Below are 144179 nucleotides of genomic sequence, written 5' to 3'. Positions count from 1 at the left end.
ATTCTGAGATAACCTCCTGCCGCCACCCTCGTCTTTAGAGAGGCACTCTAGCTCCTGCTGCGGCTTAGGGGGAAGTTTCGTATCAGAGCCCATCAGATATTTCTACCTGCATGTTTCCTTTGAATTCTTTCCCAGGCTTACCTCTTGGAGGCAATTTCCCACATTATATAGGTGGATCCCATACCCCATTCTGGTCATTTTCAGATAGTATAAAGATTCCAGTCTAGAGCTTCCCTGGTGGTGCAGTGGTTAAGAATCCACCTGCCGATGCAGGGGACATGGGTTTGATCCCTGGTCCGGGAAGATCCCACATGCCACGGAGCAACTAAGCCCGTGCACCACAACTACCGAGTCGGTGCTCTAGAGCCCATGAACCACAACTACTGAGCCCGCGCACCTAGAGCCCGTGCTCTGCAACAAGAGAAGCCACCGCAATGAGAAGCCTGTGCACCACAACGAAGAGTAGCTCCCGCTCACCGCAACTAGAGAAAGCCTGGGCACGGCAGTGAAGACCCAATGATGCCAAAAATAAATAAATTGATTTAAAAAAAAAAGATTCCAGTCTAATGTAAGGCAGACCTTTTTTTCCTTTTTCTTTTTTTCGTCTCACATCCCATTTGAAGCAGTACCCTTCCCCCAGTTCAGGCAGAGCAACAGCAGGAATGAGGGCATTGTGTGTCCTTCGGCTCGTATTTCTCCTCCCCTCTCCCCCATAGGCTTTGCCGTGTCTGGCTCCTCCAGAGCTGGAGGAGAGGGGTGAGCAAAGGGAGAGGAGATGTGAAGGCAAGGCAGTTCTGTTGAACTCCTGTTGGAGTGTCTGGCTCCCGGTACCTGCTATGTGGTGGATGCTCAAAGGTTGGTCCCCTTGTTAATTTCCTAGGGCTGCCATAACAAAGGACCACAGTATGGGGCACTTCAATCCACAGAGATCTGTTCTCTCACAATCTGGAGGCCAGAAGTCCAAAATCATGGTTTTGGCAGAGCCGCGCTCCCTCTGAAGTCTCCAGGGGAGGAGCCTCGCTTGCTTCCTCCAGCTTCTATTGGCGCTAAGTGTTCCTTGGCTGTGACAGCATCACTCCAGTCTCTGCCTCTTCACACGGCCTTCTCCTCTCGGTGCCTGTGCCCGGTTTTCCCTCTTCTTTAAGGACCCCAGTCACAGTGGATTAAGAGCCCCTCCTACTGCGGTGTGACCTCATCTTCACCAATGACATTAGTCACAGCCCCATTCGCAAATAAGGTCACGTTCACAGGTATTGGGCGTTAGGACTTCAACATATTTGGTGGGTGGGGGTGAACAACTCACCCATAATGGCACTCTTTCTCCTCTCTCTTTCATGGGGTGTTTTGTGGGCTCTTCGGGGATATCCCCTTCCCCGATACCCACCCTGGTCGCCACCTGGGGCTCTTGGCGTGGGAGGTGCACTCTCTGTCTGACCTCTCACAGCTTCTGCCCATCACATCTCCGGCCCTAGGGTTCACTCTGGAGGCCCCCTTGCCCAGCAAGCAGCCTCTTGGGCAGAATTTTTTTCCAGGAACTCTCTAGTCTGGTTCCTTCCTTGGCTTCCCTTGGCCTGTCCAGCCCCTGGGGATGCAGATTGCTCCCCTTGCCGTTACGCCTCGCTGTGCCTCCAGGCCAGCTCCAGGAAAGGCGTGCCACTTGCCTGTGGCCCCTGAAATTCAAAAGCCAAGGCTTCATGCCATGGTGTCACCACACTCTGCTCTGGTCTCAAGGTGCCCGGGCCTGCACTTCAGCAGCTCAGGACACATTCAGGAGGCAGAGTTTGGACTGATGCAGCCACCAGCCAAGGAATGCCCGCAGCCACCAGAAGCTGGAAGAGGTAAGGAAGGATTCACCCCTAGATCCTTCGGGGGAACACTGCCCTGCCAACGCCTTGGCTTTGGACTTCTTGCTTCCAGAACTGTACAAGAATAACTTCCTGTTATTTCAGGTCACCAAATGTATGGTCATTTGTTATGGTAGCCTTGGGAAACCAATATAGTAGACATCTGGTATGGCTACTGAGTGAATGAATGAATGAATGAATGCCATCCATGGCAGCACTGTTCAGCCCCTCTCTATGGGATCCTGGGGAGCCCACTGTATCAAGACATCGCCCCAAAGACGGAGCAGGTATCAGGACCACTGAGGGTAAGTCCCAGCTCTGCTGCTAAGTGTCAGTTCCACTCCTGGCCTCAGTCTCCCCAGTTGGAGATGGTCCCTGGGGTCTCCGTGATCCAACAGGAGTGTGCAGAGACCAAGAAGACTCTCTCCAAGCAGGCCCGCAGGCGTCGGGTCTGAGGCCTCAGCTGGCCGAAGGCCCCCGGGAGTCCCCCCAGAGCAGGACATAGGCTGCGTGCCCAGCAGTGGGAGCTGCTGTGTGTCTGTGTCTGCCCACCCCCGGGGCCTTGGGTTACCTTAGTGATCATCTCTCTCCCAGGCTCCCCGCAGTAGATGGGACCAGCTGGCGGTAGGGCTGGGGGCGGACCGTCCCCTGGCTGGGAGACGACATCACAAAGGACTTAACCTCCTGGTCAGGGTGGAGAACCAGTGGTTTAGGGAATTCACCTCAGTGCTAAAGGCTTGTTTTCCATTTAGTGGAGGCAGGGAAGCCTCTGGTATCGTCATGTCTCCTGGGAAGTCTGGCCGGTTTCCCCAACACAGAGAAGGAAGACTATTTTGGAAAATTGTAATGATATACAGAAATTTATCCACAAACTCTGTCTCCTGAGAGGACAGTTGGATGGTGAAGTTGGATGGTTAATTTCAGCAGGCTTGTATGGGTTTTTTAAAAAATTCAGATCTCAACGTGTTTGAGCTGTAATTCAGCTGACCTTTCCAATGAGCGCTTCTTCCTGCGCAGCTGCTGCCCATTGGAGTGATCACTGCCCATGGCAGCCGGATGGAGCCCAGAGGACACTGGCCAAGGTCCCAGGACACATGAGCATTAGAATAACCTGTGTGACTTCAAAGACGTTCCTACAGTTCTCTGGTCCTCAGCAGACTCGTTTGGGAACTAGAGATCACAGGATCACAGTGTCTGCTGTGCCCACCTCCAGAGGCAGGGAGAAGGTCCAGGCAGGCAGGCACTCGCCTATGCCACTCGCCTGCTCTGCTGTTGTCAGTCCCACCTGACTTTGCCGTCTTGGTACTTTCACTGCATTTCTCCTTCCCTCCAGAAATGCTCCCACCTGGACTCAGCCATCTTGTGCTGCCCTTTCTCCGGATACTGCTTCTTTGTCTCTTCCATTTGCATTTGCTCTGCTTTCTCCCTGCCCTTCAACCCCGGTTGTAACCCAGGGTGAGTTCCCTTTTGTGTCTGTTCTCCTCTCTAGATGCCCCAGTTTTATCCCAAGTCTTCAAGCAGAACTTCTCCGCAGAGGCTTCCAAGATGGCTGCTCTGCCCGGCTGATGGGCAACACCGCATAGATGGGCATCACCATGTAGATGGACCACTGCATGAATGGGCATCACCATGTAGATGGATCACTGCATGAATGGGCATCACCATGTGGAAGGGCATCACCCTGTGGACGGGCATCACCCTGTGGAAGCCCACATCTAATATCAGCCCAAACCACCCCAACTGTGATTTCCTTGTCTTCCTGTGAACCAGAGATGGATGAAATTACACAGCCACCGAAAGTACTGGGGCATCTTTGCAAGGGAATTGAAGAGAGAAGTGGAATTTTGGCAAAACAAGTCGGATTCAGGACTTGAGGTCCAGAGAGCAGTACGGGGGATCTGAAGACCATCTGCAAGTTCATAGTTAAGATCCATTCTGACCCAGCTAATATGCTCTTTGGGATGGAAAAGGCTGAGAATATAAACAAAAGAACCACTTGCCAACCATAGAGATTATGGCGGACGTGATCATAACTCCAGCTTGGCGAAGCTTGGAGACATTGGGATAACGAGGCGTGTGTGTGTGTGTGCACGCGCACGTACGTGCGTGCACACGTTCTGGGGGTCACTAAATGTGCCTATGACCAAATTCTAAATTGACAGGTGGTAAAATCAGTCTTTATTCAAAGCCAAGACAAAGCTGAATATTCCAATCATAGAATGAAATTTGAGGAGAGTGTGATGAAGTGGGTCTTTGTGCTCCAGGAGGGGCACAGAGATGCACCTCCTGGACGCCTGGTCCACAGGGAGCCCGGCTGTCCAGAGGCCACGTCCTCACTGGGACGGACACAGTGTTATCAGCGCCATTCCTTGAGCTGGGCACACAGCAGGGCCCACAAATATTTGTTGAGGAAATGAATGAATGACATGTTTTCTGCTCTCAGGGCCCCATAACTCATGGAGGAGGTAATAATTAACATCTCCAAGCTGGAGGGTCAGATAAAAACTACAAACAGAGGGAGTGTCACATTTTCAGGACCAAGCCCTGCAACAGGAATTCAGGTAAAGTATTTTTGTCTGATTTTTAAATATATTGAAATGAAAATCTTACAAAGGTATTTGAATTTAAGCACACCGACTGCTTTTCACAACCTTCATGACCCCAGGCTGATATGAGCCACGTCATCTCATGCCTGGCAATTTGGGTCACTTCCTAACCATTCTCACTGTTTCCATTCTTTCCCCCCAGGGATTGGTCCAGGGGTTTCATATGTGGACAATGGGCAAGACAAACACTCCACTCTAGAGTCTTAACCCAGTGTGATGGGATGGGAGCCTTGGGTTGCTACTGGTCAGGTTTTCTGCTACTGGAAGAAAGGTGGTCAAAGGTCAGAAAGAATAAAGCAAAATGAAGCCCTGGCAACATCATATGAACCACTGGATCCACCTGTGCCTGGATTTTCCCCTATTCTTTCTGGACACCTAAGTCAACAACTTTCCCTTTGTGCTTAAACTCCTTTGGAGCCATGTTTCTGTCCCTTGCAAACAAAAGGCTTCTGGCAAATGAAATTTTCTAAGTCTCAGTTTCCTCTTCCGCAAAGCAAGCCACCTCCTAAGCCAGTGGTGAGGATCAAACGAACTAGTGTTGCATCAGAGCTTTGTGAATATGAAGTAAACTTCGTTGTCATGTACCAGCCCAGAGCACTTCTCAGCTAGGACGCTTTGGGTTGTGAGAAATAGAGCAGGCAACTAAAATGGCTTTCAGCCATGGCTACTCAAAGTGCGGTCCCTGGGTCAGCATCAGCATCACCCGGGAGTTGGCTGAAAATGCAAATTAGGGAGCCTCACTCCAGCCCCAATGCGAATCCCTGTTTTAACGAGCTCCCTGAGTGATCCTCATACACACGCTAAAGGTTGGAAATCAATGGCTTGGGCACCTAAGGATCTATTATCTCATCTACAAGTAGTACAAAGGCAGCTGGGAGCAGGATGTTGGATTTTATCAAGGGCCTGGGTGCTTTCTACACGGCTTCCTGGTTTACCGGCTTTTGTCCTCAGGTTTGCCTCATGGTTGCAAGATGGCGGCCTCAGCCTCTGATCGCCTGTCTTCACAGAATCATGTCCAGGAACAAGAGGGGCAATTTCTCCTCACATATCCTTTCCGTCAGGGAGGAAATCCTTCCCCAAATCCCCAAAGGACCCTCTCCTTTTGTGTCAGGAGCTAGGGTTACATCCCAAGCCCACACCTAAGCAATCCTGGATGTGGGGAATGAGGGACCACAAATGGCTCAAACTGAGCACATTCATCGCCTGTGGCCACAGAGACACTAGCTCCCTTGAGCAGGTGGGGGAGGGGGTGCCCAGATCTGCTCCGGGCTTTGGCAGCAGGGGAAGAGAGTCGAGCCAGCTGAGGAAGCCCCCCGGAGGGTCTGCCACACGTATAACAGGAGTGTGGTCTACAGGTTAGAGCGATTGTGTTGCTTTGTCCTCTGATCCTTCCACTGAAGTCCAAGTGTGGGAACCTTCTCTATTTATTGGGAGCCTTCGCCATGCGTCATGGACGATAGGATTTTTCCAGGTGTATTAAGTGAGTTTTCATTAGTTCAGAAAGGCCAACGAGAGAGCTTAGGTAGGCAGAGGCCCCCGGAGGCATCACCTGTCCCACAGGTCTATTCCATGTGGACGTTCTAAGTCTTCCCCGGTGTCAAAGCCACACCCAAACACTGACAGCATCTCCATCCGTGCAGCACAGCACAATGGTACTACACGTGCTCAGGCATCTCCTCACCTAGCAGGTGCCTGACATCCTCAAGGGACAGAGTCCAAGGCATTTGCAATTTCTAAATTCACAAATAAGTCTTCACCTGTGGATGCTCTGGGAACTCAGGAACAGAAGGTCTACCCGGCTCCCACCAAGCCCCAAGCTGGAGGGCTTTGGGGAACTTCACTGAAGGGAGGCGTGTCCAGTTTCCAGACTCAACTCCCGTTGGACAAGCCAGGCAGCCTCATCTACAGCCCAGCCAGGGAGCAGCCCAGATGGGGTTCAGTGGGGCTGCCAAGACCAAGGCAGCCGTGCAGGCCTCTAGTCCCAGTGACTAGGGAGCAGCTCCTGCTGAGAAGTACTCCCATCTCGGGAGATCTCCAGACAGACAGAGGACGGCAGGAGCAAGCGTGCTCTGGAGGGATTCGGGCAGCAGCATGAACCCTGAGTCCCTGTGGTCCCCAAGTTGAATAATTTATGATGCTGTATTGGTCGGGTTATGCTTCTAATTAGCATCCTGGGAAAGGGCTGCAGCCTCGAAGCCCTCCTGCGGAATCTCAGGGAAAGCTCTACGGCCCAATGAATTGTTTCGGTAACAACATCTGGTGCTGGCCATGGTGAGCTGGCAGAGCCATGGGCTCCAGCCTGAGACGTCTTCCTTGCTTCACCGGGCTTGAGGCATTTCTCGGTGTTTCGCAGGGCAGAGGTGGGAGGCTTCAGTGGATGGCATCTGTGAAGGGAGGCCTGGTGCCTGGCTCTGAGCTCACAGCAGATAGTGTATCCTGGAGACGCCTTGCTCAAAGGCCCTGGACTGTCTCTGAGCAGTACCCGAGGGCCTCCGGCAGTAGAAACCGGGGCACTGACAAGCCTGCTTCCACGGGGTGTTTGACTCCGCTCAGAGAGACACTGGAGACACTGCAGGAGTGTCTCCAGTTACAGCCCAGAGATGACCAGAGCAAGCAGCCAGAGGGAGCCGACAGCAGCCCTGGGAAACCAGGAAGGCAGAACCGGATGCTTGGAACCACACAGAGGTGAGGCGCCCTTGCCACGTGATTGTAAATCCCAGATTAGGGGCCTTCGTCACACGGAAGGAGGCAGTGGGGCAGGATGGAGGAAGACACCGGGACTGCTAATAACCAGCCCTGCACCTAACTTGCCGTGTGACCTTGGACACACTAACCTCTCAGCACCTCAATTTCCTTCTCTGTAAAATGAGGCAGTGATAATGACCTAGCACACAGAGGTACTCAAAAAAGAATCTTTGCTTCCTTTTGCCTTTTGGCAAATTACTTGACCTCTCTGACCCTCGGTTTCTTCTTCTGCAGATATAAGAATCCTCATGACATTGAGTTGTGGGAAAGAATATGATAATAGCTGACGTGGATGCATTGGCTGAGCATTTATTCTGTGGCTCTCCCTGTTTTCAGCGCTTCACATGTATAATTCACTTATTTATCCTCTCGATGGACCCATGAAGTAGGTACTATTATCATCTCCATTGTACAGGTGAGGAAAGGAGATACAGAGAGGTTAAGAAACCAACCCAAGGCACATAGCCGGGTAGAGCAGCCTAGATGCTCACTGATATTTGCTTGGGGGGAAAAAGTGGAATATTTGCCTCTGAAATATTAGTATAGTTATTCTGAGGGATGGGACGAGGAGCAATTTTAAGTTTCTTCTTTGGGATTCCCTCTGTTTCTAGGTTTTCTACCATGAAATGTGTGACTTTCTTTATCACACACACAAAAAGTCGCAACAAAGGTTAAAATATATCAGAAGGAAATCTACGGTTCAGCCCTTCTCCACCTGATGCTCTGCAGGCTGTTGATAGGGAGACAGGGTCATACGGTTCCATTTGTGGGAAATACCCAGAAGAGGAGCTTCCACCAAGACAGCTGCAGAGGGGCCTTGCCAGGGGCTGGGAGGCGAGGAAAGGCAGCACCTGCTTAATGGGATCGGGGCTTTCTTGGGGGTGATGAAGGTGTGTTGGTACCAGACAGAGACAGCATTTGTCCAGCCCTGCGAATGTACTAAATACCAATGAACTGTACACTTTAAAATGGTGAATTTTATGTTACGTGAATCTACCTCAATTTTTTAAAAAGGAGAATAGGGCCGTGCCTGTAGCTTATGCCTGTCCAGGGGCTGGATCTGCTGGACTGACCCTCCCCGCTCCGGAGCTTCTGCGTGATGCTCCAGGAGAGACCAGCGCCTCTCACACAGCGCCCTGTGCCTCAGTGTGCGCCCTACCACCCTCTGAGGGCGAGGGGCCACTTAGGCCCCTTGGAGCCTTGAGGCCCTTTTCCGGATGAGGAAAGGGCTCCCCAACCCACTGTCCCCCCGTTTCCTGTGCAGACTCAGCCCAGTGCAGCCCTCAGGGCCCGGCGAGGAGGTGGGGAGTGTCGTGTGGAGGATCAGTGGACGTTGTGCCCTTTGCTGGACTTAATCGTTGTTCTTTACCTCTGATGTGCTCGTTCAAGGTGAGTCACTTCCCCCTTAAGACCCCTCCATCCCTCGAGCCTGACGCCCTGGCTCTCCCCGAGCCCCAGACTGGAAAGCCGGCGTCACAGGATGAACGGGATGGAAGTGAGGTGGCAGTTGCACCTGCTTTGTGGCCTCGGTCGCAGGACCAGCCTGGTTGCCAGTTTCAACAGCGCTTTTAGGAGACCGAGTGAGTGAGGCAGCTCTTAGCAAGAGGGAGCTCAGAGGCCTCCAGACAGTCTAGAGAGGCAGGCCCCTGTTTTCATTCTTCCCCTCCTTCCCTCCGACAGACAGCAAGTGCTCAGCAACGGTCTCCAGATGAGTTCTATGCTGAGACAATAAAACACTGTGTATGACTCCCAGCTCTGCCACTCACTGGCCACGTGGATTGGGGCTCGTTTTCCTGCTTCCTTGATCTTGGGTTTCCTCCTGTGTCCAAGGGAGAAATAAGAGCAGCCCCTGCCCCGCAAGGTGTGGAGAGGCTGGGATGGGCGAAGGGGTGAAGGCCAGAAGACGCCTGGGAGGGAGTCAGTAAACCCTGAGCTGTGATGGGATGACACCAGCATGGGAAAGGGGACCGCCACGGAGGGCCACATACTTTCACTTCCAAACATTTCCTGCAAACACCTTACTTACTTTCCCAGGGTTCAGTTCCCCCACCCCCTCCCCGGGGGGTGTAAAGAGCTGGGACTTCCAACAAGGTTTTCATTAGCTTTACTGTGTAAATAAGGAAACTTTCTTCCTCCTGGCTGCCAGGAATTGGATCCCCTCCTGCCTCCGGGAAGGAGGTGCCCTGCCCCGTGTGAGTACCCGGGAGATCATTGGAACGGTTGCTACCTAACCACAGAAGGGAACAAGTGATCGTAATTAGAGTCAGGGCCTCCTCTGCTGCAGCACGAGGGTGCAGCCTGGCCCGTGTGTGGGAAACCTCAGGGCTCCCCAACCCCCTGCCCCCTGCCCCCCACAGGAGCAGCTCCAGGCAGTGGGAAAAGGCTTGACAGCCCAAGTCTCAGCCTCCTACTGGATGCAAGGACCCTTGAGGGGGCACATGAAATCTGTCTGAGCTTCTGTTTCCTCGTTTGTAAAGTAGAGACAATAACTCTTCCCACATGGGGTGTCGATTCATTCACTAGGGCTGCTGTAACCAAGTTCCACAAACTGATGGCCTAGACGACAGACAGGCACTGTCTCACAGAGAGCGAAGGATGTGTCCCTGGCTTCCCTCCTTGGCTTGTAGACGTCCATCTTCTCTCTGTTTCTCTGCACAGCATCTTCCCTCTATGTCTGCCTTTGTCCAAATGTCCCCTTTTTATAAGGACACCAGCCGTTTTGAATTAGGGCCCACCCTAATGACCTTAGCTTAACTAATTACCTCTGTAGAGACCCTGTCTCCAAGGAAGGTAACATGGTGAGGTGCCAGGGGTAAGGACTTTGGGGGGTGCCATTCAATCCGTAACAGGGTGGCTGCCATGATGACAGGCAATCAGGGGTGATGCGTAAATGTGTTCGATTTTCTCTCCTAGAGGCTTGGGAGCCTTCGTCTTGGGGACACTACGGTCCTCTTCTTGCCTTGGCAGCTGGGTGGGTCCCTACTGTGTTCTAGATGATTCCACTGTACACTCTGTGATGGACAAGGGCCATGAGCTCAGCACAACATGTCCTGATGGCCCAGAAACCTGCTTCAGTGAATTCTTCCCGACATCGTTTTCTCCTCCCCAAACTTCAGGCATCTTTGCTTAAGAAGCAGTGTGGTGTGGTAGCTAAAATCCCAGGCCCGGAGTCAGGCCAATCTGCACCCAGTCCCCCACCTCCATTCCTCAGCAATGGAACCTTACCAAGTCTCTTCACCTTGGGAATTAAGAAAATGCATCACACCTAGGGGGGTGGGATAGGGAGGGTGGGAAGGAGACGCAAGAGGGAGGGGATATGGGGATATACGTATATGTATAGCTGATTCACTTTATTTTTTAAAATAAATTTATTTGTTTTATTTATTTATTTTTGGCTGCGTTGGGTCTTCGTTGCTGTGCGTGGGCTTTCTCTAGCTGTGGCGGACGGGGGCTCTACTCTTCGTTGCCGTGCACGGGCTTCTCACTGCAGTGGCTTCTCTTGTTGCGGAGCACGGGCTCTAGGTGCATGGGCTTCAGTAGCTGTGGCACGTGGGCTCAGTAGTTGTGGCTCGCAGGCTGTAGAGCACGGGCTCAGCAGTTGCGGCACACGGGCTTTGTTGCTCCGCGGCATGTGGGATCTTCCCGGACCAGGGCTCGAAGCCATGTGCCCTGCATTGGCAGGTGGATTCTTAACCACTGCACCACCAGGGAAGCCCCCTCAGTTTGTTATAAAGCAAAAACTAACACATCATTGTAAAGAAATTATACTCCAATAAAGATGTTGAAAAAAAAAAAGAAAATGGATCACGTGCATTGTGTCTGTATAATATGATACTGAGTCAAATCTATCAAGTTTACATGTATTCACTCTCAGTACAAACCGCTACGTTACATGGCGCGTCCCTCGTGGTCTCTGTCCTCCAAACTCATCCAGACTCTGCTCCTTTTGTGTCCCATTTGAACCTGGAGAACTACTCTGCTCCATTTGCTTCGGTGTCTAACTTGTAAACAGGGTGACAGTTCTTCAGCTCAAGGCATGATGGGTAGAAGGAGCCACGTACCTTACCCTGAGACTAGCCGGACTTCAGGACACCCCCGGTGAGCCCACCGGCCCCTTGAGCCAGAGACTCAGCAGCACAGGCAGAGTGCAGGACAGGAGGCCAGCCCCCACCAGGCTACCCCCCGCTCCCTCCCCACCATGCTGGGGCTGCTGAGCAGACATGAGCTTCAAGAAGCCAGGCCAGGTGGGAACTCCTGCCCCAAGCAGCTCAGGGCGGGCGCAAACTGAGTCCAGGGGCACCGGTCGAGCTGTGAGGAATCCTCCCATAGGAGAATCTGTGACCTCTGAATGACACTGAGAGCACAGTGCTCTTGTTACCAAGCAAGGGCCCATGTGCACAAGGCGCCAAGAGCTAAACTCTGCCAGCGGGTGTTTGCAGCAAAGTCAGGGTTTATTTGCAGGGCGCCAAGCAAGGAGGACAGGCAACTTGTGCTCAAAAGACCCCAACTTCCTGATGGCTTCCAGGCAAGGTTTTAAAGACAGTTTTAGGGGATAGGATGTCCTAGGGTGCCTGACCAGCTGGTGGACCTTCTTCTGACTGCTTGGTGGTGAGGTAACAGGGTGACGTTTCAGGAATCCCAATCGTCAACCCTCTGGTTCCCACCAGCCTGGGGTCTACGTGCTTATGGTCAGCATGTAGTCACCATCCTCCACCTGGGTGGGGGTCTTAGTTTTTATAGAACAACTGAAAGATATGCACCAGATTGTTCTCTGTATCTTCAGGAGGAGCTAGGAGTCTGGTGACTCTGAGGCAGGAGATAGATGGGCTCCAGTTTAGGCATTTACAACTGGCCTTCTGTTTACATTTCGTAGGGCAGGAAAAAGTGGGCTTCAGGCCTGACGCTTACAACTAGTCTCCTGTTTCCATTTCCTGAGACAAGAGTTAGATGGGCTCCAGGTTAGACATTTAAAATCAACCTCCTGTTTACTCTCTGAAAGGGAAGCTATGACAGGGACTGGATAATTAGCCAAGCTTTGCCTCTCGTGGAGGCCTTAAGACAACAGTCATGGCAGGAACAAAGAGGGGCAAAACCTTGTTTGAGTAAAGGATCAAGGGATCTCTGCTTCCCCCCTCCTTGGGGCAAGGGAGACACTACTCATGTGCAGAAAGGCTCCTTGGGGATCAAAATCAGGGGACAACTCCAGGTCATAATGAGTCTTGCTTCCCCCAGAATCCTTTGCGTAGAGATCCGTCTTGGCTAAAAGATGCGTACGCACCTAAGGGGAGAGTCCTGAGACAAATTAGCCAGGGAGCACAAAGCAAGATGTTTGGCCAGAAGGAAGACAAAGACCCGGAAAACTGCCCCCTTATAAAGGATTTAAACTTCCCAAAGGCGAGACTCTCTCTCTGAGTTCGCCCGTCCATCTTTCCGCATGTACTCTGCTTTTCCAATAAATTTTTTACTTTTTTCTTCACCTTCTGCCTCCTAGCCTGAATTCTTTCCTGACAAGGCAGGCAAGAACGGCGGGGGGGGGGGGGGGCGGGGGGGGTTAGGCCCTAGCCGCTGGCCTCTGTGGTCTAGCAGTTAGGACTCCCCTTCTGGGAACTAAGATCTTTCTTCCAGCTACTGCCCGCCGCTGCTCGATGCAAGCTGCCGCTGCTTGATGCAAGCTGCCGCTCACTGCTGCGTGCGTCTGAAATCAACTCTACTGTTCTCATCGTTACCGGCTTGAGTCTGCTCTCTGGAACTTCGGGAAGACCTAGGGGATTCAAGCCTTTTTTCTACAGAGAAGAGACGGGGAGATCAGCTCGGGGCTTTGTGACCACCTAGAGGGGTGGGATAGGGAGGGTGGGAGGGAGGGAGATTCAAGAGGGAAGAGATATGAGAACATATGTATATGTATAACTGATTCACTTTGTTATAAAGCAGAAAGTAACACACCATTGTAAAGCAATTATACTCCAATAAAGATGTTTAAAAAAAACAAAAGAGAGATGGGAGCATGGAGGGTCTTTCGTACCCAGGAGGGCCTCATAGGATCCTGCTTGGTTTCAATCCCCACTTTTCTTTGACACTCCTCAATCCTGAGGGGAACTACGGCAGGACAAGAAAGGCAATGAAGTTTTGAATAGAGAGGTTAATAAACTCAATAAGGGAACTTGGTTTTAGGGAGACTTGGTTTCACTCTGATAGGATTAAGCTGGGGCTACAAGCCCTTGGGGTGTTGGGCAGGGTCTCCTACAGTGACCCTGCTGTCAATCAGGTGGGAAGAGGAGGATTCTGGGACGGGAAGTAATGTGGAAGGCTGACCTTAAACTGGTGAGGAGTTGGCCGCCTGTTTCTCTGTGGGCCCCTCCGTGGGGACCAGGGCCCCAGGAGTAGGGAGCAGTGGCTGCTGCCTGGGAAGGGGCTGAGCCAGGCAGGGGACAGCTGTGGGTGGCCTTGAGGGTTCTGAGAGCAACCGTGGCGGTGGTAGTTGTCAGTTATTCTAGTTACATCCCTTTGGTGTTCCCTAAGCCCCCTGTAAAATCTTGCTAAACTATCCAGCCTGGCCTCAGCTGGGCTGGAACAAATCGATGGAAGGGTCTGTGTTCAGGGTTAGGTCAGAGAGAGTAAAGGGCCAGCAGGGGTGTGATGACACCAGGGGAGTCCCAGAGTCAAGCCTGCCATGGCCCTCCCCACTGGAGAATCCCCCTCCCTGCCGCCAGCCTGGAGAATCAAGGTGAGAATTTGATGAGAACACTGGTGGGGGAGGCACAGCCACCCAAGTGACCAATTCCCTTTTCTACGCGTTTCCTTTCCAAAGACTAGTGCCCAGAATTATGTGCCCTGGGTGGCATGGGAGCCAGGGCTTCCTGTAAGGGCAGAGGGAGCCAATAGGGAGTCAAGAGAACCTGCCCTGGAAAAGCCAAGTTCAAAATCCAGGAGGACCAAGCTCAGAAGGTCAGAGCATGATTGGGGGGGTGCGTTACAGAGTTTAGGGTTTAGAAACCTTCATCTGCCTCTTCAAATCTCTGACCTCATTTCCAAACCCTGCACTGGAGCCACCTAGGCTTCTTGCTCTTCCCTGAGCACATGAAGCGACCCTATCCATATCAGGGCCTTTGCACCTGCCGTGCTTCCCCCTGGAACCCTCTTCCCACAGTTATTCACTTAACTTGGATCTCTGCTCAAGTATCACCTCCGAGAGACATCTCTGACGACCCTGTGGAAAATAGCTCATGTCTATCCCCTACACTTTCTTGTACCTCACAGCACTATGCCCTACAATTTTATTCTATAGGACATTTATTTGTTTATCTGATTATCATCTGTTTGCCCCGGTAGAATGGAACCCCATGAAGGCAGGAACCGTGTTTTGCTCACTGTTGCCTCCCAAGGGTCTCAGACAGGGCCTGGCACATAGTAGATACTCGATGAGTATTTGCTGAGTAAATAATTAAAGGTGATAGATGTCTACTGACCCTCCACTAGAGTTCCAAGACTTGCCTTTCCGGAGATCAGCCTGCCTTAAAGGGGCAGGCACTGACAGAGGCAAAGTGGACGAGCCACAGGTATTTCTACCTAGGCCTCTGGCGACTCTGTTTCCCATCTTTCTCTCTCTGGCACTTGGTCATCTCCCCTGAGGAGACACAGTTCTCCGCAGCATTCCTTGACCACACCACACACATTTACTCTGTCTTGCCATCCTTTATGCTTTTGCCTCTTACGGTGTTCTTTCTCCATTCTCTGCTTTCCAAATCTTTCTTCTCTTTCAGGTCAGAACTATTCATCCTTTGAGAGCTAGGTTGAGGCTCTTAAACCTTTTCATAAAAACCTTTTTGTACCAGTCAAAACTAATATTCCTTTCCCTGGGAACCCTGAGCACGTTCTTTCGACTTCAGTTAAAGCAGTTTTCCCAATCTGGTGTAATTAGGACATAAGAGGGGGTCTGTCCTCCTTAGAAGATGATGAGCGGAGCTTCCCTGGTGGTGCAGTGGTTAAGAATCCGCCTGCCAATGCAGGGGACATGGGTTCGAGCCCTGGTCTGGGAAGATCCCACATGCCGCGGAGAAACTAAGCCCGTGCACCACAACTACTGAGCCTGCGCTCTAGAGCCCGTGAGTCACAACTACTGAAGCCCACAACCTAGAGCCTGTGCTCCACAGCAAGAGGAGCCACCACAGTGAGAAGCCTGAGAATCACAACGAAGAGTAGCCCTCACTCGTCACAACTAGAGAAAGCCTGCACGCAGCAACATAGACCCAATGCAGCCAAAAATAAATTAATTAAATAAATAAATTTTTTTAAAAAAAGATGATGAGCTTCTTAAAAATATTGAATGGAGCGTTGGTATCCCCAGGACTTTGCATATAATAAGTGCTCAATTAATATTTGCTTAATTGAATAAAATTGATATTCTTCTCTGAGAATTACCTGGGGAAAATGAAATGAATTTAAATGTGCTCTGTGTGTTCCACACTGTGTTAATAATGCCATATTATACTTTAATTCCCAAAACCTTATTTCCAAAAAACTGCAGTCTTAACAGCACATACATCTTATGGCATGTATATTACCATCCCTGTTTTATAAATAAGGATCAGAGAAGTTGTGTGAGCTGCCCAGGGTCACACAGCTACTAAGAAGCAGAACAAGGGTTTAAAGTCAGACTTACATATTTAAAGACAAAATGGCTTATATTTAGCTTAATGGCTTATATTCAAATTATTTTTATCCCTGTAAATTCAGAATGAAATTCTAGAAGATGACATAGCTAGATATAAACAGGGATGGATTTGTAAACCTGATTCTAACACACCACATGGTAAAAAAAAAAAAAAAAAGTGTCCTTTTTCCACAAGAATGAGAATAACTTTCTGCTGTCTTCTGTGTGTGTGAGGAGTTTCTCTGAATTACATAGACATCTGCCCCAGATGAATCAAAACAACTGGCTACAATGAGGGCCCATAAACGGGTGATGCCTAACTAACATTTTTCCGGAGGCCAGAACAACTAGCATAGTTTTACCCAGGGCTTTAGAGATATTTATAGCAACAATAATGGCTGATTGCAAGTGTTTGTGTGCCAATTAAATTTATTCTAGGAAATCTTATAATTATCAGGTTCAGTAGCTATCACATAGGACTCAACAGCTGAAGCCACAGTTCAAAATTTTATTTTTAAAACCTCCATTGAAGCTAAGAATAGAAAAATAAGAGGGTTGCCCTGAAGTGGTATCTCAGGGCAAACTCAGCTCCCTGAATTTTGTTCAGTCCCTGAAGAAATAAAACTTTACAACAGTGTAAGTGAAATAAAAAACTATTCATGAAAAAGCATCTTTCCAAATAATGCACTCTGCCATTTATAGAACTTATCAGAACATGAAAATTGTCCTTTAAAGCATTTCTGCGAAATCCTTAAATACTTCCAGAGTGAAAACTAATGCATTCTTAAACTCTCATGCTTTTTTTCAGATTGAAAATACTTCCAGAGTGAAAACAAATGCATTCTTAAATTCTCATGCTTTTTTTCTAGAAAAGTTGTTTACCAAAATGTATTCCTTACAAACTCGAACAATAGAAAAACCTTCAAACCTAAAAAAATATAAAAAGAGGGGTTGGATGGAGATACTTTTATACAATGCTAGTGATTTTTTTTTTCCTTCAAAGAAAGTTTTCTTCTTTTAATGATGCTTTCAAGAAAAGACTTTTAAAAAGCCTTTCCAGAAAATCTGGAAAATACAGAAAAAAATGTAAAAGAATAGAAAAGAGAAAGAATTTTGTCCCACTGCTCCCAGAAACGATTGTGGCTAACATGTTGATCTCCTTTTGCTTTGTTTCTTCTAAGCTTGGTTTTTATTGTTTCCGTGTTTGTTGTTATTTATCTGCCCATGGTTTTGTCCTGAGCAGTGCTGGTGACCTGGCAGCTGGAGGTCTTGGAGTCCCAGGAGACTGAGCTGCCATCCACGGTGTGATCACAGGTGAGTTATTCCTCTTCCCCAGGCCGGATGTTTGCACAGGTCGGTTCTTAGAATCAAAAAATCAAGCACCCTCTGTCCACAGACCGACACCATCTTGCACACAGGCTCAGAGCCCAAGTCCAAACCCCTCAGCCAATCAGAAGCCTCAGGTTCAACACCCCTGATCTAGGTGATTTTAAAGACCCCCCCCCACCTTGGGGGACTTCCCTGGTGGTCCAGTGGGTAAGACTCAGCACTTCCAATGCAGGGGTCCTGGGTTCGATCCCTGGTCAGAGAACTAGATCCCGCATGTGTGCCACAACTAAGTCTATGCGCCACAGTGAAGATCCCATGTGCTGCAAGACCCCGCTTTTTGTTTAAATCCCTGTGAGTTCTGAGTAAGAGGCAGGAGGAGAGAGCCTTTCCAGAACATTGCCTGGGCCTCCCTGTTGCAGACTCCTTGCCATCTCTACCACCCTTGCAGGTAGATTGTAGGAAGGGGCAGGGGCAATCAGCAGACTTTCTGCACGTGATCCCAGGTCACTGCTGGAGAAAATCAGATGAAAACCATCTATTTGTGTCAGGGTCAGGAGAAAAGAAGCCATCAGTCAAAGCTTAAGGAAGTGTTTTGTTTTTTCTGTCCCTGCAAAATGGTCCAGATTCATTACATGCCCTGGCATGCATTTGATGCCGCCCGGGGTGATGGCCACACCCAGGCCCTGACCACACAGGGTCCAGGGGCAGCAGGACTCTTAACTAGAGTTGCCAACCGCCAAACAGCCTGGGCCACAGTGTGTGGTAACTGTGACACCCACCATCTCCTCCCGGGACACAGCCAAGCCAGCAGCGGGGCAGTACGAAACCTGCAGGTCAGTCAGGGACAGAGCCAGGGGCTGGCAGGCGGGGCAGAGGGCCCAGTGGGGCAATTGGGGGCTCAGGGGTAAATGGTGCCCTGGGAAGGACTTCTAATGGGAGTCTGGAAGATGGGGGATTGGGGTAGAAAGAAACAGGGAAGTACTTCCTAAGTACTTACTGAACCCAATGCTACTTATACAATAATTCTATTATTTGAGCTTCTCAAACATGTGAGCTAGGTATTGTTCTGATGTCATGGGCTGGCGCTCTGCACCAGACCCTGGGGCACAGCAGCAAGCGGACACCAGATCCCTGCTCCCCGGGAGCTCACCTTCTGCTGGAGGAGCAGCCAAGAAAGAACTAGACAAATAAATATGTGAGACGACAGGTGAATGAGCTCCAAAGAAAAACTGAGCTACCTCAAGGGACAGCGAGGGTTGCCGTCGGGAGGGGCTGAGTGGCGTCTGGGTCTGAGACCCCAGGCGGAGGACGCAGCCGCGGAACAACTTGCCGGGGAAGTGTGCTGGGGGCCTGGGGGCCGCAGGGAGGCCCGGGAAGGGCGTGGCATATTGTTACAGGCCGCGGTGGGCACTTTGGACGCTGTTCTGAGATGGGGATCATCAGGGGCTTTTAAGCAAAGGAGAGACAGGATGTGGCTTCTGGTGTGAAAACATCGCTCCCTGGGTGGAGAATTAGACCACAGGTGGGAAAGAGGAAAGCAGAGGCGCCTCAAAACCCCTCGTTTACAGATGAAGATTCGGAGGCTCAGGAACGTGCCTTCAACATCCGACGGCACCATGACCACCCCTCATCTTTGAGGGACTTCCTTTCGCCTTTAGAATAGAGCGCATGCGCGGACGAGACCACTTGTGATCTGCCTCCCCCTCCCACCCCAGTTTCCCCGGCTACCCCGGTTGCCTCCTGGATTTCTTTCTGGACTCCGGAGGCCCGCATTCAGGTACTTACCTGGTCTCTGCGCATTTGTCCTGACACCTGCAGTGCTCTCTTCCAACCTGCTCACCTGGCCGAGTCCTAGTCAGCCTTTGCATCCTGAACCACCTTTTCTCAGGGAAGCCACTCCTGTCCCCTGCAGACCGGGCCAGGTGTGCTGGGTACCTCTATGGGGTCCCCCTCCGCTTTGGTGGCATTCTTCACCTCTAGTGGTCCCTGCTCTTTGGTCGTCTCCCCTCCAGGCTCTGCAACACCCATAGGCAGGCTGGCTTCTCACCTTCCGCCATCAGCACTTCAGCCAGGCATGTGACCTGGCACGTAATACGGACCCTTGCTCGTGAATACTTTGTGAGTTGAGTAGAACACTTGCCCAAGATCACACAGCTAATAAATAGGCTGATCAGGGTCCAAACTTCTGATTCCAACTTCCATGTAACCTCAGGGTGTGGACTCAAGTCTTGGTTGAGACTTAAGAATATTTCTTCCTGGCCTCATTCTGATCTGCAGAATCACAGCTCCCAGACTGACTTGGGATACTGCTTCTGTTTGTTTGTTAGTTTAATCAAGAACCCCATGTTCTTATCACCAAGTATATTTTGGAAACACATTCCAATGGGACTCTTTCCCAGAGGAGGTTCCTAAAAGAAAAGAAGTCAAGGAGGAGGTGAGAACATGATTCCAGGGACTATTTCAACTGTAACAACAGTTCCTTCTCAAATGTCTTCTCTCTTTTATAAAAGGAAACTGCAACTGAAACCCGATGTTTGTTTATGTGAATTATTTTGGGGGCCTAATGGAAGGTTCCTGAATTTCCATTGAGAGTGTAATTTCCTGGACAACTCTAAATAGCACTGCCCGACAAGCTTTGACCAAGTCTGAATTCAGGAACACTCGAAAGAAGCACAAGCAGAGGCAGGGGAAACTCTTAAAGGCCCTGAAGGGGAGACAGAAGACCAGAGAGGTTACCCAACCTAACCAGAGGCGCACAGTGGACAGGTGGTAGAGATGGAACCAGACTTAGATCCCTGTACCCCTGGCTGCTATTTTTTCTTCTGAACCTTGAGCGTGTGCCAGGGCAATGTGGGTTCTGCACAGAAACGGTGATGCTTGCACTTCAGAGGAAAGGTGCTCTGTAAACATCACATTGGTGACGACCCACTTGAAGAACAGTACATGGCGCACAGTAGGTGCTCAATAGATAGTGGTTAACTGATTGACCAACCCCAGCCTCCTTATCACCTGAGAACTGGATGCTTCATACTATTTCATTCTCTGCCTTGTTGAAGTAAGTTTGTGGAATCAAGTTCCCACTAGCCAAATGAAAATATGTTTGATGATTTTAAAGAATAATCAATGCAGAATCAAGGGAGGCAGACTGATTCTCACTCTGCCATTTCCTTACCTCTCAGAACCTCAGTTTCCTGATCTGAAAAATGGGGATGATGCCTCCCTCATTGTGTTGTCAGTGAGGATTAGATGAGATACTGCATAGTACCTGCACAGAGTCAGTCAGCATTGGTTAAATTAAAAAGAACAAATGAATGACAGGAAGGAAGTGGTTTGTTCTGTCTTAAATTTAGAATTTGTCCTCCCTCCTCCCAGCCTCTTGCTCTATCTCTCAAATGTGCAGCAACTATAGCCAGACCTTCCCTGAATGAAGAGTCTGTGGTTAGAGAGAGAAAGTGAGTCCAAATACACTATACTAATAAAGGCAGAAATGAATGACAGAAAAGCTCCCACAGGACCCACCATCTTTCATTGAATGTGATATATTGGCATTTTATTAGTTTTGAGGAAGTTTGGCTACAAGTAACAGAGCAGAAAACAAAACAAAACAAAACTGTAGCTTAAACCTCATAGAAATTTGTTTGTCACTCATTATAACACTGGTGGAAGGAAGGCAGTGTGAGCTGAAGTGATGCTTCACTTTTCCTTTTATGTGGCTCTGCTGTGCATGGCTTCTAGCCTCAAGGTCAACTCATGGCCCAAGATGGCTGCTGGAGCTCCGACCATCAATCCAAATTCTGGGCAGCAGGTAGGAGGAAGAGCTGAAGAAGGAGGCACCCTCTCCCTCTGTGATGGTTCATTTTATGTGTCACCTTGACTGGCCCCAGGTGCCCAGTTTAAACATTGTTTCTGGGTGTGTTTGTGAGGGGGTTTCCTGATAAAATTAGCATTTTAATGAGTGAACTTAGTAGATTATCCTCCCCAGTGTGGTTTGGGCATTGTCCAATCTGTTGAGGGTTTGAACAGAACAAAAGCTTGAGTAAGAAGAGATTTCCGTCTTTTTTTCCCCTGCTTGACCTGGGACATTTCATTTCATCTTCTCTTGCCTGTGGACTGGGATTTGCTTTATCAGCTTCCCTGGTTCTAAGGTCTTCAGACTCAGACTGAAGTATATCACCGACTTCCCTGGGGCTCCAGCTTGCTGTTGGGAGATTGAGGAACTCCTCAGCCTCCAAAATCACGTGAGCCAATTCTTAGGAATGAATCTCCATATAGATCTCCTGTTCTGTTTCTCTGGAGAACCCTCATTAATACGCCCTCTAAGGACATTTCCGAGAACTGCATACACCCCTCTGGCTTTATTCTGCTTAACCAGAATTTAGTGATAACTCCGAGGAAGGCTGGGAAATGTAATCTTTACTGGAGGAGGTTATGGGTACTGCTTATTCTTGATCTCAATGAGTGAAAGAAGAAGGGGAGAGTGGACATTGGTGGGCAAGGAACGGTCCTGGCCACATCCTTACTGTTTGTGTGCTGCTTGACTACTAGTGAAGCTCAGGGCTTTTCCTAGGCCAATTTTAAATGTTGAGTTGGGGTAGAGCATCGATGCTTTTTTCTTAAATGAAGATTTTATTTAGTGACCTAACATATGTAACTGACACCTGGGTGTTCATTCCCCTTGAAATGGGGCTGGGACTTAAGACTCCTGTCCTGAGCAAACTCTAGGGCTCCCTGCCCCAGAGTTAGAAAACCACACTCAGAATGGAAGCCCTTTGAGAAAAGGCTTCCGGTAGTGGAGGAGTCAATGGGCTTTTATCAAGTATTATCTTTGTAAGATACACATCGCTGTTGTGCCTTTTGTTCTACAAAGCTTAACGCCCACACCTTTCCATCCCCCACGGTGCCTCTCTTTCCGTGATGCAGGGGCCTGGTCTGGGCTTTCTCCAGTATTCTCTTCTCCCTTATCGTGCGATTGAAGGAAAGATCCCTGAGTTGAGGGTCCGGAACCTTTGGTACCCATCTTCCAGTGATCCTCTAACTACAGTCTACTGAATCCTGCGGCTTCTGCTGCCAGCATCAAGGACTACGTGAGCAGGGAGTTTCTGGAAAGGAGGGAGGGGGGAGATCTGAGTGGCAGTGTGAGAAAAGGGGGATGGTAAGGAAGCTCTGCAGGCCTCATGATGGGTGATGTCCTCCTCCGTGTCTCTCGTCCCTCGGGAGACTGGCTGCAGTCACCACACAGGGCAGTTTGGAGGCAGATATAGCGGAAGGGTGGACCTGGAAAGCCACGGCGTGTGAAGGCAGGCCTTAAGGGGCAAGAAGATCCAGGTTTATTTGGGTTTTACTGGGTTTTAGTGGGGGAATCCCTCTGACCGGCTCTCAGTGATGGGTGGGCTAGAGTTTGAGAACCATTGGGCCAGGCACCCTCTGGGGATTCTTTTAGCCTTCCAAATTATGGCCCAGATTTGGGGATGAGGCCATACACCCCAGAGCTGTGCAGCACCTGTGGAACTCCATGTTTTAAGGGCCCTGTAGCAATTTGGAGATGGTGGTGATAAGGATGTTGGGTCCTGTGATGGGCTGTGTCTGCAGGGGCAGGAGACAGGCTTCCTCAGGCGGTTTTGTGGCCATGGGTGTCAGAGCAGCAGCTGAAGGCCATGTTGGGCTCTGAGTGGTGGATGAAAGCAGGGAACAGACACCTTTGGGGACTCCCCAAAATACCTCATTGGTACTTTAAAAGGCGTCTACTTTTCTGCTTAGGTAAGGCGGTGAGGGGCAGGACATGGAGACTTCTAATTGGGACAGAAATGTAAATGAGACTTTATTTATTTATTTTAGTTATTTGGTTGGGCCAGGTCTTAGTTGCGGCAGGCGGGCTCCTTAGTTGCGGCTCTCCGGCTCCTTAGTTGTGGCACATGGGCTCCTTAGTTGTGACATGTGAACTCTTAGTTGTGGCATGCATGTGGGATCTAGTTCCCTGACCAGGGATCGAACCTGGGCCCCCTGCATTGGGTGCATGGTGTCTTATCCACTGCACCACCAGGGAAGTCCCCGAGACTTTATATTGTTGATCTAGGGTGTTGAGGCCAGCAGACATTTGCTGCATATAATAATTAGACTTCTTGCCAGCAGTTGGGTAGAGAGCGGCAACACAAGGAGAGGTTAATCTAATGGATATTCCAAAGGCCAGAGCTCTTCAACGTAGAGGAAAAAGCCAGACTCCTGAATAGGGCACCTAGGCCCTTGTGAACCAGCCCCTGAGCGCCCACACTGGAAAGTGTCTTGTCAGGCTCCTCTCTTCCGCACCACACAGCTTCCTCCTCCCCAGCCCTCCTTCTGGAATAATCTACCTCAAACTAATGTCATACCATTACTCCTCTACTTTATAACCATTGATGGTTCCTCCATTGCCTTCAGATGGTCCAAATCCCTCAGCCTGGTTGTTGTATGAGTCCCTTCACAGCCTCACCCTTTCCAACCTCCCGCTCTAGATTCACTGTTCATTATTCATTTTTCCAAATTGTGTTCCACACACTTTGCAATCCAACCCTACAATATCACTGACTGAATCTGAATGTTGTCAAACCCAAGTTCAGTCCTGGAAGCACAGTGAGGCCAAACAAACTGAAACGTCAGAGTTTGGAGCAGAAATAAGGTTTATTGCAAGCGCCAAGTTAGAAGAATGGGTGGCTCATGCTCAAAAAGCCTGAACTCCCCGATGGGTTTGGGGAAGAGTTTTTATAAGCAGAATTTGAAGGGAGGGTTGCAGGGTATGTGACCTTACTCTGATTGGTTGATGTTGAGGTTACGGGGTCGTGTTCCAGGAATATCAATCACCAGCCTTCTGATTCCAACCAGAAGGGGTCCACGTGCTTGTGCCCAGCCTGAAGGTACCAACCTCCACCTGGGTGGGGGGCCTTAGTTCCTGTAGCAGAACTCAGAGATGTGTATCAGATTGTTCTATATATCCCTTGAGGAGGAACCAGGACGCTGCCCCATCACTGCACCATTGTTTCTTTCTCTTTTTTACAATTTATGTATTTTATTTATTTTTGGCTGTGTTGGGTCTCCGTTGCAGTGCATGGGCTTCTCATTGTGGTGGCTTCTCTTGTTGCGGAGCACAGGCTCTAGGCACGTGGGCTTCAGTAGTTGTGGCACACGGGCTCAGTAGTTGTGGCTCATGGGCTCTAGAGCACAGCCTCAGTAGCTGTGGTGCATGGGCTTAGTTGCTCCGCGACATGTGGGATCTTCCTGGACCAGGGCTCGAACCCACGTCCCCTGCATTGGCAGGCGGATTCTCAACCACTGCGCCACCAGGGAAGTCCTGCACCATTGTTTCTTGACTGCTCCTCCTTTGTTTCTGCTTTCCCTCACTCCAGTAATTAGTAACTGTTTGAATCTGCCCTCTGGCGTTAAGGGAAGGCCTAGGAGGCTGAAGCCTTTTAACTACAAACAAGAAATGGGGGGACATGGAAAGGCTTTTTTCCCCAGGAGGGCCCCATAGGATCCTGCTCGGTTTCAGAAAGACACCTAGGAATGCTGACTGCTTTGCTCAGAAGGTCCTCCTCCTTTTCCACCTGCTGAACTTCTCACTCCAAAGAAGTAGCTTGAGCACCAGGGCCCGTGGGAAGCCTTCCCTGATCCAGCTGGGGCTGAGCTGAGCTTTGCTTCCTCTCTTTATGCCCACACTTACCTTGTCCTCGCTCTCTGTTGGTGCACCTAGAATTCAGAGTGTCCTTTCTTTATTTCCCCCACTAGATGGTGACAATCTTGAGGGCTGGGCTTGGTGTTCATCATCTCTGCGGGCTTAGAGCTTAGTATAGTCGCATGCAGAGCCACGCCCCAAAGAACTTGTTTAGTGAACAAAGGGAAATGCGTGGATAAGCTCTGGTCTTGACCAGTGTTGCATGGAGTCACACAGGGCCAGCACAAAATGTAAGGGGCGCCTAAAAGCTCATTAATGAAGATACATAATTTCTTTAAGTTGAAGTATAGTTGATTTATAATGATTCACGTGTACAGCAAAGTGATTCAGTTTATACACACACACACACACACACACACACACACACACACACGTATATAAAAATTCTTTTTCGGGCTTCCCTGGTGGCGCAGTGGTTGAGAGTCCGCCTGCCGATGCAGGGGACACGGGTTCGTGCCCCGGTCCGGGAAGATCCCACATTCCGCAGAGCGGCTGGACCCGTGAGCCATGGCCGCTGAGCCTGCGCGTCCGGAGCCTGTGCTCCGCAACGGGAGAGGCCACAACAGTGAGAGGCCCGCATACCGCAAAAAAAAAAAAAAAAAAAAAAATTCTTTTTCAAATTCTTTTCCATTGTGGTTTGTCACAATATATTGAATATAGTTCCCTGTGCTATACAGTAGGTCCTTGTTGGTTATCTATTTTATATATAGTAGTATGTATCTGTTAATCCCAAATTTCCAATTTATTCCTCCCCCTACCCCTTTGGTAACCATAAGTTTGTCTTCTATGTCTGAGAGTCTATTTCTGTTTTGTAAATAAGTTCATTTGTGTCATGTTTTTTTTAGATTCCACATATAAGTGATAGCACATGATATTTGTCTTTCTCTGTCTGACTTACCTCACTTAGTATGATAATCTCTAGGTTCACCCATGTTGCTGCAGATGGGATGTAAAGATACATAATATTTTAATGCAATTTAAAAAAAATCCATATTGATGCCCCAAACTCCATGATGAACAAATCTCAAGATGCTAAATAAAGACAGGATCCCATCCGGCCCTTGCCCAACTCCTGTCACTCATCTTCCTAAGTCCCGTCCCCAAGGAATTTGCTCAGGAAGGCGACTCCCAGCAGTACCTGCTGAGAGGCTGAGTTAGCCCTGTCACCGAGAGACTAGAGATGAGACCATAGATTAGAAAGTGAAGTGAAGGTGAGGGAGGGGGGTGAAGGTGGTATATATTTTAAATTAATTAATTAATTAATTTTTATTTTTGGCTGCGTTAGGTCTTCATTGCTGCACGCAGGCTTTCTCTAGTTGTGGCGAGCAGGGCCACTCTTTGTTGCAGTGCATGGGCTTCTCATTGCGGTGGCTTCTCTTGTTGTGGAGCACGGGCTCTAGGCGCGGGCTTCAGTAGTTTTGTGGCACACGGGCTTAGCTGCTCCACAGCATGTGGGATCTTCCCGGACCAGGGATCAAACCCGTGTCCCCTGCATTGGCAGGTGGATTCTTAACCACTGCGCCGCCAGGGAAGTCCCAAAGGTGGTGCATTGATTAATCAGGCATCAGCAGAAAGCAACTCTGGCTAATCTTAGGAAAGGAACATACCGGAAGGGTGTTGGATGGCTCCTGGCCTTGTCAGGAGGCCGGAGAACAAAATCAGATGCAAAGGCAGTGGACACAGCCTGGTTAGGACACGGTTTCTGGCACCTGGCATCACAGTCTTTGCAGCAGCACACACTCCAGAGTCAAAGTCATGGGCAGCAGTGGCCAACTGGTCGGGTCTGGGTAAGGCCATGCCTTGGGTGCATGACAGGTGAATGGGAGGATAACCCTCTGGCATTTGTGGTGGAAGATGCTGGACTGTAACCCACTACCACTCACCACAAAGGGGTGAGTTGTCCATTGTCCCAGATGGAAAAGGGCTGCATGTTGGACAACTCAACTAATGACAAACACTTAATACAGGCAAGGTTGAATTTCCCTCTTGGGAGACTGCTTAGAGCTATGAATTAAGATGGAAAACTCTGGAGAAGGAACAAACCAGTAGTACGTTGGTCTCACTTTCAGACACGTGTTCTGTTTTCTCGGTGCCTGTGAAGGCCAGTAGGACACATTCAGATGGTTTTCCCATGGAGGCAACAAGCTGTGGAAATGATATGGTCCTCGTGTACCATCTAGTACAGTTGTACCAAAGAGCTGCCTTCTTGAAGCGGGGGGTGGAGACGGGGTGTGTCAGAGCCATTCTCTAACCTGTGGCTCCACTGTCTTTGTGATATCACTTTATCCAGTTCAGCCAGCCAGCTCCAGACCTGCTGGATGGAGAGGCAAGGCTGGAGTCTAAGGAAGGACCGTTGTCCTGCCCTAAATACAGTCAGGGCTGGTGTGGTCAGGAGGACAGAGCAAGCGCTTACTGGAACCCTCTGATGTGCAGGCGCCGTACATGCCTTACCTCATTCACGCTCTCAAAGCCCAGCAGTACTACCAGGGTTAATTCCATTTTACAGGTGAGGAAACTGAGGCGCGCGAGTAACACGTCCAAGGTGACCCATGGAGTTAGGTGTGCCAGAGTCAGATTCAAACCCAGGTTGGTCTTTTCCAGAATCTGTGTTGCTGTCTGGCCCATCACCAAGAGAGAGTAACTTTACACCCATTGCTGGCCCTTATCTATTAAATTTTTGAGGTGTTTGACATTTTCCTTCCTTAAGAACCAATGTGAGAAAAGTAGCCAAGAGGAGACAGGGGCAGAGTTCGCCCCTGACTTGCTTACTCTGGTCTTCCACCCCACACTCAACTCAGCCCTGGTCCTCAACCCCACAGCCATCACACCCTCACTGCAAGCCCACTGCACCTCCCATCTCCCAGTATTCCAGCCATTGACGTTCTTTTCTTTTTCTTTTTTACCTTCTTATAATGGAAAATTTCAAACCAGCACAAAATAGAACCCCTGATACCTATTACCCTGCTTCAATCATTTTACTGATTTAAATTTGATTTCAGTGTACTCTTAAGACGTGCATTCGTATTCCTTGCATCTCTAGGTCTGCTTACCAGGAGATTTTCCCTTAGGTTTAAGGGAAGTTTCCCTTAATTTTACTTTTCTTGCCCCCTCCCGCCCCTTACCCCTCTACCACTACAACTTAGGTACCTCTAAAATTCTCTTTTGGGTTTATGCATTATAGCACCTTCAGACAGCGTCAAATGGCTTCTGAAATGTTCTGCAGAAAGACATGCATGCGAATGTTTCCTTCTGCTCCTTGTCCTCGTGAATCTCTGGACTCCTCTAACTTCACTCAGCTTTTCCAGGCCGTGCTTGCCCAGGTTTATGGTTCTGCTTTGTTGCAAAGGATCCTGGACTGTTCTTGTTCCTGTTGTTCTTCTTACATTCTCTTAAGAAATTTTTTTTTTACCACCATCATTATTTGCCACTTAATAGGGTTTCATTGAGCAGTCACAGTACATGGGCAGCCAGGTCCGAGCAAAGAGTTTCTCACCGGCATGAGGTTCAAGTCATCTCTGTGTCCCTGAGTGCCGGGACAGGGTCCGCCTGGCGGAGGAAAACTCGCTGAGAAAGCGTCTTTGCTTCCAGTCTGAAGGCTGCTGTGTGTTCTTGCGGTAAGAACTTCCAGTCAGGAGGAAGAAGGTGGGATTTTGAAACGCATCATCCCATCTGTTCGTATTTGTTAGGGTCTACTTTCCCACCTAGACTAAACGCTCCATGAGGGCAAGGACTGTCTGCGGCTGTGTCCCCCGCACCCCCAGCACCTCCTGGCATGTAACAAAATAGATTTTTGTTTAATTTGCTTGGATAATACCTTCTTCCTAGGATCATCTTAAACATTAAATGAAATATTGAGCGTAATGGTTACCTTGATAAATGGTAAGTGTTGTTTTTATTGTGGACTAAGATAGAGTGTAGTCCGAGTCTGTGAGCCTCAGTTTCCTTCTCTGACAAATGGGGATAACAATGCCCCCTTAGGAGGGTTTAATTAAATAAGCGAACGTAGGGAAAGCGCTTTGCTCAGCGCTTGACAGAGAGTAGATGGTCGCCAAACGTCAGCAGCCAGCAAACTGCCCCGGGGATATTCGTCATCTCTCTTCTCATACTCTTGCTGTTACTATTGTCAAGGAAATAATTAATAAGCAGTCAATCTAAGAAAGAAATGGAAAATTTTATTCAAGCCAAACTGAGGATTATAACCCGGGAGCCAGTCAGTCTGTCAGAGAGCTCTGAGAAGTACTCCAAAGAGGTGAAGGGGGAGGCCAGCCAGTATATATGTGATTTTGGTGAAGGGGGTACATGCAATCCAGCGCATGTCTCAGCAGGTTGCTGCTAGCCTCGAGGGAGAAAAATTTTAATGAGTGGTTTTAGTGCTTTTCTAAGTATGGGGAGATGCAGGAACGCAGATTCCTCAAAAATTTCTCCTGGAAATATCTAACTACCCGAAGGCCTGTTCCGCCAGTTCTCCCAGAGCACAGAGCATGTCATCCTGGTCTTTGCCCTGAATTCCTTCCAGGGTGTACTGTAGGTCAGCCACTGCGGTGGCTAATGACTTGATTCTTATGGACTGGATGGTGGGCAACATTCTTCATTTTACAATCCCTTCCTTTTCAGTCTTAATTTCGACCAAGGTTTGGGAGGCATTTCGTGATCAATTTGTCCCATGGTGCTAGGAATGCTCATTCCCAGGTCAGGCAAGGATTGCGTTGATAGGCCACTCAACGTGCTATTACTGGACTCGGCCCTGTTAACTGTAAGCAAAAGCCTCTGGACCGCCTGTCTCACTGGTCTGTTATGGTCCCGGAAGTGGTTCCCTCCTGTTGCCACATGGCGCGTGGTATCTGAGTTCCCAGACCAGGGATTGAACCTGCACTCCCTGCGTTGGAAGCATGAATCTTTTTCTTTATTCTTTTTTTTTTTTTTTAGGATGAGAGAACATAATTTAGTTAACAATTTGTTGGCTGGATTCTTCACTTTCAAATATTAGACATGTGGTCTATGGACCTCCATGTACTCTTGCCCTGAGCCCCGTGTTAACGGGGAGCCTGGGCCCTGGGAACATTGCTTAACCTTTTGGTACTAGGTTCCCCATTTGTAAAGTAGAAATAATATCAGAACTAACCTCATAGAGTTATTACAAGGGCCGATGAGTTGGCACATGGAAACTAGCATTCTGCCCAATGCATGGTGAACATTCAGTAAAATGTTAGCTGTTGTTATTTTTCTCTCATCCAGGCCTGGGGTTCTACCCTCCATGCTCTGCAGACTTTCTGGTCCCCCACTGTCATGGGAAAGTGTGGAATCTTAACCACTGGACAGCCAGGGAAATCCCACAATCACTGATCTTACAGAACTATACGTTTGCTCGATCATTTCAAGTCACCTAATCATCATTAATTTGATCTGAGGCTCACACACATTTGGTAATGCAAGAAACAATAATCTTGTAAAATGAACAGAGTACAAGTAGTATAGCTGGTAATATTAGTAAGGGCATAAGTAAGTATTTAAGCTCTGAACTTCCATTAGGTGCAGTCCAGTATCTCCCCAGGTCAACTGACCAGTCTGTTCAGCACTAATCTTTAAGGGAAATTCCATACTGGCATTGTACATAAAGTTCACCGAAGATCTCTGCATGTACAAGGTGAGGGTGGGTCATCATGACCTTTTACAGGATTGAGAAAGGAACATTATCTTCTAAGGAGTTACATGGCTGGCGCCAGTAGGAGAAAAATTGATCTTTACCTCTGGGGAGGTCTGGTTGACATCCAATGCAGAAGCGCCATGCATACCAGTGGGGACGGAGGAGGCCAAAGGGCAGAGAAAAAGTTTTATGTTTAAATTTTTCTTATCTTGTCTTAAAGTGTGAATTTTTATATCATCACTACTTTCATTTGTCTTCTTATGAGCTCATAGCTCCCCCCATTCCCCTTGTATTCCTCTGAGATTTATTGAAGCCCTATTACATACGGGGCACTTTCTCGTTAGCCCATGGGAAATTTCATGAATTGTCCTATTCTTTTTTCTGAATGCTTCTGCGCTCACAGTTATAAGTAAAATGTCGAGTTTCTCCAAGTGGTAGGCTAATCTCAGAGCAAGCACCCAGCAGGGGAGGTTTGTGAAGGTCACAGCAGAGGAATGCAAGCAGGTAGCTGCATTCGCAAAACAACTCACTTTGCAATTCTTCCAGGGTAGGCTGTGACTGGGGCGATGGGAAGTCACTGAGGGCAGACTCCCCAGGGCCCGGTAGGTGATGTGAATGGATTAAGCGGCTTGGGTGCACAGTATGCTTCAGTTCATGACCATCACGCTTAGCACTTGCCAAAACTGATACCAGGGACTCCCTGTTTAATATAGGTGATAAATTCTGCCCAAACTCAGTCATTTCTCCTGTGACTTAAAGAAAATCAAACTCTAGATTTTGAAAATACTTGTTTGTCACAATTCGGGGGAAGGGGCCAGGGTGCTACTTCTGTCTGGTGGGTAGAAGTCAGGAATGCTTGAACATCCTACAATGCACAGGACAGACCCACAACAAAGGGTTATCCAGCCCCCAATGTCGAGAGCACTGAGGTTAAAAAACCCTGATCTAGAACAATATTCTCACTTCGTTTGTAATTTTTCTTCCCTCCATAGTGAAGCATGGGCTTCCGTAGTTGAGGCACGCAGACTCAGTTGTGGCACATGGGCTTAGTTGCTCCGCAGAATGTGGGATCTTCCTGGACCAGGGATCGAACCCATGTCCCTCGCACTGGCAGGCGGATTCTTAACCACTGCACCACCAGGGTAGTCCCCAGGTGTTCTACAATTTTAACTTCTACGTTTACAGAGTTGTGATATAACCTAGTCAATATAAATACAATCAAATACACACCTCTGTAATATCCAATAATTCCCAGAAGGTCCTTTAGATCATGCCCCTCACTCCACTGAAAAGATGCCCAGTCATCTCCTTTGCCCATTGCCAAGTTTTGGACAATTTCTTTTGCAGAGCAGAAGTCAGAATATATCCAGCTTCTTCGGCCTCTCTGGCTTGGAGCCTTACAAATCCTTAGGACATGTTATGTAAATATTTATGGGATGAATATTTAGCTTGTGGACCCAATAGCCCTACACCCTAATTTATGAAATTGGAAATAAATATGGGGGGTAGGGGTGAAAGGGAGTTTGACAGAGAAATAGTAAGAGCAGAAATAATAGCTGCTATTCAACATACCTACAGGTATGTTACATATATCATCTCATTTAATCTTTGCAAAACATGTGGTTTGTATGTGAGGAAACTGAAGCTCAGAGACATCAAGTACTTACTGAAGGGTGTACAGTGAACATACTTATTGATTTGTTGGCTTGTGTGTCTCCTTTATGAGGGGGTTGGCTCTGGGAGGCCAAGGGTGCCCTTTGTTATTCTCTGCCCTATCTCTTTGCTCAGTCTGGCCCACAGAAGGTGGTCAATCACCATTTGTCAAATGCATGTGTAAGTGAATGAATAAAGGAGAAAAATGAATGAATGAGTGAGTGAATGGAGTAACAGAGCTAGGGCTCTTTCCCAGTTCTGTTCAAGCTCCATCTCCCAGGTTTTCCACACTATTCCACAAAACATAGTTCCACCTTTCACTCTCTGACTTGAGTAAGTGTTTGGGACTATAATTTTAACACCTTGATTGCTCTGGCAAAGTGAATAGTGTTTTAATTAGCAGAAATTTTAGTGGATTTAAAATAAATATTTTAAATATTTATTTAAAATAAATATCTGATGATAGCTTAGGTGGCACATCAAATATGAAGCAAAAGAGAATTTTGCAGAGAATGCTTTTTTAGAAAGTCTCACAATGAGGGTAAATAAGAGGAAAAGATAATGTTTGATAAAAGAATTTTTTGTCATAAGTTTCACTTGAAACAGTTGCCAGAAGACAGATTCAGCACACAAAATATAAAACTTCCCCACACCTGCCCCTGTTACAGTGTGACTGGCTTTTCATAAGTATGTTCTGGGTCAGGGTAACTAGAATCTCTAGCTCCTGACGAGTAGCAGTGTTACTGAACTCAGATTCAGCTGCTTGTTGCTCAAGAATCCAATACTGAGAGACAAGTGTTAGGTGAAAGAAAGATAGCTTTATTGAGGAAGCTGGCAATCCTGGGGAGAAGGTGGACTCATGTCCCAAAGAACCAACTCCCAGCTCCCCAGGTTTTGCTTGGAGATTATATAGGGAAAACAGGAAGGGGCTACATGCTAGGGAGGAGGTAATCTTCTATTTTCAGAGATGATTGTCTTGATTACATGGTTCCAAATAGCCATCGGGTCTCGCTTGTGGTTGGAACATTATCTGAGCCATAAATCTCTGGTTAGCTGGGAGGACTCCTCAGGGTCCTGCTCGGTTTCAGGTGCTGAGTAAATGTTACTGAATGAATGAATGTATGAATAATTACAGATGCTTAATAAGTGCTTTCAGATGATGCAGAAGATAAATGCAAATTAATAGTTCTTTAGAGGAAAGTAATAATAGTAAGTATTCCCAGAGGGGTAAAACACTGCATGCATAGATGTAAGTTTTGTGTTGTACAAATAAAAGTTCCTGGGTGAATCTCTTTTGGGATATAATAAAAACTGAAAACTATAGAATCAGAAATTGTAGAATTTTCCTGTCTACCTCCTTCTGCAATCTCGCAATAACATTTAGCTGGAAAGAACCTTGCTTTCCTCAAGAAAATAAGAGCAAGTATCCTAACACTTTATAATTCTCTGACGTTCTGCTGCTCTCATTTTTTCCATACTGTTACTGAAGACAGATTATGAAGCCCCAGCTGAGTTAGTGCATGTTAAAAATGATGTCAGGGGGAAAGCCAAAGACGAAAGCCAGCCCTAGAGATGCGGCATTTATTTGAAACAGTTACCGAAAGACAGATACAACACATAAAATATAAAACTACCCAATACCTGTCTCATTAAATTGTGACTGAGTTTTCCAAGTTCTCCCCAGGTTTGGAATCCAGGCTCTGAGGTACTGTCCTTGGCCTGGCCCCTTCTCTCTCTTTCCTCCTCTTGGGCCAAACTAGATTGAAGTTTTTTTTCCTCTGAATTAGTAAGCAGTGGGCTTGATGGATGAGTTACAAATCTTAGCTGAATGTACTCAAAGTACAAGAAGAATATATTCTTGGCTTTTGATTATTAAACACCAGCAATGCTATTTTTTGGCATCTAAGTCCAGAGGCAAGTGGAAAAAAGCAAGATTAACAGGAAATCATGAGGTAAAACATTTATAGGAGAACCTTGTCTTGCATGAAGTCATTCCCTTCAAAACTAGTGGAATTTCTATTTAGAACATTTCTCTTTCCCTCTCACTGGCTCTCTGTCTCTCTCTCCTTTTCCCTCTCTCCCTAGCTGTCTCTTACACAAATTTCAGTCTTAAGAAGACAAGGCAGTGGATGTTGAGATTGCATAAACCCATTTTTCTAAAGCATCACATGCTGCAATGTCTGTTGGCATAGAAATTCAGTTGCACTAAATCAAAACCACAATGAGGTATCACCTCACACTGGTCAGAATGGCCATCCGCAAAATGTTTACAAATATTAAATGCTGGAGAGGGTGTGGAGAAAAGGGAACCCTCCTACACTGTTGGTGGGAATGTAAATTGGTGCAGCCACTATGGAGAACAGTACAGAAGTTCCTTAAAAAACTAAAAATAAAGCTGCCATATGATCCACTCCTGGGTACATATCTGGAAAAAAAATGAAAACTCTAATTCAAAAAGATATATGCACCCCAATGTTCATAGCAGCGCTATTTACAATATCCAAGACATGGAAACAACCCAAGTGCCCATCAACCGATGAGTGGCTTAAGAAGATGTTTTATACACACACACACACACACACACACACACACACACAATGGAATATTACTCAGCCATAAAAAACAATGGAATATTGCCATTTGCCGCAACACGGATGGACCTAGAGAGTATTATGCTTAGAGAAGTAACTCAGAGAAAGACAAATACTACATGATATCACTTACATGTGGAATCTAAAAAATAATACAAATGAATCATATACAAAACAGAAAGAGACTCACAGACATAGAAAACAAACTTATGGTTACTAAAGAGGAGAGGGTGGGGAGTGACTAATTAGGAGTATGGGATTAACAGTTACAAACTATGATACATGAAAGAGATAAGCAGCAAGGATAGCACAGGGAATTATACTGAATATCTTGTAACAACCTATAATGGAATATAATCTGCAAAAAAAAATTGAATTACTGTGTTGTACACCTATAACTAACACAATATTGTAAATCAACTACACCTCAATTTAAAAAAAAAAGAGAAAAGAAATTCAGTTGTGCTGAATAGTGGGACTGTAGGATTAGAACTCCAAGCCAAGCTGAACAGAATAAATCATTAGTTCCTGTTATAGTCTGCCTAAGGCTGCTCAGAACACATCTTAATATTGTGTTCTATGTTTACTGTTTATTCATTCATTTATTAAACACCTATGATGGCCCAGGTAGAGTAGGTGTTGGGGGTATGAAATGGATAAAAACAGCTGAAGCATTCAGTGCCTGCAGGAAGACTGATGGCCAACCATTTCAATCCACACTACATTATCTGTCGGGAGAGTACAGGCCCCAGAGGGTTTTATGTTATCTTTGGGGCACTGGTATGTTAGGATAATCATGGGCTCTGGAGGCCACATCTGGGTTCAGATTCAGTGCGTCACTTACTAGCTCTGTGACCTTGGGCAAATTACTGAAACTCTTTTAGCCTTATCTTTGTTTTGTTTTTTTTTTTTTGTTTTTGCGGTATGCGGGCCTCTCACTGTTGTGGCCTCTCCCGTTGCAGAGCACAGGCTCCGGATGCGCAGGCTCAGCGGCCATGGCTCATGGGCCGAGCCGCTCTGCGGCATGTGGGATCCTCCCGGACCGGGGCACGATCCCGCGTCCCCTGCATCGGTAGGCGGACTCTCAACCACTGCGCCACCAGGGAAGCCCCTAGCTTTATCTCTAAGATGGAGATAATACTATGCTGTTGTTGTTGCTAAGATTACATGAAATAATGCACATAAAGCACTTGGCATACTGCCTCATTTGTAGTAAGCATTCATTAAGTTTTAGCTATCACCACTGTTACTGTTGTCATTATTATTATCATCATCATCATCATCATTATTAGGCGTAAAAATGAGCTTCCTGAGGCATAATTATTTTTACTTTGCAGACAAGGAAACAGGCTCAGTGAGATTAAGCAGACGAAGTCACAGTGATGAAAAGGGACAGAGCCAAAATTTGAGGCAGGGCAGAGCTGGCTGCCCTCAGGAGGGAAGAACTCCCCTCTGGGCCCCACCCAGAGAGGGCTGCCCTTGAGCAGAAGTGCTGGGGCCTCTGGAGGTGTTCAAGCAGAGGCCCTGACCACTTTCAGACGGAGAAACAGCAGGCCTGATTAGATGTCTCAGGGCACCATCTAACTTTGCATGCCTATAGTGCAGTTTTCAGAAGTTTTCTGAACTAGCATTTATCAAGGAAATATGCACATTCAAGATCAGTTTAACTTTAAATCAAACAAAAATAATGCTCTTTCGAGCACCTGTTTTATGCTAGATTCTGGGGTAAGTGAAAGAGCTGTTGAGTTAACCTTCCTGTCCATCATTCAATTGTCAGTCTGTCCATCCTTCCATGAATCCATCAATCCATCCATATCACAAACATTAAACACCTACTGTATGCTAAACACCGTCCGGAAGGTGCTTTTCTTCCATTAGTCTTATTTTTCCTACCAGAGAGTACTCTCCACTCAAGATAGGAAGTAGTGAGTGAGGAGTGAAATGAGCACAGTTAGAAGATGGAATGGTTGCTTCTGGCAGAAGGTCCCCACGCCTCAGCTTGAGGGGATGGCAGGCAACGCACAGCAAAGAGACCGATATGAAACGAGTAATGAAAGCTCCGTGTGCTTGGAGCCATAGCAGATGCCTGTGTACGTACATGGGAGCAAGGGCTGCTTTTTGCCGGTTTTAGAGCTCCAGCCACTAGCATTACGATTGGTACACGCTAAGGAACCAAATGATTGGGGTTTTGTTTTATTTGAGTAATTTTTTTTTTTTTTTTAAGTCTTGGAAACTGGCAATAGAAGCGTCTAAAGCGGTAGAGGGAGTCAACCAAGGCAGGTCTGAGGTGGAACCAGAGAGATGCGAAGTTTTTAGAAGAGGAGCGGCGTTCCAACTAAACCGCTCAGCCTGCCTCAAGGAGGCGTGGGTCCTGTGGGAGGGACGTGCTCGGTTGAGCGGGGCTCTAGCCTCAGGAAATGGATGCAGCTAGGTCCCAGTGTGTGCCCCGGGGTATCGTGGCGAAGCTGCTCAGCTGGTCCAACCGGGAGCGCGCGGGCCGAACTCCAGGATTAGCTATCTCTAAAGTACCGAGCCAGTCCCCACCCGCCACCTGGCTGCGCGCTCAGCTCTCCCGCCGCGCGCGGGTGAGTACATTTCTGGAAGCAGTGCATTGCGGCAGCCTCATCTGCGAGTCCCGCCCGGGAGCTGCGGAGGCCGCAACAGGTCCCCAAGGGTACCCTGGGCCTCTCCGGCGCGCCTCGAAGGCAGGCGCCTTTCCGGACCCGCCCCGTCCCGGGGTCTGGCCGGCGCGCGGGGAAGCGGGGCAGCGGAGCGGCCTCTCCGGAAGCCATCCCGGTGGTCCCCGAAGCCGAGTCATAAATCATTCATGAGCGGGGGGCCGGGCGAGCAGGGCTGGGAGGAAAGAAGGGGCCGGCAGCGGCGGCGAGGGCTGACTGGTAGCTGGACCGGGCGCACGGTGAGTAGCCGCGTCCTCACGCCGGAGCTCGGAAGGTGTCTGCGGCCCCGACCCGGGGGCTGAGTGCACCCCTTTCCAGAAAGCTGGGGGCGGGGAATGGGGAATGGAGGGGCTTGCTCTGCTCCCTTCTCCTCCCAACCCTCGGCACCCCCTCCCCGGGCCGCGGCAGGTGGTGCGAGCCCGGGAGCGTCGGGGGAACCAGAGGGGCTGCAGGGCCGGCGAGGTGGACCCTGCGAGAGTTCCGGGCATGGCGCAGACGCACGCAAACTTTGCGGGCTGCGTGGTGGGTCTTCTTTCCGCCCACTGGAGGGGAGCTGGCGGCTGTGGCCAGGATCCGGGGCGCGAGCAGGCGGTGGTAACGCGAGTGGGACCCCAGACCCCGAAGCCACCGGCTCGTTCTCTGAGAGGGCGGCGGACGAAGCGAGGTTGGTCCGGGGCTTGGGAACTGTTCGGGGGTGAGGGGAGTCCTGGGGAGTGGAACGAGGGGTGCGGGACACTGACCCTCCCCAGCTGGGTATGGAAAGGGGTCACCTTCCTCTGGTTTGCTAAAAGAAGTACGCGGTGCAATCGACCATCACAGGAGGGGGCTCTGAGGGTGCCATGGGAGGCCTTATCGCCTTGCCCATCTGGCAGCGCACGCACCCCTGGCTTGATGCATCCCCCCGGTCTGCTTTGGGTGCACAGCACGGGGACCTTTGGCGATTGCCTGATGGAGAACTGGGTGATGGAGGCGCACCCCGCTGGGTAAGGCGCCGGCCAGGACAACAAAGGGAAGCGTGGACAGAGGAGGAGCTTCGCGGTGCGGGAGAGTCTGGGGCCCGAGGTCAGTTTCCTCGAAAGCCCTCGCCGAGAGCGGCGGGGGATGCGACCAGGGGGCCCTGGGGCACACGGCTTAGGACGGCGACCCCAGTCCACGCCAACCCGCGCCTCGGCGGGGAACCGGCGCCGACTCTCTCGCGGCAGCCAAGTTACTCCGGCAATCCCCTCCCCCAGGGCGACGGCGGATTCCTCGAGTCTCCTGGTTTCCCGCGGCCGCCTTGCCGCCTATCCTTTGTCCCGCAGCCGGAGAGAGGTTCCTGCGCGGAGGGAGCGAGGGCAAGAGCGGCCCTGGCCTGGCGGTGGGTTGGAGGGGAAGGCTGGGGGAGCGGCGCCACCAGCTTTCTGTAGCAACAGGTTGCGCCTGTAGCCCGCGGCGGCTGCTGACCTTGCTCCTGCCCGGGCTGGAGGAAGGTTTTCCCGGGTTTCTGAGAGAGGCGGCTGATCTTTGTTAACACAAGCAGGTGTGATTGAGGTCCTTGAACGTCCCCTCCCCCCATCCCAACAGAGACCCACTGGAGACCCAAACAGCTGCTGTTCTTTGGTTGCTTGGACCGTATGAAATTGCCGTTTTCGAAAGACTTGAATAGTAGCAACTTCCTATTATTCAATGTGTGTGGAGTTACTACTTAGGCTTTTCTCACTCTTTTGTGAGTTTCCTCCTTCAATGTTCTGGAAGCTGTTCTGCCTGTCAGGGTGAGCCTGGCGGCCGAGTTGAGAATATTGCCGTTCGCAGGGGCAGTCCAGACCCTCAATCGACGGCCAGTTGTGTGTGTGCCAGGCGTTGTACCTATTCTATTTCCAACCCTCCCGCACTATTTAAAACACCATTTTACAGACTAGCAAAAAGGAAAGCGTGGAGATTGTAAGCAACTGCTGTCACAGAGCTCATCAGCGGGGCTAGAGACTCCCAGTCTCGAAAGCCAGGGCTCTGGTCGCTGCAGCAGTGCCCTTTAGTTTAGTTTTGTTTTCTTAATGTATCCCATAATTTTTTAATGAACTTCCTTATGAGTTCCACCCTGGACTATTTCTGTGTATCTAGTAAGGTGAAGCAAAGTGCATCAAAGGATAGGTCGAAAATAATAAAACTTTAAACCAAATATTTTTTCGTCGGGACTTTAAAATATGAAGGAAAGCAGTTTTGCAGGGGCAGGAGTTCGCTCTGAGATTTGATCAAGGTCAGGATGCATTGTTAAAAATGACAGAAGCCAATTCTGGTTAATTTTAGCAAAAAAGGGACTGGATACTGGGTGGCTTAGCGAAGTGACAGAAAGGCTGGCTAGCCAGGCTTGGGAGCCCGGCGGAGTGGGACTCAGGACATGCAACAGGACCCCTGATGGGTGTACGGCCATGGCTGCCACCATTAGACTCTGGCTGTGGCTGCTGGCATGTTTCCATCATTGCTAGGATGAAGTGGAAACTGCCTCTGCCTCAGTGTGTCTCATGCACAAGCCCAGGAGTAAGCGTCTGATTGGCTGAGCCTGGCCTCAGTTTGGGCACCTCAGCTGGCCTCACCATGGGAGGCAGGGCTGCCACCCCCTGAACTCACACAGGTGGGCTCAGAAGTTGGGCAGCTCCCATCCTCCCTCCCACCCACCAAAAACCCTAGATAACACCTACACAGATCCTTTTAAAAGAAATTCCTTAAAAAATTCCATCAAAAAGAAAAAGTAGAGAAGAAATGAAGCTGGATGGTCATCGTATTTGCTTTTAAACCAGTGTTCATGGAAGTGCCGATCTCTGGACCCCAGGCTCAGAATCATGTGAGGTATTTGCTTAAAATTCGTGTTCTTGGGTCCCTTTCCCAGTTTGAACTCAGTGTATTTGGATGGAATCCAGGAATCTTCATCCCATAAACCAGAAAATGGTGAATCTACCTTAGTGATTAGTCTAGTGCCTGTTTGAGGAGAGAGGCCGCAAAGGAGCGATTTCCAAAGCCTGCTAAGTCGAGGATTGCAGCTGAAAGTATGCCCCCCATCCCAGAGTGGTAGACCAGTTGTTCCACCATGGATGACTCCAGTGAGGAGACAGTCTGCTCCCTGTGTTGGAGGAAACAGCTACAAGCTATCCAACACCTCCCTCCCGTGGGCTGAAGACTGCTCATAAACAGGTGCTTGACCAATTCTGAAATAGGTCAACATGACCATTTTGTGTCAGTCTTCTCTCTACCTGCGACCATTTGATGTCAGCCATCCTTACTGAGTGCCTGCTGTGCGCCAGACTCCAAGGGTACGCAGAAGATGAGGAAGTCGGGGACCCCACCAAGCTGTTGGGCTAGATCAGTTCAATGCGGTACAAGAAGGGTGTTTGGGGTGCTTTTGCCTCACGTCTGTTGTTCTGCAGTTGTGCTTGGGAAGATGGGGGTGTCTTTGGAAAGCGGCATGGATTAGCCAGGAGGGAACTCAGGAACAGTGCTGGCTCTCAAACCTTAGTTGTCTAAGAATCTGTCACCAGGGGAGCATGTTAAAAATGCAGATTAATGGGCCACATCTCCAGAACTGAGGTCCTATAATTTCATTTGAAACACAGACTCCGTTTTACGCTGATGCGGCTGTTGGGTCGGGAGCCGTCTTGGGTTTTCTGCTGGTTCCCTGAGCTGCTCTCAGTGGCTCTTGCTACCTCGTGTGGTTTCCCAGGGAAGTACCCAGACCTTCTTTTTTGGAACATCGATTCAGACTGAGATGAAAACCTCTTCCTTTTTGCCTTGACTTTTATCCATTGTCTAATGTTTCATAAGTAGTGAGATGTTCCTAAAAGTGGTCTAAACTTTAAGAGGAACCTACCCTCTGGAGCAAGATGCACGTGCCGCTCAGGTGCTGCCCTAACTCAGTGGAACACCCCATCTTTGCACTTCCGTTGGGATTTCTTTTCCCCTGCTTCTTCACTGAGGATGTCTGGAAGTCTGTTTATTCATAGCTCTCCTGGGGGCCTTCTGCCATTTCCCTCCCGCTGTGTTTCTCTCTGTCCTCAGCTGAGGCTTGGTGGCATTACCAGGAAGTCAGCCTTTCTTAGCAGCTGAGCCTCTAATCCATCAGCTGCTGTGCTCCTGCCTGCCCTTTAACAGATAAGATAAGATGTGAATGTGGTGTGTGCCTGTGTGTGTCAGTGTGTGGAGTGTACGTTCCTGGTGTGTGTTTCGTCTCTGTGAGTTGTGTGTCATTGTGAGCGCATGCATGGTGTGTGTGACGTGTGTGTGCATGCCCACCTGCCTGCCTGAAGCAGCACGGTCCTATCCTACCTGAATAAACACACGCCCCCTCTCCTTTCGCATCTTCCTCCTGCCCTGTGCAGCCCTGCAGGCTTCAGAGAGAGATCTTGCAAAAGCTGACTTGCTTTGTTTCCTTCTTATCTGTTCTCTCTGGAAAAGATTTGAAGTCTGAGCAGGGTGCTGATTCGTGGTAGAACCAGTGAAAGGCTAGAGCACTTCAGAGCCTGAGGACAGGTTGTTGGCAGCAGCCATGCCTGGCAGGGATTGCCCTTTGGAAGCAGTCACCAGGGTCCTGGTGTGTCTGTGTCTGTGGGTGAGATGGACCTGGAAGCTAGGGGTTCCATGAGGTCAGCACTAGGTGTCACTGGGGATCTGAGTAGCCCATGATTTGATAACGGGAGAGTCAAAGGTCATTCCATTGGCAGACCTGTGCAGAAGTAATAGGAGTGGTTATGAGGCTTAGAAGATGAGGCAGTATCTAAGGGGACCTGATATGAATGAACGTCTTCATTCAAATAGCTCATTAAATCCTACCTCTTGTGTGGAGCTCTCTTCAACTTGGTGGAATACAGGTAGCGGGTCCTCTAGCCTTTTGTGCAGTGTGTCACTTTCTTGGTAGTCCCTCGCCTCCATCTTGCATTGTGTGTTTCTGGAGCACCCTGTCTTTATTTTGAAAGTTCCTGAGTGTGAATCTGATGAAGGAAAGAAAATCAGGGTGTTCCTGACCCCAGAAAAGAATGGGCAAGCAGAGTATCCCAGTTGTTTTTGATTCATCTAGCCTGTTGCAGTGGTACACGCAAAGCAGCTGTTTTGGCTTATTTGGTTTTATATTCAGCAGCTCTTACTGATAGCCAACTGTATGCCTGCCTTGTGTTCAGTTCTGGGGAGAGAAACTCGAGGAGGACAGGTCCACGCTGCCCTCACTAGACACTGGGCTGGTAGCCGATTTTAGGTTCCTGATCTTTCTCCCTTTCCCCAGGGGAGGGCGAGAGTCTCGCTCTGATCTTCTTCTCATCGCCTGGACCCCGAGTCATCCAGGTGGTGACTTGGGACAGAGATTTCCATCAGGGCTACCTGATGAGCGTGTTAGACAGAAACCAGTGTCACCCGGCCTTAAAGAGCTTGTTCCCTGCCCTTGAGGCCATGCTTGTCTAGTTTGGGCTGGGGGTGAGTGAAGATGGGATGAAATGAGATCAGTGAGCACATTAATAAAATAAAAGGTGGAGTAAGACATATCTCCAGAAATGGGGAGGATAACCCAAAATTGGAGGAAAGTTAAGCATCTCATCTATTGCTGGGGGCCTCTGCTTCTCTGACTGAAAGGGAGGGTTCTGTAGGGAGAGTGTCTTGGAGTTGGGAGAGTCCAAACTTGGGCTTTGAAAGCAAACTACTGGGTTTGGATTCTACCCCACCATGAATCAACCATGGCCTCGGGCAAGTTGCTGGAATTCGGAGTCAGTTCCCTCTTCTGTAAAATGGGATAATGCCTTAACCGAGGTTCTACCTGCAAAGCATGTAGAACGTGTCTGGAATGTGGTAAGTGCTTAATGAATGTCAGTTTCCAAGACCACACACTCGTTACACTAGCTGGTATTTCTGGGTCTGGCCCCTAGCATGGAACCTTCCAGCTTTCCTGCCCCTGTGCTCTGAAGCAGGCTCTGTGTTTGCTTCCTCCGCCGCGGATTAGGCTGAGGGCTTGCTCTAAAGCCTTGCAGCCTCTCCTCCAGGGGAGCTGCCGGTGCAGGCGGGCTGCAGGCATTAGTGACCCCGCCCCTTCTCTCCCTGCCAGGGATGGTGCTTTGATCGACTGACCGTCCCCCCCCCCACAGCCGAGAAGGTTCTCTGCCACCCTTCACCGCATGCCAACCCAGCCACAAAGCCAAGGATTCCGCAGACTCAGACCTCGCCACGCCTCTACTGCACAGAAACGCACTCCTGTCTTCCCCAAGGCTTCCAGAACCTCTGAAGAGGGAGGTCCCCAGTTCTGCCTCATGTTTGGGGCATCTTGCTAGCTATGGCCCTTCTCCTCCGCTTCCTGCTGCTGCTGGGGCTTTACGGGGACACCATGTCAGAGGGGCCGCCGCCATCATCCGCATACATTCCTGATGGTTTGGAATTTGAATTTCCTCCAACGAGCTATGAGACCAGAGATTCTTATGAAGCTGGACCTACTGGCATCCTCTTTCAAATTGTGCACATCTTCCTCCACATGGTGCAGCCGAATGCCTTCCCTGAAGGTAAGTGCCAGTGGCGGGACAAGATACAGTATGTCTCCAAACATACTCACGGGCGCACACACAATATTGTTTGTTAATGACAACACGATCAGTGCAGAATATATTCCGTATATTAAAGTATGAGATTCAAAGTGATTGAATTGCACAGGAGCAGAAAGTATTTAGCCAGAAGTTAAGAAAAATAAATAGGTTGTTAGGAATGTGATGATAAGAAAATGAAATCAAACTGTGTTGCCATGTTGTTTTTCCAATTCTTTATCCTTCTTCCCCTCTTCTTTTGTTTTGTTTTGTTTTGTTTTTTGGTTAGAGTATTGAATTGTTCTCAAGTTCATACCAAAGGTGGAAGTTAGGGTAAAAATGCAAATTCTCTGTCATCAAACGAGAAGTTAATAATGACCTCTCATGGCCATTGAAAGTTACAAATTTAACTCTCCTCCACCCACCGCAAAATGCAGTTTTGACACTGCTTAGGGTAAGGCCAGGGCAGACCATACCTGTTACCTGGGTAACTTGTTTGCTTCAGGTCTAAGAGTTTGAGTGTGAAGCCAGGAGGGAACATTCATGGCATCGTGCTGTTGTTTTGTGTGCGTACTCTCTGGCCTCACCACTGCGGCTCATCTGTACTCGGAAGTCTTCGGGGTATGTGTTTTCAGGAGTGGGATTATGAAAATTCAAATGGTCTGTGGGAATTGTCTGCTATTAAGGTTTGGCAGTCTAAATTTTTATTGATGTAATGTTAGATCTAGCTTAAGCTTGTTCTTTAAACTACAAAGATTTGAATATTATCATTGACTACTAAACATTATAAAATTTGTAGTAATCTTTATCATCTTCCTTAGCTGGCCAGCCATCGTTCATAAGCAGATTATTTGTGTGTGTGTGTGTGAGAGAGAGAGAGAGAGAGAGAGAGAATGTATTTAGTGAACTTCAGCACCTGTTTATATTACGGGCAGTTTACAGATTTTCTTAATATATATTTACATAGAATTTTTTACATTTATTTGTCTCAGATTAAGCAATTGAAACAGTCTGAAGTGTAGTTTTCAATTTTTTGTTAGTTTAAATTTCGATTCAATGAAGTAAATCTCCCTGAGCCCTACTGTCACAGAAGAGAGTCCTGAACAAGTACTGCTTACTGTTTATGTCGCTGCTTAAAAGACTAAATTTGGAAACCCAAAGGACAGAAGGAGAAAGCAAACTGAGTTTATTTATTCATGTTTAATACAAATTCACTATTCTCAATATCTTTTTGTTTACTTTTGGACTTGATGTAAATATAATTGAATAAATAAACACCTACTAGTGTTTTTAGTCTTGGTTTCTTTGTCTTTTTATGTAAAAAGCATAGAATTCAGTTGTTTAATACGAATTTACAGTGACTTCTTTAAAAAGATTGTGAAGTCTCCTGTGTCATTCTAAGGCAGATCATGTAATTAATCCTGTAATCTCTTTCCATATGTCGTTTTATTTTTCTCCCTCTAGATTTCATATGAAGGCTTCCTCACACTTGTTTCACAAGGGAAAACAGTATCTTTAAAGGTCTTCATTCAAATGATCAGGTTAAAAGACATCCTGCTTCCGATGCATTCTAGGGTTTTCACCTCCAACATAATGATTAGTCTAGAATTTAAATCCTAATGTAATCTGAGGGTGTTAGCCTTGCTTGTCCCTTGACCTTCGTCAATACTTACTACTTCGGAGAAAGAAATTTCCAGAAACAGACCAGCACTACCCCTTTCAGAAAAAATTGTCAGGTTGCTAAGAGAATATAATACTGAATTTAGCAGGTGACGTCTTGGTGTGTTGGTTTTCTTCCACCATCCCATTATTCATATTCTTTCACCCAGTTACTAGGTTTCGTAATAGCCTCAAAGTGCTCAAGAGGTGCTTTGCAACATAAAGGACACTATGAGGCAATCATGTTTTTCGTGTTTTTTTTTTCCCCCTTGGCACGTGACTTTTTTTAAAAAAATTGAAGTATAGTTGATTTACAATGTCCTGTTGGTTTCAGGTATACATCACAGTGATTCAGTTATACATATATATATATATTCTTTTCCCATATAGGTTATTACAAAATATGGAGTATAGTTCCCTACGCTATACAGTAGGTCCATGTTGGTTATCTATTTTATGCATAGTAATGTGCATCTGTTAATCCCATCCTCCTAATTTATCCCTCCCCTCCCCTTTCCCCTTAGGTAACCATAAGTTTGTTTTCTATGTCTGTGGGTCTATTTCTGTTTTGTAAATAAGTTCATTTGTATCTTTTTTCTTTTTTTGAGCCCACATGTAAGTGATATCATATGATATTTGTCATTCTCTGTCTGGCTTATGTCACTTAGTATAATCTCTAGGTCCATCCATGTTGCTGCAAGTGGCATTGTTTCATTCTTTTTAATGGCTGAGTAATACTCCATTGTATATATGTACCACATCTTCTTTATCCATTCATCTGTCGATGGACATTTAGGTTGCTTCCAGGTCTTGGCTTTTGTAAGTAGTGCTGCTGTGAACTTTGGGGCCACTGCATTTCATGAGCACCAAAACAGAGGCCGATGTCTTGATAATTGAAGATGCAAGAGAGAGAGAGAGAGAGAGAAAGAGATAGATTTATATGTATTAGCTTAACTAAATACATCAACCAAAGCAGGTGACTTCAGGATGAGTCCTCTGTGGAGTAACATCTTCACAGAAGATAATATCCCACAGGTCTGTTCTTTCATGTGAGAGAGAAGTTTTGAGTGCACAGTCCCGGTGCAGGAACAGAAGAAGAAGGGACGGCCCTGGAGCCTCGGCTCCTTCTTTTCATGCTATCATTGGGGAGTTTTCCACATTTACATCCTGTTTCCAACCAAAATGGAATACCCAGTTTTGCATTTGGAACTCTCTAAAGAGAAGCCCATCCTGGTAAATACAAGATGGAAAGGTTTTGTTTAGCTGTGGCTTGAGACAAAGGCCTATTCCTGGATAGAAGAAAAGATTAGCTTAGATTAGACCAGGCAGACAGGTAACTACAACTCGGCAGAGTGTGCTCTAGTACCTGGTGGGTATTTCATAAATCCTTCCCCGATCTGAAACTGCAAGGGAGATGTGGTGTCCTGGGCTTGGCTCACTAAGAAGACAGTGATGGCTTACGTTAGGGGGGAATCGTCTGTCCATGCATTAACCTAGAAAGGGTGTTGAGGGCAGGATGTGTGTGTGTATGTGGCGGGGGTGGGGGGCCATGGGGGGAGCTGGGGAAAGAGCATTCCAGGCAGAGGAAACGGCATGTCCGTGGAGTGGAGGAGACCGTGGTTCATGGTGGACCTGTGAAGTGCGTATTCGTGGAGTAAGTCTGCCAGGGTTGGGGAGCCAGAGCTGGAGGACCCTGACTGGCAGGCCAGAGAGTTCTGTAGCGGGAAGAAAGCTAAGGCAGCATGAGCACAAGTTTCATTCACTTGACAAGCATTATTGAAAGCACTGCCTTCTGTGGTGCACCTTGCTGGGTGCTATGAGCCAGTGTGGTAGTGGACTTGGGTTTTGGGAAAAGAATCTGACAGCAGCTGATAGGATAGGTCACAGGGAGGGTGAGGTTCCTGCAGTGGTCCAGAGGGTGGTAATAATGAACTCATGTGGGTTGAGGCAAAAGTAATGGGGGAAACAGAGGCAGAGTCCATTCTGTGTCCAAAAGACTTGGTTTAAGTCCTAGCTCTTGCCTATTACCTGCAAGGTGATCTAGGCCAACTTAATTTTCAGAGCCTCTGCTCTCATAGATGTAATGTGACTCTAATCATAACCCACTCTATAGCTTTTATCTGTGAGGCTTAAATAAAATGATGCATGTAAAGACGATGTTTAAAACCATGCCTGAAAGGCACAGAGAAAAATCCTCAGTAAACGTGGCTGCTCTTAGTATTATTACTCGAGAGGAAGAATTGACCAAATTTGACGCCGAAATTGGTGTCTCGAGGGATATAGGAAAGAAAAGGTGTCTCCAGGAGGGATCTTTACAATGTCCTTGCTGCTGCTTCCTCAGCAACACTACATGGAGTTGCCTTGTAAGAAGCGACTGTGTTGCTTTTGAAGGTAAGTGGGTTGTGTCTCCCCAGCAAGCCCCACAGCAGCAGAACTGGCTCTAGAAGCCAGGATTTGGATGTAGCGCTACTTTACCAAGTAGTCTTTACTCCCACAAATATATCTGCATCTCGTGGGTTCTTGTTTCTTCTCTGTTCTCTCCTCCCCTCCCCAGCATCTGCTGTAAGGCACACTGTGCAAAGTGTTAGCTCATTTGAATCTCCCAGCAACTTTGAGAGGTAGATGATGGAGGTAGATGGTGGTCTTATTTCTATTTATTACATCCCCCTTTACAGATTGGAAAACTAAGTCAGGACAAGATTACATGTTCAAAGCACACAACTAGCCCCTGGCAGATTGAGAACCCCCTGTCTCCAGGACTATTTTCCCTGTGTTCTACAGCTTACTTTGTGGGTAATTGATTTCCTTTTTATTTTATCATACTGCTTTTAAAATGATTGTGAGTTACCATGAAAAAATAGTAATTTTTGCACATTGAAAGTGTACATTGCATAAGATTATCTGGTGTGAATGGTGAGCAGTGCCTTTTCCAATTTGGGGTGTCTATGATGAATTTGGCATAAATCATGACCCAGGTCCGAGCCTTTTTAATGGAACAGGTGTAAAAAAGGTCTCCTCAGCTTTTATTTTTTTATAAATTTATTTATTTTATTTATTTTTGGCTGCGTTGGGTCTTTGTTGCTGTGTGCGGGCTTTCTCTAGTTGCGGCGAGTGGGGGCTACTCTTCGTTGTGGTGCGCGGGCTTCTCACTGCGGTGGCTTCTCTTGTTGCAGAGCACGGGCTCTAGGCACGCAGGCTTCAGTAGTTGTGGCACATGGGCTCTAGGCACGCAGGCTTCAGTGGCTGTGGCACGCAGGCTCAGTAGTTTTAGCTTGCGGGCTCTAGAGTGCAGGCTCAGTGGTTGTGGCGCACGGGCTTAGTTGCTCCGCGACATGTGGGATATTCCTGGACCAGGGCTCGAACCCGTGTCCACTGCATTGGCAGGTGGATTCTTAACCACTGTGCCACCAGGGAAGCCCTGCTTTTATTGCTATAGAAAATTTCTAAAATCATTTTCCACTCTGTTTTGGCATATTTTTAAATTAGATTTTAGGATGGTTGACCTATTTGTAACAACATTTTCTGCTAATTTGATTTGATCCCGGGAGTTGGTGGGTCTGGGGGCGGAGCTGGGGAAGTGGTAGAAGTGGGGAAGAGGGAAGAGTTCAGCTTGGTTTCCTCAGACTTTGAGATGCCACCAGGATGTGATATTAACTGAGAGTCCTTCTGTTGCAGGTAACAGAAACCTATCAGCAAAGGCAATCAGAAAAGGGGTTTATCAACAGCAAGGTCCTACGGTATAGCACAGGGAACTATATTCAATATCTTGTAATAAACCATAATAGAAAAGAATATGAAAAAGAATATATGTATATATTCTTTTATATATATATGTGTGTGTGTGTGTGTGTGTGTGTGTGTGTGTATGTATAACCGAATCACTTTGCTGTACACCAGAAACTAACACAACATTGTAAATCAACAATACTTCAATAAAAAAAACTTTAAAAAAAAGGGATTTATCATGAGGACTCTGGGTTACTTCATGACGCTCAAGGGGGTTGGGGAGGGGATCAAGCCAGCAGGGACTCGACCTGGCTCCCATCTTGGCCCCTCTCTGCCCCGTGGCCTCTTCATTCCTCCTCCTTCCCATCCCCCTTTCTGGGTTCTCCCATCCTGTAATCCTCCTGGTGGAGAGCTAGGCTGCCAACGTCATAGGTTTCAGGCCAGCTTCCTGGAGAGCGAGTGGCTGGGCATTCTCTCTCTTTTAGTCCCAAGTCTCAGTTCTAGTCCTGCCCAGGGCCAGTCGCCAACCACGGGCCCTTCAGGTAACCGTGGCTACAGTCCCACCTCGTGCCTGGGCCGGGTGCTGTGAGCCTGGCACTGTGAGGCACTGCTGGCCCTGTGGCATCACGGGCAGGGAGGTGGTTTCCAGAAAAGGGGTTGTTGGACGGACAGCCCAATAGGTGTGTCTGTGCCAATGTCCACCTAGAATTAGGAGGTTTTATTATATCCAGCACCTGTGTGTTCTTCCTTAATCAGACAGAGCCAGCACTTGTCTTCTTTATATCACGTGACTCAGGTTGGCAATGGGCCTGGACATAAATAAGGTCATGGAGGGAAAGGACTAACATTAGTTGATCCTGTCTCCCCAGTGTCACTCACTGTGCTGGGCAGTCTACGGCTGTCATCTCTATGCATCTGAACAATTAGAACAGCAAACAGCTGGTGTGTGCTGGCTCTCAGGGATTGGAACAACTCAGCAACTCTGTGAGCTTGGGGCTATTAATCTTGTTTTACAGAAGAGGAAGCTGGGGTTCAGAGAGCTAACTGACTTGACCAGGGTCACAAAACTAGCCAGTGGCGAGCCAGGGTTTGAATTCAGGCAGGCTGGGTTGATTGTCCAGGCTCATAGTTGCCACTTGTATTTTGCTGATAAGGGAAGTGAGACTCAGGGAAGCTAAGGGAGTGTTCCAAGGTCACACACACTGATGGCTAAGGGACCAAGCCAAGGTTTGACCCAGAGCCCTGTGATGCCCATGCCTGGGCTTGTCTCCCCTTGTGCTCCCTGGAAGGGGGCGTGTTTGGAGACTGTAACAGGCACTCCTTTAATCCATCTGATGTGTCTTCTGCTTCATAGTACAGCTTCCAGTGCTAAACTGAACAATGAGTCCTGTTGACTGTATTTTCATAAACTTGTCCACAAAGTACTGAAACGTGCCCCTGCCTTCCCGTAAGTGAGCGGTAGAGGTAGGCTGTGCCCTTCTGGAAAATAAACGTGCGCCAGTGCCGTGAAAGACAAAAGAAGGAAAGCTTCCTGGTCTCCAGCGATGATGTCCTTTTTGAGGTCTTCAAATACATGCAGGAAATGAGAGATTAAGTATGAATGTAAATAAAGAGAGGCCACCCCAGCAGCTGCTGGATGAAGCCCATGTGGTATTAGACATTGCTGTCTACTGGGTGGAAGAGAAGTTCCAAAATGTACACTTGGAGAAGCAGCTGTCCAATGTGGTCTGGATGGGGCAATGCTGGGGCAGAAGCATACGGCAGGAGGGACATTACAGGAGGGGTGGCCTGAGGCAGGCTTGCCACGTGCCCTCTGCTTGGCTGGGGTCTAGATTCGGAAATGAGCCCAACACCTGAGTGGTAGTGATGAGCCTGCTCTCTGGAGCCTCTGCCTGGGTTTGATTCCTGGCTTCTATGTTGACGAGCTTTGTGACCTTGGGCAAGTGACTTAAACTCTCTGTTCCTGAGTTTTCCCTCTGTAAAATGAAGATAATAATAATAGTACTTTGGGGATCATCATAATATTTAAATAATATTTATAAAGCAACAAGGACCTTGTCTGATAAACTAAATGCTATATAAGTGTTTGTCAAGTAAAATATGAATGTATAAAACCCATATTCATTATAAGCTTTTAAATTCATCTTATGTCTTGATGATCACATGGACAGAAGAGCAAGTATTTATGTGACTCCCACCGCACTGGTTTCTTAGGGATGCTGTAACAAATCATCACAAACTGAGTGGCTGAAAACATCAGAAATTTATTGTCATAGTTCTGAGAACCAGAAAATCAAGATATTGGCACTCAGGGAGGCTGAAGGCTCTAGAGGAGAATCCTTCCTTGCTTCCTCCAGCTTCTGGTGTCTCCAGGTGTTCCTTGGCTTGTGGCTGCATCATTCCAATCTCTGCCCATCTTCACATCTGCCTTCTGTGTCTCTGGCTCACATCTCCCTTTGCTTTCTTTTATAAAGGCATCTGTCACTGGATTTAGAGCCCATCCTATATCCAGTATGATCTTATCTCGAGATCCTTAACTTAATTATATCTTCAAAGACCCTTTTTCCAAATAAGGTCACATTCATAGATTCCCGGGGTCAGAACTTGGACATATCTTTTTGGGGGCAACCATTCAGCCCATGACACCTATTACATACTTCTTTAGTTCTTCCAGAGAATAGCTCAGAGATATTAAGTGATGTGTCCAAGGTCATATTTCTGAAAAATGATGGAACCAGATTCAGAGCTGATTTGTCTGATTCCAAGTTCTTGAATTTCCATCCTGTAAGTATGTAGTGAGCTAGACCTGTTGCTGTTTGGCAGAGATGGCGTCGACTGGGTTCCCCTGCTCTCAAAAGACTGACCTTGAGCACAGAGACCTCCACCTCCACAGTCAGCTATGATGCAGGAGGGCTGGTCCATGCTGACTGTCCGGCATGAATAGTGTGCTCATGGCTGTCGAGAGGAGGGATTAGTCACGATGGGGCAATTGCAGAAGACTTCCTGGAGGAAGGAACATTTGAACTGAACTTTACGGGTGTGGAAGAGTTCAGGAAGCAGAGGAGAGCATTCCAGGTGCACAAGCAGAGGCCTGAGTGATGCACGTTGAGACAGGAGCTTGTAGGATGTGGCCTGGTGAGCAGTGAGGCCAGAGACCTGCATGTCCAGGAGGTTGTCAGGCCATGAACTTGGGGAGTAGCTTGTGGGCAGATGGCAGACAGGCTCTGGAATGTCAGACCAACGTGTGCATGGGGTTCAGCAGACAGTGGAAAGTGGGCATCACTCAGTAAACCTGTAACCCCAACCAAAGCTACAGGAAGGAGGCTGTGGAGGGGTGGGGAGTGGGGTATGCATTGTCTGCTGTTTCTGGAAATTCTCATGTACACTTGGGCACTAGTGACCTAGCTCAGTGTTACTCCAGGTGTGGCCTTTGGACCAAAAGCATCAGGCATCACATGGGAGTTTGTTACAAATGCAGATTCTTGGGCCCTACCTACTAAATCAGAATTTCCTATTTTTTTAATTTAAAAATATTTTTAAAACTTGTATGCATACAGAAAAGTGCACCTAAACCTACAGCCTGATGGCTTTTCATAAACTGCACATATCTGTGCAACTAGGCCCCAGATCAAGAAAAAGAACAGGCCCCCAGAAGAGCCCTCTCTTGTTTCCTGGTTACTGTCCCCAACTCATCCCAAGGATAACCCTCTCCTGCTTGTTAATAGTGTAGATTTGTTACGCCTGGTAGAACACAGTAGTGTGTTCTCTTTGCTTTCTGGCTTCTTTTACTCACCATTTTATTTGTGAGATTCATCCATATTGTTGCATGTAGTTGTAAATATTCACTATTGTTGTTGTGTACTGCTCTATCACATGAATATACCATAATTTATGTATCCATCCTACTGGATTGGCGTTTGAGAGGTTTCCATTTGGGACCTGTTTTAGTCAGCTTGGGCTGCTGTAACAAAATACCATAGACTGGGTGGCTTAAACAGCATACATTTATTTCTCACAGTTCTGGAGACTGGAAGTCCTAGATTAAGGTGCCAGCAGATTTGACGTCTGGTGACAGTCCTTTTCCTGGTTTGCAGATTGCTGCCTCCTTGCTGTGTCCTCACCTAGTGGAGGGAGAGAGGGTTCTTGTCTCTTCCTCTTCTTACAAGGGCACTAATCCCTCCACAAGCCCACCCTCATGACTTCATCTAAACTCATAACATCCCAAAGGCCCCACCTCCAAACACCATCATACAGGAGGTTAGGGATTCAATATATGAATTTGTGGGGACATAAACATTCAGTCCATAGCAGGGCCTTTATACATAGTGCTGCAATGAAGATTTTCGTACGTGTTTTTTGGTGATTATATATACACATCGCTGTTGGGTATATACCTAGGAGTGAATTGGTGGGCTGTAGGGTAAACATTTTTTCACCTCCAGTAATACTACCAAACAGAGCTCCAAAGTGAGTATACCAACCAAATCCTTAAACATTTTTTTTTTATTATGGAGAATTTCAAGTATGTGCAGAAGTAGAAGAGTCTGATGAGCCCTCACTTACCCACCACCCTGGATTCAACAACTCAACTCATGACCAATCTTGTTTATTTCTACCTCTACCCACTCCTTTTACTCACCCCCTTCATTTTGAAGCAAATCGCAGTTTTTCTATCATTTCCTCTGTAAATATTTCAGTGTATTTCCTTAAAAGTAAAGACATCATGCTGTTACACTGTAGAAAGTTAGCAGTAGCTCTTCAATATAATAAAATATTCAGATTTCTCGGTTGTCTCATAAATGCAGTTTTTTTTTTTTTTTTTTTTTCTCGCTGTACGCGGGCCTCTCACTGTTGTGGCCTCTCCCGTTGCGGAGCACAGGCTCCGGACGCGCAGGCTCAGCAGCCATGGCTCACGGGCCCAGCCGCTCCGCGGCATGTGGGATCTTCCCGGACCGGGGCATGAACCCGCGTCCCCTGCATCGGCAGGCGGACTCTCAACCACTGCGCCACCAGGGAAGCCCAGAGCTCTGGATTTTTAGTTTGATTTTTTTCTCCCCAGACTTTTACAGCTTTCTCACATGTACTTCATCCAATGGACTGGCCTTTTCTAAGTCTTTATAGAACATTAGACTTAGTTTTCAATGCTCATTCTTTTTATGTTCATATTTCCTCAGTTTGTGTAATATTTAATTACACATTTGTATAATATTTAATTACTTATTATAGATAAGGAGGCAGAAAGAAGCTTGGGAGTAAACCCAGTATTATGGGTTGAATTGTTTCCCCCTGAAATTCATATGTTGAAGTTCTAACACCCGGTACTGCAGAATGTGAACTTCTTTGGGGGTAGGCTTGTTGTAGATGCAATTAGTTAAGTTGAGGTTAGACTGGGGTAGAGTGGGCTCCTAATCCACTTGGACTAGTGTCCTTATAAAAGGGGAAATTTGGAGACAGATCTGGACACAGGGAGGATGCCACGTGAAGATTGGAGTCATGCTGCCACAAGTGAAGAAAGTACCGGAGGCCAGGAGAGATCTAGGACACATCCTCTCCTAGAGTCTTCAGGGGAGCACCTTTCACACCCCGATTTTGAACTTCCGGCCCCCAGAACTGTGAGACAATAAATTTCTGTTGTTTAAGCCATTTGGGGTAACAGCTCTAGCACACTAATCCACCCCGGAAGTGAACAGGTGAACTGGTGTTTGCAGAGGGCCAAGGGTACCCAACAGAGGTGGTGGTGGTGACTTCATGGTGAGGGCTGGTATACAGCCATGTTCTCTGAGGAAAGGAGTTGATGGCTGGGTCATCTGATCAGCTGCAAAGTGGGGTTTACCTCCCACAGCCTCCACTGTACGTTTGAATAGTCACACTGTCCTAGCCTTTAATTCATGAAGATTCAACTCTATGTGCTGAAGAGTAAAAAAGAGAGAAATAACTTGAATAGTACAAATATTTCTTTCTACTGTTGTACAACTGCATTATGTAGTGTGAAGCCACCTCCTCTGTCAGAGCTTAAAAGTTGTCACTGCTTGCTTGAGACAAGAGATTTAAGGGACTTCCATGAATAATTCTTTTTTGCCTGCTTTCTGTTCACTGCATTTCCTGCTTGACCTGAGGACCTAACCCCCTGGAGATGAAACACCTCATTCTGTTGCTTTCTTCCTTCCACTTGCCTTTTGGCAAACTCCCTTTGTTTCTTTAAAAGTTTCTTCATGTGATACCTATTCTGGAGATCTGGTGGCTCTCAGCACATCATTTTGTCTGTGCTATCTGTGTCATTTATACACTTTTACTGTTGCGTGTTTAACACTGCCTTTTAATAGTTTGCTGTCTTAGATTGTACACTTATTGATGCCAGTAGTGCCTGGCACATTGGAGATCCTTCATAATCTCTTGCTTTTGTTTTGATATTTTTGAACTTTTAAAACTATTGTACTTTCTCCCCTAACCACTACAAATTTCTTTCTCTATTTACTTAACAAAGGTTGAACATTTGCTATGTGTACTTTCTTGAAATACTAGTGTCACGATGATATCACCGAACTATCATACAGTAAAACCTGCCGGGCAGTGAGCCCTTCTGAAAGAGCATGTTGCTCTGCTTTTAATTTTTTTTTCTAGAATTTCCCTTACTGTCAGATTTTTGAATTTTTTTTGTTTCTTTATTGTCAGCTGTTAATTTATCTCCGCTTTCTTCAAATCCTAATACTTCACTTTGTACACTTCAGCTTATACAACTATCTCGGTGAGTTGCAGTGGGTGGCTTCACTTTTTCCTGTAGAATTCAAAGTGTATTAACTTTGCGACAGCTATTTATATTTCAGAAACTTAAACTTTATTACCAAGATTGCTGCTTTTTTTACTTGCATGGGAAAACTCAAGTTTATCATTCTTTAGCCATCAAGATTACCAAATTTAACAGTAATTAAATATCTATGAAAAGCTCAAGGGCGAGAAATAGCTGTGATGTGAGGAACATCTTGTGTGATTCAGACTAAAGGTGACAAGGGCTTCTGGGGATACCTGAACAGAGAAGGAATAAGTATTGGATTAAATCTGAATCATCAAGGGACTTCCCTGGTGGTCCAGTGGGTAAGACTGCATGCTCCCAATGCAGAGGCCCCAGTTCGATCCCTGGTCGGGGAACTAGATCCCACATGCTGGAACTGTGTCCGCATGCCACAACTAAGAAGTCCACATGCCGCAACTAAAGGATCCCATGTGCTGTAGCTAAGACCCAGCACAGCCTAAATAAATAAATAAGATAAATAAATATTTTTAAAAAAATCTGAATCAGCAAATGAGTCCAATTGTATACATTTGTTTCTTGCTCATTATTTATTAAAATAAAACTACATTTATTTTTAATATAAAAACAATATACATACATACAAAGCAAATAACATTTTTTCTCGCTTTTTTTTTTTTTAAATTTACTTATTTGGGCTGCGTTGGGTCTTCGTTGCTGAGCGCAGGCTTTCTCTTGTTGCGGCCACCAGGGGCTACTCTTCGTTGCGCTGAGCAGGCTTCTCATTGTGGTGGCCTCTCTTGTTGCAGAGCACGGGCTCTAGGCGTGTGGGCTTCAGTAGTTGTGACTCATGGGCTCTAGAGCGCAGGCTCAGTAGTTGTGGTGCAGGGGCTTAGCTGCTCGCAGCATGTGGGATCTTCCCGGACCAGGACTTGAACCCGTGTCCCCAACACTGGCAGGCAGATTCTTAACCACTGTGCCACCAGGGAAGTCCCTCTCACTTTTTTTAAATTAAAAAGAATTTATTATTTTTAAAATTTATTTTATTTATTTACTTATTTATTTTTGACTGCGTTGGGTCTTCGTTGCTGCATGAGGGCTTTCTCTAGTTGTGGTGTGCAGGTTTTCTCTCTCTAGTTGAGGCGCGTGGGCTCAGTAGTTGTGGTGCGCGGGCTTAGTTGCCCCGCGGCATGTGGGATCTTAGTTCCCAGACCAGGGATATTACCCGCGTCCCCTGCATTAGAAGGCAGATTCTTTACCACTGGACCACCGGGCAAGCCCCTTATTCTTATTTTTTAATAAATACATTTATCCTGAAATGCGGGGTTCTCATTTTTAATTTCTGGTAGTTTATAATTTCAGTTTTGATTTCCCCCTTTACCTACATTGGCTAAAACCAATTGAGGAATTGAGAAAATTTTACTTTTTTGAAAAGGCATGAATGACAAAGAGTCAGTATGAGTTGTTAGAGTCTACTTATTTAAAACATTACCCATCTTCCCCTGTGTACTACTCTGCCATCCGCCTGGGCTTTGTCCCGAGCTATGTGGGCTGCACACCTGGAGTGATTCCTGGTGAGTCTTCCCATGCCTCTCCCCTCCTTGCTTTCTGTGATTGTGCAACGAAATATATCCCTTCAGCTACCATTAGGGTATTGTAGAGGTGGTTAATCACATCTCAGAGTTTCCTTTCGGTGAGAGCACGTGGAATAAAATATTCCTTCTAGTTGAAGTTTTTCCTGAGCGATTGGACTGAACGCTTCTGGGTGGCTCCTGGGAGATTTTAGAACGGTGGCTCCCCCTTCAGGCACAGGTGTAGGACACAGGTGTGCCTCTTGCTTCCTATGTTCCTTTTCCACAAATGCCAAGTGCATGTGGAGTGCCTGCTTTGGGGGATGGAACCACGAGTCAGATGGCCTCCACCTGCATGGAGCTAAGGAGTTTCACCTTGTGTCCCTGGGCTTCCTTTTCTTTTTTCTTCCTTCTTATTTATGTTATACATATCCCAGTAAGCCTAGGTAGAATAGGAATAAAAATTTAAAATCCTAAAAAATAAAACGCTAATTGGAAAAGGCACATAGACCCCAATGTTCCTAGAAGCATTGTTTACAGTGGCCAAGATGCGGCAGCAACCTGTGTCCATCAACAGATGAATGGGTAAAGAAGATGTGGTGTATAAATATGTGTGTGTATGCATATATGTATATATATACACAGTGGAATATTAGCCATAAAAAATGAAACTTTGCCATTTGCTAAAACATGGGTGGACTTGGAGGGCATTATGCTAAGTGAAATAAGACAAACAGAGAAAGACAAATACTGTGTGATCTCACTTACATGTAGAATCTAAAAAAAACAAAACAAAACAACAAACTAGTGAATATAACAGAACAGAAGCAAACTCACAGCTAAAGAGAACAAACTATATAGTGGTTACCAGTGGGGAGGGTGGGAGAGGGGTAATAGAGGGGTAGAGGAGTGGGAGGTCCAAATTGTTGGGTGTAAGGAGCTACAAGGATGTATTGTACAACACGGGAAATAGAGCCAATATTTTGTAATAACTGTAAGTGGAAAGTAACCTTTAAAACTGTATAAAACATAAATAAAAAATTTTAAAAATTAAACAATAAAATCCTAAAAGCCAAGTTCTTCTTGAGTGGGATTTAAAAAAAAAAAAAAACCTAAATATTGAATCATTTAAAACTAGAAGAGAGAGGATGGAGACGACTCCCAGGGCAGTAGCTTAGGTGAAAGAAGTCTCTTCATCCTTTCAAGTAGAGTGATGACTCGTTTATAGGAAGCAGCTTGAGGGACGAGCTTCTGTTTCTTAATTCTGTGGGAGGAAACTTCAGAGTCCACAAGGGCAGCCAAAAGGTGGGGACATAATTGTTTTCCTGTGTTTGACATTTCTTTAGCATTTATTTCAGGAATCCATCAGTCCTGTATTATTGTTTTAAAATATTTAATATTTTAATAATTTAATTGATATATCCTGGGAAGGGGAGGTTGTCTATGTTCGAAAATCCTATTGGAGGTTGGCTGACCCAGAAGCTCGGCCTCATGAGATTTGGACAGCAGGCTTCTGGGAGGGCGATTGATTGTGACGTGCTCACTGAATGCCACAAGGCTACTGCGGTGTAAAGTGACTGAATACTTGGGAAGCTTGCAAGGAACTGCATTTCTTTAAAGAGCCATTCCAGATATAACTTGTGCAATAGAAATAAAGCAGAGTAGAAATGAACGTCTACTCTGAAATTAACAGCTGACTTCAGAAATGAGTGCTTCCCTGCAATAACAGGGACAGACAAGTCTCCCTAAAGAACCTATTTGCTTACAGGTAAATCCACGTGTTCTACTGTGAGCATGTGTATCAAATCTGTCCACTTCCCTCTGTCAGGACTGTCCTCCCCCTGGCGGAGGCTGTCTGTCACCTGGACCAATGCAGATGCCTCAACTTGGGGAAGAGAATGGGGAAGGGGGTACGCAGTAGCCTCAAGGACTGTAATAGTTACGGCAGCTGCCTCTCCGCTCTTTCTGGAACACACCACACGATGTCCTGCTGCACACCCTTGGCATCTGACTGTTCTCTTTGCTTGGACCGTTCTTCTGCATGGCTTATTCCTCATGTAACTTGGTCTTTGCTCAAATGTCATCTCCATCTCTGGCCACGCTCTCTAATTTAGGATCCCTCTCCCTAGTCCTTACGTTGTTTCATTTTTCTGTGTGACACGTTTATTGGTATTCTAGTAAACATTTGTTATCCTTTTTATCAGACTAAATATCATAAGGGCCGGGATTCTATTCTGTTCACCTCTTCCATACCGTATCCCCAGAGCCTGGGACAGTGCCTAGAACGTACGTAGCAGGTGCTCATTAAATATTTGGTGTGTGCATAAATGGATAAACTCTTGCACACCTCCCTACCCTGCCCCTGCTGGCCTGTTAGTTCCTAGAAACTCTCTATATGCTCCTTCCTGGCAGTGGCGTCTTTGCACATGCCTTGCCTTTCAGCCGGATGTTCTGCATCCTCTTAGTGGGTGGCTAGTTCCTTCATATCTTCCAAATCTCTGCCTGTGTTTCCTCCTCCGATGGGGCCTTCCTGACAAACTACAGCAAGCCGTCTCCTTGCTTTTCCTTCCCCAGCTCAGCACCCCCCAATCATGCTCTCAGAACCGTCTCATCTTCACTCTGTGAGCACCCACAGTGCTGTGTCATCAACCTCCCCTTTCTCTCCTCTCCCGTCTTGATTCTCTTCTGGCAAAATCCCAAATCTGTCTGCACCGTTTTCTGGTTACTCCGTCTTCTCATGACCATATCAGAGTAACTAACTGCTTCTAGAGAACGTTGCAACTGTGCCGACAGGACTTGCTTTAAATGTATATCCACAGATCTACAAACACACCACACTCCTGACAGAGTAAATGCCCTTCCTATTTGCATACTTTCTCTTCTGTTTCTCAAATTTCTACCCTGAACCCTCCTCCGTCAGCCAGTGACCTGATACTTCATGGAGAAAATGGGTGGAATCACATGGAAACTAACTCATCCCTCCGTATTTTTATTTCCAATTTTTCACTAGGCTTATTCAGACATTTAGAATTCTTTTCCCCAAATGGAGTCAATAGTCAAAAATATCATTCTAAGTTTTGGAAACAATTATCAATTTACCAGAAGGTCCTGAAATGGTTTATGCCACCACCAGTAATGTGTCGGGAATTTTTTAAGGTTGAATTAATTGTGTCTCATTACTTTCATATATATTTCTGATCACTAGTGAAGTTGATTGTTTTCCCATCTGTTTCCTTTTTGAGGAGTTTGTCAAATGTCTGTCAAATGCCTTCTGCCTAATTAGGTAGCAGAGTCACTCTTTTTAATATTGATTTCGTGTCAGCAGCTCTCTATACGGAAACCCTTTGCCTAATCTCTTTACTGCGAATTGGCATTAGGCCATTGGTGTTAGGGAACTTGTCATTTAGGGACGATCGTCTGGTCAGAAATAATCATCCAATTTCATACTTCCATTTTATAGATGAAAAGCCTAAGACCCAGAGACAGGAAGCTTGCTCATTTCAGACCGTACAGCCAAATGGGAGCTGGCAGGACAGGGAAGCAAGAAGGAGGGCAAGGGAAATGGTTGGCTGGGAGGGAGGTAGTGTCTGCTTCGTTGTTGCCAATTGGGTTCCTGGTACTTGGAGAACAGCAGGAGCCTTGTTGACTGAACATGCTATGGCAGACAATGTAAGTGAGTAGTTTATCATTTTTGGTCCTGTCATGCATTGCAAGCACAGCAGACATACTTTTATTTGTATCTGTTTTCAGGTAGAATATGTTCATATGAAATATACAGGAACAAAAATTTTACAAAGGGTCATAAACAGAAATTTTAAAAAGGGTCCATTCTCCACCCAAAGAACAAAGGCTGGTTTTCAGATTTTTTTTCCCTGGGCAAAGATTTTTTTGTTATTGTTTTTATATAGCTAAAGTCACCCTATATCTCCATATAGAATGTAAGCATAAAGTTATGACCTAGAAGAAAAACAAAAAGATATTTAGATCATCTGGTTTCAAACCCACTGGTCTCCTGGGTATGCAGATTATCTAGAACTGACTGTGCTTGAAGGTCTAGTCATTTTTTTATTATGATAAATGAGACTTAAAATAATAGGTTGTACATTTAAAGACCAGGCTCAATTAAGAACTTAGAGCTGGAGAGAAATCAGATTTTGTCTGATGTTTAGTGTACCATTGGAATGGCTGGGCTTTTAAGGTTCAACAATAATGATGATTTGGGATCTTGTTTTAGTTTGTAAGAAGTCTTTGATTTCCCAACCCCACCCCCTTTAGAGCTTAATAAAGAAGGTGAGGTGAGGGCTTCACTGGTGGCGCAGTGGTTGAGAGTCCGCCTGCCGATGCAGGGGACACAGGTTTGTGCTCCGGTCCGGGAAGATCCCACATGCCGCGGAGCGGCTGGGCCCGTGAGCCATGGCCGCTGAGCCTGCGCATCCGGAGCCTGTGCTCCGCAACGGGAGAGGCCACAACAGTGAGAGACCCACCTACCGCAAAAAAAAAAAAAAAAAAAAAAGAAGGTGAGGTGAAAGACATGCAGGATTTTCTTTTTTTTTAATGATTTACTTTTTTTTAAATTTAATTTTTATTTTATATTGTAGTATAGTTAAGTTACAATGTTGTCTTAGTTTCAGGTGTACAGCAAAGTGATTCAGTTATACATATACATATATCCATTCTTTTTCAGATTCTTTTCTCATATAGGTTCTGTAACAGAATATTGAGAAGATTTCCCTGTGCTATACAGTAGTTCCTTGTTGATTATATATTTTATATATAGTAGTGTGTATATGTTAATCGCAAATTCCTAACTTATCCCTCCCCTCACCGTTCCCCTTCGGTAACCATGTTTGTTTTTGAAGTCTGTGAGTGTGTTTCTGTTTTGTGAAGAAGTTCATTTGTATCATTTTTTTTTTAGATTCCACATATAAGTGATCTCATATGGCATTTGTCTTTCTCTTTCTGACTTACTTCACTTAGTATGATAATCTCTGGATCCATCCATGTTGCTGCAAATGGCATTATTTCATTCTTTTTTATGATTGCATAATATTCCGTTGTATATATGTACCACATCTTCTTTATCCATTCCTCTGTCAATGGACATTTAGGTTGCTTCCATGTCTTGGCTATTGTAAATAGTGCTGCAGTGAACATTGGGGTGCATGTATCTTTTCAAATTATGGTTTTCTCTAGATACATCCCAATAGCTGGATCATATGGTAGTTCTATTTTTAGTTTTTTAAGGTACCTCCATAGTGGTTGTACCTGTTTACATTCCCACCAACAGTGTAGGAGGAGGATTTTCTTAAAACAAAATGTAACAAAACTTCTTAAGAATAGTGCCATGATTGTATTTCTAGATTTTTTTTCAAGGAAAATGTTCTTGCCTAGAAGAAGTTAGTTTATTAGATCTGATTTAGGTGACTTGTTTAGGGCATGAAAGTTTTACTGAACACCTGTCACAGATGCATAACACTGGGTTAGGGATTATGAGATTTACATGGGAGAGAGAACATTTCCTACTTTAACAATCTCCAGTAGAGGAGACAAAATGCATTTATAGAGAATAAATAGTCCAGGGGACATGTAAGCCAGTGGATCATTCAAGGTCACAAGTGGGTGATGAGTTGTAGGTATTTAGTGACAAGGATAGGAGGGTTTTTTGTTTGTTTTGTTTGTTTTGTTTTTGCGGTATGTGGGCCTCTCACTGTTGTGGCCTCTCCTATTGCGGAGCACAGGCTCTGGACGTGCAGGCTCAGCAGCCATGGCTTACGGGCCCAGCCGCTCCGCAGCATGTGGGATCTTCCCGGACCGGAGCACAAACCCGTGTCCCCTGCATCGGCAGGCAGACTCTCAACCACTGCGCCAGCAGGGAAGCCCAGGAACTAGAATTTTTAACTTGATAGTATTACAGATTCTGTCTTTTTGCGGTTTTTTTGGAGAGTGTTGGGAAAGGGGTGGAAGAGTATGTCAATGAAAGAACTTTGTTTAAATTTTTTTTAATATTCTCTTAAAAATTCAAGTGAGATCAAAGTATATACAGGAAAAAAAATCCCCCTTCACTCTGCTCCTAGTTCCATTCTCTGCCCCTCGTTTGGGGGAGGCCATGGTCAATAGCTGAGCCTTCTGTTGTCACATGACAGAACAAAATGGGGTGGTGTTGATTCCCATTCTCATGGGAGTGTCTGTGCGATCACGTGCACCTTGGTGCAGACCAAAAAATGCGATTCAAACATCCTCAAGGCCAGTGTTCCTTAAATGAACAGCAGAGACAAATGACGCTTTCCAGGAACGTCTTAGGGGAGGAAACAAACCCCGGGACTCCACAGGTACCTCGGCCATGTTGCCTGCCTGGATTTAACAGTGGTGGCAACACAGCTGCTGGACCATCTTACTCTCAGGCCCAGCGGCCCCCTCCCAGCCCCGTCCCGTCGTCAGGGAGGCCACAGGGCCCTGAGCCCTTATCCGACTTGCATCTTGGTCAAGGATTCCGAGCTGCAGGAGCCCCCAGAGGTCTCCCTGCTCCTGTGCAACGTGAGAGCCTGCTTCCTCTAAAAGCACTTGACATGATTTAAGGGCCAGCCTGCCCAGTCACGGGCTTGGCTGCATGTGGCCTAACAGGGAAACAGAATCCCCCGGCACGGATCTGTGTGAACATGTGGCCGGCGGAAGGCTGCAAGGGCCAGACTGGTCCCAGATGCTTTTCCAAGCATTGCTTCCTGTGCAGCATTTTTCTGAGCTCTTTTCTGGAAGAGCGAGTGAGTGCCATCATGAATTCTCATGCAAGCCGATGTGTGTCAGTCCTGCAGGGAAGCTCCAATCAGTTAAAGGAGGACTGCACAGTCACGTGCTGACAGCTGAAATGAAGGGAAAAACCGCACCAAGGGTGATCGAATTGTATTTTAAATACAGGAAAGGGGGCTCGCCCTCTGGAATACTTGATTATATACTTGGAGGCAGGGAGCATACTTTTGATAAGTTCTAATAAACCCAGCTTGGCTTCCAAATGTCTGAAGCATCAATCCCTTTATTAAAAACCAAACCAAAGGGTTTAGTCATGTTGATGGAGGAGTTGAACAGCAGAAGGTAGAGCTCCGTGAAACTGAAAGGTACAGGACTGTGGCTGCCTGAAGGGGTTGTTAAAATGCATTCTCTCGGGTTTCCCTGGTGGTGCAGTGTTTGAGAGTCCGCCTGCTGATGCAGGGGACACAGGTTCGTGCCCCGGTCTGGGAAGATCCCACATGTCGCGGAGCGGCTGGGCCCGTGGGCCATGACCGCTGAGCCTGCGCGTCCGGAGCCTGTGCTCCTCAAAGGGAGAGGCCACAACCGTGAGAGGCCTGCGTACCGAAAAAAAAAAAAAAGCATTCTTTCAAGTACTAAATTTGGACAGACTCATTGCAGCCGCTCCAGAAGGATATGGTGAACTCCAGGACCTGAGGCAGTTGCATCGTTTGGGTCCCCACATCCTCACCCACACCAGCCAAAGGAAGATGTGAGCCAAGGAGCGGGTGGGTACCGTTCATTCCGATGTCAAAGGACAGCGAACATATTTAACCAAACCAGGCGGCTCGAAGATGGGCTTGCTAAAGTACATTCTTCAGAGAAGCAACACTTAACCTTGCGAGTGACAAACCAATTTAGTTCTGTCGTTTTTGATGGAAATCTTTGCAAAAGGCATATATTGATTTGCCTTTTAGTTTTGCACACACCAAACATAAGTTGATTTGGGGGGTTGCTCAGGGCCATCATTCAAGGTCGGTTGTCCTCAGAGACGACGTGTGATCTCCTGTCCTCGAATTAACTGGACCCCGATGACTTGGCTGGGGACTCAGGCTGTCAGGAGTTGCCATGCCACTAATGGTGGTGACAGGGCCGCTCAGATGCGCTCTGCTCCAGCACAACTACGGGGCATACCCATTCTATGGGGGAACATAGCTGGCGTGGCTGAGTCATGGTTAGTCTTCTGTGCCCACTTGGCCAGGCTGTGGTAGCCAGTGATTTGATGAAATGCTCATCTAGGTGTTGCTGTGAAGGTGCTTTGTAGATGTGGTTCACACCTACGTGTGAACCCTTTCAGTGTAGGGGATTACCCTCAATAATGTGGGTGGCCCTCATGCAATCAGCTGAAAGGTCTTCAGAGCAAAACCAGATTTCCACAGGAAGAAGAAATTCAGCTTCAGGACTGTGACGTCAACTCCTGCCTGAGTTTCCAACCTGCCCTGAGATTTCCAACTTGCTAGTGCCCACAGTTCCTTAAAATCAGTCTCTCTCCTTCTCTCTTTCCCTCTCCATCTCTATCTCTAGCTGTAGCTCTAGCTCTGTCTCTGTCTCTGTCTCTATCTCTATCTCCATCTCTTCTATCTCTGTCTCTATCTCTGTCTCTATCTCTATCTCTGTCTCTATCTCACCACTTACTGGTTCTGTTTCTTCAGAGAACCTGACTGACAGAGGCAGTTATTCCCAAAGTTTGGGGATGAGGGTGGTGAGTCGTGTGTAGCTGGAGAAAATTCTAGCCCTCTCCCCGTTCCAACCACTGAAGAATCAAATAAGCAAGGTCCTTCCATTTTTCCTGAGGCAGAGTTTATGATCATCAAGTTCTTTCTCTGAAGTAACCGCGTTCTGTGTAGACAGTGTCCCTCTGTGAGCCCATGTGGCCATTTTCATCTACCCTAATCTCGTGGCTTGGTGATGGGATGGTTGACACAAGTCTACCTCTAAATAAGTGAGGAGCTTTTTTGTGGTTTTTTTTTTTTTTTACCTTGTATGCTATCTTAACTCACCTCCATTCGAGCCAGTGGACTGATATCCAATAAAGGACCTCGGCTTTGCATCAAATGATGGTCAAACATATTTGTATTTATATACTTTAAGTTAAAATAAAATGTCTAAGGCATGAGTCTCTTCTTTTTATTTTTCCACTAACCTGTCAGCTATCAGAACAGATCACACCTACTGTGCTAATGCAATGTATATTTAAACATTTTCCATGCAATGAGTTGGCTCCTTAAACATTTTTCTTGATTAAAAGGTAAACTGAGTCAAATTATCCAAATAACCAGAAGTTTCCTAATTTGTTTGAATTAGTGAGATTTTCCTGTCAAGAGAAGAATCAAATTTCATTTTAGAAATCAGAATCAGGAAGCTCTAAAGCATAAAAACAATCCACAGAAAACCTAGATCAAAGAGAGAAGACAAGCTTCAACCAACTGCAGTGGAATACCTCTGTCTGTAATCCAACATAAGATCTCTTCCACATGGGGCTCTGGTGAAAGTTCTAGGGACCACATACAAATTATGTAAATGTACATTTTCACCAACTACCTTTGCATCTTGATTTATTTTTTAAATTTATTTTATTTATTTATTTTGGCCGTGCTGGGTCTTTGTTGCTGTGCGTGGGCTTTCTCTAGTTGCGGCGAGCGGGGGCCACTCTTTGTTGCGGTGCGTGCACTTCTCATTGCGGTGGCTCCTCTTGTTGCGGAGCACGGGCTCTAGGCGGGTGGTTTTCAGTACTTGTAGCATGTGGGCTCAGTAGTTGTGGCTCGCAGGCTCTAGAGCGCAGGCTCAGTAGTTGTGGCACACGGGCTTAGTTGCTCTGCGGCATGTGGGATCTTCCTGGACCAGGGCTCAAACCCGTGTCCCCTGCATTGGCAGGCGGATTCTTAACCACTGTGCCACCAGGAAGGCCCTGCATGTTGATTTAAATCTGCAGTCTCCTCCAGAAAGAACAGCCTGGACCTGTTAGCTGGTGCTCACAACCCATTTTACCAGCCACCCTGTGCACATAACTCTTGGAGAGGGTACCAAGATCTTACATCCACTTAGTCTTAACTCCTTATCTGATGCACGTTTCCCTGAGAGTAGTTTACGTAAATAGTTTAGCACTAGAGACATGCTTGAATTCGTGGTTTAAACTGATTATGAACATATGTTTTGTAGATGAGGAAAATTCAGTTGGTAGTGAAGCTTTTGAAAGGCTTATGAACCTATCAGCTAAGCCTATTAATGACTACCAAGGCTTTATAGACCCATGGATGAAGAGCAGGCAGCAAGGGTGTTTATCTGAGCTATATTGCATTGCATTTTGTAGTGATTTTTCTGGGTTCAAATGCCATTTCATGCATCCTTTTATGAATACAGAAATTCTTTTAAAAAAATAATTTTTTAAATTGAAGTATAATTGATTTACAATGTCATGTTATATATATATATATATGTATATATATATATATCTGAACATATATATTGTTTTTCAGATTCTTTTCCCTTATAGATATTACAAAATATTGAGTACAGTTCCCTGTGCTATACAGTAGGTCCTTGTGATTATCTATTTTGTATAGAGTTGTGTATATATGTTAATCCCATCCTCCTAATTTATCCCTCCCCCCTCTTCCTTTTCAGTAACCATAAATTTGTTTTCTATATCTGTGGGTCTATTTCTGTTTTGTCAATAAGTTCATTTGTATCTTTTTTTTCAGATTCCACATATAAGCGATATCATATGATTTTTGTCTTTGACTTACCTCACTTAGTATGATCATCTCTAGGTCCACCTATGTTGCTGTAAATGGCATTATTTCATTCTCTTTTGTGGCTGAGTGATATTCTGTTGTATATATCTACCACATCTTCTTTATCCGTTCATCTGTCGATGGACATTTAGGTTGTTTCCATGTATTGGCTACTGTAAACAGTGCTGCAATGAACACTGGGGTGCATGTATCTTTTTAAATTATAGTTTTCTCCGGATATATGCCCAGGAGTGGGATTGCTGGATCATGAATACAGAAATTCTTATCTTTGAATGAAGATGTCTTTTAAAATCCTGGTTTATGTTAGTGCCATCCTGTTGGCTTCAGTAAGTCTTAGTCTGCTATGTTATTTATGTGTATACTTGCTCCTGAGAAAAGTGAGTTTGCCTTTGTTTGGTCAAAGCTAGCAGGTTAGGCTATTTGTAGAGGAGGCTTGCAATGGAAAATGTTGGGGGTCTTGATTGGCTAAGGCTTTTTTAGTTAGGGTAAGTGACACCATTTGCTATAACAAACAAGCCCAAATTTCGGTGAAAAACATTTCTCGCTAACAGCTCAGTCCAATGTAGAAGTGATGGAGTCGTGAGGGCTGGGCACTCTGTAATGGTTCCGTCATCCTATTGGGCTTTGGATTTCACCACTGGCTCCTCCAGTGGGTGATAGGTAGATGGGTCAAGTGAGCGACCATCAAGGGTCTTACAGGAGGCTGTAGAGGCCAGGAGTGGAAGTGATGTGCACGCCTGTCTACCCACATTCCACTGGCCAGAACTCAAGTCACGGGGCCCCACCTAACTGCAGGGGGGCTGGAGAATCAAGCCGTGGGCCAAGGAGACTGAGGCCACACATGGTTCTGCTGAGCACTCATTTGGTGCCACAGGCTGAAGAACTGGAGAGGGCAGAGCAGTGAAGCGTGTGCGGTACAAGGGTGGAGGTGAAGGACAGACGCCAACATTTTCAGGTTAGTGTAACATACTGAGCACTGCCCTAAACGCCCTTCTCAGGGCAAAATGCCACTAGCTCTTCCACACCCGGTGTCATGCCAGCACATCCAAGAAGTTCACACTTTTCAAACTGTCTAAGTTTGTGTTTTATCAGGACTTGTCAGGCATTCCACTTGGTTTGCCTACCTGCCCCTCATCCTCTCAGGAATTTGGTGTAGACGGAAGTCTTTTGTGCCTGGAAAGAAACAATTAAAGTTATGTTTTAAGTAATGTTTAGTTTACTAAAGTTATGTATTTAGAAGCCCAGTGTTGGTAGGACTTTAAATTGAACTTGAATATTGTTTTATTCTACTTATAAAACTAATAGCTTTAGTAAAAATGTGAATAATCTCTTTCACTTTGACCAGTGTTGATTTAATGCACAAATTAACAGATTAAGTCATTCTTAGTACAGAGACCCCCAGACCCTGTGAGTATAAAAGAGTGCCACTGGGGGTCAATGGGGGACACTGTGGGCATCTCCACAGGGGGACACTTAACACTATTTATGCTCTTAATTAATCACATTTCCAGGTAAACACTTTAAGTGCCCAAGAGGGCTAACTCTGTGTGTGGGTAATTTTTTATTAATAAGAGTTCAAAGTATAATAACAAATTTAACCTGATATTTAGGAAAAAATAATGATTCACCTTCTAACATTTGTTCATATAGAAAAACCTGTTCTGAACATTTTACTCTCTAATTTTAATGCTTACACCATAATACTTCTAAGTCTATAACTTAATTTTAGGTTTAATATTAATAATCCCATAGTGTTGCATCTGGTCAAAGAAACTAGAAAACATCAGGTAGAAATTAAAATAACCTGAATATAAGACTTGACTAAAAGGCTTTTCTAAAGCCTTTTAAAACAAAGCAACCTAAAATTCGAATACTTTTGGCAGAAAAATTAACAACTATGAACAAAATTAACATTATATATAATATTTTAGCAAGAACTGCATTATAATAATATTGTTTTACATATAGTAGAGTGATTTACAACATACTAAATGCCTATTTTATGTCAGAAATAAAAATATCTTTATCAAAAATACTTCTTAATATAGTTTCGCACTTTGGGGAGATTCTGTCCCCAGTAAATGGCAGGAACACAATTTAGAAGATGAAAGGTGTGATACATTTTTTTTTTGGCTGTGTTGGGTCTTCTTCACTGCACGTGGACCTTCTCTAGTTGCAGTGAACAGGGGCTACTCTTAGTTGCAGTGCATGGGCTTCTCATTGCCGTGGCTTCTCTTGTTGCGGAGCACGGGCTCTAGGTGCGTGGGCTTCAGTAGTCATGGAGCACGGGCTCTAGAGCGCAGGCTCAGTAGTTGTGGCACACAGGCTTAGTTGCTCTGCATCAGGTGGATCTTCCCGGACTAGGGATCAAAGCCGTGTCCCCTGCACTGGCAGGCAGATTCTTAACCACTGCGCCACCAGAGAAGCCCGTGGTACATTTTTAAATTAAGAGACCTAACTTAATTGAGTTGTCAAATAGATATTATCAGCAAAATCTTTCCAGGAGCCCTTAAATTTGTCACAAATCTGATAAATGACCTGCCAACAACTGGGGTTTTTAAGTTCTCTATCCATTTTGTGAGAGAACATTCCAAAAGTGAACTTGCACTTTGCCTGGCTTGGTTCAGAACCTACATATGTATTAAAAGAAACCAGTTAGGAACAAATATCTTGTCAAAGATGAGGAAGATGAGTCTGTTATAGATGGATCCTGCACAAGACACTTTTCTTATTTTATGTTGCTTGTGTAGCTTCAGACATCAAAAAACTCATAGAGAAGTTACACACACACACACACACACACACACACACACACACACACACACACACACGAAGAGCCAAAAACAAAACCAAACTACTTTGTAACCTGGTGGTATAACCAAGGGGTCAGAATTCGCTCTTGCTGCAACATTTCTTAATTTCCATCATCACATGAAATTTAAAGTAAGTCCCAGATAAGAAGACACTGTAAGGTCTAGGGGCTGAGCACAGAGAGGCTGACAGACAGTCCCTGTCATTCCAGGAAGACCCACAGAGTCAGATGCTGAGAAACAGTCTTCTGCCATGAAAATAACTTTCTCATCTGCCTGCTTACATATTTCCCTCCCACTGCTGTACCTTAAGAGGCAACTATTATGTTATGGAAAAGAGCATGGAAAGATACAGTGAGAAATGGAGCAGGGCATGAAAAAGGTGGCCGGACCACCCTCCGAGCTCAGGGCAAGGAGAACTCACCGGCCTCCTGGAGCTGTCCAATCCGGTGCTCGTTGCCTTTCAGGCCCCATCTCAGCAGATCCTCCCTCAGTTCTGGAAGGACAAAGGGTCACTATTGTCCACACTGAAGTCTCACGGAGGGCAGGAGAAGACCGTGGTTTCTCAAGCAAGAGGTCTTACTCCTTTCTATCATGATCACAGCACCTGGCACCCTGTAGGCGCTTAACATGGTGGTTGAATATTGTTGAATGACCCGAAGACTAGGTCAGGTTTAAGTCACCAGGATTCGTGCAACAAACAGAACCCACTGCCATCATGACATCATTTTACAACCTGCTTTGAGCTGTGCACGCCTTCTCAGGGCTGAGAAGAAGCAGGTAGACACAATGGAGAATGTTAGGGTTGAATCTGTTCGTTTGGAAGCTCTCAGAGCTGATGTTGGTCACGGTACGGTCATCTTTGGTGAGCACCAAGGCGAAGCCGAGGTTTCCAGTTTGCATGTTCTCTGTTTGGGGCTCTGTGCCACCTGCGTGCTGATGGCTAATACCCACCAGGCAATACAAGGAACTAGGCACAGTATTCAGGGGTCCTGTCTGATCTATGGAGCGGAAGCAGCATTTTTTCTTTTTTCTTTTTTTTTTTGGTAAAGAAGTATTGTGTTTGTGCAGCATCCACACCACAGACAGCTCTGGAGCCCTGGAACTTGCTGAGGGATTGCTTCACAGCCTTGGGAGGGACCCAAGTGATATCTGAAACTGGGGGGCAAGGAGGGACTGAGTAAGAGGCGGAGCCCTCCAGATGGGACGGTGGCAGGTTTAAGAAGGAAGGGAACTTCCTTACGAGGCTTGTCTTGAGCAGCTGTAAGATGAGTAGATCTCCGCACCCACCTGCCTGAATCTTAAAAGTTCATGTAGTGGTCTCAACTGGATTCAGTTATGTAGCCCATTCAGATGGTCTCAACTACACATTACTCTCTCAAGATTGCATCCTTGAACCCAGTCATAGTGTGGGATGGGTGGGCAGAACGGACGTTCCACGGGCAGGGGAGGGGTGAGCAGCTTCTGAGTGCCTGGGTCCAGCTCGCAAGCCAACCAGTGGTCACATCCTGTCCACGGCCCCCTCCACCATGAGGATGCAGGCGACCCAGAGGCTGAGACGGTTTCCACCAGAAGCCTTCTATGAGCTGGCCAGGAAAGACAAAGGCAAAGGACTGGGATGCAGTAGAACGAGTGTGACACTTGGGAACCATGAAAAGTGTGGGGCAGAAGTGAGACCCCGGTTCTTCCACGTGCTTTCTGAGATGGACCGTAATGGATTCAAAGTTCTCACCAGCAGTGAACCTATTAGATCTGAGATAGAATTTCCTAGTGTGGGGTCCCATGGGCTCCCGGATGAGGTGTGAGCAGCAGAAGGTTAATGTCGGGGCTTGTCAAGTAAAGATGCTTAGGTTGTGCTGTACAGGCATTTGTGATGTTCACTCACCCTGATTAAGAGCCGCTTAATTAGAGATACACAGGGAAGCCAAGGGAAAAATGGATATTGTGGTCCTGAGCGTGAAGGACGCCCATTCTGTGTTTTTGTGACAGGGGATGCTGGGAAGGAGGGGGCATTAAGGAAACAGATAGAGGCCTTGAGGCTTTGGGGGAAATGGAATTGCTCCGGGGTGAGAGTGGGCAGGGTTATCTGCCGCCTCTGGGCCTGTGCTGTCCAGTGCGGGAGCCACTAACCACGTGTGTCCATGGAGCACTTGAACTGTAGCTTGTCTGAACTAAAGGGCATTGACACCGGCTTCTGAACTCTTAGTATGAAAATAAGACTGTAAATAGCTCATTAATATTTACACTGATGATATCTTGAAATGATACTACTTTGCATATATTCGGAGTAAGTAAAACATATTAAAATTAATTTTAAACTAATCATGTTTTTAAATGGAACTACTAGAAAATTTGAAATTACTTATGTGGCTTGAGATAGATTTCTGTAAGACAGTGCTACTGTAAACCACGGGAAGGGAGATCATCTCTGCTCCAAAGTCTTGGGATGGGTTTTTAGCCAGTACAGCAAGGATCAGCTTCGCCAGAGGGTCAGGGCCAGCTGGCAGCCAAAGGACAGGGATCACCTGCCAGTGAGTGTTGTCATTGGATGTAGTTGGGACCATGCCTGGGACACCCAGGACCACCAGCATCACAGAAGGACTCAGGAGGGGCTGGGTCTTCAAGCAAACTGATGGGGGCATCTGTTTGACAGAGAGGAATATCACTGTTTCCCAGAGGTTGCCATGGGTACACAAGCCATGTTCTCTGGCATTGGCTCACCTCCACAGAGCTCTACTAGAGCAGCGCCTGTTACGTGTGTGCAGCAGACTAAAGCAAAGAGACTGGTTCAAGGCCGGAGAACACCTGTGATCCTGGGTTGCCCCCAAGGTACCTTGGAGAAACTCTAGGGTTCCCAGGGTTCCCTACCAGTTTGAAAATCTCTGTTCCTGCAGCACATCCTTTACAGGTCTGATCCACGTATCTATCTGCTCCGTGCAGGTGGGAAGTTGTTTTCCAGAAGACCCTGTGGGGAAGTGGCTTGCTTTGTTTCCTGGCCTGTACATGTGAATGTCTTTGCTTTAAAAAAGGGTTCACCGTGGGGTTTCATTTGCGACCCCCAGTAGTATACTTTGGAAGTGCTTATACGGGATACAGTCCTAGCATTCCAGAAGCTCATTCCTGGGGCAGAAGACAATGTGCAGTGTGGGAAGGACCTCGCACCAGGGGAAGGAAGACCTGGGCCTGGGTCTGGCCTCACAAATCACTGATTTTAGACAAGTCACCCTCCCTATCCGGCCATCAGCTCTGCTATATCATTACTAGATGGGGGAATCAGGATACGAGGTGGCTCCTGAGCTATGTGAGAATTTTAAAATGCCCCAAATGAGCATGCCCAGAAAAAGTCAGTTTTGCTTAGCATTTTGGGTTTTTCTTGCACTGCTTGGAGAACGGAGAGGGACGGCTCATGTTCAGAGCTCTCGGATTAGGTTAACTGTAAGATTCCTTTCATTTGTAAAATATTATGTAGTAGAAGTATTAAAGAATAAATTGCATTTGTGGTTCCAAATAATTAAGAAAGCAATTTCATGGGCTATGGGGCAAAAAACAGTAGGGATAAATGGAGTCAATTCCCTAAGGAAATCTGATGTTCCTAATCTGCGTGCAAATGTTAATGCATTTTCCAACTTAAAAGAAACATCACATTTAGAGTTTAGAGATTCATTATCTCCTGTGGCTAGTGGTGCTGTCAGTCCAACTTGGCTTACGTATATTAACCAGCAAAAATCATGCGCCCTGGTCACATTAAAACTTTAAACCTTGTGATTCAGTGTCCTGTCAACATGTTCATATAGACCAGGAGGGCAGCCTTTTTCTGTGAAGGGCCAGATAATAAAGATTTGAGGCTTTGGAGACCATATGGTTTCTGTCGCTCTGCTCTTGTAGTTTGTATGGCTGAGCAGGCAGAATCAACATATGGGTGGGGCGGTGTTGGCAATTTAATAAATAATAATTAATTAAACTTGATTTATTGACAAAAAAGAATTAGCAATATCAATGTAACATTTTATTAGTGACTGTTAATGAGGTGTATGTAGTTTGCTGGTAAATATTAAGGCGTTCTGTGAGAAACTGAAAACTCTTAAAGATGGCAACCCTCTAATTTTGCCACTGGCAAAATCGTAGGTCGAAAATATTTTTTCTCCATTCTTTGCTTCTGGTTAGAGCCTCATTAGGTCAATTATTTACTTGCACTAAGAAAGAGGAATAAAAGTATAAGAATACTCTCTTGAGGTTCAATCATTTGTGAGCACATAGAGACCTTTATTTTCTAAATATGCATTTTATATTTTTACTGAAAAGGTAATCGTGCCATTGTTTTGTGGCTTTTTTCCCCCAGATATTTTAAGAAAAGTTGTACAGAAGGAGTTTGACCTGTCAACGGATTATGAGAAGGTAATTTTGATGGATGAATTTGTTAGCAGAAAATAAATATGAGCAAAACTTTGGCTGATTTGAAAGTAAATCTTTAAACAACTAGTTGTTTTACCTGTGAATTTAGTAACCTTTCTTGACTAATGGAGTATTGAAATGCCTTATAAATCCCATTTGAACTACACCAGAAATTTCAAAAGTAGCATTTGAAGAAACATTCGCCTTTCAAGCTGTATGTTATTGAAAAACTAAAATTTCCTTAAAGGAAGTCTTATGCTACGTTTTTTAGACAAGGGATGAGAACCCCTTAACTAAATGGAATGGTTTGAACGTCCCTAGAAGCAGGCATGCGTACTTTTCACATACACATGCATACTTGTAGAAGAAAAAGAATTAATTCTTACCAGAGCTCTTCCACAAGGAAGTGATGTGGGAGCTTGTTGTTAAAAAGATAAGCAGGGCTGAACAGGTGGGGAGGCGGCTTTGCTGGCGTTCCAAGCTGTGGGGACCACGTGAGCAGAGGATGAGGTGTGAGGGGAAGAAGCACGGGGATGGAGACGGTGGGTGAGAGGAAGGGGAAGGACAGGTGAGCTGGGGCCAGATCAGGGGAGGGCCTTGGAGGCCTCACTCAGATGAGTGGACAACAGTATTGTCAGAAAGTATCCAGGCACCTTTCATGTCTCTACTTAATACCAAGGTTAGGGTTAGGGTGAGGGCTAAGGTGCTGTTAATTCACTCTGTTTGCATCCACGAGATTAACTTACCTAAACAGAAGAGTGTGTTATTTCGATTTTGGCCTATGATGAATGTCGGCTGCCAATGAAATAAACAGACGAATGTTTTTGCATTGAATGTTAGGATAATAAAAATTAGTTGAATCTGTTTGTCAAGCTATTAGTCCTGCAGGGTCAGACGATTCGTTCCATCCTTTCCTGGTACAAAGGTGGTTGTCAAGACAACAATAAAGGTACCAGTGGACTTTTATTTATTTAATGGCCAGCACAACAAAGGTGAATGACAGTGTCTCCAGCGGGTGTGACAGCCGTGAACTCTTGCCCAGTGGTGGGAACAGTGGCTGCATATTCTCAATTTGCAATAAAATGATACTTAAGGGAAAAATGAATGCAGAAGCCAAAGAGGAAGTCCTCATCTCAAGGCCATTTATGTGTATAAAAGAGGATGAGCCAGATACACACTAGTGCCTACACCTTCCCTCCTACCACAGAAAGCATTTTCATTCTTCAATGCCACTGGCTTCATTTATATCTTCCAAACATGATTGCCCATGTGTGCCTGCTTCCCTGGGCAGAATAAAACGACCTTTGCTTTTATATTTATATTGAAAATTTGCATGCCGTTAGCACCTGAATGCCAGTTAGCTCTGGCAAGGAACGAGCTGGGCGTGAGAGGCTGGGCCCAAGCCTTAGAGGACCAGGTCCTCAGACTCTGAGGTCACTCTCAGCAGCCTGACAAGTATGAGCCGGAGTTGGCTGCCACCGTCCATGGCAGGACTCTCGGTTGGACGAGTCCTTTATGGTTGGCTCGATATTAGACTTGGAGTTCCTGTAAGCTGGGGGACCCCCTACTTCCTGATCTCCTCTCCACCTCAGGTGTCTTTACAAATGGATAAAAACCGTTTGGGTGGAGCTGGTGTAGAGAAAGGAGCCAGAACTGGGCCCACATGAATGAACGGAATCCTACCCTAGGTGTGGAATTGGATCATGTTTTCCAGTTATCCAAGGTAGAGGGATTTGGTTAAGCAAAGACACCAAAGAAGCCAAGGCTCCTTGGGAAGAGAGCTTTCTGATTGGCTTTAGGGAGATAAATGCTGGGTGTGTTTGGTCAGAGTCCCCGAAGCAGACCCGACCCTGAGTCAGGGACTCCAGGGCAAGTCACTTATTTGGGAGGTGCAGGGAACCCTGGCTGTGAAGTGGGAGGTGACACAGTGGAGGGAGGGCCGCCTGTAGAGGGTGTATCATTCCGCCACCCGCCACTGGGGGCAACAGAGCTCCATCCTGTTAGAGGAGCTGTGCTAGACACCGAAGACACTGGTGTGGGAATAAGCCCGTGGGAAGGTGAAAGAGTTGAGGTATTTATACACCAAGACTGAAGAGGCACTTAATCATAATCACGACACGGGACTTGTTTTAAAGACAGATTCCTGGTCTTACCCAAATCCCCTGACACTTCTCCAGGGGAGGGGCCTGAAGTGAGTGTTTTTAACACACACTGTGAGGGGTTTATGATTGGTGAGGTTGGGAGGTAACAAGCCCGTGGGGCCCAGACCCAGGAAGGGAGGCTGGGGTCACTCAAGATGCCCTGTGGGTCCCCAGGGGCATGTTACATGAACTGCCCATCCCAACATTTCAGATGATGCTGCCTTTAAAGTTTATTACCGTCACAAACATTGTTCTTCCGCACCTGTGAAAATCTACCAGCTAAGGCAATGGCTTCCAAACTTGGATTTCCTGGACCAGACAATTTGAAAAACGTCATCCGGGGAACACCATGGAGCCACATAATTTTATTTAACCACATGAGGACATTTTAAGTCAACTATAAGAACAATAATGACTCTGTCCCTCTTCATACGTGTGTCACCTCCCTCTTCCAAAAAGAAGGATAGTCTTATAAATTGAGCAAATGAGGTGAGCACTGTGAAAGGACAAGTGTAGGACTCCATGGCATCAGGAAGGAGGGATGTACAGCAAACCCAGACGTCGTTATCAAGACAGACTTCCTGGAGAAAGCAACATCCAAACTCAGACTTGAGTTTCATCGGTGGAAGAGTGGTGGGAATAAGGTTCAAGCAAGAGGGAGCCCAAAGTGAGGAAAGGGAGAGAGACCATGATGCTTTCTGGGGACTCGAGTGCTCAAGAAGAATGGGGACGTGAAGCCAGCATTAAATAACATAGGACCACGTGGAGGAGTTTGAATTAAACATGGTGGGACTCCATGGAATGCTGTTAAACAAGGGAATGATACCATAAGATTGTCATTTTAAAAGGACACTTGGAAGTTGGTGCCTTGGGCTCTGGGGTTCTAGGCAGCCCCTGATTCTCTGTTTCATGGAGACCATGTGGTTGTGGTTGTGTGTTAAGCATTTATAACTTTCCCTCTGGTTCCCCTTGTCCATAACTAATTAGCATACTGATTAAGAACCTTTCAAGAAATCCAGTGTAAATCCAAATGTGAGCCCTAGAGCTTGACTGTACCCAAAACCCTGTTTGTCTAATAAATGCTCCCTTTATGTTCCGGTCTTGTGTCATCCTCCCCTCCCTTGATCTCCTCTGTGTGGGATATTAATGGTCTCAGTTGCGGTTAATGACTCCAGTAATGTTTTCTGTTTTCTTGATGCACGCTGCCTCTGCTTGCACAAACTCTGCGACGGCTTTGACTTCCTCAGCCAGAAAATGTAGTCTTGATTCTGAAGGTAAAGTCCTCACTTGTTGTTTCATGTTGCTCCGTCTAAAGCCCGCGAGTGGTGTGACGCTTTTGCCAGAACTTTCTGTTCACTGTCATCTCCACTGTGATGACTTTTAAATTGTTTCCTTTTTGTTTCTGCCATCATCTTCCATCTTCTCTTTCAGCTTTTGTAGCCCACGAAAGAAGAGCAACCCATCTGCAAATTTAAACCTTGAGCTTCTCTTCAACACAGTCCATCCACAAAGCACTCCGGAGATCTTGGTATATCAGGAAATAATTTAGGTTCTTGCCAGATCTTGGCCAGACTTTGGGGTTCAGTGTTACAACTTTTTTTCTGGCTGCGCCATGCAGCTTGCAGGATCTTAGTTTCCCGACCAGGGATCAAACCCATGCCCCCTGCAGTGGAAGCGTGGAGTCCTAACCACTGGACCACCAGGAAATTCCCAGAAACAATTTCTAAAAATAGTAACAATTTAGACTATTTGCTGAGAAAGATAGCAAAGTAAGTAAGAATTTGGAGTGTCTGGAGCTGGCTTCTCAGTTGGCCAATGATGTGAGTCTTCAAGGGTGGGTTACACACCAGCAAATAACGACTTTTCATGGCCGTGGTGTCCAACTTACCTTAAGAAGGCTGCATCAAAATTGCAATCACTTTTTTTCTTTTTAGCATTTTAACCTTAATATGGAAGTAGATAATATTCAAGTGCCATGTGCACCTTGCTTAATACGCATAAGCGTTTGCCCACGAGTTAGCTAATACTGACAGAACATTTGCTGTGTGCTGGGCACTTTGCTAGTTGTTTACACATTAACTCATTTAATTATCTGTCCCTCACAATATGCTGATGACATTAATGCTAATGTCACATTTCCTAGTTTAGAGAATTAAAAGCCGCCCCTGCTGGGATTTAAAGCAGGTCCTCTGACTCCAAGTTCACTGCTCTCTCCTAAGACATCACATTTGCTTCAAGGAACAAGGCTTGGGTTTCGTTTTCCTTTGCTCAGCTTGGCTTCAGAATGTATTGTTATCTAGCTGGTCCATTACAAACCATTACAGGTTGCAAACCGCCAACCTGTAATTTTCTGCCATTCTTTTAAAGTGTCTTGCTTTATGGAAATGTGAGTAACTGCACACATGAATTGGAATGAGAACGAGTTTTATCATCCTGTTGCATTAATTTTTATTTAGCCTGGAATAAAGCCATCAGTGATTATGAAAATAGGTTTAGGTCACTTGATTGTGTCTAGCTATTGTGCTAGTACCTAGGAACCTAGGAGCTATCTGAGACTTAGCTAGTGAGGCTGGGCTCAGCAGCCTGAAAGGGGCACTTAGCAAGTGTCTGCTCCACGCCAGGTACTTTCCATAGCACCTCATCACTAATCATACATTATCTGCAATGTTCACAAGGTACGTATAAGGTACCTATTTTATTATATGTACCTTATACGTACCTTATAAGGTACGTATTTTATTCCCAGTACATGGGTGGGGAAACTGAGTGGCCTGTGAGTAACATGTCTGATTTGGAAAGTCTGAGCCTTTTTTTCTAAATTTAGATATATTCCAGATTCTTTCATAACAAAATATGAATTTGTCATTAATCGATCCAATCCAAACTACTTTGAATCCTTAATAACTATTACTAGTTCTATCTTTCTGGTGAAAAACATCCTTGGTATAGATTATTCATTATGCAAGGACTTCTGCCAAAATTTGTCATGCCGTTTAAAAACAAACAAAATACCTTTGGGGTTGAAATGACACCATTTGCAACTTGACCCTGAATTTGGCTATTTTCCCAAAGTTGAAAGAAGGTAGTAAGTGCTTGATCCCATATTCTGGTAACTCAGATCTCTGCTTCCTTTGTTTCAAGAAGGATCTTCAAAATGGACACACACACACACACACACACATACACACACACACACACACACACCCCTCAAGATTTAACTCATGATGGCAAATAGCTTAAAAAGCATGGAATGTGTACACTGTGGAATGTTCTACGTGTAATTTTATGTTACAGTATGTGCTGTTTCTTTTGTTTGACTTGCAGATTATCTACTATGAGATCGGGATTATTATCTGTGCTGTCCTGGGATTGCTGTTCATTATTCTGATGCCTCTGGTGGGGTTTGTCTTTAGTTTGTGTCGTTGCTGTAACAAGTGTGGTGGAGAAATGCACCAGCGACAGAAGAAAAATGGGGCCTCCCTCAAGAGCTACTTCACACTCTCCCTCTTGGTGATTTGTATATTTATAAGGCAAGTAGCATCTTGGACAACAGCTGATTGTGTTTTAGGTTGATGAGAAATCTCTTGTGTTTTAACTGTTGAGCATGAGTTGGAAACAACAACAAAATACAAAAAACAGAAAACAGAAAAGAGAGAGCAAAAATGCTTGCCCAGCACATCACTATAAGCAGAAATTAGTGCTGTAACCAGGCTGCTCTAGTTTATGTGATAAGACAACCCCGTGGTTTTTTTCATTTTGAAGCCATCCTGATAAATCTGGGACTGAAGAAAGCATTCACCTCCCAGGACAGCGTCTCCTTCCTCTTAAATAGCTCTCTCGAAACAGGCAGCATACAGGAAGGCAGAGCAAGTATTTCTAGTTGATTTGTACGTCCGAAGGGATCTTTTGCAAGGAAATTTTTTTTTAATTGAAGTATCGTTGATTTACAATATTATGTTAGTTTCAGGTGTACAGCACAGTGATTCAGTTATTTATATATATATATATAAATATATGTATTTGCTTTCAGATTCTTTTCCCTTATGGGTTATTACAAAATACTGAGTATAGTTCCCTGTGCCATACAGATGGGTAGAGTCCTTGAATTGGGGAATTGGAGAATATTGTTGGATGGAGTTAACTTTCTAATTATATGCCCAGTTTTTTTTGTTTTTTATTTTTCTCATTTTTATTAGGAACTTAAAAAACAAATCTTTATTTTTAAACAGCAGGTTCTTATTAGTTATCTATTTTACACATATTAGTGTATACATGTCAATCCCAATCTCCCAATTCTAGAGTTGCTGATACGAAACAGTCCCCAGGTGAGATGCAGTGAGAAAAGCAGTTTGTAGACCACGTGTAGAACACAACACCAGTGATTAAAAACAAAAAAGGAGGGGGATGTGAACACTTGGTTATGTTTGCATAGAGACCATGTGAAAGGATTGCCGAGACCCTGGCCAGGCGAGTTGCCTCTGAGAAGGAAATTGGTGGCTGTGAAGGGGAGGGAAGCGAACTCGCTTCTTACTGCAACCAGACTTCTTGTTTCTTTTGAATTATCTACCACACTCAAGTATTACTTACTGAATTAAGTACACCAAAAATTAAATTTAGAAAACCAAAAATTCCCCACAAAAAGCAAAAGCCAGTGCACTGCTACTGATTGCAAAGCAGTCAGTTTTTTTGAACAGATATCCTTCTGCTGAAAATAGTGAAATAATAGACCTTAACACAGACGTAGAGAATGGACTTCAGGACATGGGGAGGGGGAAGGGTAAGCTGGGACGGAGTGAGAGAGTGGCATGGACATATATACACTACCAAATGTAAAGTAGATAGCTAGTGGGAAGCAGCCGCATAGCACAGGGAGATCAGCTCGGTGCTTTGTGACCACCTAGAGGGGTGGGATATGGAGGGTGGGAGGGAGGGAGACGCAAGAGGGAGGGGATATGGGGATATATGTATATGTATAGCTGATTCACTTTGTTATATAGCAGAAACGAACACACCATTGTAAAGCAATTATACTCCAATAAAGATGTTGAAAAGAAAAAAAAATAGACCTTAACAGTATACTTATAAACAGGATCCAAGTGAATGTGTTAGCTAATTTCATGCACCCTTGTTTAACCACTAGGTAGTTTTTGTGGGTGTGTTTCATCTGCAAGACGGGGGTGTGGGTTTCTCTGTCTCTCTCTCTCCTGTTTCCCTCTGTGTCCCTGTTCTCTCTGTCCATAATTTGAATTTAACTTCTTCTTCACATTGAATTCTGAAAGGCAGCTTAGGATGGGGGCAGTGGTAATTACAGATTTCCCCTGTCTCTCTGCTTTGTGTTTGAAGGATTTTCAGGAATGTACAGACCCTACAGCTGTGGGAGTAGTGACCTCCCCCCAGCTACCAGAAGAATGTCCGTTATAGCCCAAAGACCATTCAGACCTTTGTGCATGTCCTTTAAGCCTGAAACTTACATCCTTCATTCATCCAAAGACTTGGACAGCCGTGTGTCTTCCTTTTTGTATACCCTAGACATCAAAGATGAGGCTCAGGTGACAAAGTGCCTTTTGAAAATACTTGCCCTGAGGGCTTCCTGTTAGCATGATTATTTATTTAACAAGTTAAGAATTTTCACTTGATATAAATACATATGATGTAACTTCAGGAAAATTCTTTATTGCATGTACTCATTTACCCAAATAAATGTTCACGTATGTAATAATGGGCTTTCAGTTTTTTTAATGGAACATATGTCCTGTATTGGGTTTCTGTTTTTAAATTGCACTCTTATTTGCATTACATATAATTATGCAATATATACTTTATAGTTCACCCTGAACTGATTGAATTATTTATATGAGGTTTTAAATACAAAGATATATAAACATTAAAGTTACAATGTCAGAAGTAAACTTGGCTTTCATTTTATATAAAATGAATGCTAAATATATCTTTTATTGTTGAGAACTCAGACCCATCAAACACATTTAGGTAAGTTTTTTTTCTCCTGAGTATATTTTAGTTTAGAAAATTCTTTAAAAAGAAATCTGTGATTCTATCCTACACAGTCAGCTAAGATATTTTCCCCACCCGAGTAAAACTTATTAATTAATATAACAATTTTAAATTTCAGTACAATTAAACCAAAGCTGATCAACTATTTGAGGCTAAGTGACAAATTTAAACTAATTTATTTCACATAATACATTGAATTTATATAAGGATTATAAATAGGTCTAAATAAGAGTAGTATTTGAGATTGTTTTGTTTACTTTGAATTCAGACTAGAAGTTTAAACTTCTTTGCTTTGAATTTTTTTTTAATTTAAATAGCTATTTTGATGTCATCATTTTAGAACACCTACTGGTTTGCAAGTATCTTCAACAGCATGAGTTGAGTAATTGTTTTCACGTAATCAGAACTAGCCAAGAAGATTAAAGACCAGGAGAAAACAGAAATTTCCATATTATGATTAGATAAAAAGGAGAAGAAACTTATGTCCACAAAATCAGAAGATTAGAATGAAATAAGAGGGGAAAGAATGTCCACAAAATTAGAAGGCGGAAAGAGAAAGAAAACGAGGTATTAGCCTCTGCTTCCATCGACCTCAGCAGAGCTTGGATACTAGTGATAAATAATCTTTGTATATGATTTTTAAAAAATTCTTTCAGAAGCCCAGAGCGGTCTACTCGCCTTTTATCAGGCTCAGTTCCTTTTTGTGGCTGAATGCTGTTACAATTTAAAAAGAAGTTGGTTTTTAAATTAGTCTTGATTTTTCATCCATCCCATTTTATTAAAAATTTTGAAATCTTTTCTTTTTAATTGAGAAAGGCATAGGTGTTAATGAGAAAGATCCCCTAATATGTGTGGAATATATGTGGTCATATTCTTTTTCCATTTGAGCTTTCCCAAAGGCAGCTGCAGAGTGTTTGAATTCCATAGACGTTGACATATGTTTACGTAAGTCTGTTTGACCATCAGCAGAAGATTACATTTCCATGTCTCACTGTGGACTGTTTAAGCAGATGTGTCTTACTCCAGAAAAAGCCAATTTTTCTCTCCGTTCCTTTGCATTTGTCATCACTGCATTTTTCAGAATTTCAAAAAGGTTATAAGCAACAACAAAAAGGAACAGCTGTGCCTTTATTTCTCCAGAATAGAGGTTATTTCTAAGTTTCCCAAAAGTCAGCATTTGCCAATTACTGTGGTGAAACTGAATCCCAGTCCTTTTCAGGAAGGTGGCTATTTTCAAAGTCCTTTTTTTTTTTTTTTTTTTTTTTTGTTGTTGTTGTTGTTGCAATGTGATGTCAATTCCTGGTGTGGAGGCCACAAGCTTCCAGAAAAGAAATTGAGCTAGCATGCCTTGGAAATCATGAGACTTGTTTAATGAGAGAATTAGTTATATAAAGTTGAAATCGAAATTGAAAAATTATCTTTAAAAAGTAAGAGATCAGTTACAGACAGAGCATTTATTTGGCTCTTATTGGCTAATTTCATTGTCAGTAGAAATTGGTAGAAAAAAACTGCTACAAATCCTAAATGTTTAGCCATACTCTAAAAACTTTAAGTATTTACTTTTAAGTAGAGAAAATCGGTCTGTCCATATAAAATACAGAAGTTATAGTGCTAATATGTCATAAAAATAAATTCCTATCTTCTGCTAAAAATTTCAAGAGATTTTGTTGTACTACATAAAATTTTCGGTAGCTTAAAGGCTTTTGTGTCAATGCCAGAGAATTGATAGTCATTTGACTATCATTTGATTGAAATTTTATTCCCTTTTTGTGTGAGGTGAATTTCCCTCATTGTCATATCCTAATAGTTGACTGGTGTTAAAAACAACAAAACAAAACATTAATTTCATGTGATTTTTTTGTGTGCATGCTTAGAGGAACATTGAATAATAAGGAATGTCTAAATCAACAACAACAAAAAGAATAACTTTTAAATTCTCTATTTGTGTTTAACTAAGGGTTTTAAATTTGGGATTACAAATGGAGACCATCAATTGATTTGTGTAGTATTTAAAATTGTTTTCTTTGATTTGTTGCTAATATTTAAAAATGGGAAAAGAAATTTGAAATGGGAGATTTTACATATGAATCCAGATTCCCAGATTTTTGTGAATAATTGGAAGATCTGGTCTTCTTCCATCATGGTAGCACTTACTGGAGCCACAGAGCATCTGCCCACCCCCATCTTTATCTCCAGCTCCCACAGGTCCATACCAGGCACTTTGCCCTTCATGCTTTCTGCCTGCCTGTGTAGGCATTTGAATTTGCTGTCTTTAATTTAAATATAAAATTTACAATGAGTTATGAGTGTGAAAATCAGCTTTGAAAGTTGCTAAATTCTATCCCAGAATTCTGTTTAGTACAGTTTTTTAAAAATGATTAATGCTTTCATTTTAATTAGATCTATAACTGAGTAACAGAAATGTGTCCTTTTAAATACGGTGTATTGAAATTCAGCATTGTATTGCAATGCTGTGTTTACTGATTGATGATTTTTGGAGTAACAGCATTTATTCAATAAAGGAACAAAGATAGTTTCTGACTTGGACATTCTGAACATATGGCTAATCTTCTAAATGGATCAGATGAAACAAGCCCAGTCCTTAAATCTGCCTTCACTGATCACCCACTGAGGATACGAGACCCTGCATTACCCAAGGTTTACAAAGAAGCAGTTTCCACCTCTTTTTAGGGAAGTTAAACATAGGTGGAAATGAAGGCAAAATAGAGTATGAAGTAAGAAAAACCCATCAGAACTTCAGGGCGAGACCTCCGGGAGTTCAAGGCAAGACGTCCTTCTCCTATCTAGGGGGTTCAGGGAAAGCCACATGGACTTGGACTTGCTGTTTGTTTCCCAAGTTCACTTTGACTTATATGAGAAAAATGGGTCTGGAGCATGACGAATGACAAATAATTTGGACATGATGGGGAGAGAGCAAGGGCCCCCAGTGTGAAATCCTCTGGTGGGCAGGTATATTCAGGTGGTGATCCTGACTTGTCATGGTGCAGAATGGTTGAAAATTGGCATGGTACATAAAGTCCCAGGTACATTACTATGACTCAGCTTTTTTCCCCCTTCTGTTGACACTACTCCAAAGTCATTATTTTGGGTCGTTTGGCCTTATTTTGCATGAGTGAATCATTTAATAACTATTATTGCTGTGGTGTAATGCCAGCCTCATAAATACCAATGCAGACTTGAGACCGACAAAAATGGATTCTAAGGTGGTCCCTTCAAATGTCAGAGGATATTGTTAATTAGATCTTTTAAAGATTATCATCAACATGAACCCAAACTTAAAAAAAAATTGAAGACACCTTGTGGACATCCAGTACCCCTCTCCTTTGCAGTCTGCGAAGCACTGATCTAATCTAATTTCTAGTTTTTGCTGCCAACTGAAGCTCACAGAGGGAAGGGACATTCTCAAGCTCACACAGTATGAGTTAGTGGCAGTTGTGAGACCAGAACCCAAGTCTCATGTTCCTCCTTTATTGCATATTCCACTGCACCTTGGTTGTTTTTTTTTTTAAATTTATTTATTATTCATTTTTGGCTGTGTTGGGTCCTCATTGCTGTGCGCGGGCTTTCTCTAGTTGTGGCTAGCGGTGTCTACTCTTCCTTGTGGTCTGCGGGCTTCTCACTGTAGTGGCTTCTCTTGTTGTGGAGCACGGGCTCTAGGTGCGCGGGCTTCAGTAGTTGTCTCACGTGGGCTCAGTAGTTGTGGCTCGAGGGCTCTAGAGCACAGTATCAGTAGTTGTGGAGCACAGGCTTAGTTGCTCCGTGGCATGTGGGATCTTCCTGGACCAGGGCTTGAACCTGTGTCCCCTGCATTGGCAGGCGGATTCTTAATCTCTGCACCACCAGGGAAGTCCCCACTGCACCTTGTTAACCATAAGAAATGTTGTTCAACATTGTGTTACAGACTTCGGGGGATTAGTTTGGAAAGGCAATGCACCTATGTAATATTGCTATGGGAAAATAGGTTTATTTCTCTATCTTTTACATTTTTTTAATTTTTTTATTGAAGTATAGTTGATTTACATTATCATGTTAGTTTCAGGTGTATGGCATGGTGAGATATATATATATTATTTTTCAGATTCTTTTCCCTTATAGGTTATTACAAAATATTGAGTATAGTTCCCTCTGCTATACAGTAGCCCCTTGTTGGTTATCTATTTTATATATAGTAGTGTGTATATGTAAATCCCAGCCTTCTAATTTATCCCCCTCCCCCTTCCCCTTTGGTAACCACACGAGCAATGCTCCTTGGAATGACTCATGACAGAAATGGGGCAAATGACTCCCCAATTACCCAAGACTGAGAGGTTTCCTGGGAATGTGGGACTTTTCGTGCAAAAGTGGGCAGTTGGCCATCATACCTGTAAATATATGAATGCATCATGTTTAAGATGTTGCTTTTGGTGAAGAAGCAGAAGTATTCATATTCTCCATCAGAATTTTTCCCCAAAAGTTTGCGTATTATTTGCAAAATTTTCTTCTAGAAACATAGTTACACCTTCCATTGGATGGTTACAAACTAACAATTTATTACAAACTAAAAATTTTGTTAACTTCTGGAGGTAACTTCTGTAGGGTGTGTTATGAGTGTATATAATTTCTTGCTGCCATCTAGTGGCTAAATCCAACAGGGCCTTGGTGATTAGCAATCTTAAATGTAACATTTTAATGTTTAAAGGCCTTGACACAAAAACAAACCAGTTGGTCAAATTAATTTGTCAGGGGATTGTTAGTAATTAGTAGACATTAAGAGCTCTTAAAATGATTAAACGTAGACATTTCAGATGGCTCGAAAAATATGGTTGTTGTTTTCATGTAGTGTAGCTTTTCATGTAAGATGCCTCTCATGTGGTGTTTTTATTTATTTATTTATTTTTGGCTGCTTTGGGTCTTCGTTGCTGCACACAGGCTTTCTCTAGTTGTGGCGAGCAGGGGCTACTCTTCGTTGCAGGTGTGCAGGCTTCTCATTTCGATGGCTTCTCTTGTTGTGGAGCACGGGCTCTAGAAGCATGGACTTAAGTAGTTGTGGCTCACGGGCCCTAGAGCGCAGGCTCAGTAGCTGTGGCCCACGGGCTTCGTTGCTCCACAGCATGTGGGATCTTCCCGGACCAGGGCTCGAACCTGTGTCCCCTGCATTGGCAGGCGGATTCTTAACCACTGTGCCACCAGGGAAGCCCTCATGCAGTGTTTTTGAAACTCTATTGAAGTGCATTTTATATGGAGAAAAGTGTTCCTATCATAAGCACATATGTGCGAATTTCTATGAAGTGAACACACTAACTACACCATTACCCACCCCTCCCCCGAATATAACCACTGACTTTTGGCACCATCATTTTGTTTGATTTTGTACTTCACATAAAGTGGAAGGAGACGGTGTATACTCTATGGCTTGCAGCTTATATAGTATTTTAATGCTAAAGTAATTCACATTTCCTTTCAACCTGGACAATGCAGTAGCTAACAAAGACAATTAGATTAACCAAAAACATTAGAAAGCCCAAACCATTCTTATCATTTTAGTATTTTTCCTGACAGTCTTCTTGAGGGGAGCAGAGGTATGCACGTAGTGTGTGTGTGTGTGTGTGTGTGTGTGTGTGTGTGCGCGCGCACGCCCTGCATGGAGAGTGTATACCTACATTCGCATCTGTACAGAAGTGGGACTGTATTCCACACCCTGTCTTATAACCTTTGTAACTTCTATTTCCTGAACATTGTTCCATTTATAAGACTCATATTTAACTGAGCAACGTGTCTTGAATGGATATTCAAGGAGAGGACTTCCCTGAGAGGACTGAGTCTTGTTCTGTGGCCCACATTTGGTGGTGCGTGGATTTTGCGATGGAGGCAGGAAGCCTGTAGCAGTGGAGGGGCTGGGCTTGGGGAGCAGGGGTTCTCTGCACAGGAAGACCTTCTGCCTTCTCCCGGCTGTGGGCTGCTCTGCACCTGGCCACGGCCATGGCTCCCACAGTAAATGCTCTCCTTTCCTTTTCCTGCAGCTTTGGTATCATCTATGGTTTTGTGGCGAACCAACACATAAGGACTCACATTGAAAAGACTCGGAAATTGTCAGAAAGTAATTTCAACGACTTGAGAACCCTCCTGAATGCAACTCCAGGGGTAAGGACCACAATCTATATCCCATGATGCTTTGTGTTTGAGGCCTGTGGGAGTTCCTGTATATATTTGGAATCTTATTTGGACCTTCTGGAAACCCTATAATCATTGTAGACAGGTGTTGTCTTTTAATTTTAAAGGTAAAGGAATAAAGGCCTAGCAAGTGATTTTCAAAAGAGTACAAAGCATAATTTCAGAATTGGTGTTTTTATTTTATTTCATTTTACTTTATTTCTTTTATTAAGGTATACCATATAATTATATTACTTATTATAAAAGTGCTTAACCATTTTAAAGGTCTCATGACTTTTTCAATTTTATTTATTTATTTTTGGCTGTGTTGGTCTTTGTTGCTGCACGCGGGCTTTCTCTAGTTGGACCAGGGCTCGAACCTGTGCCCCCTGAATCGGCAGGCGGATTCTTAACCACTGCGCCACCAGGGAAGCCCTCTGCTGAGAGGTTTTTAAAAAAGATGTTCTGAATAGGCAAAGCATCAGTGTGCTTCTGGGATACAGAAAAAAGATACCCTCAGGTCACCCTGTCCCCAGAGACAACTTCTGTGCATGTGTGTGTGTGTCTCTCCTTCCCAAGGAATTTTACACATCTATACAGATATTAGCAAATAAGTGTTTATAAAACAGAAAGGTTTCATTACCGGAGTAACTTCAAGCAAACGATGGGGAGTTAATGATATTGTGAAAAAGAAAGGACAGTGGCACCAAAGATTTTTCTTTTTAAAAAAAGTCATGGGGCTTCCCTGGTGGCACAGTGGTTAAGAATCTTCCTGCCAATGCAGGGGACACGGATTTGAGCCCTGGTCTGGGAAGATCCCACATGCCGCAGAGCAACTAAGCCCATGCGCCACAACTTATGAGCCTGCCCTCTAGAGCCCATGAGTCACAGCACTGCAGCCCGCAGGCCTAGAGCCCATGCTCTGCAACAAGAGAAGCCTCCGCAATGAGAAGCCCGTGCACCGCAACAAAGAGTAGCCCTCGCTCACTGCAGCTAGAGAAAGCCCGCACGCAGCAACGAAGACCCAACGCAGCCAAAAATTAAATAAATAAATAAATAAAAACCTCTCAGCAGAAACCGTCAAATATATGATGCTGAGCCAACATGCAGAGAGAAGGATGCTATCCTATTAGATTCACTAATAAGAGCCTGCCAGAATCCATGGGCTTCCTTACACAGGGATGTGTTCTTACAGGTTTAATATGCTCTAAAAAATTGCAACACATTAAATATGGTACTGGTTTTTTAATATGTGGTTGGAACTAAAAATTCAAGGAGTGCAGGAATTTTTAATATTGAGATTATAGAAGCTAACTTTATTCAGCTTTATAGCCTGTGCAGAGAGGGAAATGCTTCATTTCCCCAGTTTGTGAGTAAAATTCATAATATTTTTTACCTATCGTTCTAAAGATGCCAAAGTAAAATCTGTTTCCTAAAAAGTTGGCAAAGTTAAACACATAGCAATCATGGCTGGTGACTTTGGGATTGCTTTCATAATCTTGGAAAGAGACTAAAGTGTTATGGCTTTGGGGGAAACTTATGTAGTTCAAAATATATGAAAGAGCTCTAGCAAATCTATAAAAAATTGGGCAGAGAATGTCAATAATTGATTTACGAGGAAATATAACTGGTCCCAAACATCATAAAATTATTTTTAATACATCTTTATTGGAGTATAATTGCTTCACAATGCTGTGTTAGTTTCTGTTGTACAACAAGGTGAATCAGCCATATGCATACATATATCCCCATATCCCCTCCCTCTTGAGCCTCCCTCCCACCCTCCCTATGCCACCCCTCTACGTCCTCGCAAAGCACAGAGCTGATCTCCCTGTGCTATGCAGCTGCTTCCCACTAGGTAACTATTTTACATTCAGTAGTGTATATATGTCGATACTACTCTCACTTCGCCCCAGCTTCCCCCTCCCCACCATGTCCTCAAGTCCATTCGCTATGTCTGTGTCTTTATTCCGGCTCTGCCACTAGGTTCGTCAGTACCTTTTTTTTTTTTTTGTAGATTCCATATATATGTGTTAGCATACGGTATTTATTTTTCTTTTTCTGACTTACTTCATTCTGTATGACAGTCTCTAGGTCCATCCACCTCACTACAAACAACTCAATTTCGTTTCTTTTTATGGCTGAGTAATATTCCATTGTATATATGTGCCACATCTTCTTTACCCATTCATCTGTCAGTAGACACTTAGGTTGCTTCCATGTCCTGGCGATTGTAAATAGAGCGGCAATGAACATTGTGGTACATGACTCTTTTTGAATTATGGTTTTCTCAGGGTACATGCCCAGTAGTGGGATTGCTGGGTCATATGGTAGTTCTATTTTTAGTTTTTTAAGGAACCTCCATGCTGCTCTCCATAGTGACTGTATCAATTTACATTCCCACCAACAGCACAGGAGGGTTCCCTTTTCGCACACCCTCTCCAGCATTTATTGTTTGTAGACTTTTTGATGATGACCATTGTGAGCGGTGTGAGGTGATACCTCATTGTGGTTCTGATTTGCATTTCTCTAATGATTAGTGGTGTTGAGCATCTTTTCATGTGTCTCTTGGCCATCTGTATGTCTTCTTTGGTGAAATGTCTACTTAGGTCTTCTGCCCATTTTTTAATAGGGTTGTTTGTTTTTTTGATATTGAGCTCCATGAGCTGTTTGTATATTTTGGAGATTAATCCTTTGTCTGTTGTTTCATTTGCAAGTTAACCTTATTCTAGTAATTGGAGAAATGAACAATTAAATAATAATGCACATTTTCACTAGGAAGATGGGCAATAGTTATTTTATTTAAAAGTGGTAACATCCAGGGTTGCAGAGGGTGTGGGGAAGCAGACCCACAAAGACACAGTAGGCAGAAGGGTGTGTGGCCCCAGCAGAGGTCAGTAATAGCTGCTAAGTAAAATGATTCTAGGGTGGTAGATTTCACACGACCTCAAATTCTCTGCAGTTCCTCCTTTCAAGAGGTGGATCTGTTTTCCATCCCCTCAAATCTTGGATGTGTCTGTGACCCGCTTTGACCAAACGAATGAAGTAGACGTGACCTTGTGCTAGTTTTGACCTTAGGCTTCCAAAGGCCTTGCAGTGTCTACTCTTGTCCTCTTGCTAGCGGGACCACTACGTGAAAACACCCAGCCTGGCCGCTTGGGAGGAGAGACCACATAGAGAGAGGGATCCGTTTGTCCCCAGCCAAGCCAGCGCCAACCAGGAGATTGGCATAGCCAATCCACAGAATCATGAGAAATAAGAAATCATATTTCTTAAGCCAATAAGAAGTCTGAGCATCCTAAAAATAGAAATATCTCTAAGAACCTGCTTTCTTTTTAAAAAAACTCTGATTCAGGATAATTTTCAGATGTTAAATCTCTTTTTATTGTGGCTTGGGAAACCTCCAGAAGAAGAGGTTTCAAGTAATCTTTTTTTCTTTTAAGCAAATTGACTATGTACTGGACCAGTATACCACCACGAAGGCAAGAGCATTCTCAGATCTGGACAGTGAGTAAAATTTAACGTGGCCTCAAATGTGTTTGTTTTGGCTAGAAGATGCTATGGCCATCTCCCATAAAACATGGACTAAGAAATGTAGTATGCTGTTTCTGCAATTTCTGCGTGAACAAAGGGGAAAAACAGAACAGTAATTCCCTAGCATTATTGAAACGTGTAGTTTGTTACTCAGCCATTAAAGCCTAGCATTTTTTATAAAAATGCTTCTGCTTTCCCGCAGTCACAGGCACCTGTTCTTCACTCTCCACGCGAGAGAAGAATTGGGTCTCTGTCCGATCTGCTGTTAAAGACAGATATGGGCCCCCCGGAGAAGCCAGTGGCTTCAGGAATTAGAGGGGTGGGCGGAGCTGGTCCCCACGTGCTCAGTGGTTAGCAACCATGGGCTGTTTTGCCCTCAAGACGACATCTGGCAACATCTGGAGGCATTTTCAGTGTCCCGGTTGGGTCCCATCCATTGGCAGAGGCCAGGGATGTGGCTAAAAACCCTGCAACGCACAGGGCAGGTCCCACAGGAAAGACCGATCCAGCCCCCGACGTCGATAGAGCCCGGGTTCAGAAACCCTGGTCCAGCTGGAGAGGTTAGGGACACCTGCAGCCGTGAATCAAGGTGATAAGGTGAATCTATTCCTAGTACAAAGAAACACCGAGTCTTCGGTGGTTAAGTTTTCACGGGGGGGCGCAGCTGGTGTGAGGGCTTGGAAGTGTGCCAAGAAATCTCCGCACGAGAGTCCACAGCTTAACGGGGTCTGGAGTGAAAAGTGGGATTTCGCGTCGGGAGAGACTAAACCAGGCAACGAAATCGGCATCGGGAAGAGACTGAGAGGTAAGAGGAGAATAAAGAAAGAGACCCCACCCTCACTGTCCCTTATGCTTCTTGGAATTTAGATATTAAGTTGTTGCTGGGAGACGGAATTTCCAAACAGCTCAAACCTAGAGTGGTCCCTGTGCTGGATGACATCAAGGCCATGGCAGAAGGTAAGCACTGTGGCAGCAGGACCAAGACAGCCTCCACCCGGAAGGCTCAGCCTCCCAGGCTCCCTCGCCCTTTTCTCGTTTTCCCTGAGGGTCAGCTAGGGCAGAGCCACAGTCCGTCCTTCCTTCCTCCCTCCCTCCCTTTCTCCCTTCCCTCCTTCCTTTTTCCCTTCTCTCCTCCCTCCCTCCCTCCCTCCCTTTCTTTCCTTCCTTCCTTCCACACCTGGCCGCTGCCTATCTTTCCAGCCTCTTCCACCAGCACCCCATTTTCCATTCTAGCCGTGAATCTCAGTGTTCATTCTGATGTAAGTCCCCAAAGGTGTCATTCTTCCCCAGACCCTGTACTGCACAGGCTTCCTCTGCCTGAAATGCCACAGAACCTTCTTCATCTAACATACATATTAGAAAATTGTGTTCCTAGAATGTGTATTTAGCTTTGACAAAGACTGAAGTTTAAAACAGCAAGGCTTGTCTTTAGAATGAGTCTTACCCCTATGGTTGAATCATAGTCAATCACATCAGAGGTTCAGTGGTACCTGAATAAAGGAAAATAGATGGAAGAAAAAAGAAAACAAACAAAAACATAAGTTTTCTTGCTTTTGTCCTTACTGGGATATTGTTAGTGTACAACAGTTGTCCGAAGTTCACAACAAACACACTTAAACTCAATTGAAATAAATCTTCAGCCAGTGGTTAATTTTGTTTCTATCCATTAGCTGTATTTCGGACGGAAGGAGGTGGGTTGGGGAGGGGTCCTTCCTTCCTTCCTTCCCCTCATGGTGAGGAAATGAGGCCTCCTGCCGCCTGTGTTATTGACCGAGGAAGCTGATGGTCCAGCCCCAGTCCGTCCTCAGACGAACGCAGCCCCTGCTGCCAGCTTCACTGCAACCTCAGGAGAGATCCTGAGCTCAGCCACTCAGCTAAGCCAATCCCAGATTTCTGACCCTCACATACTGTGTGAGATAATACACCTTTGTAGTTTTAAGCTGCTGACTTTTGGAATAGTATCTCCTGCAGCAATAGATAACTAATACGGTGCTCAATCCACGGTGACAGCTATTTTCCTAAACCATCAATTTTCTATCCAGCCTTCAACACATGGAAAAGGAGAACTAAAAGCTTCTGATTTCCTAGTCAATATACTATGCTATTTGTGACTCATCAGAATATAATACTCCTTGATTTTAAGGCAGCATATATTGTATAGACCTTTGGATTAATTAATGTCTTTTTTGGGGAAAAGAGGAAAAGTACCACATTAAATGCAAAATTGATTGCATGCTCATTTCACTAACGTTAAAATGTAAAAAAGAAAGCAGAAGGAGGCAGTGAATCAGGGAAATACGGTAATCTTTAAAAACTGAAAGATGGCCCACTATGGAAACAAAAAATAATGAGTGAGAGAAAAAATGCACAAAAATGGTAACACAATGGACTAATAAGGGGCATTGTTTTAGATAAAGAGCTCAGTGTCCAAGGAGTGTAACCTCTTATTCCTGTTAATTAGTACATTTTCTTACAACTGAGTGTTACATGTCTTTCCTCCAATAACCCCATTTACGACACGAAATGAACTCTTTGTCATCGTGGCTGACAGATGGCCCCCAAACTGTGTGTTATTGTCCTTTATTGAAAATTAAATGGCATTAGTCATAAAATGACACCCTACATAAGTAGGGTGTCAGGTTGAAATATCAAAATACTAAAAAAGTGAATTTGCAATGGAGCACCATGTGCTTGTTTATTAAGCCCGTTAACTAGTAGTATATAGTGGAGGTTCTGATAACTACCGTAATTTCAAAGTAGTGATGAGCAGACACGATACTGCCGATATCAGCAAACACTGAATATTAAATGAAAATATTTCTGATTTCTTCAGTGACAGAGGCACTGACAGAGATTCACTGTCTACTTTCATAAGAGAATCAAAGGCTAAAGTGTAACTGGAGGGGCTAGTGGAGATGAAGATGTGGGTTTGGTTTGGTTTGGGTTTTTTTCTTCCAAGTTCACAAATCCCTTTGAGTCTGTGCACAGACCCCAGTTTAAGAACCGCTGATTTCACCTCAAATAGTTCAGGTTTGTCCAGGTAACTGATTATATCAGAAACAAGGAGCTCCAGGCTGTCCTAGAGTTGAATGAACAGTCTTCAGTGATTACTTTGTCACTTGCTGTTTGAGCATTTCTGCCACAGGAATGAAGATGAAGCCCAGACTTTTTCCCCAGCGAAGTTTCCTTCCATAGCTGCCCACCTTCTCTCCCCCTCACCCCCCCACTTCGCCCAGCCCTGTGTCTTAGCAGGAAATATCACTTAATTGGCCAGAACAAAACTATGAGGAGAGGTGGACACCTTGGTGACTCCTCATTGCTTCACCTTGAGACTTAATCACTCATGTCTAATAGCCACGCAAAACCTTCCCTCTCCACTGCCCTCGGCATCCCTCTTGCTAATGATCTTCTGGGTCCCCTCATTATAACTTCAAGTGTTTACACTTCACTGATGGATTCATCATCATTTGGGCTGACTCTCTGACCTTTTACAATCAAATCTCTCCTGTCATCTCTCTTACTCTCTTATAAACATCTTTCGAGTAATCATGTGTCATTTACCTGATTCATACAGACAAATCTCTGTGTCGTTTTCAACTAAGTGGACTATTGTCTCATGCAACTGAAACTAGCTTCAGGTGAGGCTTGATCTAGTGGTGAGATTCTTTCCATCTAGCTGTTCTCTGCAGTGTCTGCATCGTTCTAATGCAAACTCCCCTTGCAGTGCTACATAGGGAAATGGGTTGCCTGGGGGCAGTCAAGGCCCACTCCTTAAGCTGAGGGTGGGACCCGTGTTACCCAGACTCTGCTGCACCATAGGGGAGGGGTGACATGGCTTCTGAGATGCCAGCCAACCAAGTCCAACAAAGCAAGTGATTGTAGAATTGATCAGCCATGAAGTAAAAGTTAGAAAGCTATTGAGTGTTGAGGCCCTGCCCTGTGGCAACGCTATATAGCAGGTACTTTTCCTGCGCCATGTCAGTCGGTGCTCACAACAGCTCTGTGGGGTGAGTATGGTTACCTCCACTTTACCAACTCAAGAGAGTGAGGCTTAGAGTTCATGTAACTTGTCCCAGATGAGGTAGCGGGGAAGTGGCGGAGTTGGGATCCAGACCCTGGTCTGATTATAAGGCCTGTGCTGCCTGGAGCATTCCAGATGGTATTTGGGTACATTTGGGAGTGTTAAGGTGTAGGGTGCTTCCGGGCCATCCACAGCAAACACAGCGCAGTGTAACTTTGAAAGAACAGTTGGGAATCTGGAGTGCAAGAGCTGGTGTGACCACAGGATGACGCCAGGCATCTCTGCACCCCAGATCCCTGTCAAGTCAGTGCATTGGAGTGGTGGTTGGCCAAGATCCCTTCCAGCTCCCAAATTATGTGAAGACAAATGATGTGCAAAATGGTGCAGCGTGGTTGGCATGTACCTTTACTTTTTGCCCCATAGTTTGCCCAGTTTTTAATGTTTGCATTACAATTCTAGCTGGATTAAAGTCGATTAAAACAGATTTTCTTTTCTTTTCAGTGCTTCCTGTATTATTAAAGTGTTTTTTATATATATATATATATATATATATATATATATATATATATATATATGTTTGTTTGTTTTTAAGCCAGCCTGAATAAGTTAAACTTTAGCCTCTGACGTTGCCAGAGCTTCTTAAAATGTACTCAATAAACTGCTTTGGCAAGTTTTTTGCTAAAAATCCTTTGCAACCTTATGTGTCTGGTGGCCTTTGGAGAAAGCAGAAATATGCAAATGGATTTGTGCAAATCATATTTGAGCTGCAGGCTAGGACCTATAAAGGAAATGTTCTATGAACTAGTAAAATGTTAATTAGCTAACATTGAGAATCTAAAATATCTTTCCACTGACTCCAGATACATAATATATGTGATCTTAGTAGGCTTGGAATGACCCCCAGAGTTATAACCCAGTAGACATTTTTAAAAAATGCTTTGAAGCCTTGGGAAAATAAAAAAATGTATTACTTCTGAGTCCTTCTTGGGACATGATAGCATAGCACCCATAACCTAGAATGTCTGTACACGGTGCCTAAATGGACACATGTTTTCTGGGCCATCAACTCGTTTTATCATCCATCATTCTTTGTTGTTGCTGTTGTTTGTTTGTTTGTTTCTTGCCTTAAAATAACTCATCTTGAAGTCAAAGTGGAAAAGGCAATGAGCGGTAAACCACAGAACATTAAACTGTGAGGTGTGTGATGTGAGTTATATTTTGCGATGCTCTTTTGCGTTCTGTTGTGTGTTTCTAGTTGCAGCTGTGTTCTTTGATTCTTGTTTCCCTGTGGCAGATATTTATTGAGCCTCTAATATGAGCTGGGTACTAGCTCCATGCTTTGCTGATAATCCTGGGAGGTAGGTGGAAAAGATGAGAAACTGAGCTCCAGAGTGACTGTTTGATAAAATCTTTGTTATTATTATTATCTCAAATACTGTTTAGATAGTAGTTCTTCTGCTGCCTTGCTATAGCACCTTTGGCAAACTCTTTCACCTCTCAGGACCTCAGTTTACTCATCTGTAAATTAGGAGGCTGGTTGGGTCATCTCCTGGTTACTAGGGGAACCTGTGATTCTAGGCTGTGCCTTAGCACGTTTGCTCTTAGGAGATGCCATTGCCCATGTCATCCAAGATGACACCCCAACCTAGTTTTGATGATTTACTCTGAGACCTGGGGAGGCTTCCAGGATTGGACTGTATGACCCTTCATCCCCAATTCTATCACCTTATCTGAACAGAAAATCTTGGAGTCTGCTTCAAATAATCTTTTCTCTTGAATTTTCGTCCGATCCTGGAAGGTAGTAGAACTGGGGTGAGCCCTCATAATACTTTCAGCAAGAGACCACGACAGGAAAGCATTAAAGTGTGTGTGTGTGTGTGTGTGTGTGATTTTAGAACCAAGTTTTATGTGGTTGCCAGGGAAAATTGGGAAAACCAGTTTTTAAGGGCATTTACACTTTCCTAGCAACATGCAATTGTGGCCTGATGCCCTGACATCTGTTCTGTGAGCCCGGAAGACTTATTTGCTTAGAAGAAAATCAGTGCCGTCTAATTTAAGTTTCACGTCTTTTACTGCTGTGATTTTAAGTCGCTGTAGAAAAGAGTTGTATTTTGCTACCTCCCAAGTCATGACTATGGATTTCTATACCCCAGAGAAATCAAGATAGCAAACAATTTTTAGGGATCAACTAGTATAAGGATGCGGGACTAGGCTGCGGGACTTCCACAATAAAACAGGTGGACTCACTGCTATTGAGGAATTTCAATTTGACCATTCTAATCCCCACATTTTGTGATGAACATGGTGGTGGTTTCACCATTTTTCAGATGAAGACATTGCCAAAGAATGTTCAGGAATCGACTTCCGGTTACACAGCAAGTAGCAAAGTTGGGATCTGTACTAGACTCGCCTGAATCCAAACCTGTGATCTTAACCATCGCTGTGTCTACTTCCAGCTCTTTGAATATCCATCACCAAAATCCTCCTGGGTGTGATCAGTTTTTATGTGAATTAAAACTGCTTGGGATTGAAGAGGCTGGCCTGTCTGGGCTGACCTCTTCAAAGCTAGGCAAGGCTAGGGCGGTGACACCTTTTCCTGTGGCTTCTGCTCCAGTGCTAGCCAGTTAATGCTGTGCCCACGAGTCCCAGTCACATTCCTAGCTTGGTACTCACCCTTGCGTATTTGAAAGAGCTCCCAGGTAGGAAAGCTGAGTTGGTTGGAGTAGGCCATCAATGTCCCTGTATTCCCCTTTCAGACTGCCCCTCACAGCAGGCTCCTCTGGTTGCCTTCCAGTGTCATTTACAAGGTTATCGCAAGTTCCTTTAGGGTACTTTTGTAGATGAGAAGGGATTTTTCCATTTGCCAGCCCAGTGGGTGCCTCTGTTCTGAAGCGGGCTGTGTTCCTACAGAAATCCAAGAGACCAGAGAAACCCTGGTCGAAGTGAACAGTATCTTAACGGACATGAGACAGTTATCTGCAAATCTTAGCAACAGCCTGAGTAACGTTAAAGGGAACCTGGAGCAAGCACTCACTGACCCCATGTGCTCTGTGCATCCGGTAATGACCACTTGCAGCAACATTATGAACTCTCTAAGCCTTCTGGATGGCAGCATCGATTTTGATCAGGTGAGAAGGTAACCTGGCTTCAGGGCAGTGTCATTGGGACAGCTGGGGAGGGCTAAGCATGGGCTCACCCATCAGGTTATTTAGCCATCATGTTGGAACGGCTGCAGGAGGAGAGAAGGAATAATGGGAAATACTCCTTGAGAGTTCTCTGCCATCGATTTGATGAAATATATCAGAAAGAATTGAGCTTTTTTTTTGTTCAGATTCTTCTTTTTATAATTTTTATTTTATTTTGACAGTTTGTGCATTTTATAAGATATTGGCTATATTCCCTGTGTTGTACAATGTATCCTTGTAGCTCATTTTATCCATAATAGTTGTACCTCTTAATCCCCAGCCCTGATATTGCCCCTCCCCGCTCCCCACTGGGAACCACTAGTTTGTTCTCTGTATCTGTGATGAATTCAGCTTTAAAAAGGAAAAAGGAAGCAAAAGCCATTTTTGTAGACCTTTAAAAATTAAAATATATATATATTTTTTTGTTTTTTTGCCATACGCGGGCCTCTCACTCCTGTGGCCTCTCCCGTTGCGGAGCACAGGCTCGGGACGCGCAGGCTCAGCGGCCATGGCTCACGGGCCCAGCCGCTCCGCGACATGTGGGATCCTCCCCGACCGGGACACGAACCCGTGTCCCCTGCATCGGCAGGCGGACTCTCAACCACTGCGCCACCAAGGAAGCCCTAAAATATATTTTTAAATGATAGGCCTAGTATATTAACCACAGGTGCCTAAATATAAGGTAATTTTTCACATTCCCAAAGAGAAGATTAGAAAAAAAAAAGAATTTGGAGCAACTTGAATATATAAAGTTCTGGGATATAGATAAAATAATCATGTCTACTCATGATTTTTAATGTATCAATATAGTGATATGTACACATAGCACTTTATATAAAACACTATTTTAATGCAGCTAGATTTTTCTGACTTTCACATTCCATGAATCAATTTTATTCAAACACTTCACATTCAACATCTGTGTTGAATCTACTACAATCACTTTTGTTGTCATTGAACAGTTTTTCAGAGTGCAGGACCTATACTTGCATTTAAATTGTTTGAAATCGAGTTCTTTTGGGGGTAACTTTTTTTTTAACAACTTTATTGGAGTATAATTGCTTTACAATGGTATGTTACTTTCTGCTGTATAACAAAGTGAATCAGCTATACATAAACATACATCCCCATATCTCCTCCCTCTTGTGTCTGAGGTAACTTTTAATTTTGATGGGATTTTGAAACATGCAGAAAATCTGCAAGATTAGTGTACAAGGAAGCCCTGTTTACATCTTTTACCCAGATTCACCAGTTGTCAACACTTTGCTCCATTTGCTTAATGGTATTATTTTATACATCTATCTATGTATCTATCATCTATTTGTATTATCGTATGTATGGGTACAATGCTATGCATTTTGTCCTTTTCTCAATCATCTGGAGTGAGTTGCAGACATTATGCCCTTTTACCCTTAAATATTTCAGTGCATTTCCTAACTTTACATAACCATTATGATTACCAAAATTAGGACATATGACATTGACCCAATACCACCGTCTAATCCACAGTTTACATTCAAATTTTGCCGATTTTTCTAAAAATGCTCTTTAAATTTTTTTCTTTTCTTTTCTCCAGTTTAAGGTCCAGTCTAGAGTACACATTGTCTTTAGTTGTCATGTGTCTTTAGTTCCTTTAATCTGGAACAGTTTCTCAATCTTTCTTCTTTGGCGACATTGACATTTTTTAAGACTGTAGGCCATTTATTATATAGAATGACCTTCGATTTAGGTTTGTCTGATGTTCCCTCATGATTCGATGTGAGTTATGCCTACTTATCAGGGATTTCACAAAAGTGATGTTGTGTCCTTCTTGATACGTTGTGTCAGGAGGCCCATGATATTTGTCCCAGAATTGGTAAGAGGTAGAACACGTTAAATCCATGTATAACACTATAAATGAAAAATTTATTCCAGACCACTTACCAATATAACCACTATTACTTTTAAACATGTTTTTTAAAAGGTTGTTTACAACTGTATTCAACAATATTCAGTACCTGAAATTGTGAGGTCACACGTATTCAATCTGTGTTAAATTTCTTGCCCTTATTTTTAGCTGACTGCAATAAGAGACCTTCAAACATCTAAAATTACTGCTTGTAGAGTCCATTCTGAGCTAATGTGTCTTCCTCCGACAATACACTATTGTTCAAAGGAAACTTAGATCACACCCTATAATATAGAGACTTCAGGACTTGGATTTAAGATGATTCCCTTTTTTATGACAAATAATTTGGGGGGGGTAATCACCTTGCTTTATGTCTTGTTTTATAAAATTTCAGCTCCCATCTTTGGATGAACAAATTGGTAACCTTAATGATATTCTTCAAACAAATTTGTCCAGCCTAGTCCAAAAGGTATGTTTTTTGGAAAAAAAAATACAGTAGATTATTTTAAAGAATAGAATAGTACATAAAGAAATAGGTAACAGCAAAAAAGCAGTGAAATTCTGGACAGGAGTTGCCAAGAAGGGTGATAGATGTTATCCTCCAGGTAATTTTGTTCATTCCCATTCAAGAATTTTTTATTATGCATCTATTGTATGCAAAGCACCTTGCTAGGACCATAAGAGATAAAAAGAAAAGCATGATCTCATCTTCCTGGGGCTCAGAATTGGATGGGTATAGTGTTGGACCCCATGCTGATTCTGACATGAGATGCTCTCCCACTCTGCCGGTGAGTCAGCCATGTTGATTTTGTTTCTTCCCACTTCTGCTCATGTGTACAGGCTGTGTGCTCTGCCTGGCACTCTCTTCTTTCTCCCTATCCTTTGCCCAGCTTCTTGGGCTACTAGGAACTAGTTACTTTAAGCTTTATATATCACTTTCTTAACGAGGCCTTCCCTGGGCATCTTGACCAGATCAAAACCTCTTTTAATACATTCTTACAACATTGCAAATATTCTTTGTTAAGTTCCTCACAACTTTGATTATTGCTTTCATGTCTTGATTGTGCCACAAGACTGTAAATCCTAAAACAGGAAGGGGTCACATTGATCTAGAATACTGTGATTTCCCCAGTAGCCTAAAAGGAAGAGAATAGCTTTATTCTTGACTCTGTCTTTTAGCATGGGTATAAAAAAGTCATCAGATATCTATTAAACACTCATCTAAATATACTAACAAAGGAAGTGTCCCCTTAAACAAGTCATTGAAAACTCCTGGTCTTTGCAGTCTGATGTCACCTCATTTGTCAAAAGAGGGAATTGAACCAGGAGATCTGTAAGTCCTCTCCCAGCCATTAAACCTCTTATGATGGGTGACCTCCCAAAGTCCAAACACAGATAAATGTAGAGGGGTCAGTTGTACCAAACCAACACAAGCACCAGTGTGCTGGGTGGTTTCGTTGCCTTTGAGGAAACAGAAGTCATGAATGTTCTTTTTATGGCATTGCTGTTGCTAGGCTAAAGTGGAAACTTGTTGGCACCATAAATCTTATAAACTTTGTAACTTAGATTGGACTGCCATAAAAGAATATCATAGAGTAAGTGGTATATAAACAACAGAAATTTATCTCTCACACTTCTGGAGGCTCAAAGTCCAAGATCAGTTTGCCAGCAGGGTTGGGTTTTGATGAGGACACTTTCCAGGTTGCAGACAGCCATTTTCTCATTGTATCCTCGCAGGGTGAAGAGAGCTCTCTGGGGTCCCTTTTAAGAGGGCACTAATCCCGTTCATGGGGGCTCCACGCTCATGACTTAACAACCTTCCAAAGGCCCCATCTCCTAATAACATCACACTGGGGATTAGGATTTCAACATATGCATTTTGGGGAGATAGACATTTGGTTCATAAGAAGTTGTAATCACTTCAGTGTTCCCTAGCAGATGTCTAAGTATGTCAGCAGACAGTGAGAAACACAAATGAAGCCCCTTCCAGAGGAAAGGCTGTGCTGATTAGTTGAGTCGCTTGGAAATAATGACATTTTCCTGTCATGGATTTAGCTCCAAAGTGATATAGCTTGGCATGGCTGTTTGGGTTTTCGTTTTAGCCTCACTACAATTTGTATTCTTTCTAAGTTGTGTTTTAGGGCATTACTATTTTCTATGCGACTAGATCTCCAATTTTATTGTGTGATTGGGCTGGAAAGTAAGATTCTATTTTTAGAAATTCACTTTATAGCCGCACATGGTACCTTGTACAGATCAGGGTTTCTTAACCTCAGCACTATTTGGGCTGGATAATTCCTTGTGGTGGGGCCTGTGCCCTGCTGGATATTTAGTAGCACCCCGGCTCATGCCCACACAGTGCCAAGAGCACCCACACAACTGTGATAACCAAGACGTCTCCAGACATCTCCTGGGGGACAAAATTGCCCCCAGTTGAGAAACACTGGTATAAATACATGGAAGCTTTTAACATGAGTTAAAAGTTAAAAACTCTTAATATGATCTTCAACAGATACAATTTAAGGCAAGTCCTCACTAAAAGGGAGTTTTTTTCTAGACTTTTAATGACTGTATCATGATCCTTTTGGCCTTAAGATGAAGGTTACATTTTAGTGTTGCTTCTCTGCTCCATTCTAAGCTTACCATGAATACTAGTGAACTGCTCTTCTACTTACACTGTATATCCATTGATTCTGAATTATTTTTTAGGGCTATAGATCTTTCAATGCTATACCTGGGATAGTGCAAAATGAAACCGTGAACGTCGTATCAGGTGAGATTCCCAAATGGAAGTAATTGTGTATCTCTTCTTGTTAAGAATTGGCTGGTTAGTACAAAGAAATGTATTGTTAAGAATTGTTCTTTTTCCCTCTTAAAAAAAATATTCTCTCACTAAAACCTTAAAAACTAAATGAATATTTCACTTATGCTACCTTCACCAACTGATATCGATTTAAAAAAATAATAATCCTATCAAACGCTGACTACCATCCTCCCGTGGCTGGAAGCTTCAGGGCCGAGGGCCACACTGTGATGGCAGCCTTCATCAGGAGCTATCAGAGCTGACAACAGCCATAGTTTATGACTTGGAAGGTCACATTTTGATTGTCTTCACTGTGAATTTATTTTCTAAACGAACTTAAAATTGATTTTTTAAAAAGAATACACTGTCTAGGGACTTACTTTGTCTCTTTAGGAAAATGTTCATATGCCTCGGAGGCTGATGTAATGTTACTTTAGGGTCTTAAATTTGCTTACAATTTTGGAGAGACAGAACTGAGGTCTGTCAGTTGAGAGAGTTCCACTGGTCTCAAATGACGGAATCACGTTGAATTCAGGTTATGGTATCTGGGGTGAATGTACAGAGAAAGAATGCAGTATAAACAGTTCTTTATGCAGGAATGGGAAGAAACCTGGGTTGTTTGCTAAGGCAAGACATCTCTGAAGCTATGTAAGACTATCTTCTCTCTGTCTCTTTTTTTAAAATCATCTCAGGGCTTCTTTCTATCTGTTGACTAAGTAGTTTTAAAATGTTGTGTTAGAGGTATTTGATTATTTTTTCCCCTAATATTGTTCTTTCAACCCATTAAGACTTGGGTAAAAAGGATTTTATCCTACTACATAGTGCTTTGGAAGTTTTGTGGGTTACCTTCTGATTTAAAATATTAAGATATTCAAAACAGAGTTCATGCTTTCCTATGCTAGCATCTGAGGGCTAACCCACGCTGTACATCTGATAACCACCTGCTTACTAATCTCTGTGTTTACTTTTTTGTTTCCCCTTTCTGGACCTCTTCTGCCAATACGTGCAGCCCTCCCTTGTAAGTCTGGCCAAGTGAGGCTTGCAGTTTGCGTGAGCGAGGCCGGGTGTACACACTGTCATCACATAAACACGAGCCAGAGTTTTCCTGAATCTCAGCAAGTGCCACTCCATCAGACTGAAGACCAAGCGCTGGTTTTTATGTCTTTCCAAAACCAATAACCCTTAGCTCCCATGTTTTGGGCATTAGGTCCTACCCTGCACACATATTTTGAGTGCCTACTATGTGCCAGGCACTGCTGGGCTCTGGGGATGGTAGATAAAGAAGGCACGACCCCTGCCTACCCTTCAGCTGGGCATGGATACAGATGCCCTTTATCACCCTCTGGGAACCTGGTGAGGTGTGTGCAAGGGATCCGAGGTGGGGAGAGGGTAGCAGAAGGCTTCCTGGAGGAAGCGACATCCAAACGGAGGCCTGAAGAAGGCACCAGCCCCTTACAGACCCACCAAGGTTGTGGAGTGTAGGAGGGCAGCACAGCCTGAGAACCAGAAGGGGCTCGATTCTGAGCTGAGGAAACTGTGCGTAGGAGAGGGGACGTCTACATACCACATCTCTCAAACCCCCAGAATTCCCAAGGTTAAAAAAGAGACCTGCAGAGTTACCTTGTGGAGGGTCCTGGGGTCTTGTGGCACACGAGCCATTTGGAGGAGACATCGAGCCACTGTGAGCTCTCCTCCTATGAGCTCTCCATGTGAACCACAGGCTTTGAAAAAAAGTTCCCACCATTGTTATGTAATTTCCTTTTGGACGAGGCTGCCACCTCCCCTAAGTTCACGGGGAGCCCTGGGATCGAATTGTGAGCCCTGCCAATCTTGTTTCTGCTGCTGCAGAGACATTTATCCGCCTTTCAGGATCAGTGGACCTTGAACCGATTAGTATGTTTTTGGTATGTCCCTGTCAAGAATCACAGTGGGTAAGGCCACCTTCAGATCAGGTGTGAGTGTTGGACCACGTGACAGCTCCCACCCCTGGTGGCTTTGATCCCAGGACCTGCCATGATGGTCAGACACTGTCCAGAAAACTGGAACTTACCTCCTCTCTGACAGATTAATAGAAACTATTTGACCGCTGGGAATACGATTGCTTTTTGCATGTAAGAGACACAGGTGTGCTTTAACAAGTCTCAATTTGTATGAGTCAAATAAAATTTTAACAAAAGTGTCGCCTGGGGTCACTTGTTCAAAAAATTGGTCGTGGAGAATTACTGTGTTCCTGAGTACCATTTCGTAGATGGAGGAGTTGTTATATTATTAAATTATTTTTGCAAAATCATTTAACAGAAGCTTTACAGTTAGATAAACCCGAGTTTTCATCCCATTTCTAGTGCTTTCTGAAAAAGAGACATATGGGCAAGTGATCTAACCCCTATGAGCCTCAGTATCACTGTTAGGGAAACAGGAATAAGAAATGGGTTAACATTTATAAAAGTGCCTGGTCCATTGTAGTGGCACACAGTGCATTTTAATCACCCGATCTATTTTTTTCTTTTTTTAGTGAAATAAGTAGAAGAAAACTCTGGCTTGATTTCAGCACCATGTCATTTAAGTTAGCTCTCATAGCTTGCTCTTTTGTTAAGTAATTGCTTTTTGATGGGCTTAGCTACATTCATGCTTGTTGTAGAACCTTTTCATATTTTAAACACATACATAAATCACATGGGAAAAACTAAAAGCAGTTCAAGCTTTTCACTTGAGTTCCGAGACAAAGTTTCTCGTCTCCTCTAGGTTTGAAAATGCATAACTGAGGCATCTTTGTTTTCAGATGTCAAAATGACGTTGGATTCCATTGGTTCTGATATCAAAAATATAAGCAAAAATATTCCTATTCAGGATAAGCTGTCAAATTTCATTCGTTACCTTAATGACACTGAAAATTACATCCACCGCCATTTACCCACTCTGGAAGAATACGATTCATACAGGTGAGTGCCTCCTTTGAACTGGTACACTAAAGAGGGAAACTTGCTATGGGACGGGAGAAAAATTTGACAATATAACCAGGATAAGCTTATGAGAGCAAATTGTACAAAGAGGCCATAATGTGATATGTATTCACTCTAGTTTATGTTCATTAAAAAAATTGAAGTGTTCACTTCGGCAGCATGTATACTAAAATTGTAACTATACCAAGAAGACTGGCATGGCTGCTGAGAAAGGATGGCATGCAAATTCATGAAGCATTCCATATTTTTTTTTTTAATTGAGGACTGAAAGTTCTTGAGCCAAATAGTCAATTATTTGCAGTTTTGATGTCATCCGTGGCTTCCGAAATCTTGGTTATAATTATCTAAGGCATGTAACAGGATTTTAAAACTTAAAAGGAATTAAAAAGGGCATTGGGATCATATTTTTCTTTTTGTTGGTTTATAAAAGAAATATGTAGAGGTTGGTTCTTACAGAAAGAGCATCCCTGAAACCAGCGAATTGTGTGAAGCTGCTGTCGTTCCCAGCTCTTTGTCCTTTAGAAACATGCTAGTGGGAGGCTTTGGCCTTGGGAGGTGATGGTGGACATAGATCTCAGACAAGAGCGCTGGGCAAGGCAGGACTTAGAGCCTCGAGGCATTTCCAGGCTCATGTGAGATGTGAGACGTACTCTCCCCTCTGAAAGGCTCAGCCCCACGACCGCCCACTGGAACTATTCCTACTGCTCAAAGCCACGGAGATTCTGGACACTCCCGTTCCTGTTCAGGTTATTTATTATGCAAGAACACAAGATAAATAAAAACAATAATTGCTAGCCTTTAGGGAAGAGTCACAATGTGCCTGCCACGTGCTGTCCACATGGCATCTCATTTAATACTCAGAAAAATCTCCTGGGTTGTGTTCTGTTTATAATCCTGTTTCTTAGAGGCTCAGGGAGGTGAAGTGATTTTTCAACTCCCACCTGACTATGCCCATAATTATCAATATGCCATTTCCTACTGTGTGGCTTGGCCACCCCAGCAGGTGTCGGAACAAAGATAGGACAGACCCTTTCCCAATGAACTTACAATCTCAGAGGTCAGACTTTCACAGATGAAAAGAATGGTACAATGACCTGTCTACATACCAGCTCCCCCTTCCTTCCACCTTCCCCTGCCCTGAGACTATAAGTTTATTTTAAAAAGAAATTTAATGAAGCAGATGAGGCTTGCATTAACGGTAAAGGATTTCTGAGGCCAGGTTCCATGGCTTATTTAATTCTGTGTCCTCAGTATCTGGAACAAAAAGTCACAGAATGGGTGCAGGTGCTTATTCTAATTATCGAGGTTTTTTTTTTTTTTATAGATCTTTATTGGAGTATAATTGCTTCACAATACTGTGTTAATTTCTGTTGTACAACAAAGTGAATCAACCTTATGCATACGTATATCCCCATATCCCTTCCTTCTTGAGCCTCGATCCCGCCCTCCCTATCTCACCCCTCTAGGTCGTTACAAAGCACTTAGCTGATCTCCCTGTGCTATGCTGCTGCGTCCCACTAGCTAACTATTTTACACGAGTTTGTTCTTAGTTGAATGAAAAACTGTAGTGACAGTTTGTTTTATAGTGTTTTAAAGGTTGGGAAGCATTTCTACCCTTGAATGCTCCTGGGTTGCTGGAAAAGTTTGATGTACATTCCGGGAATGCCAGTAAGACCTAATTGAGGATCCATTCTCCTGAAACGTCTCACAGGACCATTACAAAATCGAGACTTGCATTCTGCAGGCATTTGATTTAGGATGCTCCTAGAATTCTAAAATATTCAATGCACTCATCACATAGAGAGTGCCTGGCTCAGTAAGGAACACAATTCAATCCCCACCGCCCCCAAATATTTCTGCAACCACAAAACATTTTAGATAAAAGACCAGAGGAAAGAGACCCCAATTTCCTTATCTGTTGTCTAATCATGATCTGTCTACATCTCATCATCATTATAATAAGCACTTACAGCCTCAGGAACCTTGAAAGAACTTACAAACCTTAAGGGCCATGGTTATCGGTACCCTTGGAGAGGTTGAGTCAACCCTGCTTCTGGGCCCTGTGGAGGTAAGGCAAAGGAAAGAAACGACAATCCCATGACCACTGAGAGCTCTTTGAAACCAAGATAAACACTGTCTTGGTTGGATTGGAGGACTAGGGGTGAAAAGGGATCTTTTCACAGCACTCTCACCCTCTGAGGAATTAACAGAGGAATCTGATATTTGATTGCCAAGAGTTTTTCAACCACTCCAGTCCAGGTCTAGCAGCTTTTGTGTTGTGATGATGTCACCTCTTACGTTTGCTAACACTGTGTTTGCTCCACCAGGTGGCTGGGTTCCTTGGTTGTCTGCTGTTTACTGACCCTCATAGTGATTTTTTATTTCCTGGGCTTGTTGTGTGGCACGTACGGCTACAACCAGAATGCCACCCCAACCAGACGAGGCTGCGTCTCAAACACTGGAGGCATCTTCCTCATGGTGTGAGTGTTGGCTCTTCCTTGCCATGTGTGGGGGATGCAGGGAGGTAACTGGTGTGACAGGGACCCGGTGACCTCTGGTAAGCAGTCTGGGTTCCAGTGACGTAGGTGGGCTGGTGTGACTGTACTTTCATCGGTCTGGGAAATTCCGTTAAGCATGAAAAGTAAAGGAAACTCTAGATTGGTTGCACTTTGATTGACAAGCTTAAAAGCTGATAGCTCTTTAAAGCAGCTATCAGGGAAATTATTTCCAGTTTGCTTTCTTAATTCTCATTGTTTTTCCCCATATCTACGTATCTACATATCTATCCATCCATCCATTCATTCACCATACTTGCTGAATATTGACCTGACAGACAGACACTGTTCACTCTGAAACTTGATTTAGAACAGAGGTTGCCTACCTGGCACCCTTGGAGTTACACAAGTAGCCTAGTGATGCGATCAGGTGTGAAGTACCAGCAAGTGGTGAGCCTGCAGTGGACTGGAGCAGTTATCCCCATTTCAATTACATTCACATCCAAGTTCATATTTTTGGAAAAAAACAACAACCACCTTTATAGGGTATGACAAAGCAGAGGGGGCATGAGCTGGGTGGAACTGGAGATGGAGCCAGTAATGTAAACCAGTAACCAGGGGTAAAAGCTTCAAATGCTCCCTAGAGGGGAATCTGTGTGAGTTCCAACTCGATATTCTCTTTTCTGATAAGCTTCATGGAGAACCAGCGGCGAGGGGTGTGATGGGGCTCGAGGGGAGTGTAAAGATTTGGAAGAAGCCCTTTGGGCAATAGGGAATCAAAACCACAGCCATTTCTTTGCTTATGTCACTAGTGACGTGCATTACCTTGCTTTTTTAAACTTTGGGTCACTATAATAATCACGCTGCTTATGAGCTGTGATCCTAAGGCCTTTTCCTTAAACCTTCAGGCTCCACTATAGTACACTTTACTAACATTAATACAGGCACATGAGTTTCTTTTTTTTATTGAAGTATAGTTAATTTACAATTTGTGTTCATTTCTGCTGTACAGCAAAGTGACTCAGTTATACACATTCTTTTTTTATATTCTCTTCCATTATGCTTTATCACAGGATACTGAATATAGTTCCCTGTGTATACAGTAGGACCTTGTTGTTTATCCATTCTAAATGTAGTAATTTGCATCTACTAACCCCAAACCTCCCAGTCCCTCCCTCTCCCTCCCCAACTCCCCCTTGGCAACCACAAGCCTGTTCTCTATGTCTGTGAGTCTTTCTGTTTCGTAGATAGGTTCATTTGTGTGTGTGTGTTTTTAAGTGAGTTTTAAAAATAACCTTAAAGCTAATGACATGGGAGTCTGCCAGAATTGGACAAAATTGGACAGAGCTCCACACATGGAAAAGCCTATTTGCTTACATACTTAAACTTAAGAAATGAAGCCAGCAAGGAAGAGGATATGTGCCCAGCCTTTTTGTTTAAATGTACACAGCTACAGAGAGAAAATTAATTTAATGTTCAGAATTTAATAATCCTGACACTTGGCTGTTTCATCAGTGTCTTGATGGTGAATTTATATATTACATCTATTCATTACATACATTTATGTATTACATCTATTTAATTATTTGAAAGGAGGGCGTAACTTGCTCTGAAAAGGTACAAGTTTCATAAAGTTCTATTCCACTTTTAGGGATGAAACCAAAAAATGTGATATCTAGCTTCAAAGAATAAAAAGTAGGAGAGTCATGAGTAACTTGGTGGAGGCTAAGAGCAACTTCAGTTTGGCTGTTATACTCACTTCTGCAGATTAAGGAATCTCTCTAAAGGGTTAAAGTCACATGGAAACCTATGGCTTAGGAGCCGAAGGATTTATCTCAGCAGTGGGGAAAAGGCTGGTAACCATAAGCTGCTGTCAGATGCATTTTGGGAGGTCTGCAGACTGAGATTTCTGTACTGTCGAAGCCTACCACTCATCATGGCTTGCTTCGCTACGCTTAGCAGAATTCTCCGTCTCTCTCTTGAGACATCTGGTAAACAACTGGATAGACTAATCAGACTAACTAGAGGAATGCCGTTTCTTCTTTATAATTGTTTACTTGCTTGTAGAAATGAGAAAGAGTATATTTAGTTCAGCTTCAACCAAAACACCACCTGCTCTTTAAAAACGGTGACGTTATCCAGTCAAGAGCATGGTCTCTTTAACAACCAAGCAAGAATCCTTGCCTCCCAAGAGGATCCTAGTGAAAGACCTGGAAGGAGGGAAGCAGAGAGTCCTGGCTCCTATCCTGTGTCTTCTGAGGGTCCAGGGAGCATTTTAGGGGCTGAATGGGATGCAGTGGTGAACGTACATCTGTGGGGGGAATATGGATGGTTTCCCCAGAGATAAGGAGACCTAATTAAGGCAACCAGAAAACAATCTCTTGTACCAAAGACCGTTATAAAACTTCCAATTTTAGCTCTTGAAAACAATGCCCGATTATCGACACCTCTGAAGAGAAACTAAGATCACGTGTTGCCATGGGCATATTACATACGGCTGGTGGCAGTTTCAGTGGTTATAGATATTTCAGACAGCAGTTTGTCAGGCTATAGCAGGTCATTCCCATTTTAGGGAATTTATTTTGAGGCAGTAGACCAAACTATGGGAAAAGCATTTTGAGCAGAGACGTGTTTTTGTGGTGTTAGTTGTAACAGTGAGGCATTCGAAGTGGCACACAAGGCAGCCACTTCGGAGGCTGGAGTAGATTATGTGGCCGCTGAAAGGATAGAGAGGTTGGCTGTCCTAGGTGGCTGACAAAAGTTTCTAAGATGTTCGACAAGGGCCCACAAAATTATGCACATGTTTTTTTTTTTTTTTTTTTGGCGGTACCCGGGCCTCTCACTGCTGTGGCCTCTTCCGTTGTGGAACACAGGCTCCGGATGCGCAGGCTCAGCGGCCATGGCTCACGGGCCCAGCCGCTCCGTGGCACGTGGGATCTTCCTGGACCAGGGCACGAACCCGTGTCCCCTGTATCGGCAGGCGGACTCTCAACCACTGCGCCACCAGCGAAGCCCAATACATGCATATTTAGAAAACAAAGGCTGGAAATGTTAACGGCATGCTCTTTAGAGTAGTGGGGTTGTTTTGAAGTGAAGTGTTCTCTCAGAGGTTTGTAACTAACACACACACACACACACACACACACACACACACACACACACACACACCCTCTGATGCCCACAGTTAGAAGCCTGGTGCCTGGCAGAGCCTTCACACACCTTCCCCTTCTTCACACATCTTCCCCTTCTTCACTCTTTCCCTAACGCAGTAGCCCTGTTGGTCTGAGAAGGTCCAAAGGGACTTAGGGCCCCACCAGCAAACATTCCTTGCTATTTATTTCAGAGGAGCCGTGCAGATGTTTCTAATTATGCCTTGAGCATTTGCACTGGGGGGAGCCATGCCCTTTGGGAACACTGTTGTGATTGAGAGCATCAGCCTGCACACTTCCTAGGGTCCTTCCTGGTGTGCACCAGCGATGGTACAGGGTTTGGCTATTCCATCTAGACTGATTTAAGAGTTTGCTCCCTCTGTGTCTCCAGCGGGGCCACTGGGCACTGCTAGAGAAAAGTCATACAGCAGAGCACATTAGGATCCCTACAGAATTGTGATTCCCCACCTCACATGGACCCTCCACAGCCCTTCAAGTTCCTTCTTTCCTCCCTCCCTCCCGTCCTTTATTCTGCGATTGTCTTTCCACTCTGACGCATCCATCCTCCTTATTTTCCTTTTCTCTTCGCTGATGGGCTTACCTTTCTCTTCACGGAGAAAATAGAAGCCATCATAAACTTGCCACCCCCAAACCTCTGAAGGCACCTGTGCTCACAGGCATGGGAAGCCAGAGGCAGAAGGGTCTCTCCCATCTAGGCTCCCTCACTCCCCAGCATCCCCGCTGTGCTCTCAGCCCATCCCCACCCACCATCCCGAGGATAGAACAAAGCCTCCCTTCTTTCTCCTGCGTCTTCATTCTCTTCTCCTCTCCTAGACTTTCTTCTCAACACTTAAACATGTTCTGTTCTCTCCCCTCCTTAAAAACCGAAACAGAAAACCCCTACCAACACCCGTTCTTCCATCTAACTCCACTCTCTGCACAGACGTCTCAAAATAAAGATCTGTGCCTGCTGCCCGTCTGCTGCTTTCCCACCTCCTGCCCAGCCTACACCACTGTGGCTTCGTTGCCGGCCACTTTCAGGTCAGCACTGACTTCTGTGTCTCCAGTACAGTGGACTTCTTCGAGTCCTTCTTGACCGTGTCCTCACAGCAGTGACTGGAACAGCTGCCAGTCCTTCTGCAAACACTCCTTCATACCCCATCAGTGACCTCACACCCTCATGGTCTCCTTCCCACCTCCCTGACCCTTCATCTTGGTCTCGTTTGCTGTCTCTCTCTCCACCACCTGTTCTCCAAATGGTGAGGTCCCCCAGGCCCAGTCCTAGGCTGCTTCTCCGTCCAACCCCAGCCCCAGGGATCAGTCATCATTTCTAAGCCACTGACTCACTAAAGTAGGTCTGTAACCCAGGCATCTGCGCTCCAAACACCTGGCGGACTCCTCCACAGCATGTCCTCCGAGATGTCTCCCAGGCAACGTGACCAGAAGCCAATCTTCTCTGCCCTCCCTGTCCCTGCTGCTGACAAGCCCTGGTGCCCCTTTCCCTCCCTTTCCTTCACCTCCAGCGCACGTCTTCAGGACGTCCTGCTGCATCTGCCTCCCAGGTCACACCTCTTTCACCCGCTGGCTCCCCTCCACCACCGCCAGCTGCATCAGGCCACCATCCAGGGCGAGAAGCAGCCTCCTTGGTGGCATCCTCCTCCACATGGGCACCTGTCCCTCCACCCTTCACACTCTGCCAAGAGGGCTTTTCTTCAGAGAGAAATGGGGGTGTGTTCCTCCGGTGCTTAAAGGTCTTCAATAGCTTTCCCTCCCTGCATCCCCCATGCCCCACCCAGCTCGCCCCTACCTGCCTCTCGAGCTGCCGTTCACTGCTCGTTCTCTGCCATCTCTCTGGATGCAGAGCCACGTCAGCCCCTTTCAGACTCCCAAGAGTACATTTCCTACTGTCAGCTGAAAAAAATGCACAACATGAAAGCTGAGAATTGTGTTTTATTCGGCAGACAAAACTGAGGACTTAAGCCCAGGATGCAGCCTCTCAGATCTCTCTGAGGGACTGCTCCATAGAGGTAAGGGAGGAGCCCGGATACAGAAGAGTTTCTGCAACAAGGACCAGGTGGTAGGAACATCAGAAGGTGACTGTTCATTAAAGAAAACCAGACATCCCAAGTCAAGGAATTTAGCACTTTTCTATGTATGGAAGATGCAAGAGTCTGGGCTCACTGAAATCATTCCTTTGCCCTGCACCTCAGCTATCTGGGGCCAGCATCCTGCGCTTCATCTTGAGTCTCTCAAGGTGCCCCTGTTGGAAGGGGGCTGCAGCAGCTGATGACTTGATGGTGGGCATCCTGTTTTTATCCTGAGTTCCCTCAGTGCTCACTGATGGGGCAGATAGAATGTGATGGATTGATGGCTGCAACATCCTTTGTTTACTGATGTCAGGCAACATTTTTTCATTGACACTGCCTTACAACCTCCTCCCTCACTGGAAAGCCTTGGTTCACTCCAATGACTCCAGAGCCCATGTCTGAACCACCGTGCTGGGCTTGCAAGCAGGCGAGGGACTCAGTCCTACGTGTTCCCTAAACAAGCGCCTGGTACTTCCTGTCTGCACCCCTCGGTAGGCCGACCCGTTTAACCTGCAGAAAGCTGAAGACTCCAAGTCATTTTATACGTTGAATAGGTAGAATGAGTAAGTACTAGTAGGTAATATTGAATAATTCCTTGTAGAATTATTCACTTTATTTCTATTTTTTTTCCAGCGGGGTTGGATTCAGTTTCTTCTTTTGTTGGCTATTGATGACCATCGTGGTTCTGACTTTTGTTGTTGGTGGAAATGTGGAAAAACTGGTCTGTGAACCTTACCAAAACAAAATGTTATTCCAGGTAAACATGGTTTTTGTGCCCATTATGAAGAGCTTGAGCCAAAACTTTTATTTTCCCCTTTCTCGTGGGTTTCTTCGAGAGCAAAATGATGAGCAGGTGGTTTATATTCAGTAGGTTGAGATTCCATCTATTTGTCAGAGCAAAAAAATATGGCGGTACAGTTGACCCTTGAACCACAGGGAGTTAGGAGCGCTGACCCTCCACGCACTCAAAATCTGCATACAATTTATATTCAGCCTTCCGTATGCATGGTTCCTCCATATCTCCTTTCTTGGATTCAACCAACCTTGGACCGTGCAGTACTGTAGTATTTACTACTGAAAAAAATCCTCTTATAAGTGGACCCTCGCAGTTTAAACCCATGTTGTTGAAGGGTCAACTGTATTTTTTTTTTTTTTAACGTAAGTGAAATCAGTACCAGGAATTAAGCCTTGCTCGTCAATGTTGATTGTAATATTTGGGGAGAATACAATTCTCCTCAGCAGTAGTTCCCAAATGCAGAACATCAGAGGATAAGTTCCCGGGTTCCTTCTATACCTCAAGAGGTTTCTGACCTTTCACATAACTTCCCAGATGACAGTTGCCCACACAGATGGTTTGAGGGTCGTAAATTTGAAGTGAAAGAGACTGATAAATGACACACCTCATAGCTGAGGGTTGTCCCTGGTGGAAATCTGACGAGGTAGTTGGGAATTGAATGCAATTCACTTTCTCCATCTAAGACCAACTACTTCACACTCTAGGGCACCAGGTGCAAGTTTAGCTTCATTAGTTAATGAGGAAGTTTTGATCTACATGTCTGTCTTCTAACTTTGGCTTTCCAGTGTTTTTCTCTAGATTCTGATTTTAAAAATATATTTGTTTTCCTATTTTATTGTATATATTTTTTCACCTCAAATCTGTTATAAAATCAGGTGAATGCTTGCTAAAATAAACCAGTTGTGGTGGTGGTATTTTAATGACTCAGTTGGTTGAAGAAAATTAAATCGGGATAATTTGTCAAATTATCTCCATTTGGCCTCTTGATAAAAAATAATAATAACACATCAAACCAGATGTGTCATCATCTTTTGTACTGTGTTAAATTGTGAAAAAGGAATTCTTAAAAAATAGAGGATATTTTGAAACCATTTACACTCCGTAAGTGTATATACAGTCATGTACCAATTAGCCCACCTTAAATATACATAATATGAAGTCAAAGATTGTGCCCCATTTAATTCCTTTTGTCTAGAGGGAAGTAGTGAAGATCTGGGTCTACTGCTTCATGGCTTTCTATTAGATATTCTGAATCAAATTATCTATTTTTCTCCCATTTCTAATGTGTTTATTTTACTAGAATGAAATGTTCCCCCCCAAAAGTAGTCCCAATAATTCCTACTAATGCTATCCAGTGGTCGATATCTTTATTCCAATCACGCTATTATTTTCTAGTTTTAAGTTGAAAGTCAATGAGGAAAATCATGGTATAAAAATCCCCCAGATGCCGTATATTGAACAGAATATTCATTTTATTATATGCATGTAAGTTAGTATAAAACTGTCTTTAAAAAAAAGTTTTTTAATTTGTTCTAGGTTTTGGACACGCCATATTTACTAAATGCCGATTGGAAATACTATCTCTCTGGCATGGTATTTAACAAACCAGATATTCATCTCACTTTTGAACAAGTTTACAGGTATAAGTAATTGCATCATGCATTTTTTGCTGCTTAGAATGTTGTGTTTTTACAATGAGAATTTTGCTTTCAACATGTCTTTAATTTTAACGGTCAACTTTCCAGTTTTAGAAGTAAGCTGTTCTCTGGTCTTAGCAGTAAGACCAAAAAGATAATCCTTTCCCTGAAAGCCTTCTAGGCCTTAGGATGGTACTGTCCCAAGCCGCCCTGTCTTAATTACTAGAATTCACTGGTAACAGTGACCTAAAATGCATTCTTGTTTAAGAATCACCCTGCCCCAAGTAAATGCCATATAACAAGAATTCATTGGATGGGTCTGTTGATGGAAATAGTCAGTAAACATGGGAATTCCCTGGAGGTTCAGTGGCTACAACTCGGCGCTTTCACTGCCAGGGCCCAGGTTTAATCCCTGGTCAGGGAACTAATATCCCGAAAGCCATGGTGTGGCAAAAAAAAAAGAAAAAGAAAAAAATCAATAAACAGTCTGTAATAGGAATAGAAAAGAGTTTTATCTGAGCCAAACTGGTGACTATAGCCCCAGAGACAGCCTCACAGATAGCTCTGAGGAATTGTTCCAGAGAACCATGGCTTTCAGAATAGTTTTATATCTTGTCAGAACAAAGAACATTAAACAAGTCAGGGATACATTCATTAAAGGTTTCAAAAAAAAAAAAAACAGATCAGGATATACACAATGAATCACTGTGGCCTTGGCACCTGGGAAGGGAGTCTTATCATCAAAGGAGTACCAACATAGATGTCCCAGGGAGGGAGATATTTAATCTTTATTTTTAACATGGACATTCTTTACTTCTGGTCAATGCACCCTTTTCTTTCATAATTAAAGCCGATGTACAGTGTGTGTTTGACAGGCCACAAACAGCTTGTTTTAGTTAGCATAAAATTTGAGTTAAATCATGTAGAAGCCAGAATGACTTCCCGAGACCTCAATATGTGAACATTTCTTTCGTCAGGTCCAAATCTCAGACATGCTAATTGCAATGCAACTGGAGATCCAGGCTGTACAGTCAGGCTGCCTGGGCTCCAGTCCTGGCTCTACCACCGGGGCCTTTGTGATCTTGGGCAGTTCCACTTCCTGTCGCTTCAATAGGGATGATGACAATAGTAATCTGAGTATCACCAGCTCCCCATCACTTCTAGCGAATGAGACAGCAAACAAGCGGCACAGGTGTCAATCACTCACACCTCGCCTCCATGGCAGGCAATGGTCATCAACTGTGGTCTTCTGCTTTGCCCAGAGGGTCACAGGAGCCTTCTCAACAGCATGTTCTCGGTAGACATTTTCAATTCATTGGAGTTTCTGTGCACAGTTAATCCATCCCTAGGCTCAGAGGAGGCCGAGCTCCTTGGCCTGGTCTGCCGGCTCTTTGTGATTCTGGCTCCCGTGGAACTCTCTGGTCTTACCTCTGTTGGTTAGTGTATCAGACTCTCTGTTCCAATGCCAACCCACTTGGGGCTCCCTGGAGAGGAGTATCCCACCTCTTGGGATGTGGGAAAGTTGCTTCTCCCAGGCATCCCTTGGGACTGGAGGGCCTTGGCTACTGCACAAGGAAGAGGCGCCCCAGGAGGTGGCCATCTGGGTAGCAAGGATATGCATCAGATAAGGCCACCCTGCTTAGCTCCTCCGAGGAAGCGTTTGTCACATTTTAAAGAAGCACGGAGAAGTGAGGCCAAGTTAGGTTTATAGCCGAAGTGGACCGACCGTTTGGATGTTTGTTGCTCCCTCCCTATCTCCATCCTACCCTTAGTCCAACCTTAGGTTTAGTAGGTGAAGCTCAACCCTGGAAATATGGAGGGAGATGGTCTGGCAGGGGCTTGATAGAGTTTTAATCTTTTATGAAATCTTTTAATGATAGTGCTTTGTAACTTACCTCTTTCTGACATCTGTTGTTTTTTTAGATTAGAGTTTATTTCTTCCCAATTTGTAAACTTGTTATTACAGCACTGGAAAGAACACAAAGGACACAGATAGAAGGATGTCGTATTCACCAGTCCTAGTGTATCTGTTGCAAACATGGGACATTTAGGAAAACAGGGAACGAAGTGAGGAACGGCGGGCACCCGGGGGTTCGTGCAGCCACTGGTGGTGGCCTTCTGTGTCCACACCCAGATGCCACGTCTGTGGTCACAGATTAAACAAAGACGAACAGTTCGCCTTTCTCTCCAACCTTAGCAGTGGACAGAGGTAGCCACAACTGCCTTTCTGGATCCTGATTTCTCTGTTTATTCCCTCAGTGATTGCAAAGAAAATAAAGGCATTTATGCCACACTTAAGCTAGAGAACACCTACAATATCAGTGAACATCTCAGCATTAAAGAGGTGAGTAATTAGAACCAATCAGAAAATTAACATTTCTTTACTAAATTCAGTTGTCTTTTTTTTTATGAAAGTCACATAAGATAAAAATTAACCATTTTAAAGTGACTTTAGTACATTTGCAAGGCTATGCAACTCTCACCTCTACCTAATTCCAAAACATTTGCATCACCCCTGACCAGTTGACTTTCTTGAGGCATGAGTTTCTTTAGCAGATGATGGAAGATCCTCTCCAGGGGCGTCCCTACAGACACTTCACAGGGAAAGAGTTTATCCTTTGAGTGTCCCTGTTCCTGGAGGCACAAACCCCACTTGTTTCCCAGGGATACTGACTCTCCCAGACCAGCCATCCTTTTCTGTCACATCCCTGAGTGGCGACAAGAACCGTGGCCCACAGAGTCCTCACTCCTTATGAATGATGGCTGTGGCCCCAGGGCTCCCAGATAGGCCTTTAGCAAGAGACAGAGTGGCAACAAGGATGGAAGGGACAGAGGGAATGAATGACCTCTCCTCCTCCTTTGCCCAGACCAGCACCCAAGCCTTGAGTGTTCAGACTCCAAGGAGAGATCCCTGTAGAGCACACTGGCTGGAGGAAGGGGCAAGGGGGCTTCAGCAGCCCAGGCCTAGGGCACCCTTAGCCTAGGCTGTGTCCACTCCCTCATACCTGGAGGCCTTCTGGCCTTCTCAGCTGTGCAGGAGAGAATCTAAGGAACCTTGCTTCTTCTGGGCTTCCGATATAGAAGCAATTACTGAGGAAAATCAAGGGGAGAAGTTGTCTCCCAAACCCCATGGCTTACCCACTGAGGCATCACAGAAGGCTTCCAGGGTTGCCATGAGGCCACAACAGCCTGATGATTTTCAGATGTGAAGAGGTTTATTTGAAAGCTGTATACAAATTTCGGATTCTCTTCCATAAATATAGCTTGCATGTATTTATAAATAAAATATAACGTTGCAAGCAAGCCCTAATCGATGTCCTCTACTCATTTGCTCATTATGCCATGTGCCATTTTCTTGGTGCACCACGATGAGTAGGGTGGGAGAGGCCCCAAGTCATGAACCACGTTCCCGTTGATCTCAAGTCTCTCTATTACCCAAGTCCAGTGCATGCTGCCTCCTTCCCCTGGAAAGCAGCCTGCCCAGCCCCTTTCAGCATCTCTGTTTGTCAAGACTTGCTCAGAAGTCACCTCCTCTCTGTTGCCCTTCCCAGCCTCCTGCCTTGAAAGGCTCTGCCCCTGGTGTCCCAATGCATTTCATGTGCCTTTATCACGACACTGCCTCTTCCCTTTGAGATCTTTGAGGGTAGAGATGCAATATGATTTTGTTTGGCATTCCACCTCCTCACATAGTGCTTGGCATAGGGCAGGGAGGCGGGGAAGGAATGGGAGGGGAGAGAAGAGAACCGGGAAGAAACGCCAGTCAGGTACATGTGTATTTGTTTTGGCCAGTGTAATTTTATTGCTCTTTTAAAGCATTAAGTAGGTGATGTTTTTGGAGAAGAGTGGATTTATTTATATCTTTCCTTTTTATTATGCAGCATACCGGAAACATAAATAATAATTTTGAAAATATGAATATAAGAATTGACAATATAGTTCTGCTGGATGAGGCAGGAAGAAGAAACCTTATGGATTTCAGTTCTTCAGGAATAGACAAAATAGACTATGGTGCCTTCATGGCTGCGGTATGACCCATATGTTCGCACTTGATCTTTGGGGGAAAAGTTGGGGCATCGTGTGTGTGTGTGTGTATATATATAGATATATGATATTTTTTGTTTGTTAGTTTTTTGTTTTTATTTTTGTTTTTTTATTGAGATGAGAGTCACTCAACATGAAATTAACTCTTTTACCAAGTGAGCACTTCACTAGAATTTAGTATAATCACAATGTTACATAACTATCATCTCTATCTAGTTCCAAAGCACCTTCATCACCCCAAAAGAAAGCCCCGATCCCATTAAGCAATTGCTCCCCATTTCCCACTCCCAGCCCCTGGCAACCATCACTCTGTTCAGTTTCTGTGAATTTACCTATGTTGGATATTTCATATGAATGGAATCATACAGTATGTGACCTTTTGTGTCTGATAACCTTAACTGGTCCGTTTCATGTAGCCCAAGTTTTTTGAGATTCATGTACATTACAGCATGTATCAGTATTTTATTTCTCTTTATGGTTGAATACAAATAATACTGTGTGTATAAACAAGAATGCAGATGTGTCTAGCCTTAGCGTGTCTAGCCTTAGTTTATGGTTGTGGACTCATGTTCACTCTGTTGCTTATTAAAATGCTGTTAAGGTTCAAAAATCCCATATCCATAACACAGCTTTTTATACCTCTTTTGTAGACTGGGAAAAATCCCACAAAAGTGAATCTTTTATCATTTGCAAATGATCTAGAAGTAAAAGCCAACCATTTGGTGAGTTCAAACGGTCCGGCTCAAGGCTGTCATTGTCGTAGATGTGAAATGTCAGTACCGTCCTTAGAGAAGCTATGGGAAGAGGTTCCTTGTACCACAAGTAACCCTTGTTTAAACACGCCGCTCTGTGCATGTTAAAAGTTCTCATCAGCAGCCATTGCCACATGGCGCCACAGTCCGTGAGCCTGTGAAGGTTCCCAGGGCAGCTTCAGGGTGCAGGCTCTTCCCAGCCTCTGCTCGTGGTGCTGCTGCCCTCACTGCTTGAGCACCGGACCTGCTTTCACTCCATCCACCCCTCCACTGCCAAACACCTGTGCGCACATTTTCTTGCAATGTAGGGAATGGTAACTGAGGACATGGGAGGGACATCCCGTTTGGTGCTTTGCATCGCCAATAATGAGCGGATAAGGGAGGGCAAAGACACCATCCAAGCCCCATAAGCTTCCCCATTACCAGCTTCTCTGCTGGTTGGTGACTAATGGCTGTAACTGGTCCCTTTCACAAAGCGGCAGACCTGGACTCTGGGGGAAGACCAGGATTTAAGTCCTGAGTCAGCCTCTTCCTTAACTGTGGGAACTTAGAAACAATATTTCACCCCTATGTGCCTCAGTTTCCTCATCTGTTAAATGGAGGCAGTAGTAACGCTTGTTAGACGTTACTATACTAAAAACGATTTAAGTGTGGGTTAAATAAAATTTCTCAGTTGATTGAGCCTTGGTTTTCTCATCTGTAAAATGGAGCTATAGCTACTGTAAAGCGGCTTTACAGTGGCTTTATTATGGTGAAGTGAGAGAGAGAGAGAGAGAAGGCAGCCTCAGGCACTCAGAAAGAACCGATGCGGGCGGGTTATTGCTGAGAGTTCATGGTTTGAAGGAGGGTGTCTTGGCACCGTCCCTCCAAGTTCGTCATCATATAAGAAGGGCTGCATACTTCTGTCCTGATTAGAGAGAGCGCTCCAGAGTCTGGAAACAGGTACTAATATTTATTTACTTTATTCTCTTTGTAGCCCCCAGGAAATTTGAAACAGACCCTGAAAAATAATGCAGGAATCTTAAGAAATATTCATCGTGACGAAATCATTCCTTTGCAAAAACTAATGGTAACAATCAACAACCTTTGATATTTCGCTGTGACCTGGGCAAACTCTGTTTCACCTAGCCTGATGATATATTGATATGTCGCGCGTAGGTCAAAGTTGGTTGACCTCAGGCTAAGAAACTGAGCTATTTTTTAAATAAATGATAGTAGCTGGGCTTTGAAGAGGACACATTTTCAATTTTCACCACAGATTTTCTGCCTCTTTGTTGCCTTTTTCCATTTGAGTGTGGAAAAAGGCGTTATTTTAAAAATGTGGTTGCCTCCTCTGTTTTTCTCTCGTTTCCATGGCCTTAAACAGGCTCCCCTAAGCCATGCAGCAGCTGAAGTGCTGGACTCACTCTAACTTAGTTTATTATTATCAAACTCTCTGTCTTCACACCCTGCCATGAAATATGTGAGGCCAGGTGATGCCCTTTCTTTCCACGTTCATTTAGCTCTACTCCCTGTTCCGATGTCCTTTGCCCCTCTCTTCTGTCCAGCTTTCTCACTCTTCCTGTCTTTTCTTTCCTCTCGGCCTTCTGGCTTCTTTCCTCAATGCCAGAAAGGCAGTTTGTAACAGAGAAAGAACATGGGCTCTGGAGTCAGGTCGACCTGATTTCAAATCTTGCTTCTGCCTCTCCGAAGTCTTGTGGCTTTTGGTTTTCTCATCTAAAAATGGTGGGAAGCGTCCTTGCCTCACTGTTAGCTGGCTCTTGGACATGAAGGATCTGACCTCCCAGAGGGACTCTGCAAAAAGGAGCCATTATTACTATGCTTGCATGTGGGAGGGTCATGTTTGCAGTCGTCAAGGGGAAGACTGCGTGGGAACCAGGTTACAGAGTCAGCCTGCTGAGGTTTGAAGAAGCTTATTCGTCCATTTGACTCCACCTTCAGAATCTTCTAGAACTAGTGTTTACCATCTCTCTCTTCATTTTTCCTCCTGCCTCTCTAATTCAGTGGAGTATTCACAAAATCCTCCTCTACAATTTTCTTACATGGTGTGCTGCACTCCCCACAGTTCTCTCTCTGCTATACTTTATGCCTAGCACAAATATGTTAACATTTTAAGCTGGTATGGACATGTTCCTTAAATGCTTTCCTTCAAGTAGACACAGGACTCCTCGGCCTTTTCAGAGTTGGGGCAACCTACAATTAGGCAACTTGTTCTGTGGATGTGACCTACAATCTAAAGCAGAGGTTAGCAAACTGTGGCCCTGAAAACTGCAGCCCGTGGGCCCCCTCCGGCCTGCTGCCTGTATTTATTTATTTACTTACTTTTTTTTTTTTTTTTTTTGGCCACGCCGTGCGGCATGCGGGATCTTAGTTCCCTGATCAGGGATCGAACCTGGGTCCCCAGTAGTGGAAGCTCAGAGTCCTAACCACTGGACCACCAGGGAATTCCTCTGCTGCCTGTTTTTACAAATAAAGTTTGACTGGAACACAGCCAGGCCCACCTAGTTGACAGATGATCTGTGGCTGCTTTTGGCTACAAGGGCAAAGTTGAGAGATTAGGACAAAGTCTACAGTATTTACTATCTGGTCCTTAACCGATAAAGTTTGCCAATTCCTCATCTAAACCATGCAAATTAAGCCACTCTTGTTGAACAGGTTTTACTGTAAACAATGCCTGCCACTTTGAGCAAACCTGATTCAGAAGAGCTTTGTGGCTACCTTACACATGGTGTGCTGCCCATTGAAGCTCTAGAATATGTATCCCAATTTTCTTCTTCAGCTTTTCTTATACTCAAATACGTGAGGTACTTATTGTTCCTCGTGTCTGTTGTTTTTTCTCGAATGAAACTATTACAGAGTAAAGTCGGATTTGATGAGTGACTTATGGGTTGGGGGGATACAAAGCATGTGATCTTGCAGCTTCACGTTACAGGTCCGGAAATATGATCTGTGTTTATTCACCAGAGTGCTGTGCACCAAAAATTGAAGGAGCTTCAACAGAAAAGCAGTGGATTGGGGGTAAGGATTTGTTTTCTTTCTCTGTCTTGGGGTCTTGTTACAAAAGCACACACAGACTTTCAGAGATGTTGGGTTTTGCAGGTACTTTAAGTAAAATCAAGTCTCAGTTATCCACCCATTTTAAACACCAAATTGGGTTTTCCCACCCTCTCCTTTCTACAAGGACTTCTGTAAATGGAGACCGCATCCTGGCATGTTACGTACACAGGAGAAAGCTGTTTTGGGATGTGTAGGATGCAAGTGTAGGTGGTACATCGGTCACTTTTACAGAGATAATTCTGCTTGACAAACAGCTTCCAAATCTCAGTGCCTTCCACACACAAACTTTCACTCTCACTAGAAAACCAGTACAGTGCCACCCACCATCTGTGCGCCATTGGCCAAAGCAAGTCACAGAGCCAAGCTCATCGTCATGGGGTGGGGACGGTGTTGGCCATCTGTATGTCTTCTTTGGAGAAATGTCTCCCGGGAAGCCAAGCCAGGGAAGGTGTCACCAATCATGAACAGCTAGTAGAGTCTTAACTAGCAAGTCATGGGGGTGTGGGGCTGAGTTAACAGTACTCGCATCAATATGCAAACTGTCTGATGAAATTCTTTTATCACTTGATACCGTGTCGACCGTTGCTGTGTTTTCCAGGTGAAAGTGGCCAATATCATTCGCTTTTTGGATTCTGCTCAGGACTTCCTCACAAACCGAATCTCCACAATTATTGCTGAAGTAAGTGGTTATGCCAATAAGTGGGTGTGTGACCATAACTGCATGATCACAGAGGATGGTAGAGTCATTTTAATGGCTTTATTACTCTTTGATGTCTTTCCAGGAAAGTAAGAAGTATGGGAATACGATAATCAGCTACTTTGAACATTATCTGCAGTGGGTCAGAATCTCTGTAAGTGGTTTATCGTTGATGAACATAAGGGGGCTATGTCTTGGGAGAGTCATTTTCTAGAATAAAATCAGGAGGAAATCAAATTAAATTCACAGAAATTAGACAGAAGGTAAGTAAAAGGACCTTGAATGTAGGAGCCACAAGTGGAGGCACCATAAGACTCAGCACAAGTGTGTCCATGCTGGGCAGCTTCCCGGGCCTGCCCACCGCGGACAGCATGCCTCTTGCATTCTCCCCCATCTCCCTTTGCTCATTGCTGTAGGGATTCTGGTCTCCTCGACTGTGTCTCCCCTGGCAAACCGTGAGCTCCTTACGTTACAGTCCATTTGCAGCCGTGGTTTGTACACGCCCTGGGCAGCACTGAACCTGCTATGTCATTGGTGTATTGGTCGACTAGGGGGCTTAAACAACAGGAGCTTATTTTCTCACAGTTCTGGAGGCTGGAAGTCCAAGGTCAAAGTGTCGGCAGGTTGGTTTCTTCTGAGGTCTTCTTTCCTTGACTTGTCGGTGGCCGTCTTCCCCTTGTGTCCCCACGTCGTCTTCCTTCTGTGTCTGTGTCCAGATTTCTTTTATAAAGACACCAGTCCTATTGGATTAGAGTCATCTTAGTGACCTAATTTTACCTGAATTCCCTCTTTGAAGACCCTATCTCCATATACAGTCACATTCTGAGGTACGGGAGGTTAGAACTTTAACATTGGAACCTTTGGGGGACAAAATTCAGTCCATAAATTTAAGTCTCCATGAATAAATCAGTAGAGAGAAGTGAAGGAGCAGAGTGAAGTTTCCAGTGGTGCACGCAACTGATGGAGAATTATAGTACCTTTTCTCCACACCTTCCCCAGCATTTATTATATGTAGACTTTTTTTTTTTTTTTTTGGTGATACGCCGGCCTCTCACTGTTGTGGCCTCTCCCGTTGCGGAGCACAGGCTCCGGATGCGCAGGCTCAGCGGCCATGGCTCACGGGCCCAGCCGCTCTGCGGCATGTGGGATCTTCCTGGACCGGGGCATGAACCCGTGTCCCCTGAATTGGCAGGTGGACTCTCAACGACTGCGCCACCAGGGAAGCCCTATATGTAGACTTTTTGATGGTGATCATTCTGACTCGTGTGAAGTAATACCACACTGTAGTTTTGATTTGCATTTCTCTAATAATGAGCGATGTTGAGCATCTTTTCATGTGCCTGTTGGCCATCTGTATGTCTTCTTTGGAGAAATGTCTATTTAGGTCTTCTGTCTTTTTGGATTGGGTTGTTTGGTTTTTTTTGTTATTGAGCTGTATAAGCTGTTTGTATATTTTGGAAATTAAGCTCTTGTTGGTCACATCATTTGCAAATATTTTCTCCCATTCCGTAGGTTGTCTTTTTGTTTTATTTATGGTTTCCTTTGCTGTGCAAAAACTTTTAAGTTTAATTAAGTCTCATTGGTTTATTATTGCTTTTGTTTCCATTACTCTAAGGAGAGGGATCCAAAAACTATTGCTGCAATTTATGTCAAAGAGTGTTCTGCCTATGGTTTCCTCTAGGAGTTTTATAGTATCTAGTCTTACATTTAGGTCTTTAATCCCTTTCGAGTTTATTTTTGTATATGGTCTTAGAGAATGTTCTAATTTTATTCTTTTATATGTAGCTGTCCAGTTTTCCCAGCACCACTAATTGAAGAGACTGTCTTTTCTCCATTGTATATTCTTGTCTCCTTTGTCATAGATGAATTGACCATTAGTGCGTGGGTTTATTTCTGGGCTTTCTATCCTGTTGCATTGACCCATATGTACCCTTACCCCACTTTTTATAAAACTAACAGTGAAAAAGCCTATAAAGAGAGTGTATACGGTTGTTTGAGCTTGGAGAAACTTAATGTTATTAATATGGGCTACCTTGTAAGGTAGAGATGGAAGAAAAGGGGGAGGTGAGCCAACCAATAAAGGAAAAGAAATAAGATACACTCCCCACCCCAGGAACTAGCATCTAGCTTCTTGTACTTCCTCCAGAGTTTTTTGAATGAATGAATATAGTTTTCTTAAGCTAATGGGATTGGAGCATCTGTCTGTGATTCATTAAACTTGTTTAGTCTTACCTCAGCAATGAGTACTTTGCTTTCTGTCTTCTAAAACGGAGGTCAGCAGGTCCTGCCATTTTTGTAAATAAAGTTTTATTGGCACACAGCCACACCCATTTGTTCATATATTGTCTGTGGCTGCTTTCGCCCCACCATGGCAGAGTGGAGCAGTTGCGACAGATACATCTCAGCCGAACCTGCAAAGTCTAAAATATTTACTCTCTGGCCCTTTACAGAAAAAGTCTGCCAACCCCTGTTCTAAAATGTAGACTTATTCATTACCTAACTTTCCACTTTCTTCCCACATCCTTTGTCAGACTACAAAGGCGGCGGGTAAGAAACTCAGACTGAGGCACTGTGCTGACCACATATACTCTTTAAGTCTCTGCAGAGTCCAGCAAGATACTTTTCCAAATAACAAACCAGGGAACTAAAAACCGAGGCTCAGAGAGACTCGGCGTCTTCCTTTCAAGTACATACTTTTTTATGTCGTAGAACTCATCCACAGAAATCAGCCATCAGCTCCGTACCCAGAGGGCCTAAGGATTCTTTCTGTGAACAGGCCAGAAGGGAATAGGTGTTTAATTTTATTCTTGTGGAATTTTGTGGGTGTGGCTCCATCTAAGTTTGCCTGTTTCTCTTACCCCCGTAGATCACTGAGCAAATGGCAGCCTGCAAACCAGTGGCCACCGCCCTAGATTCGGCTATTGATGTCTTTCTGTGCAGCTACATTATTGACCCCCTGGTAAGAATTTCATCTTTCAAAAGAAGAAAACACAGGAAACTCATTATGTTTGATCTTTTTTTTCAGATGGTAGTTCACACTATAATACAAAATAGGTTTCTGCTTGGGTCTGTTACAGTTGTAGAATCCAAGACCTAAGATCTAAAATGTAGGATGAATGTGTCTGACACTAATAAGCTAGAAAAGTCAAAGTCCTCGCTGCACATCTTCACTCCTTACTTGAATTTTATTTACAGAAGTCAAGAGACCCTCATGAAGAAAACTGTTTGTCTGAAATAATTAGAAAGGAACATCACTGGTGTGCAGAGTGCCAATATTCCAAAGGACTCTCAGTGCAGCTATATATGTAACCCTAAAGCTATAGCAGACTTAGTTTAATTTTTGAGTTAACCGCCCTTTAAGATGTTACCATCGGGCTGGTAAGTTCCAGTTAACCAAGTTTATTCCTCAGCTCTGTTCACTCCTCGATATACACTGACTCTCTCTATGAGTCAATCCTCTCATTCCCTTCACTTAAAGCACCTCAGTGGCTCACTGTTAATATCACGGGAAGGATCAGGATCCTTAAGGTCATGCTCTAGGCCCTGCATGATTGGGTACCTGCCCATTGGCACATTTTGTACTATTTGATCACTTTTCTCTCTGTGCTTCAGTGTTTTCTTTCATCTCTTTATATATTCCAATAAAGATGTTAAAAAAAAATCTAGATTTCCCCACCCCAGGGCCTTTGCATATGCCAGTTCCGCTGCCTAGAAATTAGACACAAGCTCCTTCTCCCTCTGTTTCTCTCTCATTCTTCCCCTCTACACCCATATCCCACCTAGCTGACTCCTCTAGGTCTTATAATATAATGGTTGAGAACACAGACTCTGAATTCAAATTCCACTTCTACATTTTCTGAACTCCGTGACATGGAAAAATTATTTATCTTTTCTGAGCTTCTTCACCTTAATAGGGTTGTTTTGATGGTTCAAAGAGAGACTACATGGAAAGCCCTTAACACCTTTCCTGGTACATTAACACACTCCATAAGTGTTCGCTGTTATTAGCTGTTATTCTGTTTTCGGGTCCTAGCTCAAACATATCTTTTTTTCCGGGAAGGTTTTTCTGATCTTCCCAACTGCATTTGGCTCCCTTTTGTACACTCCCATGGAACTTTCTGCTTTTCCTGTAGAGATGTTCTTGCTGTTTGTATTGTACATTGGTGTGGCTCTTTGGTAAGACCTGTCCCCCGCAACACACACTAGACTCTGAACTCCGTGAGCACGAACTGTGTGTTCACTGCTGTGACCCTGTCATCTGGAGTGTTGTCTGGCACAGGCCGTAAGGATGATCAGATAGCTGCCTGTCACAGTACATTCAGAGTGCTCTATTGGTCCATCTCTCTGTTCCATTATCACTTGTCTCTCTGGGAGGGACTTTTGTACCTGGATGGAAATGATCCTCACACTTTCCCAGCCATGCAGATCCCCCGCCTTGGTCTCCTGGCTGCTTCCCTCCCCTCCTGACTTTGTACCCTTTTGTCTGCTGCTTGGAGCCCCTGCTGAGGGCTTTGAGTAAAGCCCTCATTAGGGGAGCCCTAGGTTAGTTAGGCTGGTTCATTCTGAACTGCTCTCCTTGTGCCCAGTCTCCACTGCCTGCCGCAGCCAGTCAGATCACCCAACTAGCAGGTGCCTCTCCAAAACCATCGGGGACCACTGGAGGGGAGGCCTGAAGGATGCTCAGGAAGACTGTAGGCTAGAGCTTTGTAGCAGGTGGTTTAAAGAGTAAGGAAGAGTTCTGGCCTTTGGCTCAGCCAGGAAAATAGACTCCTGGCTGGCAAACATGTTTCTTTTATACCTTGATTGTACCCAGAAGGAAAGGAATGGTTGTCATAAAGCTCTAAGCCTCTCAAAACAAGGTTGAAAGTGTAGAAATCTACCAATAAAAGAATATGTGGGAAAGGAGAACAAATTTACTGAAAATTCTGGGCCAAGTGATGCCTCTCTGTCCAACGCTAAACTCAACCAGGAACAGAGCAGAAGCGCAGTGGCTGAGACATGAGGGTCTGGGCGGTTGTTTTTATGTCCGAGCTGCCTTTCACCTCCCAGTGGGCTGGGGAGGGCTGCTCTAGTGTTACAGGGTTATCCTAAGGCAGGGGCCACAGACTTGAGCCTCTACAAGGATCTGGAAGCTTGTAGATTTACAAAACAGGCCAAGACCAGACGCTGGCTAGTGTCTGGTACCCACAGAGCCATACTGGTTGTGCACAGCCATCTCTGTTCTGATTGGTGGGTCAGGTTAAATAATGTTGGGTATCACCCCTGTAAGAGCTAGTGGTATGGCCTGCAACAGACTGAGGACAGATACCCCTCCTGAAGGAAGAACCATCACTCAGCTGCAGCTGATGTTGCCTTGTGGGAACGAGGGCTCAGCATTGAGTTCCGACTTGAGACTTTTAGAGAAAAGACGTAAAGCCAGGTTTCTGTGTGACATCTGACTTAGGAATATAGGCAGCTGCCTTTTAAAAAATACTTTAACATTGTTTTTTAGGCAGAACAGGACTGAATTCAGCCCATGACCATCCTTAAAGATTGGTTAAATTCATCATGGAACGTTTGTTGGGGGCATCGTTACGTACGAAGCATTGCATCTGTTTTCTTCACACAATAGTGTTATGGGATGAGGATGCTGCCAATCCCACTGTTCAGAGGCAGAGCAAAGCCAGGAAGTTGAATGAACAACCCTCACATCAAAACAACTCAGAGAAGGATCTGAGCTCAGGCCTGCAGGCTGTCCATGCTCTTATGGCTGGCCTCAAAGCCGGGGGCCATCTAGTGGGATGGTTAGCTGTTGTTTGGGGGTGTCTTAGATGCTAAACCTTGCTTCAGCACTTGCTGCCTCTGTTCCTCATTTATAAAATAAATATGACAATAGGATCTATTCAAGGTTTTCAGAAAGATGGAATGAATTATAATAATAGGTAGCACTTCACACAGTGGCCAGCTCATCTTAAGTTCACAAAATTAGAATCCATTAAAAAAACTGCAAAATAAAGTTATTTTCCCCAAGCCAGTGTTGTTTTCCATTTCCCATCTTCAAGCATCTAATCCTCATGATTTTCCTTTTTCCCCGCAGAATTTGTTTTGGTTTGGTATAGGAAAAGCTACCGCATTTTTACTTCCGGCTATCATTTTTGCCGTAAAGCTGGCTAAGTACTACCGTCGAATGGATTCTGAAGATGTATATGACGATGAGTAAGTAGACAAGAGGCTGGGGAATCATTTTCTAAGTGGCGCTACCTTCTGAGCACTTGCTAAAGAGCGGCTCTGATGCGATTAAACTTGATTTTTTTTTTTTATGATTACAACTATATGACATTCTTTTTTTTTAATTTATATTTTTATACAGCAGGCTCTTATTAGTTATCCATTTTAAACATATTAGTGTATATATGTCAATCCCAATTTATTTTATGATTACAACTATATGACATTCTTTTTTTTTAATTTGTTTTTTTATACAGCAGGTTCTTATTAGTTATCCATTTTATACATATTAGTGTAATAGGTCATCTCTATTCAGATGAAATTTTTATACTGGTTTTCTTATGCTTATTTTAACTTTTTTCCCCCTTGCTTAATCGTCTCAGCTTCCTTAATCAGCCTTCTTATTTCTTGTTTGCAGTTCCTCTGTCTCAGGGACTTGGCACTTTACTTTATAACTGTTTTTACTAGTTTTCATTTTGGCTCCGTGGTCCACCCTTCACTCTGTGCCTGGTGAACTTGTATTCAAAATGTGTTCATTCTGACTTCATTTACCTCCTTCTTAATACGTGTTTCTCCTGAATTTGCTTTTTCAGCATCTGTATTAGAGTAAAAAGGTGGGGGATGCAGCTGTTGAGCTGTAATTGTAATTGAAAAATCATTTTATCTCCTTTTTTGTGTTTTATAGTGTTGAAACTATACCCATGAAAAAAGTAAGCCTTTTCTTTTTTAAGCCATATTTATAAGGTGGGACTGGGGAGGGCTTTATTATTAGATGACAAACTTTTAAAACTAAAATAATAACATTAAATTACATAACAACAACAAATACGCCCGGATAAAAATAAATGCTGATGCCTCTTAAAATGAGAGCTGGCACATGGAGAATACCAAAGACATCCTTGTTGAACGAATGAAAATCGTCTATGTTAAATTTATTACTATATAAAATGTTTGTTTGGATCTTTGGTTTTTTAAAGGGAAGAAAATGTAAATATACTTTTTTACCTTCTTTATAGATTTAACAAATTGTTATATACTTTTTTTTTTTACGACCATTACATTGTCTTTGTAATCCATGATGTAAATGCTTCATCTTAGAAATAACATGGTGTTTTTGGTGCATTTATTTTTGTTACAGTATGGAAAATGCTAATATTGGTTCTCGTAGACATTGAGGCACCCAGACAAATTGAACAAAGTTTTTAAACAGCTCCAACTGCATGAGTTCATGACCTGCAGCATCTCCAAATATTGGGAAAGAAACGTTCTGTTCAGGAGCTTACAGAGTTCAGCGGGGTCACACGGAGTATGCACTGACCGGCCTAAGAGTGGAAAGCGCACATGCCTATTTTTTTAGAAGTTTTGCTTTAATCATCTGAGCCGTCTATGAAAATTTAAATATGTAAAACATTCATGAATTCCCAGTTTAGCCTTTGGAGCAAGACAGGAATTTGGGCACATTTCGTCCAATGGGAACTTCGACTCCTAGTTAGACAAAGTCCAGAAAATAGCAAATCTGTGTGTGAACAATAAAAGAATGATTTCAGAATTATGACTCTAATCCTCTTATTGAAAAATAGATCTAAACTACAGATGTCAATGAAGTCTCTGTAGTATTTTCTTAGAGCGGCTGTAACACATCACACAAACTGAGTGGCTTAAAGCAATGTGTTCTCGAACTTTTATGGAGGCCGGAAGTCTGAAATCAACATGTCAGCAGAGTTGGTTCCTCTCAGAGAGCCTGAGGGAGAGTCTGTTCCGGGCCTTTCACTGAGATTCCGATGATTGCTGCCAATCCTTGGCCTTCCTTGGCTTGTAGATTTATCACTCCAGTCTCTGCCTCTGTCTTCACACGGAGCTTCCCTTTGTGTATGTGTGTCCCAATTCCCCTTATCTCCTAAGGAGACCAGTCACTGGGTCAGGGCCCATCCTAAGCAAGAATGAGCTCACCTTCATTTCATCATATCTGCAAACAACCTATTTTCAAACATTCACAGGTTCTAGGTGAACATAAATTTGGTGGCGGGGTGGGCGGCCGGCGGGAGATTATTCCCCCCCACACACACACAGTCACCCAACAGCAATAGCAAATAGCCAAAGAGATAGAGAAGTGGACACGAAAGAAAGTGACACTGTACACACAGAAATTAAGGTAAATTACCAAAATCAGAAATGGCAGAAAATAAAAAAATGTTAGTAGACATACACAAAATAGTGACTCATTCCCCTCTTAATTTTAACCTTTAAGATTTGTCTGTATCTAAGAGCACATTAATAACCCACTGCATGTGTCAATCAATTGTCTCTGCATCTAACCCAGTGATGCCAGCCCCTGCTACACAATGGATTCACCTGAGGGGGTATCTTTTTAAAATTACTGATGTTTGGGTCCCATCCCAAGAGATTCTTATGTAGCTGGTTAGGGATGTGGCTTGAACATGTGGATTTAAAATGTTTCCCAGGTGATTGTGATGTACAGCCAGGGTTGAGAAACACTGCCTCTGGTTAATTAAATCAGAATTTCTGAGATGTATCCCAGGTAATTCTCATGTGTAACCTGGGTTGAGAATTACTGATACAGCTTCTACATGCATTTCATCTGATTTATATATATATATTCATTGATCATCTACTATGTCCCAAGCACTGTGCAAGACACTGGATGGGGGAGAGGTGAGCTAACAGACTAGATCCAGCCTCCTAGGAGCTCAGTGTCAGTGGTGGAAACCAAGACGACCCATTTGATGAGTGTATGAGAGACACAGAAGGCTGTGGGGTGGTGGAAGTCAGGGGACGGTTCTTGCAGTTGAATTTCTGAAAAATATGTGCGTGAGAAACCTATGACACATTTAACAAATCTGTTTCTTATGAAGGTTCTGTGCCTTTCACTTGTCCCCTCCTGTAATCCTCACTGCATCCCATGAGGTCAGCAGTTTTAGTTCTAATTATAAACGAAGTGGCCTGAAGCTTACGGAAGTGAGTTGTCCAATATCACCCAGCTCCTAAGTGTTTGGGTCAGAAGATGATCCAGGTCCCCCAGATTCCATAGCTCCTGGCTCTCTTGTTGAATCTGTTCCGTTAGCGCTAACCTTAGTGCTCTGTTGCCTCTGCTTAGTCATGCTGGCTTTGCATCTTTTGTAAAAGAATGTTGCCTACAGCCTGAAATATACAGGATAGCCCATTCTCAAGGCTCTGACCTTTAGAGTTATAACACTTTGCCATTCATATAAACAGAGAATGATATCTGTCCTATTTTGAGGTTTATAGGAACATTGTGACCAAGCCTGTAAGAACAAAGGATTCCAGCACCAAAAAGTTTGCAACAGTCAGTGCACCCCTTCCCCTTTTAGTATAAAACAAGCCTGAATTCTAACTCGGGTAAAATGGTTCTTTGAGACACTGGTCCACCATCTTCTGGGTCTGCTGCTTTCTGAATAAAGTTGCTTTTCCTTGCCTCAACACCTCATGTCTCGATTTATTGGCCTGTCCTACAGTGAGCAGTACGAGCTTGGACTCTGTAACATCGTCACAAGCTAGGGTGGGTTTGGGCACACACCGCTTACTGACAGCGTTTCAAACTAAAACCACCAGATAGCTGTCTGGTGTTCTCTAAGGATGAAATGCAGTATCAATCAGTGCTACTCAAAGTGTGGCCTGAGGACCAGAAGAATCACCTGGGGAGCTCAAAAAAGGCTAATTCTGACTCCACCCCAGGTACCCTGAATCAGAGTCTCTGAGGGTGAGGCCCAGGGATGTGTATTTTAACAAGCTTTCCAGATGAGTCCAAAGTACATAAAGTTGGCCAAGCATACCTCAAGTCACCCTGACGGAAAAGATTTAGAAACTAGCTTTCGTCCAAGAAATGTGGCTAAGCCCCAGTGCAAACTACAGACTTTTGGTGCCTATGTAAGGGCTGCAGGGGAAAAGGGAGAAGGTGGAGCCAGTCCTGAGAGCATGTTCATGGCTAACCACCAGGCCCAAACCCACCATCCATCCATCTGAAATGCCTGTTTCCACTCCCATCTTCCTGAAGAAGGGGCTCCTGCACGCCTTCATCCGCTCCCTGAAACGCCACTGCCATCAAGTCAGATCAGTGACACCCACCACTTCTCCGCCCTCTTCTAAACGAGCATTTACTCTTGCTGTCTCTCCCCAGCAAGATCTCAAACCCTTGCGTACACAGCCCAGGTCTTAAGTTCCTTTGAGTCCCCATAGCCCTTTAGAGTGTTAACCACAGTTTCAGAGATGGACACCTGATTAGAGAGGTGTTTATTTGGGGCTTGTTAGGAGTGCATCCCAGGAGACACACATTAAAGATGTAACCAAGCAGGACCTATGGGACCTTGCCAGGACAGTCACCCCTACCCCACCATGTCCTCTGCCTGCCTCTTGTTTGTAGAAAAACTTTAGTCTCCTTGGCCTTCCCCAAGTTGCAAATAATAACTGCAATCAGATAAGTGAGAAAATGCAGACACAAAGGAAAATAGTCAAGCAAGACAAAATAATTGTTTAGCAATTAAACAAAGTGTATGACCTTTAGTTCCTCCCCAGGGTTCTGAGCCATGTCCTTTGAGCTGTTTTGCAGAGACTGAAACCCCCACCAGGTGGAAGAAGTTAACTGTGTGCTGCCCACAAGCCCATAGACCCCAGACCAGTTGGAAGCAGAAGGTTGATGATGTTGACTCCTGATGACCTCACCACCAACTAATCAGAAGAATGTCCATGAGCTGATGACACAGCCTGCAGCCCTCTCCCTCACCCTGTCTTTGAAAACATTTCCTGCCATTTGGGAGTTCAGGTCTTTTAAGCACTAGCTGCCTGGACTCCTTGCTTGGCACCCTGCAATAAATGCTGCACTTTCCTTCACCACAGCTGGTGTTAGTAGATTGGCTTTACTGCACACGGGTGAGCAGACCCAAGTTTGTTTGATAAGAAAGAAGCACTTGAATTGTGTTCCACCAGACTAGAAAATGGGGGAAGCTTATAAAGGCGAAAAAAACGCACGGTGACATAAAGTTGTTGGTCAGGAATGAGAATTGGAGCGGGCAAGAAGTAAAGGTGCTTGTTAAGGAAGGATTGGCTGCAGTTTGAATGAATACGGTGTTGTGAGGGGCAGAGGGGATTCTGAAACTACAAGGCTGCAACTAGCAGCTGCTAGCAGATAATGTTTTCAAATGTAATGCTGGTGGTATCCTTGAGTTTGATACCATTCAGAGAAAATTCACGTTCTCAGGGACACAGGAACATGTCTGAAACCACAACCACAAAGTCCACCCAGCTCCATTTTGGGTGTCTGAACCACAGGTACTCCATTTCGATATTTAAGTGATCTTAAATATGTCATCAAGAGGCAGTATGGACTGATACTGGATTGGACTCAGAGACCTCAGTTCAAATGTGCTCTCCCTTGAGAAGCAACTCAAGCTCCTTTAGCCTCATTCCCCCCTCTGTTAAATGGGGAGGGGATTATGCCCACCTCATTGGGTGGATGTGATGGTCCTCATGACGGCTAGCACTGAGTAGGCTCAATAAAGGAGAGCTAATGTCACCTGCCAGTGACATGGTAGGCTTTCAATATATAGCAGATCATGTTTCTTTTTGAGGCAGTGAACTCCTTGTCACTGGGGGTTCAAGGAAGGCTGGTCAAGCTATCCTACCTGTGAGATGCCATCAAGAGGTGTCTCCATTCAGTTCAAAGAGGAAAGGAAAGGGAAGGTGGAACAGTAGGGAGTACCAGGCTCTATCTCCCCACTTGAAAATGAATTGCACAGGCAGAATCTGTCTGCTATAACTATTATGGAACCCTGGAGTCTACTGAAGGCTGCCGAATTCCAGAGGAAGTCTTGGATGGTAAATTATGGTTAATTTCAGTCAATTTCAACTCTGAGCTCTGTAGCCACTACTATTCCCCCACACCACTCCGATGGCAGCCAGTCAGTGGTGCATGAGTTCCTGGAGTAGCTTGCACACAGACATTGAGGGCAAGAATGGGCATTAAGGACCCTGTCCTTCAGATATTGGAGGTCTGTGTTCTGACCCCTGGTTGTTGCTTCTAATCACAGAGGTGCAGATGCAGAAGTGAGCGGCCCTGGTTTCACTCCCTCTGAGGGCCAGCTGCATTAACGCTCGCCTTGTCTGGCTATATGGTAGTCCACAGTGCTGATAGCACAGTCTGTCCAGCAACCTTTCCAGCCACGTCCCTTCTACCTCTGGATGATGCCACCAGCTGAGCATGAGAAGGAATTGGAAACGTCTGTGGAATGTCGTGTTCATTAGCCTACTGTCAGGGGCCCTTTGCTGCCAGTAGCATGGCATCTATGACCGTAAATGAGCCAGATATCCAAAAATATGGTAGAGCTTTGTCTCAAATGCTACTATGGTGTGGCCCAAATCTGCCACTTACACAGAATGGCAATTCCAGTTAGGGGGTTAAGTGTCAAAGGCCATTAGAAGCCATAAGTAGGGACTTCCCTGGTGGCATAGTGGTTAAGAATCTGCCTGCCAATGCAGGGGACACGGGTTTGAGCCCTGGTCCAGGAAGATCCCACATGCTGAGATGCAACTAAGCCCACGAGCCACAACTACTGAGCCTGTGTGCCACAACTACTGAAGCCTGCGTGCCTAGAGCCCGTGCTCCGTAACAAGAGAAGCCACCGCAACGAGAAGCCCGCTTACCACAATGAAGAGTAGCCCCTGCTCACCACAACTAGAGAAAGCCTGTGCACAGCAACAAAGACAAAAATAAATAAACAAATAAATTTATTTTAAAAAAAGAAGAAGAAGAGGCCGTAAGTAGCCATGAGATGGCAGCAGAGGACACATGTTTATTTGCCAGAAAAGGGCAAGGCTCACCCTTAGAGCTGTAAGGGTCCCCGTTTACCTTCAGAAAGACAGATGAACTACTGACAGTACCACATCCTGATAGCCATTCCAGTCCCCTTGGCACACAGATGTAAACCTTCCACCCAGTGGACTCCATCAGTTTTTAGTTGGGATGAGCCTTCCATAAGCCAGACCCAAGCATCGTCAGGGCTTCCTGGGAGACATCTCCAGGTAGCCAAAATTGGCCCTGAGAGTAACCAAGGGAGATACAATGGATCCTGAAGGATATGGCCTCAACCTTCTTGTGTGAAGAGCACTCATCTGTGGCACCAGGCTTGATGCTCTGGAATGTTCCATTTTCATTTTTTATGAGAAATCTCTTTGCCTTTCCAACTCTGCCTTTAACATCTGAGGAGACCAATGCCAGATGGGGATCCCTGGACACAATGATATCTGGCTGTCGTTTCTAAGGCCCTTGGTCTCCACAGGTGCCCAGGAGCAGGGAAGGAGCCATTTTTTTTAAGTGGGCTATTGCTGGGAACTGTGTCTCCAAGAAGCCAGTACCCCAAGGGCAGACTGGGCAGAGACTACCTTCCGCAGCAAAGCTCGCAGTATCAGAGAGCCGGTTTTCACCAAATCCTTGGGGTTTGCAGGGCTCCAGCATAGGTAGCTTGTGGGAACTCGAGCACACCTGCTACCTAGGTCCCCAGGTATAGTTGGCAGACTTTCTGGTCACTTTGTACACAAGGCTCAACAAAATACCTGGATGAAGCCCACATTGTCTCCTGTTCCCAAACTGCCCCACTGAGTCAGGGCTTCCTACTTGGGTTGTGAGGTCTTTAGGGTAACTTTTTCTTCACTGCCTCAGGAATCAATCTTTGAGCCTCAGTCCCCGGGACTGAGGTGACTGATGCCCGATATCCTCAGGACTGCTAAGTGCTCTCTCCACCCTGCTTCGACATTAGCCAGTCTATTCCGAAGCTGCCACCACCTGCCCTTTATGGGAGCCTCTCAGCAGGAAGGCATCCATGTAGTCATATCCTGAAGGGAGAAAGCCTTGTCCAGTTACTTGGCTCACCCACTGACGACAAATACTAGGACAGTACATACGTTTTGGACATCCAAGTGATCTTCCAAGCACACTGACCTTTGACACTTGGTACCAAAGAGACTGAGAAAAAGGCATTAGCCATGTCCAAGGCAGAATACTGACAGAATGTATAATATTTAGCTACAAGCAGACAAAGGTGACAGGCTGGGGCTGTAGAGGCAACACCTGAATTTTGTTGGCTATAATTGACTGTGGAAACGTTCATTTTGGACTTCATGTGAGGAAGAAATGACCTTCCAGTGTGTTAAGCCCCCGAGATTTGGGGCTTTATTTGTAACAGCGACTGCATTACCCATTTATACACTCTGCTACGTCACAGTCTCTAGGACTTTTAAGAGACACATGAGCTGTCTGAGCTTTATTTAGGAACATCAGTAAATATTTGTCAAATTAATTGAATGAATGGATTTAAACTGATGGCATTGAACTGTATCATCTCTCACATATACTCCTCCTCTTCCATTCAGAGACTCAAAGTTTATTTGAACGTTGGGCCAGTTTGGACACTGGGCCAATTATTGACCTTTTTAACAACAATATCACTGTCTGCAGGAAGGATTTAAGAAATGCCTGAGAAGTGCATTGGGGTAAGGGGTCTAAGTGCTTTGAGTTTAACGGCTAAGAAATATGTGAGCACAAAAAATCCCTTGCTGTGTGTCTAGTTGCAAATATATGCAGGTTTCTGAGCTCCACAGCAATGGCAATTTATAATCAGCATAAAGAAACCCTTTGAAGGACTTTTTTCTGCCTGGAGAGCTCAAGTCTGAGGCCATCCTGGAGGCAGCTGGGGTGTCTTGTGTCTGTTCTTTAACAATATATATTTTATATTCCCCTGAAGTCATGTATCCATCAATGTTTTAGAAATCAGATTTGGAGAAGACTTCAGACCTGCTAAAGATAGTGACCATTTTATGCAAAGGCACATATCCCCATCCTTTCTCCAGCCTTTGAATCATTCACCCTGCACCCACACCTCCCAGGAGCATCTGTTCTCTTTCTGCCTCTCCTTCCTTTCTCAGCCCCCAGGCTGTGAATGAAGTCTTACCAGGATTTTCTATGTGCAGTTCTATCTCCTGAATTTTTTTTCAAGAATCCTGCACTCATTTGCTGTCAGGCTTAATCTGGGGTTGTGGTGCCACAAAAAGATGAAAAAAAAAATCTTTTTCTATCAGAGGAGAAAGAACACTGTAACTGGAGTAGGAGATCTGGGTGTAGCTGAAAGGATGGCGTTCTGAGACTTTAAGGAAGTCCCATAAGTCACTTTTCTCATCTTTATTTTAAGCATAAAAGCCACTCCTTACAGCGTTGTTATAAAAATCTAATGTAATAATATACAGTAAGCATAACAATGACATGGTGCTATGTGGATGTGTAGTCTGGTTATCACTCAAGTAGAAAAGAGATGCAAATATTCAAAAAGGAAGAAAAAAACCTCCTCATATCCCAGTGTGGTCTTCCAGGACAAGATCACCACAAGGCGGTGATATGGAGTCACCAATGCTTCTGAAAACTGGTAACAGGAGGCTTCCGATCATACTGAGGACAAAGGTCTAAACTAGCCTAAACAGAGCCCGTAGCCATGAGCATCTGTTGTAAAAGTTGGTTGTTATAAGTTGGAGTCTAAGACAAATTCAACCATTGAATTCATTCAAGTGATTGTTTTTTTTGTTTCTTTTGTTTTTTTTGCGGTACATGGGCCTCTCACTGTTGTGGAGCACAGGCTCCGGACGCGCAGGCTCAGCAGCCATGGCTCACGGGCCCAGCCACTCCGCGGCATGTGGGATCTTCGCGGACCAGGGCACGAACCCGTGTCCCCTGCATTGGCAGCTGGATTCTCAACCAGTGCACCACCAGGGAAGTCCTGTGAGGTGATATCTCACTGTGGTTTTGATTTCATTTCCCTGATGATTAGTGATGTTGAACATCTTTTCATGTGCCTGTTGGCCATCTGTATGTCCTCTTTGGAAAAATGTCTATTCAGTTCTTCTGTCCATTTTTTAATCGAGTTGTTTTGATGTTGAGTTGTATGAGCTGTTTTATATACGTTGGATGTTAACCCCTTATTGGTCATATCATTTGCGAATATCTTCTCTCATTCAGTAGGTTGTCTTTTCATTTTGTTTGGTTTCCTTCGCTGTGCAAAAGTTTTTAAGATTAATTACATCCCATTTATTTATTTTTGCTTTTGTTTCCTTTGCTTTAGGAGACGGATCCAAAAAAAATATTGTTGCGATTTATGTCAAAGAGTGTTCTGCCTATGTTTTCCTCTAGGAGTTTTATAGTATCCGGTCTTACATTTAGGTCTTTAATTCATTTTGAGTTTACTTTTGTATATGGTGTTAGAGAATGTTCTAATTTCATTTTTTTAAAAGTAGCTGTCCAGTTTTCCCAGCACCACTTATTGAAGTGTAATCTTAAAAGTAAGGAAACATAAAATAGAAGAAAAATAGATATGCCTCCCTATAACTGTAGCCTTGTCGAAATTCCCCAGGATCATAGCACCCACTGCCTTAAAGCAGCCCATATTGGGCATAGATGCAACATAATGAATAACAAATTAAAATTAAAATTAAAATAGCTTTTGGCACTTATAACTTTGCTTGATAGAATTGGACCCAATGAGCCCCCATTAAAATAGTTAATATGGGGCTTAATGTAAGTTAAAACAGGACCTTCAGAGATGAAAACTTATTATATAAAACCTAATTAATGAAAGGATGATTATCCCTACTTCTCCATTGGACAGCCCAATTTTGCCTGCTCTTAAATCTGGAAAAAATAAAGGACACCTCCTTGTGGATTACTACAACTTTAATGCTGTGTTGCCATCCACCAAGGCCCTCATACCCAATATTCAGTATTATTAAAATTACTCTACTCCATGCCTAAAGGGAAGTCTAGTAGAGGTTGCTACTGTCTGAGCCACTGTAGAGATCAGTGGAGATTATGGCGTTCCCCAGGAGACTCTTGCCTCACATCAGTCAATCGCCTCGGGCCCCTGGGTAGAGGACCATCCTCTCCTCAGTGCCTCTTCCTGCTGCCACCTCCTGCTTACCCACACAATCTCCTGCCTTGCGTTTCCTATGCAACCCCCATAACCAGTCCTTCCCCTTAATTACACATGATACCACTAATCTTTACATATACTGTACTCACTTATTCGTTTATATCCTCTAACAGCATAACTGCCAGGCCTACCACCTTGAACCAAGGTACGTACACAAAGACATTAT

General features: G+C 44.6%; 1 protein-coding gene and 1 non-coding gene across 2 annotated transcripts; both read left to right on the top strand.

Moving 5' to 3' along the window:
- Positions 1-37389: 37389 nt before the first annotated feature.
- Positions 37390-134548, top strand: PROM1 (prominin 1). Its single transcript, XM_067734678.1, has 26 exons — positions 37390-37681; positions 43495-43942; positions 75349-75404; positions 78790-78816; positions 80867-81072; positions 89575-89695; positions 93148-93211; positions 94106-94195; positions 100170-100387; positions 102727-102801; positions 105042-105105; positions 107915-108074; positions 110423-110575; positions 116460-116583; positions 118159-118262; positions 120519-120603; positions 122138-122284; positions 122951-123022; positions 124029-124121; positions 126017-126070; positions 126708-126788; positions 126892-126960; positions 129673-129765; positions 132883-133001; positions 133699-133723; positions 134152-134548. The coding sequence occupies exons 2-26, from the start codon at positions 43720-43722 to the stop codon at positions 134164-134166; spliced, it is 2538 nt and encodes an 845-aa protein (XP_067590779.1). The 5' UTR covers positions 37390-37681; positions 43495-43719; the 3' UTR covers positions 134167-134548.
- Positions 108238-108344, top strand: LOC137224204 (U6 spliceosomal RNA). The gene has a single exon (XR_010943298.1). It is a non-coding gene; the product is annotated as a U6 spliceosomal RNA (small nuclear RNA).
- Positions 134549-144179: the final 9631 nt, after the last annotated feature.

The sequence above is a fragment of the Pseudorca crassidens genome, chromosome 4 (assembly GCF_039906515.1).
Source record: "Pseudorca crassidens isolate mPseCra1 chromosome 4, mPseCra1.hap1, whole genome shotgun sequence".
NCBI lineage: Eukaryota > Metazoa > Chordata > Mammalia > Artiodactyla > Delphinidae > Pseudorca > Pseudorca crassidens.
This window is presented reverse-complemented; position numbering and strand designations above follow the sequence as displayed.

Coding starts and splice junctions, on each gene's coding strand:
- PROM1 (XM_067734678.1), top strand. CDS start 43,720: ATGGCCCTTCTCCTCCGCTTCCTGCTGCTGCTGGGGCTTTACGGGGAC. Junction 110,576..116,459: donor GGAGGCATCTTCCTCATGGT/GTGAGTGTTGGC, acceptor TTTTTTTTCCAG/CGGGGTTGGATTCAGTTTCT. Junction 126,071..126,707: donor AGAAAAGCAGTGGATTGGGG/GTAAGGATTTGT, acceptor TGTGTTTTCCAG/GTGAAAGTGGCCAATATCAT.